Here is a 115328-nt window from a genome sequence, read left to right as displayed (position 1 = left end):
CATGTGGACTTGTGTCATTCTGGTATGTAAATCTAGATATTAAAAATAATGCGAGTGAGGTTTTAAATAGATGCTAGCAAAAGCAAATGCAAATCTAGTTATTTTTAAAGGAGCAAAGGAAACAAGAATCAGAAATGAAATCACATATTAAACCAAATATTAAACATGAAGAGCAGTTAAAGGTCAGTGTCTTAATTGAGAGACCCCATACAGTTTTGTGAATTTAATATAGCAGTCGTAAATTTGAAACCAGCACTAAAAGTGAAAGACTGTGTATATCTGGAACCAATGAAACTTGAGATAAACATTGATGCACATGAAAAGGATTTTATGATAGCATACACTGATACATTTGCTAGATTCATGAGCCTCATTAACTAGAGGTGAACAGATTATCTATATATTTAGGTTGCCCAAAATACATTTTTCTCATGTTATTATCCTGGTCTCCAAAATAAAAGCTTGTGCAGCATTCTTTCCACAAGTTGTCCAAAGGGGAAAAAAAAAAAAAGTCAGTGTTAGCTGGATACTGGCACTGGTTTTTAAAGAACTGATTGATGGTGGCCTTTTAAAAACTGAAATGCAGTGGCACGTACCTCTTTTAAGGGACAAAATGAATGTAGAATTGCTTGTGGTTCTGTGGAACTCAAATTCTGCCCTGAGGAATGCGACTATTTAAAAATACTTTTTTGGCCTCTGTGTGAACTCACTAATGTCATCAAAACCATTGGATAAAAATAAGGTTTTCTTACTTTTCGCTCCTCTTAATCCTGTGGAGCCACCACAGCCCCAAGAGAGGGAGTACAGTTATTATTACTATTATTCTCAGTGGGGTCATTAGCTTCTCTTCAGAGGCTGCAGCCTTTTACCCAGGCATGGAGTCAGTGCCTATAGCAAGCAGTGCTGAAAAGGCCAAAAAAAAAAGTGAATATATGTGTATACATACACATATGACAGCTGATCTTGAAGTGTATTTGGTACAGTTACTTTTTTTTTTTAACTGGAAAGAAGTTTGAAAAAGAGAGGTGATGTAGTACACCGTAACTGCTGTATCTTCTTCCTGCACACCTAAAGAATACGAAGAACCGGCGCGAGACCCTTAAGGCGTCGTTCTATTCTTCCGCCCGCACGAGGCAGGCGGGTGCAGCCGTCAAAAGGCCGTGTGAGAGCCGCGCGCTGTCCCTCCTCCCTCCCCGCGCGACCGTTGGCGCTAACGGCTGCGCGCGGCTCGCTGGGACTTGAAGTCCTGGCCGGCGGCGCTAGGCGCGCCTGCGCGCGCCCCGCCCCTTGCGGCGTTCTCGCCGTGCGTTAGCGGTCGCAACGCGTCCGTTGGTTCCGCGCCGCCGCCGTAGTTGGGGCAGCTGGAGGAGAGGTCGGTACCTGGCGCGGGAATTGTGTTTCTCGGACGGAGCGGGAGGGGAACATGGCGTTCCCCTCCCGTGGCGGTGTTGGGAGCGCTCAGCTGCAGCCTGCGCAGTGTCGCGGCCCGGCCGGGCCGGGCTGAGCCGAGCCGAGCTGAGGTGGCCGCTCATATCGGGTTGCGAGGTAGTTAGGGGGCATGAGGCAAAGATGCGTGCGTGTTTGTTCACGTGTATAGATCTGTATCGATTTAATATGTATGCTACATACATATTATGTATGCTCAGGCATGTGTGAAAGCGGCCAGCCTTTTCTGCAGGGCGAGTGTGCTGCGCTGTTTGGGCGGTTGTAGACGCGCCCGCGCCACGCGGGGCCGTGTGTGCCTTTAGGCACGTGCGAGTGTGGTGGTTTCCGAAAGCCGTGGGGGTAGGACACCGAAACAGGAAATTACGTGTTAGTTCTTTGGAGGCCATTTATTTATTTATATGGCTCTCATGTTAGTGAAACCAGGTATATGGCTCTCAAGTTAGTGAAAAAGCAAGAGTTCTTTTGGGAGGGGGAGGAAGGGGATTTGGAAATGTGTGTTAGCTTGGTGGAAGCAGCGTTCTTTAGGGAGAGCGGGGAGGGGTGTGTTTAGAACATTGTCAATCTTTACTGAGGACAGGGGACAAATACTAGTTACCTTTGAAAATGAGAGGGAGTAGTTATAAGTAATTTGGGCAAAGAACACTTTTGCTGAGTAAGACTTTGGCCTGTTCTTCCCCCAGCTTGCTGTGTTCAATGCAGGCTTTTTGCCTACTGGTAACTGAAGCTGCATTGTCAGTAGACAGTTATTTCAAATGTAAGCAATAAAAATAAAATTTGAAAAGGCAGAGTTTGTTCACACATTGTTTGCTTCTGAAATGGCTTTAGTCTTTTTAAAATTACAGCGCTCTAGCACAGTTTTCTTCACAAGTTGCATTTTATTTTTTTTCTCTTTCTTTGTGTACTTGAGAATATCTTGTGTATGCAGAGTAGTCCTATGTTTTCTCTTGTATTTGATCCATAATGTTGGGTTTATTTATTTGTGTGAGTTTATTATGTAGTGATGTGGGAGGTAGGAGGAAAACAAAAATGATGCTTTTAAATAGTAAAGTTACAGTGTAGGAAAGCTTGAGGAACAAACTCTAATTTGCTGTTCTGTATGTGGTAAAGTTCACGTTGTTCTGAAAATACCTGCTTTGGGAAGTCTGCAGTAAATCGCTTAGATTCCCAATGGTAAGGCTCATTATTTGAAAGTCATTGTATCAGATATAATTTCAGAGTTCCCTTCTGTACCATTTTTGGATCATATTGAGCTGCCTTCGACTGTTGCAAGAAACCCAACAGGCTTTCATCATATTTCAGCTTGGAATATCATGCATTTTCAGCAAGTTTTGTAATTAAAAATTGTTGAATAATTAGAGATGAATAGCAGGCTGGATTTTAAGCATGTTCTTGAATGCAAGTTATCTTTTCTACGTATTTGTGAAAAATGTGTGTTTTTGGAGATGCTAACCACACTTATGCAAAAAAGCCCCCTATATATATATATATACATATATAAAAGCCCCTCTTGTGTTTATAACTTTTGTTCAGGTTTATGGTAGCTGTAGGGTGATACTTACTCCAATTGAACTTCATGTAATAACCTTCTAATAAGTACTGTTTTATTTCTTACAGAATTTTTAGGGAAAAAGGTTCGCTTTTTTTAATGAAATATTTACCACGCGCTGAGAAACAAGTCAGTAAAGTCAACCAAAAGCTCATGTCTTCAGAAATGCCAGCAGAGAGTCCAGAGGAGCCAACAGAAAATACGGTGCCCACAGAGGTTCCTGATGTGGAAGGAAAGGTGAAACCCAATGATGGTCAAGTAGAGAACCAGGAGGCAGGCCCAGACAAGGCACAAGGTCTTGAAGCCATGTCCAAGAAGCAAAGGAAGAAACTGTTGAAGCAGCAACAGTGGGAAGAACAGAAAGATTTACGCAGGTATGGTTCGAAATATGGCTTTCCTAGGATCTTGTGTACCATTTAATGCCAGTAGCAGTAATGCTGTAATGCTCTGTGTTAGCAGAATTTGCATGCAGATTACTTTAGCAAGCCAAGGCAGTTGAGCTAGTTTTCTCTCATACGTGGTTTAAAGTGGTAGTCACAGACTGCTCCATCTGACTAGTAAGAAACTGCAAAGGTAAGATTATGCTAGACATGTGCCGCCTCTCGAAGAGGATACCAGGAAGGAGTCCAGCTTGCTTGTGTTTTTCTAACATATTTGTCCAGAGGGAGAAATAACCTGGCATAGTTCCTTTCTGAATTGGCTGTATACTGTTTTCCTATTGCTGTCGAATTTGTTGAACTGTATGAAATCAGAATAAAAATTTCCTTCTGACAGGTAGAATATTGTGCCATAAATGCTAAGGTTGGTTTGTGATCGACTAAAATGTTTTGTGGTAGGTGGTGGATTTTCATATTTGTATTCTTCTGGAGGAAAAAGTGTGTCTGCAAATGGATGATCTCAATTTATTCTAACACAAAATATTCCCTCCTAGGTGAGTGGCTGTTAACAAAGAGCTTTTTAGGTGTTCTTTGAAACTTGATTCTAGGCTATTTGCTCCTTTTGAGAGGTGAGGGGGAAGAGAAACAAACATTTGCTTCAGAAATCTTGGAAACTGTCCATTTGGTGGAACAGAAGCTGTTCTGCTGCTGTGTTTTTGGTAGTAGTTTTGGTTATTCCTGATACATTAGTTGATTCAGAGCACTGCTAAATCCATGAAACAGATTCCAGCGACTCCACTTGGATTTATGGTCTCTGTCTGTCTAGGTATGCCTTGTCTTTGTAGGTGTGTCCAATACCTTGTAAATAAATGAGCTACCTCTTTTGTGCTGGTGTTAGCCTAGCACAAATTCAAGCACCAGAAATAGTATAAGACAAGGCAGTATAAACCACCTTGGTCTTGGAACAGTTATCTTGATCATAAAAGTATATTTTCATCTGTTTCCTCAGCATATATGTACCTGTTTATATTTTTTTATCAGGCAGAGACGAAAAGAAAAGCGCCAGAAGAGAAAGCTAGAGCGTCAGTCAAAACTGGACTCCAATAATGAAGGGAACGACAGGAAGCGTATGCGCAAGGAAGTGGTTCCGAGTACGCTTCGCCTCATTGTGGACTGCAGCTTTGATGACTTGATGGTGCTAAAGGTAAAAGAAATTTACCCATCAGATACAGGTGTTGAATTCATATGTGGTTTGAGAGAAAAACTATTTTGGAGCAGTGGATAGTTAGCATGTTTCAGAATGTGGTGACTCCTAGAACTTTAACTGCAGAATTTTTCAGGGCTTGGGATATACCTTTGTGTAAGCTTGCCAAAAATCTTGTTTGCCTTCTTGCATCTGTGGTAAGTTGGTTTGATTCCAGAGACAGAAACAGAGAAATGGTTTGTCTCTCATGCTCACCTTGAACTTGCACCCAGTTCTGCCTCAAAGTGATTCTGCCAGGGGGGTTGTAATTACTATACTTAGTTAGTTTCTCCTTTGAAGGGGGTCTCAAACTCCCAGCACTGTTAATGATGATCTGTGGAAATGAGTCTCTCTCTCTTTTTTTTTTTTTTTTTTTTTTTTTTTTTTTTTTTTAAGCACTATAAGGATGCTGAGCTTTTAACATTAAAACAGGAAGATGTTAATATGCTATCTCCTGTAAGAGAGCAGCCTGCAGTGTCTGAGGTAGACCTTTCCCCAGCCTGCTACCTTGAGCTATTCTACTGCTGCCCTGTAAGACTGCTAAAATGAAGCCTTGCAAAGCTCATCTTAGCTGACTGCTGTGTGTAATGCAAAACATGTATCACTAAAGCAGCTGAGGGTTACTGACCGTAGCTTTTGGGAGGCTCCTCAGCACCACCACATAAAAGGTCAGAGCAGCCCCTTGGTACATTTTGGGGATACTGCCTGGGCATTTCCTGCTAAGCTGCAGCTTTTGTAAAACAAAATATCCCATTTTATTTTAAAATGAGAATCAGTTATAAGAAGACCCTCTTTGTGAAATACTGAGACTAAAGGTACCTTACATCAGGGATCCTGACTAACAAATGTGTTTGTTGCATTTTATATGGTACTAGTTACCTGTTTAAATTTTCGGGTCAAAATGCTGGAACCAGACAATAAATTACTTACATTGTGTGTGATTGTTTTTTAGGTTAGTTGTGCTTTTTAGTTTTTTTTTTAACTTCATACTGTATAGTCTCAAGTCTTTATTTTGGATGAAAGACTTGAGTGTAGTTGCAGAGTGAAAAAATCTGCTTGATTCTGTAGATGAATTTTGAGTATATTATTACGTATAATTAAATCTCTTTTTTGTTTCATTTTTCCAGAATAATGCAAATCAAGTACATGCATAAAAGTGTCTAAATTTTTGTGTGTGTGTGGAAGATGTGCCTGTATCCATGCTGGAGTAATCCCCTCACAGAGGCTCTCTTTCCTTTGAGACTGAGCACGTGTGCTTTTTCTGTCTCTGAGTAGTCACTTTTGCCAGTTAAAAGCTTCCTTTTTTTCTCTTCAGCTTCTGACTGGCTCATGGTAAAGCATTTTATGGTGGTCTGTCTGAAGGACTATGTAAAAACAAATTATGTTGTATACAGGATGTTAAGAAGCTTCACAAGCAAATTCAGAGATGTTATGCAGAAAACCGCAAAGCATTCCATCCTGTGCAGGTATGCTTACGCAAACTCATGTCAAACCATGTCCCATGTGCAAAGCAGATGAGAAGGGTAGCAGTGACCCAAACTGGTCACAACTGTAGTAGGCAGACAAACTGTTTATTTAAAAGTGTCATATTAAAACAAATAGTATTTCTGATTTTTTTAATCCATGTATCATGCAAATCAGTATACATATGAGCAAGCATGTACATGCAGATGAAGAACATCGTATCATATGCAGTCATGCTACTAAAATACCTCTATACTAAGTTTTATCTATGACACATACAACAACAAAAGAGGGGCTACATATGTGTACGCTTGTCTCCTAAATGTGTCGCTAGTTATATAAATATAATCTATTTATGATTTCTGCTAAGTAAATAATAACTTAAGAGTGTTTGCTATCAGCTAAGGGGGTAAAAAGGCTTTCACAGAAGGGAGGATAACTGGCATCGTAACATTTAAATATTATGCGTTTTCTGTTTGTTTTTTTTCCTAAGTTTTACTTGACCAGCCACGGAGGACAGTTGAAGAACAACATGAATGAAAATGACAAAGGTTGGGTGAACTGGAAGGTGAATAATTGACTCTATTTTTGTATAAAGGGAAAGGGAAGGTTGTTAACCAGCTTGTTTGTGAAGGACCTGTACTTCTTAAATTTATTTTTTCCCCAAGACATCAGAACAATACTGTGTTAGAAAGAAGTGTGGCTCTTTATGCTCTTCAATTACTTAATTTGACTATGCTAGAGACTGCTTGGCTTGAATCTGGTTTTTGGTTTTGCAACTCTACACATATGCTTTAATTGAATAGATACCATTGTCTGATAGCCTGGGCAAGGGAATTATTCAAGCTGTTGCAGCAGTTGCCTCTCTCAATGGTGCTGCTCTTGGAAAAAGTACTACTCTGAAGTCCTGTTCTCTCTTGTGCTTTTTATTTCCATTGCTTTGCCACTGAGCACTTCATTGTAGCAGGTTTTGTGTGATGACTGCTTTTCAGAAGCATAGCACATACCTCTCATCAAACAAGTAATGTTAACTAAGCATGCACTTGTAGTTTCCTTTTTAGAAAGGAGGATTTGAAAATGGTTAGGATTGCTAGAGAACATTTGGTAATTTCTGAAAAGCATCACAAGAACTTAAGGTTTTCTGCAGCCCTTCTGGGCTTTCAGGAAGTTTCCAGATGAATCTTTGGAGATCCTTTATAGGGACTGTGGGTTGTTTATGTAGAGAGTTACGCTGTGGAGGGGAAAAAATAGAATGAGGGGCGTAGAATGAACTGTGTATACTTAGCTTTATATTTGCTGGTTCCATCTCAGATCTGAAAAACATATGGTTTGTCCAACAATTCATCTATTGAATGTAACTTCTTTTAACTACCTTGTGTTTTGGAGGATATCCAAGTTAGAACAGAGCACTACAGTGAGCTAATAAAGAAGGAAGACCTAGTATATCTTACCTCAGATTCCCCAGATGTGCTTAGTGAGCTTGATGAGATGAAAGCCTATGTGATAGGAGGCCTGGTGGATCACAATCATCACAAGGTAAACGCAGGCTGCAGTTCTTTACAGCCTCTTTTTTGGAGGGGCAGGGAGGGAGTGGCGGAAGTAATCATGTTTGACATTAGTGTTGTGCATGTGTAAACTAATAAAAATAACAAAACTTTCAAAAAGAAGACATAATTCAAAAAAAAATGGGAAGAAACACACAAGTTTGTGGTGGTAGCAATGGCTTGTGTTCCAGGGCACAGACATGCGGAGGCTTTTCAGTGTTTTATCTTTTCATTTTAAATATTGGAATGGAATTAGTAACACTGCTCAACTTACCAAGGGCCATATTTTCAGACAGAAGGCTTTGGTTTCTCAGCATGCAATTGGGTCTATGCTTGTATGTGCCCAAATATAGAACAACAACAATGCTTGAGTCTTGAATGTCCTTTTTTTTTTAAAAAAAAAAAAAAAAAAAAGTTTGCCCCTCTGAAGGACTTGGCTAAGTGACACACATGCCTCAGGGATCTGGTTCCATACCTAGATGTGGGAACATGCTGTGTGGGCTTGGGGGTGCCATAGAGAATGCTGCTGGGAAATAAAAGCGCTGTTACTGCTGGACTCTAAAGACACTCCTGCATAAGTTCTAGTAACCTACTCAATATTTCAAGGTGTGCTAAATTAAAAGGGATGAATCGTATGCCTTACCAAATGATACTGCAACAGTTAGCCCACAGTTGAAGGCTGGAAGGGAGTAAAAGCAGATAGATAGTTATTAAAGTATGAAGCATTTACTTCTCAAAGCACTCTATTCGGTCTGGGCACAGGAGTTTCTAGGTTATAAAATAAAAATTTTTTTTTAAAAAAGCAAAAACTGTATTCTCCCCCTCAAAAAAAATCTTTAAAGCAAAAGCATGGTGATGGAATCAAGACTGTGGCAGAAAACAATACTTCTGATAAACTGTTTAGGCTGATTCAAAATGGTGATTCTGAGTCAAATTGGTTTTTTTTTTTATTTTGTCTTTCCAACAGGGAATTACTTACAGAAAAGCAGTAGAGCTAGGAGTTGGTCATGCACAACTCCCTCTTGGAAACTTTGTGAAAATGAACAGTCGAAAAGTGCTAGCGGTCAATCATGGTAAGTCTTACCTCACTGAACAACAGTATTATAGAATATACCTGCAGTAGTAAACATGGTACCCTCAGAATGTACATTACAGGGCAGGTACCTTCATTTAATATTTGAGCCTTTTTTTAATCCTGTTCCTTCTGGAATAAAGTAGTTAGAAAAATATTTAAACATCAGAGTATATGGATAAAGATAGCTGTGGAAGTGTCTCAGTCACTTAAAGGTGCAAACCCCAATCAGTTGACCTCTCCCATGAGTAATTTTGCCTTTCTTGCCATCCTGGCCCTGTTAACTGGCTTAAATGGGTAAATAAATAACATCTGGAAGCTATCCCATGCTGAGCTTTTATTACTGCATTTCTACTTGGTTTCTTCATGTGCAGTTATACTTAACCTATTTCTCAAAACACATGCATGCTTTTCGGTTTTTTCTTATACTATTTATTATCTTTCAGGGTCATTAAACAAAATTACATGCTCAGAACCTCATAGGAATTTCTTTGATAGTATGCAAGTCTTCGAGTCTTCAGGTTCTTTTATCTTATCCTGCCTTATGTTTCAGGTTTGTTTTGCAATTGAACACCTGTCCTGACAGTAACTTTATGTTCTTAAGGTGCCATCAGTGGCTGAGGTGTGCACTTGTAAGATAAAGAGTATTTAAGTGTAGCAGGGAACATGTATTCGAGGCCATTTTATTAGCATGGCACTAGAATTAAAAATCACCGCAGCCTTTGTAGCATTTTTCAAGTTTCCAGGACTGGATCTTTAGATGTTTTTATACATATTTTATGTATTCATCAAAAGTTATAAAAGTTGAAGCTCCATTAGTGCTTTTCTGCAATAATCTTATACTGACCTCTATTGGCAGCATTTTGCTGGCTTTACCCCGAAGTCTGCACTCTACATAGTTTCGGTTGTTTATTCTAGATAGTTTGTACTGCAGCAATATTTTGCTTAAGGTTTTCTGTCAGGAAAATGAAAAAAAAAAAAAAAAAAAAAAAAAGGGGGGGGGGGGGATGCAAAGGTTGCAGTGCTAGCTCAATTAAATTAATTGTGGCGGCTACCATTAAGGCTCTGGTGTATCTTGTAACCTGAGTCGCATAGAACCTGAATCAAAAAGGACTGTTTTCAGGGAGATAGTACTTAACATGGATAAGGTAAGTAGATCTAAGTGGTCTCTCAACATTTTTTTTTTTAATGTATAAAGTCTTATGTAGGAGTGAAGGACATTTCTACTAAGATTTTTGAAATTTGCTGCAAACGAATCCACCTTGCTACTTTGTGTAACACTGTATAATTTCTCACCTCCTCTACGGTAATGTGGTTATTTTGGCATTTGTGCTCCCTCGCTCAGTCTGGAATGTAAATCTTGCAAAGCGCAATATGCGGCTCGGCAGACAAGACAGAGACCTACTGGGTTCCTGTGGGACTATTTTTGAGAGGTGTGAATTTGGAAAGTCCCATAGAAGAGATTCTTTCTTAAGTGCCTTGTCAGTCTCTGAAGCACTTTAAGTGGTGCCCTCTGGTGGTGGGAGATAGGCAGCGTCCTTAAATATGAAATTTGCCTTGGGAACAAGTCTTCATAGTTCAGTGCCTGAACTCTGAAAATGTTTTGAAATGTATTATATTTTGTTATACAAACTAGCAGGCTTTCATAAGTGTTTTTGTTGTTTTATTTTTAATTTGGTCTGAATTTGAGATCCATATGAAGCATTATATGTTTGTTTAAAAACAAATTTACAAGTTTACTTGAGAGTTGGATTTTTTTCCCTTTCCTTCAGCTCAGATTTGTGTCATAAGAGTAATAGTCTGTAATGTGTCTTATTTGGCCATATTGCTCTATTTCAGTGTGTGGTGAAAGCTAGTAACTGTTTCCATTACCTTTTTCTGTCCTTTCTTAATATTTTTATTGCTATTGTAGTGCGTTGCAGATATCTCTCTTGTCCTGCCCAGTCTGTTCTATTTTCATCAGTTCACTTTCCGCTATTCAGATAAAGGAAGCTCCTAAAGGGAGAGAGAATCCTACTCACTATACTCTTCCTTAAACTACGAGTTTTGCCACTTAGACTTTCTGCAGTAGCTTCCAGTGGCATAAATCTTCTCTCTGGGAGAGAACTAACTTCACTGTACTCCTAAGGCAAATAACCTAGTAAAATGGGCAGCTCTTGTAAATCATTGTCATAGACAGCAGCAGGCTGTCCAGTAAACCTGCATCCGGGGAACCTCTGGTAAACGTGACCCTCTTCTGTAATTTGACTCTCAGTGAGTGAGATGCACACACCACCTCCCTTTCTGTATTCTTGCCTGGCTTCCCATAAGGGTTTTTCCCCCATAGCTCCTTTCATCCTTTCTCATATGCTCTTGCTTGCCATTGAAAAGGTTTGCACTGGGTGCATTCTTTGAAGTCGGCATTCTCCAGCCCTGTTAGCACTATTCTTGTAGTCTCAAGCTTGAGCAACCTCCTCTGTGTCCCAGATTTTTCACACTAATCTGGTTTACTCATCAGCCAGGGGCATCCTTCCACCTTTACTACATCTGCAGAAGTCAGTCGTGTTAAGAGCTTTGGTGCTCCTCAAAATCATTTTTAAGATTTTGGACAACTGAGATTTATAAAAATAGGAAAATGCTTGTGAAATTTGCATATAATATAGTTTGGATGTATTGTCAGTCAGAGGAAGTTTTGAGCTGAAACAGGAGGAGTCAGGATGACATGCTAATTAGTATGAAGGAAGCAACGGGAAATTCAATAGTATTTTTTTTTTTTTTATGTCATAAGTTCAGATTTTATCAGATGGAAATGAAAGTAAACTTCAGGGAAGACTTTGGGCTGTTCATATATTGCAACTGGGGAAAAATCAAAGTTATTGTTAAAGTGCACCCAGAGCAGTATTACTGTCAAACATCAAAAAGCTGGTCTAAAAGGCATCTGAGAGACCTGGAATACTAGGGAGGCCCACTTGAACCAAAGAGAAATGAGCTCAAACTAGAGCAGCGTCAGAAAAGGAGACTGAAGCAACCAGGAGAGGAGAGAGCCTGTTTAACAAATAAAGACTCGGGGCTTGGCTTTAGACAGCAGTAGTAGCAGAATGGTCTGGTCTGCTTCTGCCTGTAGCTTTTATTCTGGAGGTGTATGTGTTCCTGTTGCCAATTCAGTTGTCTCCTGGGCGAAGAGCTGATGGTCTTTCTTGATGTTGCAGTTTTTGAGATCATCCTTGCATACCTGGAGAAGAGGGACTGGAAGGAAGCCTTTTTCAGTGTCTTGCCACAGCGGAAAGGGGCCATTCCTTTGGGAGAAGCCAATGATTCATCCAAACATACTCCATCTGAAAAAGAACATGGAGACAGTGACTTGGACAGCAACTAAGGCTTCAGAATGAGATGGGGAAAGAGACATTCTATTCATGGGTAAAATTGGGACACAAAGTAGTTAAACCCTGAATACCATCTGCTGCCCTCATGATACTGAATTGTGTCAATGCTTAGTAGCTACATTGCTGGCCCTGACCTGCTGGACAGTACGGGTAAAGATAAATGTTATTTTTACTCTGAAGCATTGGTCTTAGTGGCTTTTTTTGGGGGAAAAATATGTGTCTATATATAATAGAAAAAGTTATTTTGTTTACCAAGGAAGCTATTTATTTTTTTTTTTAAGTTTCGTTGTATATGTGAATATACTTAAAAACCTGAAGTAGTATTAGTTCTTGCTTTGTGTGCAACCTTGGCCATTTCCATGCTCGTGTGTCTTAAAAGCAGCGTACAATAAGATTCATATGACCTCAAATCCTGTACCAGTAGTGCCTGTTGCACCATGTGTGTGACCGCTCAAAGAAAAGACAAATTTTTGATGTTTCTTGAGAGTCTCAACAGACAATCATGAGCAACTGAAATGCCTTTGTTATATTAGCCGTACTGACTGTTTTATACCCTTGTGATCATCTTGTTGGGGTTGCTAGATGAAGTATGAATGTGCAGTTAAAGCAGTACTCTGCTTGAGTTTGAGTGGGATGAGTATCTGCACATGTGTGAATTTGTGGCTTGGTTAGAACACAGTCCTTGTTTTGTTAATGTGGTTCAATTACACTTTATTATCTATTATACTCTTGGCAAAACTTACCCTGCAGTCTCAAAACAATACAGCTCCAGAATACTGGTTATTTGAAAATCTTATTCTTCAGTTTTAGTATATGTATGTATCGGAACATTGTATTAATTGCTTTTTCTACCAACTATTTTTCGCTTTAAAGGAAGATGTTTCAGTCTTGACTGGAAACTGTATTCTAATTTTTTTAAACTGACTCTGGTGCTTTTTCCCCCCCTAAGTAATGTATTTTTATTACCATCTGCAAGCCTATTCCCTGGCTTCCTTCTGTAGGGATGAAGTGGGCAGCTGAGATCTGTGTTTTGGATTGTGAACAAACATGCACTGAATCTAAGCTGAACGGAGCAGCTCTCACACAACTGCTGGGGGAGTGTAAGACCAAATCATGATAACTGTTCATCTCTAGCTGCAAGCAAGAGGATGCTAGAAATACGTGTACATGTAAGGTGTGCCTCTCATTGTAGTCCTGCTTCGGTTGCTGGTCTGTAAAGGTTTGGCAACGAACTAGTTGTGACTTTATATACTCAGTGTGTGCTGCCTCCTTTGCTTTTTAAATAACCGTTGAAAAGTTTCATGTGTTGAAAGCATGGACTGCAGATTTACTTTGCAAGGCTATGCAAGAGTGTGATGGCTTTTGTACAGAAACTAGATTGCCTGTGGCACAAAAGCACAGCTGTTTTTATTTCTTTAATGAAAACAAAAAACAGTACAAGTATACCAACCATTTATTAAATGGATTCTCCCAAAATACACGTGTAAAGCAGTTCTGTTAAGAGTTACCCATTTACAACTGAGGTATTGCATGCATGTTCATGCACATAGTTAAACTTGTGAATCTTTGGTCATTTTAACATTTGCTGGTTTGCTTGTTTTTGAGTATTTCTTACACGTGCCTCATCTCCACAGGCTTGAAAGGATAAGAGAAGGTCACATAAATTGGGACTTCTGGAGACATTCAGATAGGGTCCAAAGAAGCCTTGGAATTATTTTGCTGACAAAACATTATTGCAATATGAAGGAAGTGTGTTATGACTTAAAACACAGCTTTTCTTGCATAGTCACCAGTGAAATTAAATGGATTACTCATGCGCACACACACACCTTAGAAAAGGAAGAGAGCTTGTACTGCTTGTGACTGGACAGCATGTTTTTTCTGTAACTAGGACAAAATTATCAACTAGCATTTGATTGCAGCATTAAAGCAGGGTGACCAGCAAACTCTGCCAGAGCTTCTCAGTCCATCATGACAGTCCGGGAAGTGCTCTTCACTGCAGCATGAAAGTGCAGGTATGTTCTCGAGGGTGGCCATTTGCTGGCCTGGGAAAAGCATACCAAGTGTCTTACTCTCATGTGCACACTGTGCCTTTTTTTTTTTTTTTTTTTTTTTTTTTTTTTACCTTGCCTGATAATTCTTATGGTTTTGATTCTTAACCGCCTACTGCAATTGTTTAACTGTTACACGACTAGCTGAGCTTGGCTCCTCTCTTTTCCTAAAAGCCCTGAGAGCTTGCCCATATTTAGTAATCATGGTATGTATCTAACTGTCATTCATATTTGCTGCACATCACAGAGGTTTTACATATTTATTGAACAGGCCATCTCTCCGAAGAGGGATAGAATATAAATTCTTACAGAGGAATAATAGATTACAACCTGAGCACTTTATGAAGCATTTAAAAATACTTGACATGGATGCATGACTGTTTAAATTAGTTGACTCTCTCAACCTCCTCAGCAACAGCAGACACCCTAAAGAGTGCAGGCTCCCAGCGGTTGGTGGCAGGGACAAGTGATAGTCCAGAAGATGGGCGATCTGGTTTTATTACAGGACAAAGAAATGTGGCTGCTTCACCAGAATAGTCTTATGGGAATCTCGGTCGCTGCTTTATCCTGATGTATCTGTAAGGATCTGCTTCAGCTTCTCCTGCTGCTTTGGCCTGAAGGGGAAAGTGCTCTGCAGGGAGCCATGTTTGGGGACGCACAGCAGCAACAGGTGCTTGGGGAAGGGAGATGACTGAGGTGTGATTGACTGTAATGCTCCTTGCAAACAGTCCCACTTCTGGCTCCAGTATGTTTGCTCACAGCCTGTCTCCTTTGTGGAGGAAATGTAACTGCCTTTGAGAGGCTTTAACGCCATTGCTGCCCTCTCGGTTCTGTTCAGTAATGCGTCTCTAAGGCCTCAGAGATACTAAGTTTTTCAGGCCTAGCTAATGCAGCCCAATGCCAAGAGACGACACCCACAGTAGAGATTTATGCAGGATTAAAGCAGTCTGAATATGGCCCAAAAGTGTTTGTCAGCTACCTTCATTTTGACTCTCCAGTGCCAATAGCCATGAGTAGGCTCATACTCTTGCACAGCTATACAACTGTATATTACCTACATGGGAAAGTGATCCTTGCATTATTTTATGAGTTGGCAAGTGTACATGAGGAATGGCTGGTTCTGTGTGACAGGCTTTCTTCTGGCCATCCACAAATACTCCTTTCACTAATCTGTTGCTCCAGATTAGTATGGGGCCACCAGTCTGTCTCATTGAGTGCTCTTACATGCTTGGGTTTGTGCAGTAACTGCTCTGTCAGCCCTGAGAGAAAGCAGAGGTTGTCACCCAGGTCCTGCAGAGGAAAGTGTGGATGGACCCGCTAGTTGCAATAGGTAAAATGATTTTGAAAGGAAGGTAGAGGCTTTGGATGAGCGGGGTGCGGTGTGCCCTGAGCTAAGCTTCCCCTCCCTTTTTGTAATAACTTCTTTTCCCCTGCAAATGAATAGATGTCTTCATGAGCCTATCTTCACTGGGAAAAATCTTGCTCTGGGAAATAAATGGGAATGTGGTCAGAAAAAAAAATGAGTTACATTTTAAAAGGATAAAACTGATTTTTCTGCTTGCAGAGTTTACCTGAAAGACCTGGGTAAGACCCAGAAGAATTTCTGTTGTTGCTTTCCTGTATTTTGGTGGCTTGTGGCTTGTATGGTGGCTTTAGAATTTGTTTTTTCTTCCTCCATGGATGCTAAAACTTGTGAAGCTACTCCACAAATAACAAGAAATATGGAAGCAGATAACAGCTTGCTGTGAGGCAGACATTGTTGGTCACTATGCAGGCCTGATTTTGGAAATTCAGAGTCTCTCTTTTCTGATGCCTAGGACTTGACATGCTTCTCTGCAAGTGCTGTGTGTGCCTCTCCCCTTACCCTGGTGTGTCTGTGACTGGGAAGTCACAGACAAGAGCTCTTGTCTAAACACAAGAGCCATCTGAGTTGCGCAGAAACATGAATCTGATGCCAAAAAGTGGGGGTTTTTGTGTGTTTTTTTTTTTTTTTTAATCATTAACCTCTTTCCACAGTAACTTATGCAGAATGGTTTGGTTGAATTGCTGCAAGACTAAACATAATGAGCGTAAGATTATTTTATTTTAAAGGAGAGCCTGACCAGTTACCTGTAAAATTATTAGAAGGGCTAAAGAATATACTTTTTTTTTTTTTTTTTTTTTTTTTTCATGTGAAGGTGTCATTGGAGCTGCCTTAGTGGCTGTGGAGGGCAGAGCTTTCCCTAGCCAGGGGACGTGTGCATGTTGGGGGGCGCTTGCTGCTGCGCAGGCGGGACTTGGGGTGAAGCGTCAAGGCGGCAGCAGCGCCCGTTGCTGCCGAGCCCTGCCGGCTGCAGGGCTTCCCTAGGGCCAGGAGATCTGCCTGTGCTGGGCTTCTGTTTCTCAGCCTTGAGAGTGAGAGATCTTCCTCCCTTTCTGAAAAAAAAAAAATGTAAAAGAAAGCTCTATATTATTAGGCTGAAAATTATAGAAGCACATGTACTCCATAGCGAGAAAGTCACTTGGAAAAGGATTGCTGCTTTAGAGTTGTCTTCATACAAGAACAAGCAGATAGAATTCTTTCTCCTCTGTGTTCCTAAGCATGGTTACAAACAATGTTAACGCTGGTAGTTTTTAAGCCAGCACAAATGACTGTGTTAACATTACACATGGCTGTGACTGACTTGTGTTGTCCCCAGGCATTTCAGAAGGGGTGCAAAGAGGTGATGGGGTGTTTCCTGGCAGTGCCTCTGTTGTTGGCTTGCATTGGCTGTGAAAACGTTGCAAGTGGCCTTTGGGGGCTGGAAATACCTGAGTGAGAAAGCCTGGCTCACACTGAGGAGAGAGGTGGTAATCGGTACCTCTTGCTGCTATGGCTTGTTCTAGCAAGAGGCAGAAGCAGCTATCCATGTCCCTGACCTTGCTTTATATCTGAGTTAAATCAATTACAAAATTCATAGAAGTCTTTTTCTATCCAGAGAAACCAATTTAGTGACCACAACAATGGAAAGTCTTTGATATCCTGCTCTTAATGAATTAGATGTCCATTGGCACTGAATTCTGGATCTGCTGTGAAGATAGAAGTTAGAGCTGCTGGACATTCATAGTCCCTACACAGTGAATAGTGTCCTAGACATGCAGGGTCTTAATATTGACAATTCCCATCACTTACCCTGTCTCTTGTTATGATGTGCTTCTGATTCTTTAGTCGAAGGCCTGAATAAAAAAGGGAGAAAGTCTAATTTCATAAATATTGTAAATGGTGTAGGATATATGTTGCAATGTACAGGAGTTACTTTTAAAACTGTTTTCAAGTGCCCCTAATGCTCAAGAGGTATGGGATCATCTAGCTGGGGGCACATTTGATCCAAGCTGTACATGACAACTTTCTGTCACAAAGTTCCATTTTTCATGAGGTTCATAGTAAAAGAAAACAAATATATACACACACACATATATATGTATATGTATTTCTGGGTAATAACTTCATCTTATTGCTAATCCTAGCAACCTCCCTGCAAGCTTTACCTGGACTGATTGGTTTCTTCTGCATCTCCCCAGAGAGGACAGTGAGGCTTTTGCAAACTCTGGATACTCGTGTTCTCTGCCGTACCCTCATTCGCTGCATCTGGCTGATATTTCAGCAGGTCTTTGCCAGTCAGTTCTGAGTGAATCAGATTGGACATGAAGTTTTTTTCTGAAATTGGAAGAGAGGAGACATTTTGTAAAAGTTGCCACTTGCTAATCTGGTTGTTTAGGGGCCAATTCTGGAGTTTCCTTATCTGAGCCTCAGCATGGTATTTCCAAAGGCCTCCAAGGGGGTGTGAGAGATGTGCTGCACTCTTGCCTTTTGCCCAGCCCATGATGCTGGAGCTGTGCTGGGGGTGCTGGCTTTTCTACCCAGCACCAGAGCTGAGTGGGCTGGGGTCTCAGGGACTGATTTCTGTGCGCAGTCACCTTACTGCTCAGCACAACCACACTCGAGGCAAGTGCCCTTCGTTGGAACCTGTTCTTTCCAGCTCCACAATTCCATTCAGCTCATGTCCATGAGAATTTCATGGTTTTACACAAATAAACATGTGGGTAGTTCTTTCAAAACTTGTAAGCATTCACATTGCTTACCTTTGATGCTTGCTCTTGAGAGCCATGCTTGGATCTCTGCAAGAGAATCTGTCTGCAAGAGTTTGCAGAGTTTCTCCAGCACCTAGATGATGTATAGGATGGTTAGGATTGGCACCATGTGTTTTTGGGGGGGGGAGGAGGGGTATATTTTTCAGTCGACCTCTATCTTTGTCAATGTGCAGTTTTACAGCTGTGCACATGGCCTAGAGACACGACCATCAGTTTTACCATGTTATGCAGCCCTGTGAGCTGTCTGCAAGAGGTGATGCTGGGAGGTACCATGTGCAGAGCCCTTCAGAGACTTCGCAAGGAAACCATTAAGCAGTTAGTGTGCGTATAAAGCCTTTTGATATGACACACAGTATTTGCAGGCTGTTTTCTAGAGGACAAGTTTCAGCCCGTGTGCTAATTGCACTGATCTGTCAATGATTTCTAATAGCAAGTTCCAGTTAGATGAGAGCAACTCAAAATAAATGCAGAATAAAAAAATATGTCAATAGAATTCACACTACGGATAAAAAATCTGACAAATAACATGCTCCTTGAGAAAAAAGAATGTGCAACAACACAGGAAACCATATACTAAGCACTGACGTCTTACCTTTATTCCCTGATCCAGGTAGCTTGGGACGTAATTCACATCCTCTCGGACGTGAGGATTGTGGCGCAAGGTGATGAATGGAGAGGGAGGTTGGGTGGGGGAAGCAGCATGGATCCTCTGGCCAGTTGCAGGTGGTGCAGAGGTTTGGAGTTGTGTTTTCAAAAGCTTTTCCAAAGCAGAAAACAATGTATAAAGAAATAGCTTGACTCCATGTAAGCAGCAGTAATAGGCAGTATGAAATAGTTGATTAACACTGGTGCCCAGCAAGGCTGTAAAGCAGAAAACGTGACTAAAACTTAGAGCCTCCATTGACTAGAGCCACAAATGGGAAATGCGCAGATTGTTACAGCCTCTAATATGTGCTCACCTATAGCAATACCAGATGTTCATAATCCATTTTTCCCTTTATTAGCCAAGAAAATATATGGGAACAGTCTACAGTGTTTTGGAGCGATTTGCATTTTTGGTCTAAGAATGAAAGGGACTCAAGGTAACAACTAATGGAAACCAGACGAGGAAGGGAGGTTTCTAGATCCTGTTTGCTTTTTAGCCATGGGTTTGTAGGGTGCTCCTGAGTAACTCTTGACTTCTCTGGGAGCAGCCTTATAAGTCTGTGAAAAGCATCTTAAAAGTACTCAGCAGGTTTGGTTTGTAAAAGCAGTGGGGAAAACCTCGAGAAAAAGCAAAAGGCAGCTATTGGATTTATGAACAACAGTAGTCTCCCAAATGTGCCTATGGAACAGTATCTGGCCATTACATATAGTTACTTTGCAGCCAAAATACAGTGCAATAGAGTTGGTAGAGCTATATTTTTGTATATATAAGTGAATAGTAAATATTAAGCATAGCCTTTACTATACCTAGTTGAGGAATCTACAAACAACAGTGTGATACGGTTAGAAACAGGAAAAAGAGGAATGTGCTAGAAAATTAATCGTTACTTTCACAGCCTGTACTGCAAAGCACCTTGGCAGTGCCCTCTCCTGCCCAGCAGTAGCACAGCAACGCCTCCTTTGGCCTTTTTTTGACATTTGTAATGCAGCTCACTGCACAGGTCTGTTAATGATTTCTAAGAGCAAACTCCAGTTATGTGAGAGCAACTCAAAGTAAATGCTCAATAAAATTATAGCTCAATTAACCTTTTGCTCAGGTATTGCATTGTTACTGCAGAGGAGATGAGTAGTTAGATGAGCTGCATCTTGAGACTAAGGAGTTGGGATAAATCCCAGTAAGAAAATCTTCTTATGGACACAGCTGCAAAGCTGGATTTAAATTCCTACTCCTTAAGCAAGATGCTGTCAACAAAAGCTAAACTGTTACTGACAACTAATCTAAAGAATCGCTGTCAAAATGAGAGGGCACAGGGTTTTCCTGCACTTTCTTTTTGCATATAGTGTGATAGGTTTTTTTCCCACTGGTTTGAGACTAAGTGAACGTCGTTCTTGTCTTCATAGAGTTTGATGATTTTTCTTACTTGCAAAGGAAGTGAAATTGCAGTTTGCATGATATCAGTGATCTACATGTGCTTTGTATTTCTGCTGTTTGTTTTTCACTGGTGGTTTCATAACTAATTGCCATCCTGTTCCAACTTGAGATTAGTCAGCATCAAGGATCTTTGAATGTTTCCCTCAGCAGTAATTAAGTCATGACTTTTGCATGGAAGACCACACAGCTGCGTATGAAACAGAAAGAAACTCTTCCATGTTTCTCCTTCTCAGCTTGCCTTTTCTAAACTCTCTCCCAGGGTTTCATTGAGGTGCTTGCACTGGCAGGTGGTAATGTGCTGACATTAGTGTTTACACAGGTACTTATCCCATGAAGAGTGGAAAATTCTCCTTCAACTTAGAAAAATTCTGGTCTTCTGTCAGACATTTGCTGCTTTTAAAAAATTACTCCCCCTGCCCTCCCCCCCCCCAAAAAAAAAAAATACAGAAGCTTGTGAACCTCATGATGCAAATATTCTTTCTGGCTATTGCTAAAGTATTCTGTCAGAAACAGCATGGCAGCAGTCACAGCACGCGAATGCATTGGTGATATCAGTAAAGAGCTGTCCTGAACTAAACCATATAAAGGGACCAGATGTAACAGCAGAGTTCTGGCAAGTAATGCAGCTTTTTGAGTAGTTTGTGACTTATTTATTTGTTTTGGTGAGCTGGCTTTAACTATTTCACCTGCTGTACTTGCAAACTGTTATATAACTAACAAGCTAACTTGTAACTCCTGACTAGCCTCATATGTATCTGCTCTGTAAGCTTAACTGTCATGTTTACTTCAAGCAAAATGTCTTTAATATGTTGCAGTCAGAAAGGGGAGATATTTTTCATCTCCAGTACAAATGTGTTTTCCTTGAAGCTCGCTGCGGCACGTTTCTCATGCTTTCTCCTTAAACCTTGCAATTCACTGTAAAAGCAGCAAGAAATTCAGCAGGGCTCAACATGTGTGGCACAAAAATGGGGTTAATGGAGACATCTTTGCAGGTAAGTAGGAGGGTTAATATCTGAAGAAGTTTATTTCACAGGTTTAAAAGAAAGCTGGAGGATGGTCTTAAGTCTAACCAGTATTTTACAGCTGGGAACAAAGAAGATTTGTGTTTACGATTCTCTCCTTTTCAGTTTAACACAGAACATATGAGCAGTGTCTTCTGCTCCTAGTATAGCATATGCTCACTCGGTCACAACTGCTGGTGTAAAAATACAGGCTCAGCTGAACAGCACATTTCTAATGCGGTTACCACTGTGCTTAATAACCTGGTTAGCCCAGCTCTAGTGTTCTACAGTTTGGATCCTCACATTCCTCTTTTTGGGTCTGAGTTGTCCTCCTTATCAGCCTGAACTAGTCAAATCTGATAGCAGTTTTCAGAAGTGTGAAAGAACGCTAAAATAAAGAATTGTATGTTAATTTTTTACTTACCTTTTCAAGTGAAGTAGGAGTATTTGGAATGCCTTCAAGAATGTCTCGGAGTCCTCCTCCCCCGTGTTCTGGAAGTTAACAGGCAAATTGTTTTCACAAGTTAAAAATAAAGGCTATAAGATGCACCTTACATCATGTCCAGGGTGCCATTTTTAATTGAAATATACAAGCTGTATTTTGGAAAGCTTTTAAGAGACTGTTTCCTTCCCTTTTTATTTGCTTTTATTACGTTGCACAGCAAATTAATGTAATTCTGAGGTGAGATGCATAGCGAAGAACCTCTCTCATGATTATAGTGCTGTGTAACTACTGCACCTACAGGTGAAGTAATTGCTGATCCTTGTCCACCTTGAGCAGCTGAGGTGCTGATCCCTAAAGCAGCAGGTTGGTGTCCCCTACTCACGTGTCCCGGGCCGTGCAGAGCCGAATCCCTTTCTCGTGTGAGCCCCGAGCCTGGGCAAGTGCCTGTTGGCAGAGGAGGCGCTCATCGTGTTCCTGCGGAGCACGTGTTGTTGACCACCTTTGGGCTCCACGAGTTGAGTTTTGCCGACAGATTCATGTTCTCTTAATCTGCCTGTTTCCCTCACTGCACAGATAGGAACGTTGTTTAACCCTGTGCAAAAAGGAAGGGATGGAAATGATGCGTGCTATCGTAGGCAAGCCTGCACACAGACTGAGTAGGTGATCTCCAGAGGGAGCTTAGGGTGGATGAGTAGAAAACAAACGTATAAATCTGTGTATAAAAATAGCTTGTGGAGTGAGTAAAAGGGAATTTCAAGAATTTGAGAATCCTAGCAGGAAAAGTACCACCAAATTTTGATGAAATCTGCAAATCCAGTATGATTTAATTATTGCCTTAGCCAGTCTGACTGCTCAACAGGCAGAGGGAGGTATTCAAAGAGTGAATGAAGCAAGCAGATTGTGGTAGCCAGGAGATGGGCATGAGCAGTAGCACTCTGATACAGTGCTCAGTGCAATAAAGCTCCTGCTGGAGCAGCAGTGATGCTCAGGTAAAGCCTGGCGAGTGGCCTGGCATGGTGAAGCAGCCCTATTGAGCTGCGATAATCGGGTCACTCTTGTGCCTGTCTTAAAAAGCCTATTACCTTAGGCAAGAGAAGCAGAAATTGATTTTCAGTTGCCATTAGAGAGTTTTCATTTTTGTTCACCTGTGTCAACTGTGCTGTTTCTGAGCAAATTCACTGTGTTTTAAGGCAAGAAAGGACCAGTAGCCAGGCTGTTGGGGCTAATCAGGAAGTGTTTGTATGCCTCTCTGCCTACTTTTCCAACAGGTTTAGCTCATTCATTCTGCGGTGTCTCGTTTGTCCTGGATCATTTTGTCTCTATCATCTCTAATTTTAGAGCATGCTTTAAAAGGAAAGATGATAGAGCTGTGCATAATATTCCTGTATCATTTTTTGAATACTATATGCAGTAATATAATTCATTTCCTGTCTCATCTTGTTACCCTGTTGATCATCATGGATTTACATAACCTTATGGTGAATTGATGCTCCCTTTCTAGTAAAAACCTGTAGTCCTCTTCAGACAGAAGCGCTTTTGAAAGCGTTTCTGTTCTCCCTCATTGGGGCTTGTCATCTTCTGTTCCTGCAGTTTTGCTGGCTTTCGTGTTTAATTGTATTTCACAAACTAAACTTGGATTTATGAGTCTTGCCAGTAAAAGGATGGTTCCTGCAACACCACTGCAGCTTTATATTGAAAAATAGGGTGGAATTTTTCTTCCTTAAACACTGCTCACGGGTAGGCCTGTTTGTATCCTTGTAGATAGGCGGTTCCTTCCACTGGAGGAGAAAGTTCAGCACAGGACTGAAACTTAGTGAATCTCTAGATTCATTAAGGATCTAGAATCCTCCTTTCTAAGCTATGCTAATAGGCATTGGAAAAAAAAAACTTATTTTTATAAATCAAAATAAGTCAAAATGGTTTTAAAATAGGAAGTGGTTTTATTAAGCAATTGATTTTTTTTTCTGAACTTTGTTTCTAATAAGTAACTGACATGATACAAACAAAACAGGAGTTACAGCTGCATATTAATGACAGTAACGAGTTAGTTTGTATCGTCTACCAAGTCACTTCTGAAACAAAAGCCAATCTTTACAAGTCCTGTTTCTTCTCTTACTCGTGCTCTTGGCACGGTGCTTTCCTCTGTATTCCTTTCCGGTATAAGAATTACAGGCAGAGCCAGACCTGCCAGGCAGCAGAGCAGCCGTGTTTGTAGCAGAGCAGGTTGGGGGTGTTATGTGCTGCCTTGTGCAATGGGTTGCTCCTTGAAAGAATTATGGAGGTGAGAGTGCAAAAGACTCTTGAAGTGAGGTTTCTGGCACTCAGGGTGCGCTTGTGAGTGCAAAAAGGAGGAGAAATTAATTTAGCTTAAAAGGAATTAAGACAGTTCTTTTTGTGAAATGGTTATAGTTGTACCTTGTAAAGAATTAAATGCTGCTAATCTTTATGTTGTTACCTGAGATTTTGCCATTGTTGGGGATAAGTAAAGATGCCTGGTGGGTGGAAATGAATGTAGTGACTGGGGTCACTATAGTATATGTACCATATATGTATATGTATATATACTACGTAGTGCTTGTATAGCATATATGCTAACATATACATATATATAAAGCATATATACTAACTATACTATAACATGGGTACTGGAGTGCACATTCTAAGCTGTGAGCAACAAATTTGTAGTGAAGTGTGTTTTAACAGAGCTTTTTCAGTGCTTTCTTGAGTAAGATATCCTTTGCTCCTGCATGTGCAATGGGCATTTCTCTAGCAGGAGTGACCACGCCAGAAATGCTGCATATCCTTATTTTCCCTGAAGGGACTCAGTAGTTCAGTTAAGTTCAGTTATGACTAATTATCATTTCAAATGGGGAATTTCTTACTGAGTTGGTGCACTCTGGTGAAATGGTTCTCTTGTCAACATACTGGGAACAGAAAAGATGGATGTTTATCACCCGACAGTCACATTTCTTTGGTGTCCAGGCCAGCTTTGTGGCCCGTGAACTCCTCTTACCTCGTATGTGACAGACCGTCCTCGGATGGGGAACGTGCCTGGACAAGAAGTATGTCTCATCTGAGCTTCTAGTGGGAGGGTAGCGCAGGTTGTTGCGTGGCATGTTGTGGTTGAACTGAGGTTCAGGCTGTGGCTTGAAATTGATATTCATTGTGTAGCGTTCCTTATTCTCTTGCAGAGTTGCATTTTGGAGGGCACATTGGCCTTTCAGCTCATGAGGTGAGGCCAAATGCTAGAAGGGAAATAAAGACTCTGAAGTGACATGGATAATAGTAAGGTAGCAGAAGGTTTCAATTATTGTTTTTCTTGTTAGTGCTTTATTTGTTTTTTCCCTTTTCGGCACCCATTTTAGGAAGCTCTAAGCACAGGAGGGTGGAAGCAAGCTACCTACTGCTTCACTCCAAAGTAGTTACCTCAGGCATTTAATACTGCTTGTGGTCACTTTTCAGCTGTCAGTCACCTGGGGTCCCTTCTTGTGTAGAAATACATTAAAAAGAGCCTTCTTTTATTGTTAATTCACACCAAAGTTTATTTAATCAGAACAGAAAAATGTTGTTTTCCCTGTGACATTGCTGATCTTGGTGTTCTCATGGCTCAGTGTATAGTCTATAAAATAAAGTGTAAAGCAGCCCCCAGTAGCCATTGCTTGGCAGTTACTAGGACACCCTAAGTTTTGCTTTTTGTGCCGTATCTGGTTGTTCTGTCATCTCAGAAGCTCCTTGTTCCTGGGAAGCAGCAGGTGTGACCGCAGTTCTAGCGGTGCAGCTCCCAGCGCTGGCACCTCCGGTCTGGAAGACGACACGTATGTGCATGAGAAGCTGCACAGGTAGCAGCCCAGCAAGGACTGGCACGACCATCTGATTGCGCTTAGGCTCGTGTGTCTCCTCGTGGCTCAGAGGAACTCGAGTGAACGGACAGATTTTGCAATGTGTGCACAAGGTCAGTGAGTGGGAGGCTGGCTCGTCTGAAAGCAGAGAGTGCAAACTGCAGAGGTGAAGGTCTGTTATTGAGTGTGCATTGTAGGCAGTGAAAACCCACGTGAGGCAGGGTGAGGGTTTGGCCCAGGAATTGCTGCATCTTTAGTGTGTGAGGATGTAGAAAGGAAGCTACGGTTTGTAGAAGTGCCTTGTAAGTGATGGGGAGCTTTTATTTGCGGGGAATACCCTGGAGCAGATGAGGTGCTTCAGGGATAACAAAGGACAAAAATAAAAAAGAGAAGGAAAGGCAGGTGATTTAAGCAAATACTTTAACTATGATCTGCACTACCTTCTAATGGGCACTTGGATCACATGCAGCAATACTGGCAAATGGCAAGTGCTTTAGTGCTAGTCCTGCAAACTGCTGCCTTATACAAATCATTCTTGAAGTGAATTAGGCATTTTGCTAGATAACCAGATTTCAGTGTGGCCAAAACAGACATAGTTATTTATTCCCATGCTCTTCCATTCTAATCAAGAGTGCACATAGTTATTTTCTCCAACACTTCTTAGTTTTTTCTCTGACACTTGTATGTTTATGAATTCATAAAGTAAATTTCCACCTCACTACCAGGATTTATACTGCTAGAACTCTACTGACTTGCTCCTGATTTTTGTAAATTGAGATTTGAGGTAAGAAGTGTTTTTTATAATGGTGGGATGCCTAGTTTTGCCTACTAGTATAGGAAGCATTTAAAATACCTGTATCTACTGATACAAAAAATAAACATGCTTGTCTCCTGATATTTCCATAGTGCTTAGATTGAACTTTGATTCCCCTGAAAATATTTTAACTGGGAGACATGCTTTTCCAAAAGTCCTATAGTTCCTTTTCTTAATGTGTATCCTTGCCATAAAATGCATCATTTCTAAAATTAAAAGCTTGCTCAAAATGGTGTATAAAAACTTGTAAAAGCAGAAGATGCCTTATGCTTCTGGAGCTTCTGATTTTCAGCATAAATAAAGTTATGTTTCTATGTATGTTTCCTTCTATAAGGACTAAGTATGGTTGTTTACAGGTGTTCAAAAATCAAGTAGAGTGGGAGGATATTCTTATTAGCTAAACTGCTTAGTTAGTTTTCTGTGGCACTCTTAATTGTCTTGAAAAGCTCAAGTCTAAAATCTCTTTTAGAAATCTCACAGTATTATATACAACTGTTGCTTGACACAGGATGTTCCTGGGACAGAGGGGTATTGCCCTGCCAAATTAGTATTCATGGCGCAACGTTATTGTTTAAATTACTGAGGTTAAATGCAGTTTTATCGCAAAGCACTGGCTGCTAATGCAACCCTGCGCTCCCGCTCGGATAGCAGGGGAGGCTGGAGCTACCTGGCGCTCAGCGGCCCGGGCGCCTTCCCGCTGCAGCAGCTCCTCAGCTTCCCTCTGTGCCACACGGTCCCGGCTCGCCTAGGGCAGCGCTGGGGCTGAGCAAGCAGCACTGAATCACTGTGCAAGGCACGGATCCATGTCTCCTGACAAGGAAGGGAGATACGGGAATGCCGGAACCTCTGATATTCTTGGTGTCTCTTATGACATCTTTGAGCTGTGCATGGCTGTAATCATAGCAACAGTACCGTGTACTTTGCCTGGCATAAGCAGAGAGAAAAACTGGAGTGCTTGCATCCAGTTCATACTTTACATTCTTACCACTTTGTCTCTCCCAACATGAGAAGAATATTAAAGATCAGAAATAAGAGTTTATGCAGAGAAGGAACATTTGTACATGGAACAAAGAATGGCTGTACAGAAGACTTTAAAGTCACCTGTCTTTGTGTGTCCAAGAAAATTCATACTCAGGCAGTGTTTGATAATGATGTTTTCCCGGAGAACAAGTGCTACATAGTTGCCCTGTTCATTTTCAACAAGTGAAATCCTCTTTATGAGAATTAGTGGGAAAAGATGAGTCCAATATAGTCATGAGGGTTAGTGGGGAAAGATAATTAAAAGATAATTGAGTATGAAAATGTGTTTTCAGGCATTGACCAGCTGGTCAGCCCAATATAGTCATGGGACTACATTTGAAATCTGTTAACAGCAGGAAAATCTAGGAAAGGGATTGATGCATTGCTAACTGGCCATTAGTGATCACCAGGGATGTCTGCAATGGCACCACACAGACAAAAACAAGATTCCCACTACACTTAATTAGCTACTCTGGTACCCTTTCCAAGGTCTCCTTAGAAATCTTCCAGAATTCTGCAGCCGCTTCAGGATGTTGTACCCCAAGGTGACCCCAAGGGTGCTACACATTTAGTTTTTCTGTTTTGTTTTATTGGCTTTACAAGAGAGCAGAGGGACAGAGAGGAGGATAAGAAAACACTGACTGGAGCTTTGGCTCTGTGGTCAAGAATGCATTAGCTTTATGTTTCTCATCTTGATTTTAGGTCTTTAGCCAGGAAAGGGGACACAAGCAGGCAGATTGGTGCTGTTCTTTTTGTGTTCAGGATCATGTTTATTCCTGGAAATACAAAGATATAACTTGGGATCAAATGTTCTTCAGGCAAAGGAAATAACCATCTTGGTGTTAGATCATATTCATGCTTTCTGCTATCTAAAATCAATTTACAAACACAGGGAGGAACAGGCTGGATCAGCAAATAGCAGCTGTATGTAAATAGTGACAAAACAAATGGTAATGATGAATAAAAGCCAACCCCAGAGAAGTAGAGCAGCGTTTCGGTTCGCTATGAACCTCACCAAGTGAACTGGAGAAACAGTGGCCGGGTATCCAAGCAGGGCAAACGTGTAAGAGGCTGCTGGTCTCATGACAGTGCTGAACCCCCCAGATGCCCAGGTTGCGGGGGGCAGGGCCCTCTTGCTTGGGTCGGTCAGCCAGGGAGGCCTTGCAGCCCAGGCCCTTTCCCCTAGCACGCACTCAAGGCTGCCTGCTGAAAGTTGGGGATGAATTGGGCAAACTCTCTTGGTGTAGCTGGCAGTGCTGGTGCTGCAGGACAGAGGCCGTGTGCCTGTCTGCTGCAGCCGCATAGCTCGTGCCATGAACGAGCCCAGCTTCTCCATCCCTCCTGCCAAGAAGCAGCCTCTTGAGTCCCTGCCGGAAGGCCGCTAGTCTGCCAGAGCTGTGGAGAGTGGTGCCCGTGCGGCCATCGCCTGCGCTGGCACCACTTCCCAGTGCTGCGGCCGCTTCCTAACACTGGAGTGCTGCAGGTTAGTGCACTACCCACTTTGTGCTTTGCCTGCATTTGGGCTAAGTGGCTTCTGTGAATTAACACCACATCTGCATATTGATGTATTCGTGAAATAGAGCCTGAAGCTGGCATTGCAAAACTCCTAGGTTGTGGACGCAGGCTGCACAATGCTTGACTGCGCTGTTACTCCTGCAGGTTCGTGCTATTGGCGAGTACCCCGTTATTCTGCAGGGGAGTCTTAAATTAGTTGTAGTTTTGGAGCTAAGTTATTCTGAAAAATAGAGATAAATGACTCAAATCTATGAGATGTGTAGCTTGAGATGTATAGTCTTCGAGGGGTCTAGCTGACCCATCTCACTGCCAAGAACCTGGCTAGGAGGAAAGGCAGGTTCTGGAGCAGCAGTGCCTTGTGTTTGCTGAGCACTTCTAAAGCCAGTGAGTAATAAAATTGTTGGCTCGTATTCATTCCCTTTTGCTGCATTCTTACTGCAAATAATGTAAGCTGTGCTTTTGTTTTGTGCCTTTGTGTTTGTTTATTCACTAGGGTGTCTTTTAGAAAACCTCTCAGGAAACTGAAAAACAGGCCTTAAAAAGAGTGTGTGGTGGTCTGTATCTGATTTGGTGTTCTCATTAGATATTTTGTTTTTTTGGTTTGTTTTTCTAGTCTGTAATTCTTCAAATTGTTTTAATACTTGCTATAAACCCACAAACCTTCAGAACTGCAGCTTGCAACTACCAAATTTGGCTCTTCTAGTTAGCAAAAAGAAATAATACAATTTCCCTTGCAAAATTCCAAGCAGTGAGTGGATCATGCAGATGGGCTTATCTTCCCTGTGTTCTGTAAGGGTTTTGGAATGTATTTCCAGAAATGTTTTGTTTTCCCAGCATGGATGTCCTCACCCCAGGCTTGCTCAATTCAGCTCTACTGTGTAGTCATTGGCAGTGCTATCAGCCTCGGATATTGGCAGTGACCCGTTTGAGCAGATGGAGCTTGCCCTGAGTAGTTGTTGACTCTGAACCTTCCCTGCAGGCTCTGCACTAACAGGCACCAGCAGCGGTGTCTCATGCACCTCATCCTTTGGCACAGACTTGGTTAAACCCCTAGCTGGAAGGATGTGGAGCTGGCAGGCGTTGGCAGCTGCCCCCCTGCAGAGGGTGGCACTTCAGGAAGGTTGGGCTTTTTTGTCTGCCACAAACTAGGGAGCCCAGGGCTCACGTTCCCTTTGCAAAAGTCTCACTCCCAAAGCAGGCCGCACATGTCGGCCTCTCTTGGCTGCCCCTACTTCTTCTCTGCGAGCTCTTCAACCACCAGCAACTCCACATTTTGGGCTTTTCCTTCTGTCCCTTCCACTATCATTTCACTGGATCTGCTCAAGTTAATGAATCACTAGAACGAGAAAGCAATTGCTCCAAGGCCAGTTGAGTAAAATTAGGGAAAAGGGCTGGTAAGCTCTGAGCCCAGGGGCCTGCAGAGAGGGGCTGACACGACAGAAGGGGCAGCTTCCTGGCGAGCTGGTGCCTGCAGCCTGTCCTGCAACGTGGCCGAGCAGCGCAGCTGGCGTGGCCCCCGCTGCATGGCCCCCGCTGCACAGGCTGCAGGAGGGCAGGTCACGCTGCTCTCGCTGTGATTGCTCAAACCACATACAACTCATCTTTATCTCTAAGGCATTACTTGGAGAACGTAGAGGCTTTTTAGACATGTTTTGTGTTATGCCACTGTCTTTGTAATTGTGCCACTCCTCCCAGATTTTCAATCTAACAAGATGAGGAAACGTCTAGGCAAGCTACTGGCTTTGCCTGTGTTCACCTGGAGCTGCCAAGCTTTCTCCTTGGTGCTTTTTAGCAGTCACTTCACCATCAGAAATAAGATCTCTGCATGTGTAAGGTGCAATTTTTACCCTGGAAGAGGGCTGCAGGGCTACCAGAGGAGTGTTGGGTTTTTGAGACTGCCCTTGCACATGTGTGGTTGATCTTGCCCAGCTGATGAGCTGGGACTGCAGCATAAGGTGTCTGCAGCTGCCTGGAGGGGAAGGGGCCCAGGCCTCCTTCCAGAACGAGGTGCAATCAAGTCCATGGTCAAACACATTCTTGCGAGAGAAAAAATAGTGACCAGTGTTGAGTAACCACTAAAAAGTCATGGTGTCTTGTTCCGGGCATGGGGTCTAGCTGAGAGCCTCAGTCTCAGCAGTGTGGCATCAGGTCATCGCAGTAAGCTGGGACCAGGAGCAAGTGTGCGGTGTGCTCAGCACTTTGCTCCACACTGCCCAAATGCAGCTAGGATCCCACAGCAAGCTGGAGCCACAGTTCCCAAGCACCTGCTCCTGCACTTAGCCTGCCCCCTTTCTTCCTGCCTCTAGTCCCCTTTTGATTTGTTACAGGTGCACAGGAAGGTCTGAGAGACCCCAGTGTTTAGATGGTCAGGTTGTATGTGGCAGTTTATCTCTTGTTTGTTTGTGAAGGAAAAATACCGATTTCAAAATCGTGAGTGTAATTTGGAAATACATTTGACGCTTGAAATCCACAACAAAGGTGCATGGTGCTGATCAGCACCGATGCCATGACTTGTTGTGAAGCCTCTACGTGAGAACAGGAATGAGAAGCTGCGGGGCCTGTGCTGCCCTGCAGTGATGGGGCCGAGGGCTGTGACTTGCCAAAGGAACAGGCCGTTCCTCTGGACGGGAGCAGGGGAGGGCGTGGAGGCACGTGGTGTAAGCGGAGCCACCCCTCCGGAGAGGGCTGGTTTGTTTGCTCCCTGCTTTGGGTGTTAAAGAGGTGGGGCTCAGCCCTGGGAGGCTTAGCTGAGAGGCTGGAGCAATGTATTAATAGGAGTGCGTTGCAGGAGCTGCACGGGACTCGGGACGCTCCCGGAGCTGACTGGAGTCCCTGTGCAAGAGACCAGGGACAGCAGGATTCACAGCACTCGACAGCCAACATGAGCACAGCGGGCAAAGTAAGCGAGCTGTTTGTTTTGGAAAGGCTTCTCTGCTGCAGATGAGGAGCACATTTAAAAGCAGTTTCTTTGCAGGTGCAAATTTTTATTGCTGGTGGCTTGCAGTCTAGGTGGCAGGGGATGAGGAAGCCAATACAGCAGAGCTGACTTTCTTTGCAGGCCAATGTGCTCTCCCAGGAAATGGCAGTTATGCTCTTGAAAGAAATAACTCACAAAGAGAGCACAACCCTCTGCTATTCCAAAGTTATGGGCGATTCGGTTTGTGGGGTTTGGTTGTTTGTTTTTCCTTTGTAAAACTTGATTAAAAAATACTGAGACAGCATAAGTTAATGTCACCAAAATAAACATGACCTCCTCAGGGTTTGGAAATTATTTTTAACTTCTGATTGGCCAATTTAAAGTAGGAAGACATTCTGCTAATCCTGGGTTATATTGGAGAGTTGAATTATGCAGATGTTCAGACAGGTAGGAAGTCTGGATATGCAAATAAGGAGCTGATGGCTTAAGTTAATGAACCCCAAAACATTCCAGGTATCACGCTCAGTGCAATGCTGAGCTAGGAATCAAATGAAAATTCGCATCTTTGCCTAAAAGATGAGTGACGGGCGATGTTACCAGCACTGCTAGTGTGAGTACAGCATCCTGCACCCCAAGCAGAGCACACTGGGTGAATGCACAGGAATGCCTACATGGAAAACACCTGGAGCAAACCCTCAGAGTGCACCCGAATCATCTGTGCCACTGCCAGCTGTCCTCACTGTTATAAAAACAAATTAATAAGTAAAATGAACATTGTGGCAGACCTAAACCACTGTGTCTTTATCTTGGGGGCAATACGGGAGGTTGGCCGCAGCTTGTGCTGCGGTGCAGATCCATCTCTGCCCTGCCGCGTAACTTGCTTGCGAGGCTGGTGGGAAACAGGAGCAGAACAAAACGGCTGTGACTACAGCTGCCACTCACAGAGGAGATGAAGCAGGTGAAAGCGTGTGGCCAGGGTTTTGCTGACATCTTGCTGTAAGCAGTGACAATTAGAGGGAATCCAGCAGCAGAACAGTACAGAAAACATACGTAAAAGCATGTTTAATTGTATGTGGGATTAATTTGTTCCGAGCAATTTGCAGTTTTTGGCTACCTTTCTACTCATGAACATTGCGTGTGTTCTGCATTTGCAAGTTGTGAAATTCTTATTGAGCTATTCACGATATAAACATGCAAGCATTTACATGCAAGTTCTGTAGAAAATGTGATCCTTGAAAATATGACCTTTATCTTCACTTGCAAATTTTTATTCGTCCTACTTGCATTTGATGTATAAAAAGCTAAGTTTATTGCAGGCTAAACATTCCATTAGAGAAGCAGGGTGTGTTGGGGCAGACAGCGCTGCATAGAGGTGCCTGCATTGCCGCTGCCCTGAGCGGTGCCACTGCCCTGAGTGGTATGGCAGCAGACTACATAGGTGTCCTCTCAGCCCTCCCCTCGTGTATGAGATTCTTTTGCACAAGCAGGTGCTGATAAGGCCTGTACCAGGCTCTTAATGCCATTTTTGGCTTTTGTGACCTGAATAATAAGGTAATTCTGGGAAATAGACTAAAGTCATATCATGACATGATAAATGCTGTGATTCAGTGTGTTATCTCAAAGAAGATGCATATACAGGCAGACAAGCTGATAAAAGCAGTAATCTCTGGCAAAAATAATCCTCCAAGAAAGACAAGTGTGGAACTACTCGTCTACCCAAACCACACTAGCTAAGGGAGAACTGAGGCAGCAACAAGGATGGCAGACTTATGTATGTTGGTGCAAGATTTATATTACAGAAATATGACCAAGCTAGACGCCTGTGTTACAAAGAGCTTTTCAAAACATGGGCTTATGCCGCACCGATGTTTTTTTTTGTAGTTTTCCCTCTCCCTAAGATCCAAGCAGGAGCCTCATATGCAGACATATGGAAGGATGGTGCTCAGTGCGGTGATGTGCCCAGTGCAAGTGCCATTCTCTTTCCCTTTATTGTTTCCACAGGTTATCAAATGTAAGGCAGCAGTTTTGTGGGAACTGAATAAACCATTTTCCATTGAGGAAGTGGAGGTTGCCCCACCAAAAGCACATGAAGTTCGCATAAAGGTATAAAACAGTAAATTGTTACAAATTGCTCATTTCTTTGCTGTTAATCACATTTTTTTCTACAGACTTTTAGGATCCATTTTGGGAAAACATTTGCTAGAGGCTTGTCAGGGTGTGGAGGATTTTTTGTTTTGTTTTGTTTTTTTCTTTCCTAAGACATGAGTGATTCTACAAAATAATAGTAAAAGACAAAACCTGTAGTCTGCTATAGAGTGGGGCAAGAAATTCTCTTTTACCTTGTTGTAGGCTAGGAAATAGTTCAGCATAGCTAAGTATTTCATTTTTTTATCTGTGCTACATTGACGAAAAGGCAAAATGTGATGTGGAATGGTCGTGGGTAGCTGAAATCTTTGGCTATAAATTAGAAATGCTTAATTTTATTTTATTCTGCACAAATGGTTATAATTACGTTGCTAGAACAATTGCTTCTGCTACTGTTGGTGGTACACACTGAGCATCCCCAGGAGATTGTTGCTCTGTAGATCAGACTACTATAGACCCTGGCAGTCACGAATGACACAACCACAGGGGGCTGCTCCTTAGGTTTATTGTTTGTGTAGGTGTTTTCTGAGGGCAGAAAGTGACTGCTGTATATGAGGTAGTTAAATGCTGAAATATTCTTGCCTTTTTCTTTTTAAAACAGATCTTGGCCACGGGGATTTGTCGCTCCGATGACCATGGGATAAGTGGGGCCCTGGTGACGCCTTTACCCGTAATCCTGGGGCATGAGGCAGCTGGTATTGTGGAGAGTGTTGGGGAAGGAGTAACCTCTGTGCAGCCAGGTAGGAACTGGTGCTGTGCGCCATGCTTAGCTCTCAACCCCTGGTTTAAACCAAGACCATAACATGTGTGAGTACCCGTTCTGCAGAGGAAAATGTTCCAGCTTAGAGGCATTACAAAGGTATCTTAAATGACACCATGCACTGTTCACATTTCTTTTACTAAGCTTCCGATCTTGATTTACTTCCAGATTTTCTATCTGATTTTTTTGCTTGTTTTTTAGGCTAAAAAATTCTAACAAGAGCTAAGTGCTAGAGATAAAAAAAAAAATGCAATGAATCAAGTCTATATGGAAATGCTGACTTGGGGAATACTGGCAACAAAGTAGGAAGCCTGTCCTAAGTAGGTTGCTGTATATGATAAGAAGACATTTTCTCAGAGATCTCAGCTTTGTTCTAACTTCAAGCAATTACCTGTATTTCAGATTTCAGTGATTGCTTAAAGCACTTCTCTGTTTTCAAAAACTTGATAACTTACTTGATTGTCCATTTCTGGCAACTATGTTTCCAAGTGAGCTGAGACACTACCTCTATCTTCTAATGATTAAGTTTCTAAATTAACTGGGAATGGAGGCACATTCTCATATTCTTTAAGGTGTTTTCCAGTTTTGAGTGGAAATCAAGAATTTCCTTTGGCTTTGAACATGTTAGAGGTCAGACACATTTTAGTACTGCCAGATCACAAGATAGTCTGAATTAAATGAGGGATTTGCACCACACTGCTATGGTGGAAAAATCACAGCAGGTAACATTGCACTGAGAATTTATATGCGGTTTTGTTAATCATATCATTATGCTAGAAAATTTGAGATCTAATCTTAACTTTTGGGCCAGCAAATTAATGTTTAATTTCCCCTTTTCTTACGCACAGGTCATAGCCTTGTTTGCTCAGCACACCAACCCTGTGCTCCAGCGGCTCAGGCTTTATTTCGCTTTCTTTGCCAGCTTTGCCTGGCAGACATAGACGCAGCACGCGGCTGCCTGGGTACTTGGTGAATTTCAGCAGCCACCAGCTCTTATCTCCCAGCTCAGACTCTGTCCTGGGAAGGACACCAGCTCCTCTGCATATTGAAACTGGCCATCGTAACCCTGCACTAATGCTCTCTTCTAAGGCACATGCAGGCGCTGCGTCTTCCAAGTCCAGCACTGCACTCATGGTGCTCATTTTTCTTTGAATTTGATGTACGTGCTTAATGTTTTTACCTGCATCCTTCTTGTCTCTTTTTTAATCCCATTGTCACTGCTGTTCTATTTCTAGGAGACAAGGTTATTCCGCTCTTTGCTCCACAGTGCGGGGAGTGCAGCTCTTGCATAAACTCCAAGGGCAATCTGTGCTCTAAAAGCGAGTGAGTCTCCTTGGTTATCTATGACCCTGCTTTGATTTTATTTGCGTAAAAGCTGTCCATGCTTAACAGATCTCATTTGCCATTACTTCTCGTGATCTTTTGAACAGTTTTGGTGTGCCTTCTGGATTAATGGCTGATGGCACCACGAGGTTTACCTGTAAAGGGAAAGTGATTCACCATTTTGTGGGTACAAGTACCTTCACCGAATACACAGTAGTGCACGAAACGGCCATGGCCAAAATTCCTGCTGCGGCTCCGCTGGAGAAGGTTTGCCTCATTGGCTGTGGCTTTTCGACAGGCTACGGGGCTGCGGTGCAGACGGCCAAGGTGGGTGCTGCTGCGGCCCTTTCTGGCACCCTCCAGGCCCTGTGAAGGACTGAGGCCTGGGAGCAGGTGCTCAGCTTAACAGCTGCAGGCGCAGGCTCCATCTGCTGACTTGATGGTGGGCAGAAGTTTTTGCCTCAGTTTCTTTCTCTCTGTGGCACTTTGAAGTCTGCAATTCAAAATCCCCCTCAGCCCGTGCTTGCTTGTTACCATCCGTAATGTTCTTAGAACTCTATTGCCCCTAGAAAAGTGTTATGAAAAGGTTGAATTATTTTGCTGTAATTTAAGTTTAGGAATACCTGGAAGTCTGCTATATGGAAAGCTCCTAATTTGGAGCAGTGCATGGACATGACTTTGACAGCTGACAGTCTCCCAGGGAGTGGGACTACAGACAAGTTTTAACAGCAGTGGAACACAGAGCATCATAAAAAATCTGACTCTAAACCTGGAGCTGAGAACTGTAAGGAGAACCTAGTCTCAAATGTGTTTTAGTGACAACTCCTCAGTCAAGTGCAGGATTTTAATAGAGTATCTGCCTACCCCGTTCATAGAATGCTTAAGGTTGGAAAGGACCTCTAGAGGTCATCTAGTCCAACCCCCCTGCACACGCAGGGTCACCTAGAGCACGTGGCACAGGACTGCGTCCAAGCGGGTTTTGAAGATCTCCAGAGAAGGAGACTCCACAACCTCTCTGGGCAACCTGTTCCAGTAATGACTTAGACTGTTAGTCGAAGTGCGTGTGCAAATTCCTTCTCAATAGGTAAAGTCGAAGTTACAAGAGCTGTTCTAAGTGAGATTGTGCTGATGGTAACAAATGCACCGTGTTTCACCTGGAACGTAACACGTGCCGTGTTCCTGTGGTTGCTGTAGGTAGAACCAGGCTCTACATGTGCAATCTTCGGTCTTGGAGGAGTCGGCCTCTCTGTCGTCATGGGCTGCAAGGCAGCTGGAGCTTCTCGCATCATTGCCATTGACATCAACAAGGACAAGTTTGCCAAGGCCAAAGAGCTGGGTGCCACTGACTGCATCAACCCTAAAGACTTCGCGAAGCCCATCCATGAGGTGTTGATGGAAATGACGGGCCTCGGCGTGGACTACTCCTTTGAAGTGATCGGCCTCACCGAGACCATGGTAAGTGAAAAGTGGGCATGGGAGGAGTCAGCTGGTCAGCTATCCCTCTCTGCGCCACTCGGCGCCAAGGGTGAGGAGCTGAGTGTCATGGGCAGAGCATTAAGTAGAATTTCCAACCATGAAGTGCAGCAATTGGCCACTGAGCGCTAGAGACAGCAGCACATTCAGGAGCCTCAGGAAGGGGAACTTGGATGGAGCCCCTGAGCTTTCTGCCTAGAAGAAGGGCCAGGACCCAGGGAGATGAGGGTGCATCTGGGCGCATGACTCCTCTCCAGCAGCTGTTAATTGGCAAGGAGGAACCAAACAGCTACAACATGTCTGACCTGTGACAGCAGATAGGATGGGGTGACCTTCAGAAATTGTTTGATAAGATCTCAGTTGCAAAATGTGTTGTTAGCACGATCCTGGGTGGAGGAAGAAGAGGAGGAGGATCTCATAGTGTTGCACCTCAACAGCAGGACTTGCATAACCCCAATGTCACCCTCTCTGCTTTAACTTCAGACTGCGGCCTTGGCCTCCTGCCACTTCAACTATGGAGTCAGCATAATTGTGGGGGTGCCCCCTGCAGCCAAAAAAATCACTTTTGACCCCATGCTCCTCTTCAGTGGTCGCACCTGGAAGGGGTCTGTCTTTGGAGGTAAGGACCTTTTAAAGGTGCTGTTTAACTTGCTTGGAAAAATTGTAACTCATTCTGAATCAGAGGAGATACATCTAAACCGATGGTTTAAGCTGCACTGTTGCAAGAATATTGGTAGCTGCTATGTTGCTATGTTGTTATGAAAACTGTGATTAATAGGTAGCAGGGGCTAACGGAGAAGGACGAGGGGGAAAGTGACCAACAGTGTAAGTGAGAAAAGCATCAGCAAGTAGAGAAACCACAAGTAAGCAGAGGAATAGTGAATAAAAGAGGGCAAGTGAGACACAGTATGTGAGCAAGAGTGAAACAGCATGAAAAAGAGCACACACATGAGAGAAACAGTAAGAAAGGGAAAGATTGCAAAAGCACGAGGGAGAGGGAAAGCAAGAGTGAGGAAGAGTACAAAAGAGCAAGAGAAAGCAGCCCCAGGCAAGTGAATGAGTGAGCAAAAGTGAATGAAAGAGCGTGAGCAAGCAAGAGTGAGCAAAAAAGTGAGAGATGAATGAACATGAGACCAAACAAGTGACAAAGAGTAAGAGTGGGAGAGAAATGAAAGGTGAGAAAGACGGAGGAATGGTGGAGGCAGAGAGGGGAGAAAGAGTGAAAAAGAGGGGAAAGGCGGAGAAGAAAAGGGAGAGAGGAAGAGGGAGAGTGAAGAAGAGGGGAAAGGAGAGCGGAAAGGTGGGGAGAGAAGTGGGACAAAGAGGTAGATGGGGTGAGAAAGGGAGGCAAGAGGGAAAAGGGGAGGGTGAGAAAACAAGGGAGGAAAGAAGATGGAGGGAGAAAGAGCTAAGGAGAGGGAGGGAATTGAAGATGGGGAAATAGAATTAGGAGGTAGACAGAGCAGACAGAAAGGGAGAGAGGGAAGAGAGAAAGAATGAAAGGGGGAGAGTGCTCAGGCTCGTGTGTGATGTGTCTTGGAGAACAAAGAATGGTAGTGTCAATAAGACATGTTGAAACAGTATCTGATGTGGGGAAAGGACTGGGTTCTTTATAGACTCAAGTTCTATAAACCTGAGTGGTTGAGTTAAAGGGCTGATAGGTGGGTTCCTGAAAGGTGCTAGAACCCACTGTAGAGCAGCTTTAGAGCGTGTCACCTGTTGGTACTTTGTGCCTCAAAGGTCAAGATGTGCAGCAAGAGCTCATTGTGCTGCTCTACCAAAGAGAGCTTGCCTGGGAGTTTAATCTGTTCAGGTTTCTGTTTTCACAAGCATTTAATTTTTTTTGGTTACCTATTCTCTGGATTTTTTCTTTTTTTTTAGGCTGGAAAAGTAAAGATGCAGTCCCTAAACTGGTTGCTGACTACTTGGAGAAAAAGTTTGTTCTGGATCCATTAATAACCCACACGCTGCCTTTCAATAAAATCAATGAGGGATTTGATCTGCTGCGGAAAGGGAAGAGGTAAAGTTTGTTATTTTTAAAGGTTCCGTATAGATAACTCGGAGAGATGCACAGTAGCCCAAAACGTAAAGTCAGAGAGTGAAGAAAGCAGCCCACAGTGCCCTTGTGTATTATTCCACGTAGCGTGTGGTCCACGGGCGTTGGTTTCTGAACCTCGGGTCCCTGCTTTTCCCTCCAGGACAATTTTCGGATTCTCTTTTTTTTTTTTTTTTTTTTTTTTTTTGAGTTTGAGTGATACCTTGGGGATGCCAGAGGGGAAAAAGCCTACCCAACACAGCCATCCTGTGCCTGCTGGAAAAGAGGAGGGAACGAGAGGAGCCTGTGAAAGTTTGCACGTGTGTTGGGTGATGCACACGATGTACATCACGCCTCAAGAAACTTTTGAGGATGTGGTGCAGGAACATGGAAATAGATGGTGCTTACTGCAAAAGCACCTCAGCACTGCTGCTGTGAGTTACGCAGCAGAGTCCCGGGCTAGTTAGTTGTAAAGACACTGAGTAGCTTAGCTGGAAATTCAGGGCCTTTCAAAGGAGAAATTTAGTTTCACCCTGTATTTGAAAAGTGACAACGTAGCTCTCATGCACCCTTGGGTATTGTGGGAATCGCAGGAAGCAGTAATATCCTAGATTTTCAGAGGGAAGAGCAGCACCTCGCTGATACTGGTACAGGGGCTTTTCTGCAGTCTCTAAGCTGTCCTTTTGCATTGCAGTATTCGCAGCGTGCTGGTGTTTTAGGATTCCCAAACACTAAGCGGCAGATGGCTCAAGGGCAGCACAACCGCAGCACGAAAAAAGGCATTTCTGGAAGGCCTGGCACCCTTGAGTAAATGGATCAAGCTCTATACCCAGACTTCAAGGCACAGCATTTATAAAGGAAATAAATCTTTTTTTTTCCTGGTTCTTGCTTGAAATAGTCAGTATTCTTCTGCTCTAGGCTTGTGCACGCCCAGGTGCATCTGGGTAGAGGTGGGTATGAACTAAGGTGTCCATGTGCTCATGATGGCAGCTTAGGTGTTTGCCACAGCAGAGAGAGTCTTTGAACAGCCCTGTTGGGTTAATGATTGGAGAATGAGTTTAAGAAGAGATTAAACTTTAACAGAACAACACCCTTGAACGCATGTGCGTATAACAACCTCCGTTTACCGAGCAGATTAAAACATCATAATTGTTTCTGTGGTGCTACCTGCACGGTCTCTTCTGAAGCTTGGCCTGGCCTTGAGATGACACCTCCTTGGTGCTGCGCTGTCCAAGAGATCCTATCGCTGTCCAGGCAGTTTCTGTACCATCTGACTGTGTGCCAGATCCCTGAAAACCCCTGGAGAGGGTTTTAAGTCATTTTAATTCATTTTGTGTGTAGTAACATGCCTGTAATGGAAAGAACCTCAGTGCTCAGGGTATTGTTTCCAAATAGTGCTTTGTGGAGGCAAACCTGGCTTGCCTCGAGGTGGGTGGGAGCAATACCTGCCAAACTGACTCCACCTAAGGCTTGTTTAACCCTGGCTTGCAGGGGTAGGAAGGGGATGAACAGAGAGGTGAAGGATCCCACAAATCCAAGATTGAGAGGGGTTTCTGAGGCATTTCCCATTACATCAGTGCTAGCAAATACATTGGTAACTTTGAGAGTGGAAGGAGGTGGAAAAAAAAAATGAGCAAAGAAGTAAATGACAGCCCCTTGTTGCTCTCTTTTCAAGACCATGCAAGCCATGCCCTGTGGTGCTCACGGAGAAGGTGAGGGGACAGGGCACCTCTGAGGAATGTGTTCCCAGGCTGTGTCACCATGCCATATCCTTATGGCAGCCCTGGCTCTCTGGGCAGAGCCCATGCAAACTCCCTTGAGGAGCACAGGGGAGGCCAGCGGGCTCCCGCTCCCCTCCAGGAGCCCGGGCAGCCTGACTGTAGCTCCCCGCTTGCTCCCAGCTCCCCCTGAGGCATTTCAGGAGACAAACAGCCGTTGTTGGCATGCGTGAGCCAGCAGACACCCTGGTGCCAGGTAGGGCTGCCAGCTGCCAGAGTTGCTTAGTGCTGGAGGTGGGCACCTGCTCCCGCGCTGTACCCAAAGCATAATGACCAGCAGCTCTTCACGCCAGCTATGGCCAAAGCTCACATTGACAAGACCCGAGCTGTTAATGATTCTCCTGGGATCTCTATGTGCTCTGAGCAACAGAGTTCCCTGGAGCGTGCCCTATAGCCTTTAGCCTCTGTAGGTCTGGGGCAGGGGCCAAACACCTTATCAAGGCCCAAGGAACGCAGCCAGGAGCAGCTCCCTGACATGGCTAGTCAGTAAGTTGCAAACACGGGGTCAGGTTTTTGGCAATGGCAGAAGGGGCCCCCTTGCAGCCACAGTGAGCTTAGGGGCAGCATGGGGTGCAATGTACGCCCCTGCAGCAGAGATTTCCACGTGGCCCTGCAGTGGGAGTTTTGATGCACTGTGCACTTGTGAGGTGGCCCTAGAGCCAGGTGCTCTGCTTTATGGTAGCTGGTGCACAGCTGCTGTGGGGACCAAGGTTTGGCCGCCCTCATGTGTATAACAGAGCTAAGTGGCAGGGCTGGGCTCTGGGCTGCCAGCAGCGCTGTCTGTGGACTGGAGTGCAGAGAGCAGCTCCGCTCACCCACCAGGGCTGCCCCAGCCTACATGGCAGTGCTCAGAGAGGCAGGAACTGCAAGGGCTGCCACTCCCCCACCCTGAGATAGGACAGCGCACACCTAGGCACAGATAAAGCAGTTCCATAAATGCAGACCCCCTCTCTGAGCACAGCCCTGCGGCAGGACGTGCACCCTGCTCTCCTATCAGCACTGACCTGCGGCTGCCTGAGCTCCACAGTGGGGACATCGCGCAGTGCTGCGAGTCAGCCAGGCTCAGAGCCCTTTCCTCCAACGGCTTCTCCAGGATGGCCACCGCCGGAAAAGTAAGGCACTTCCCTTATTTTCTCTCAAAGGCGCTCTGCTCTCGGCGGCATAAGCTTCCCAGGGCTCACGCTGCGAGCCGGTCGTGCTTCTGGCTTCTTTGCTGAGCTTACTCCAACTCATCCAAATTGTGCTGATCACAGCCCTGTGCTTTTGTGCAGCTGCAGCTTGTCAATACCTATGACTGAGCCCCTTTCTGTCACTCAGCTCAGCAGGGCTGGACTGAGGACAGACTCCTGCTGAAGTCATCTCTTGTGCTTCCACTTAAGCAGCAAAACGTGGGTCAGCAGGTGCCTGTTCCCTCAGCTGCTAACGGCTTCGCCTGTTCCTGCACGGAGTGTTTCTGAACACTTAGTGAGGCAGGCGTGGGATTAAGCTCCCCGAAAAGAGCCACGGCCCTCTTCACAGCTTGGAAACACCATGTGGGGAACAGCCTGCAGTGCAGCATGGAGAGATGGGGGACACCAGCAAAGGAAAAGCTGCTCTGCTTTGCACACACTGCCACCGATTGGGACACTGGGACACACTGGGAGACAGAGGCCTCCTTAGGGGCCTGCCCAAGCGACGGCTCCAGCACAAGGCACTGCAGGAGGGTTGTCTCGTGTCGCTGTCCAGCTGCCCGTGTGCTGAGCGAGGACATGCACACGGTGCTGCGCTGATTTGTGCACTTCTCAGAACCACCTTTCTGCCGGGACTCTGCCCCGCAGAGCGTAACCCTCTGCTGCTTCCAGGTGATCAGATGCAGAGCTGCTGTGGCCTGGGCCGTGGGCAAACCGCTCTCTGTTGAGGAGGTGGAGGTTGCACCGCCAAAAGCCAGAGAAGTTCGTATCAAGGTAAAACCTTCTTTCACTACGTTCCTGCTCCCTCCTGGGGTTTATTGTCCTTGTGGCTGTGCACTGGGTGCAGCCTTGCATGCGTCTTGGTGGGGAGGATGAGAGTTTGGGTAGCATATGTTCTACTTAGGGTAGCTCATCCTACCTGATGGCTGCTGGAATGGGCAGAGACACGTCAGGGAGGTAATTGCCCACCTGCTCTCCAGGTCCATGTTCAGCCCCCCTGGGCACAGCTGCTCTGGGCACAGACATGCTCAGCAGGGGCTGAACATGAACCTGGCCTGGATGAGGCCTTCCCACCTGCCTCCTTGGGGGTCCAACACACCAGTGGAAATTATGTAAGGAAAGGGATTACACAAAGCCCCGAGTGGTTCTTAGCTAATCTATGCCTTCCTTTCCAAACAGATTGTGGCTTCTGGGATCTGTTGCACAGACGACCATCTTTTAGGAGGCTTATTTCCTAATGCAGAATTCCCCATTATCCCGGGCCATGAAGGAGCTGGGATTGTGGAGAGCATTGGAGAAGGAGTGATCTTTGTGAAGCCAGGTAAAAGCAAAAAACACACGCGCATACCCCGAGGGTCCGGCACCCTGAAGGGCCATCGTGGACCTGAGCTCAGAAATCCCTGCCCGTAGCCCATGCCGCGCTATCAGAGGTGTGTAACACAGTGCGCTTTCCCTTAGGAGACAAAGTCATCCCTCTTTGCCACCCTCAATGCGGTGAATGCAGCTTCTGCTTGAATCCTGACTCCAACTACTGCATAAAGTCTCAGTGAGTTGTATTTCTCGTCCCTTTATCTGAAGGCAGTCACCTGCCTGACGTTCCTGGGCGCGCTGTGCTTCATGAACAGCACTTGTCTCTTTGCAGCTTCAGCGAACCACAAAATCTGATGCCAGACAAGACCAGCAGGTTTACTTGCAAAGGGAAACGGATCCACCACTTCCTGTGGACCAGCACCTTTTCAGAGTACACCGTCATGCCGGAGTACGCCGTTGCCCGAATAGATGCTGCCGCACCTCTGGACAAAGTCTGTGTGTTGGGTTGTGCTTTCCCCACAGGCTACGGGGCTGTCATCAATACTGCCAAGGTTGGTACTTGGGGGCCTGGGGACAAGCGGCACCACAGGCAGAACACTGCGGCTTTCAGGCTCACACTGCCCTGTGTTGTGCAGGTGAAACCAGGCTCTAGCTGTGCCATCTTTGGCCTTGGAGGAATTGGCCTCTCTGTCATCATGGGCTGCAAAGCAGCTGGAGCTTCTCGCATCATTGCCATTGACATCAACAAGGACAAGTTTGCCAAGGCCAAAGAGCTGGGTGCCACTGACTGCATCAACCCTAAAGACTTCACAAAGCCTGTTCAGGAGGTGCTCACAGAGATGACTGGCTACGGGGTGGACTACTCCTTTGAGGCCACTGGGGACAAGGATACCATGGTACGTGGCCTTTCAGGACATGCCTGCCCAGCTTGCTTACAGCCCCCAAAGGGCATATTTCCCCAGAGCAGGTAGTTTCATGCTTTGTGCCTGCATTTCTGCGCATGTCTTTGCAAACAAAGGCAGACTATCTGGCTTTGGGAGAAACCGTGGAGGCTTGAAATAGAAAAAGAGCTTTGTGTGCCAGTTGCAGGAGGATGTAAGTGCTTTATTGTCAGCAGAGAGAGCTGCATAGAAGGCAGGTGGTTTGGACAACCTACTTGGTGCATATTCTAATTCACCTGCCTGTCCCAGCAGGTTGCTGCCCTGGCTGCCTGCAATGTGAGCACCGGTGTCTGCGTGGTCATTGGGGAAGTGCCCGCTGGATTACTGCTTTCCTTTGACCCGATGCTTCTGCTCACAGGGCGTACGTGGACAGGAACTATGCTTGGAGGTATGAGACGAGAGTAAAGATAACTATTTCAATCTTGGCAGACTTTTCCTTTCACTATAATCCCCAAATGTTCGTGGAACAATTCTCCTCTGAGGTATATGGAAATCCTCCCTTTGGCAATTCATTTTCCCATGTGAGCACTGTATTAAGCTGCATGCCAAAAGAAAATTTTTCTAATAGCTGCTATTCATTAACCTCAAGAAGCATGTTTCAAGCTTGGCCATGCCCCAGAAGGTCTGTTTGACAGATTTTTTTATAAGGAAAAAATCTATGAAACTACAACTAAAAATGAGTGCTGCATTTCCAGAATATGTAAGCACAAACATGCTGATAGTGCCCGTGATAGTCATGTACACACCACTGGCTGCAGTGGCTGCAGCCTGAAGGACAAAACTGCCTTCTTGCCCAGTGAGGGGACATTTCTCTCCAGACAAAGACTCTGTTAGTGATTGCTGGATCCTGATCCTCATGGCATTCCCACAAAACACCTCCCAGAAGGCAGCCTGGCCATTAACTCTGCTGGATACTGTAAACCCCAGAACCAGTAGGAAGAAGACAACTGTGCCATGAAAGGAATTTCCTTCTGCCCCAGTAACACCTTGCCATTGCCCAGGCTGGAAAAAAAATGGGCCTCTAGCTTCCCTGCAAGGTTCATCCCACCTCTCCCGCCCCTGCCTACCTATGAACCTCATCCTAATAATTATAACCTGGTAGAGATGCCAGCCACTGACTGGCATCTATATTCTTGCCGTTAGACTTCAGCACCAGCCAACAGAGGTTCCTGTTACTTTACCAGGACAGCATTTCTTTGAGTATTTATTCACCGTGTGCACTTTTTCCCATTTCTAGGTTGGAAGACGAGGGATTCTATTCCCAAATTAGCTACCGGCTATTTAGAAAAGAAATTCAACCTGGACTCGCTGATCACGCACACACTGCCGGTAGCTGAAGTGAACAAGGGATTTGAATTGTTACGTGGGGGAAAAAGGTGAGATTTTGACCGACTGAAATTGGGGGATGACAAATACCACCACCGTTTAAAATTCAAAACAGTCCACACAGGCTGGCAGCCCGAATAAGGCAGCAGCATGAAATAATTTCCTACCAAATGCATCAAAACATACTGAAAAAGCAGGCCACGGCCTCACGTCCATGTGTTGGGAGGATCTGCCATAAGGGACACAGAAGAGCCACTATTCAGTAACAGAAAAATCCTATGTCCTGTTCAACTCAAATGCACCTCTGTGTCCTTGGAGCAAGCCATGAAAACTTTCCATACCAGCACTTGTAACCATGTGCCTCCTTCCCATTTTTCAGCATTCGCACTGTCCTGCTGTTTTGAGAGAGCAAGCTGAGGGTGGCAGCTTGGAGTCCTGGTGCCGGCCCATCTCGCCTGGCTCCTCGTGTCGGGGCGTGCAAGGAGAGCAGAAGCACTCGCTGCCACTGGTACCCCTGCCAGCAGACTGAAATCTTCCTTATGCCCCAAGACCTTCCCTTGCTCCTTCTCCTGCTAGTTCTTTAGACCCCTTGTTGCCTTACACATTTCTGCACATGCATCTTTACCTTTACCACACTCTCAGCTGGGTTACCACTGCAACCTAGACCAAAATTATCTATGTAAGGAAGCGTGATGCACTGCTGCTGCTGTAGCTCTCAGCTATGCAGTGTATTTGCTACCCCTCTTGCTCTAGCTCTTTTATCATTTACCTGCCTGCCTTGAACCTTGGAAAAAAAATAGCGAGAGGGAGCTTTTTCATTTGTAATCATTTCACCCTACGATCATCATGCCCTAATCCTCTGGCCAGAGTTCATAAAGATCCCCTATTGTACAAAGGTCGAAACTAGCTGCAGATATTAGAGCTGTAACTCCCATTAGCATTTCACAAAGGTACAATTAACTGATGGCCTTATCAAAAAATGAGCCATTTGCACACTAAATATCACACAGTTGCTGTATTTCTGTCTTTAGTCTGTAGGATTTATGCAAAGGAAACTGTTTCCAAATTTAAAAAAAAGGGGGAATCTAGTTTTTTACTTACCACAGCACTACATCAAAACCAAGAAAAATATCCAATGAGCATTTGTTGAAACATGGCAGAATCGCACTGTCCATCCTGGTAGACCTTATTTCTGTAATCTACACACTTCTGCAGCGTCTACTTCTCTAGCCTTTTTCACAACAGCAGGTAGAGCACGTGAAACTTGTCAGTTGTTTGAATTATTTTACCATATTTTGTCTTCAAGTGGTCCAGTTGCAGAGCTTTTATCCAGAAGATTTTTGAACCTGTTATCTGCTCAAGTGCACTTCAGATCTTTTTCCCCACTTAAGTACTTACAGGGGCATAGCCACAACCAACTGCATAGCTTCAACCAACTCGACTTCACATCCTTTCCCTGGAAACCTTCCATGGCCAGAACAGAGTATAGTAGGGGGTGAGTCACAGCCTCACATTCAAAACTGCCCCCTCAGCCACAGCCTCAGTGATTCCTGGAGTCCAGTGCAGAGGGGATTAGCAGGGAGAAGAGCACTTCAGGCCCACCCTGCAGGTGACGGACTCCCTTGTCCTCATGCCCTGTTGTCCAGCAGGGAATAGGGGGTCTCAAGATTTTTTAATGCAACAGTTACAACAACATTACCTGTACCTCACCTGTAACAGGCAAAAGTAATACCTCTGCTGATGCACAAATGGAGAATAGGGAAAGGAAGAAAGCCAATTTATAACAACAACAACAAAATAATAGTCCCTTACAGATGTAATATTTATTCTTTCTGAATTCAACTCTCTTTTTGCTTCTCAAATATAGCGTAAGGAATGTCTCCATTTCATGTTGATTAAGCATGGATTAAACTCTAATTTGGACTTCAGGTATAGTAAGGAAAGAACACAGTTTTCAAGAGTTATTCCCAAACTATGAAGTATGAATGTGGTGGAAAACAGATGCTTTAAATCAGAGCATACTGTAAAATCTCTAGCACATGTTTGCCTCCTACTAGGTCATTAAATACAAGGCAGCGAGCAGCTGGGCAGCTGCAGTCTATGAAAATGGAAGTTTCCCCCACCCAGCTAATCACTTGTTTGGAGCTTTTCCCCACCTTTTGAATGGCACAGAGAATTTTAAAAAAAAATGTAAAAAAAACACTTACCAAGTCCAGGGTGTTCCGAGAGAACAAGCCAACACTGGAGACCATGTGACAAAACTACAAGCGAAAAGAAAAAAAAACACATTAATGTCTGAAATTGAATGATGAACATTAAGGAGTTATGATTTACATACTGGTATTTTTGACCACCAGAATCAGCACTTGCCATATCTGGAACTTCACAGATACAGCCGCTATCAAAACGGAGCAACCGTGAAGCTTAGCTAAGGATGAAAAGTTTGGAGGTCTTTTGGAAGTGCTGACGAATCAAAGATAAATAAGAGCATGAAATTTACAGGGCAGGCAGAGTTGAACCAGGTAAACAGACAAAGACTTCTTTGATTTCAACGACAGGCTTTTCACAGCAGCCTGTGAAAGCAACAAGAAGCACAAATAGCCTTTACTACAAAAACGTCATGGGATGGGCTGCCTGGGCACATCCCCTTTCATTCCTTCTCAACATATTTCACCATATGTGAAACATCCACATATGTGTGAAACACAGCACCCTCACTGCCCAAATTGCCTTCCAGTTAGGCAGCAGCCTTCTTGAGCCTACAGACTTCCCATCTTATGTTATTTTTACCCCCACACTGGTGCTGTTGCTTAGCTATGACATTTGCTGAGCTTCGTTAGCATGCCAGTGGAAAACAAAAATTCTGCATCTCACTGAGGGAAACTTTGTAACACCCTGCAGCTCCCCTGGCACAGTCCGGCCCCTCACAGTGAATTCCCGGCAGCCAACGGCCTGCATTGGCAAGAGGCTGCTTGCGCTCAGCCCCCTGGCAGAAAAGCCTCCACCACCAGGATGGCCTCACTGCCCACGGGTAGATTCAGGCACAAAAGATCTGCTCTGGAGACACACAGGTGGTAACTGCCCCCAACCCAAGATTACCACAGACAGATCTACAGTGGGAGCAAGGGGGTGACTCCTCTAACAGTGGGCTGTACACCTCGTCTTTAGGAGAGAGCTGTGGAAGGGGCATGTTAGCATCCCCTCACAGTTGTACCTTTAGGGAAAAAAGCTGGATCGCGTCGTGCCTGCTGCATCGGGGTCCAGACACCGCTATGCAAGACAACTCGCCTGCTCCTTTGCAGGCAGAAAAACATAAATTTGCCTATAGACTGACAGGGCTGTGCTGTGAAATGATGATGTGCCGTAGCAAAAGCCACAAACCCATCAGCCTTGGAGAAAAACACTGGGGAAAACGTGAGACAATGGCGAGATCCTCACTCGCCCTGAGGGCTAACACCAAGATCTGCAGGAAGAAAAGTGTTGCACCAACAGACTGTGGGAATCAATCAACCAACCAACCAACCAACCAACCAACCAACCAACCAACCAAACAAACAAACAGAAAAAGCAGAGTGAGTGGCTATTTCTTCGACACACCTATTTCTTCGACGCACGAGGCTCGGCGCGGGCGAGCTACTCCTCTTGGGATAGCTGCAGCCCCGCCGCCACGGCGAGAAGACGCTGGGAAACGCTCCACAAACGCTCCGCACAGCCCGCAGCGCGGGGGAAGCCCTCAGCGGGGCGCTCTCCACCGGGGCCGCCAACGGCCGCCAACGGCCGCCGCGCTGCGCCTCTCCCTTCCCCCGCCCCGCCCCCCGCCAACGGCTCTAACGGTCGCGGCGGGTCGCGCGTGCGCTCTGGTGGCTCCTCCCGCTTTCGGCGCGTCATGGCGGGCGAGGTGAGCGGCGCGGGGGGTGCGGGCGTCCCGGGACGCGGGGTGAGGAGCTGGGGACACGCGCGTGGCTCAGCGGCGGGTGGCAGCGGGGCTTTCTGCTTCCCGCGGGGGTTGATGGTCCTCCCCGTGCTGGAAAAAGGCCTTTAAGGTGCAGTTGGATGTTTCGATATTTATGTGTCAGAGTAACTCGTTGCCGCTTGGAAAGCGGGTCTAGCGGAGTGGCTTGGCAAGGAGAGGGAGCGAGGTGGGCTGAAAAAGCAGGCAATGATTTACAGAGTGCGGGCTCCCCGTGTACTTTGTGCCTCGAGTTTAGATTCCCTGGTAGATGTGGTGCTTTTTGATAGTACAGCCAAGTGCCCTGCAGTGGCTGTGCAGCTACTTTGCTGCATTTGGTGCAATTTTATAACGCCCTGGTAATAAAAAGTAGGATGGAGAAAGCTGATAGTTGTAGGTGAAGGGCATGTTTGCCTAATTGTGGCCCCTGCAGAGGCTATGCTATAGGAGTGGGTATATATTTTTTTTTCTGCTTCAGGCCATGGCTTTGTAGCTTCAGGGTTTTTTGGGGGGTTGCCAAACTCAGCGTTTCCAGTTCTGCTGTTTGAGGTACAGTGAGGGTGTCAGCTCATTCAGGCAAGGCCCAATATCACTTACTGTAGCACAAAAGTATTGCAGAGAAGCCTAAGCTACTTTGTTAACATTTTCCTGTATGCACACGCAGGTGATGGATGAGACCTGGTGAGCTCAGCAGGTGGCTCCTGTTCTGCTCATTTCTTCCAGGCACTGACACAGCAGAAGGCTGAATGGCTGCGGGGTTGGTTTGGGGAATTTGCACTAAATTCCCTCTCGGTGATTTCCCTGGAGCAATGCGGCTTGCTTGGCCACACAAATGCATTCAAACATGCAAGTCTCGGGTCTGGTTTGTTCTTTCTCATTCAGCTTCCTGAAAGCAGGCGTAGGGCCATGAAGCCTTTGTGTTGAAATCAGTAATTTCAAATCGGGGATTCCTTCCAAAAGGATTCTTTCCAAAAGCCTCCTTTGGTTGAACAAGAAATCTTTTAAATGAACCATGCAACACATGTCCTCTGTTGTTGTTGTTGTTGCTGTTCTGTTTCAGGTTATTAAATGCAAGGCTGCTGTTGCCTGGGAGGCAGGTAAACCCCTCTCGATTGAGGAGGTGGAGGTTGCTCCACCAAAAGCTCATGAAGTTCGTATCAAGGTAAGAAAATTAATTGTTAAATTCATGCATTGTATGCTGGGAGCCTGAGTATTAAAGTGAGTGTTTTCTTTGCCAAGCAAATTGTTAAAGGCATTAGTTCCTTAGTGTCCTGGCTGCCTTTCCAGGGAAGAAAATGGTGGATTTTTTTATTATTATTATTATTTTATTTTTGTCTTCATGAAAAAATTGGTCTCAGTCCACACTGCACTAAAGGTTGTGGCTGGCCCTGGGGATCACTTCTAGTTACAGGCTAAGTGTCCACTGAACATCTGAGCAAGAAACATCTTTGATCCTGTTGGAGGGCTGCAGCTTGTGACCTGTTGGAGTTCTATAACACGGAGCTCTGTGTGTGTTTTACTTAATTTGGGCCGTGAATTATGGGCTGTTGAACGGAGATTATTCTTTCAATTCTCCAAACCGAAGATGCTTATTGTCTGGGACATTTTATTAGTCCTTATCTGCCAAAAAGTATATGTGAAGGTGAAACTTATCTGTGTGGAAGGGACTGTGCATGGTCTGCTTAAAATTTAGACTGGGTTTATGCAATACTGCAAGTTGGGTGTGGGTTTTCTGTTAGTATTACCTTTGAGAGATATCAGTTACTTCAAATACGCAACCTCTGCTTTGAGGTGTTTTAGAGGGCTAATTTTCAGTGTCCTCTTCTTCCAATTTCAATGTCAGGGTTTAGCTGATGGAAGCAAGAAAGGATGTATTGTGACTTTCCTGTTTCAGAACATCATATAACAAGCATCTTCCCAGCAGTAGGAGTATGTTGGCAGCACTGCAAAAGCTGCTTGCGTTGGCGGGCTTGTCCCTGCAGTAGTCCTGAATGACTGGCTGTGGAGAAATACTTAAATCAGTGCTGCTATTCATCCTTCAAGGCATGGAGGTGCCTCAGATTCTGTATTTATTTATAGTTAGTTGCCACTGCTGTCTGTCACACTGATGCCTATACGCTGAGCGGTGCTGATCCTGAGGGATGTTTCCCTGTGATCCTGGGTCACGAAGGAGCGGGGATTGTAGAGAGTGTTGGAGAAGGAGTAACAAAAGTAAAGCCAGGTGAGAAAAAAATCTTGCAAGTCTTATTTTTGCTTGCATAGTTTTCCTCTTCTCTGTGAGGTACAATGTTTGTCTGTCTGATGTGCAGTTGACTGAAAGTTTGAAAGATCCCGGCTTTCAAGTTCTTACCTGAAACTGGGTTAATATTTGAAATGGTGCTTGTTTCCTGTTGCTTTAGTAGAGGACTTAAGAGATGTTAAAACATATTTGCTTCACTATTGGGTTTTGGGGTGTTCTACTCTGCAGTGATGATCCTGTTTTCTTGGGGATGTGTAAATTTTGTTTGGTGCATGCTCAGATATGAGGAAAACGGCATTTTATCCAGCGCACTCTGTAAACACTGCTGCTTTATTCTGTAAGCAATTTCTAAAACACAAACAAGGTTTTAAACAGGCTCACATAAAAGCCATAAAAATCAAATAACTCTGTGTTTTTCCTAGTGCGTTGCTTGATTCGATAACTAGCCTTTTTTTTTGTTTGTTTTTTGTTTTCCCTAGGGGATACAGTTATACCTCTATATATCCCGCAGTGTGGAGAATGCAAGTTCTGTAAGAACCCTAAAACTAATCTGTGCCAGAAGATAAGGTTTGTATGATTTTTCATTTTCTCGTGTGGTTTGGCATTTGTTCAACATGCACCAGATCTAGTTGCGAAACGTGAATGGTGGGAGGTGCCTCTGGAGAATAAATTTCTTGATGTATCATTTAATGACTTGGGAAGTGCATGCATTAGGGAGGTAGGCAGTACTTTCTATTCTCCTTAACATGTAGATTCTTTTTTGACTTTTTATAAAAAGTGGTTTGGCTGTTTTTGTGTATGTGAGGGTGTGAGCTGCTAGCTTGCATCCACAGCTTTGGAAACACAAGCACTCTTACTCTATCTTTAATCCCTGCTTAGGGGAAATACTTCAGGGAATGTAGCTTGTGGAGTAAGCAGCAAATCTGTTTTGTGGTGCAGAGTTGTATGGCAAGCCCTCTTTGCCTTCAGTCTGCTTCCCAGCTGAATTTCCAGATAGGTCCAATAAGCAATCAAGGTGATGGAGAAGGGAAGGCTGTGCTGTGTTTGGGAGTGATTTCCTGTAAATGCTGTTTGATAGGTGGTCTAGCTGTGGTGCATTAAGTAGATTTAAGCGGTCGTAAAAATCAAGATCTATGCCCATAGTATCTAATTTGTGCAAGCTTTTAGGTTCAGTGGCATGTTTCAGAAAAGGAGGCGCACTTATGCAGCGGTACCCCCGTGTGTTTAATGGATACTGTCTGGTGAGGATGGTCACTGCTTAGATTCTGAGTGTCCCCTCCTGTCTTTGCTTTAAGAATCACGCAAGGGAAAGGACTCATGCCTGATGGTACCTGCAGGTTCACCTGCAAAGGGAAGCAGATTTACCACTTCATGGGGACTAGCACCTTCTCAGAGTACACTGTGGTGGCTGACATCTCAGTGGCCAAGATAGATGCTGCAGCACCCCTCGATAAAGTGTGCCTGCTGGGCTGTGGCATCTCAACTGGCTACGGGGCTGTTGTGAACACGGCTCAGGTAAGGGCTCTGCTTGCCTCTTGCTTTTCCCTGTGATCAAATGGCTTAGCAACGCTACACCTGAGCTAGAGGACACAGCCAGCGTAGGGACTGGTTCAGAACACTAACTGTGAGGCACCAAATTTCTGCTTCTTTATTCTCTTTAACTGCTGAAGTTTAGCCAGGAATTTCTAATCTCTCCGTAAAGACAAGAACAGCTTAGAAGAACCTCATGCTTTGTTGAGGAAGACAGTGAAATGTTTTGCATCCTGCTTCGAAGAGCAGGGTAAGACAGAGCTGCTTATTGAGTGTGCATGGGGCCAGAGCAGGCTATGGGAGCCAGGTGCACGGTCACTTTGGAGTGTTTGGGGCCTTAGATTTCAGTAGCCTGACGTGTGTGGGGGTGGAATTATGGCTGAGATGGGAAGTGGCTGGTTTTTGCAAAGCTGTTGTAAAAGCATCGAGTATGTCCTTTGACATCTGCCTTCCATTCAGCTGTGTAGAATTACTCCACAGCTAAGCCTCACCAGATTAGTTCTTCCTCATCTTTAGGCAAGAAAGTCAGGCTTGGCACTTGAAGAGCTTATTGGATGAAACTTCTGCACAGTTCCCCTTCTCTACGTGGTAGAGTGTTGTAGCTGCATGTAATTTGCCCACACATCTTCAATACAGACTTCTTAACGTCTTCCACACTGACAAGGAAGGAGGAGTTTTCTTGGTGTTGCTGATGCTCTTCTCTCACTCTTTCAGGTGGAACGTGGCTCAACCTGTGCTGTCTTTGGATTAGGAGGAGTTGGGCTGGCAGTTATTATGGGCTGTAAAGTAGCAGGAGCATCCCGGATCATTGGCATTGACATTAACAAGAACAAGTTTGCCAAAGCCAAAGAGTTTGGAGCCACTGAGTGCATTAACCCTCAAGACTTCAAGAAGCCCATTCAGGAGGTGCTGGTTGAGATGACTGATGGTGGGGTCGACTACTCGTTTGAATGCATTGGTAATGTGGGAGTCATGGTGAGTGTTGCGTAGCTACTACTTTGAACTGCTATAGCTAAATGGGAGAATGAGTTGCTTGTTACAGAAAATATGCCATGTTTTGGGGGTTTGTTTTTGTTTTTGGAAGGCGGGGGAGAGGGGAATAGTAATGATACCTGCTGTGGCTAAAAAAAGCCAAATACAACCACTCGTAATTATATGATGAAAGCAAATGCTGCTTCGATTGGAAATGGCTTGCTTATACTTCACAGGCTTTTCTGCGTAATAGGAATTCTTTAAAACATTGACTTTTTGTGTGTTGATAATGGAAAAAAAAATACAAAAATTACATATAAAAGTTACTGTACGTTGAAAAGTAAAATCTCAGCACTTGGCACCTCCTTTCTTCCACAGTAATTAATTTTCTCTTCAGAAATAGAGAAATAGGTATTATTTTACTAATTGTAAAGTAAGGCTTTCAGGAAGGAAAAAAGCATTCCTAGACAGTCAGTAACAAAGTTTACGTTGCCTCTGATCTCTTTATTGTGCTCTATCACAACTCCCAGTGGGATTTCAGACTGATTGCTCTGGCAGCTGGATGGTATATAAAAAGAGCAAAATGAATCTTGAACAGTATAAGGAGTCTGAACCAATTGAAAATTTAATGTAGTTTTCAGTGTACTTACTGTTGCTTAAATGCTGATGTGGTGAATCTAACTGGAGGAGGGGAAAGGGGAGTTTAACCTGTAGCAGTGCAGATGTGCAGCGTAAACACTGGTGTTAAATGCTCTGTTTTGCCCCTTTGTCCTGCAAGAGGGCTGCCCTGGAAGCCTGCCACAAAGGCTGGGGAGTCAGTGTCATAGTGGGAGTCGCTGCTTCGGGACAGGAGATCTCCACCCGGCCGTTCCAGCTGGTAACGGGGCGCACGTGGAAGGGGACTGCGTTTGGAGGTAACTTACTTTTGTGGTGACGATAGAGACAACTTAGGACAGCTTAAATGAGGGAAGAACAAACTGCCTTGCTTTTGCTTGTGGAAGAAACTTACTACTGGCAGGTTAAGAACACTGTGTTGGCTTGTAAAATGTGACATTGCTATAGACAGGCTACAGATCTTTGATTTTGTTGTATCGCACTCAGATTTCAAATGCAGAATGCAGCTGTACGCTATTCAGCTGTAACAGAACAGGTGTGGAGTTATTTGCTTTATTAACAGCTGAACTTTTGGGATATGCAATGGGAGGACCTGATCTTTGGGGAGACTGCAACTTGCACAAACATGTTTTTGTTGTCATTAGGCAAACTGTGGGGCTTCATGTGGGGAGGGGGATGGGGATGGAGAATGTCACTTAGTAACTAAAAAGGAAACTTGTTGCTATAAAAGAAGCTTTAAAACAAAAGCAACAAGTTCGCACTCAGCCTTTGCTGTTGTAAAACCAGAACCATGTGGAGACTTGGGGAATTCAGTAACTGGTGAAGTTCATAAAAGTGTCCAAACCTCACGCTGCTCATAGGCTGCTCTTTTTCCATGTGGTAGCAAAGATTATGCAGAAGGGTGAGTGGAGGTGATTTCTGAGGTGAGGGCTGCTGTGTGCTCAAAACTGAAATACCAGTGAGAGGTTAGTGCACTAGTGGCTTTGGCCAATGTCAGACAGCCTGTCCTCTCTCTTGCCAGACAGCCTGTCCTGCATTCCTTATGCTCTCGAGAGGAGCAGGAGGGGCAAATGTGTCACTGACTGGAGGCCTTCAGTTTCTCACGCTATCTTATCACACATGTGATCTATCCCAAATGTATATGTTTGTGTTCATCTCTGTGTTTAGAAGTGGGAGGAGAGGAGAAAAACAAATGCATATTTGCTTTCTTTCAGGCTGGAAGAGCGTAGACAGCGTACCGAAACTGGTGACTGACTACATGTCCAAAAAGATCAAAATTGATGAGTTTGTGACACACAATCTGCCTTTTGACAAAGTTAACGAAGCTTTTGAGCTGATGCATTCGGGAGAGAGGTAATGTTTATAATATTAGAGGGTTGCCTGATGGGAGTTGTCTGTGGGCATAGATGAATCTGAGGGGAACAAAGGGACTAACATGGGGATACAGTGGCCAAACTTGAATCTGCAGGTTAACAGTCTACAGCCCTAAACAGAAAAGGGGGAAAGGAGCAGTCAGTTTTAGCCTCAGATGTGTTAGACCTTGTCCTGCCATGTTAGACCGTGTCCTGCAGTATATTTCATGTGTGGGCTTGTGATAGAGGCCAGCTCGCTTAGTGCTCACCTCTTAAATGAAGAGTTTTAATGAGATGCTCTTTGATTTGCTGAAAATTCAGAGACCCTTAATGAAATAGCTACCAGCACCAGAGTAGCTTAGAGCAACATCCAGCTTATTAGCAGTCTGTTTATTACTTTTAAAGCATATGTGGTGAATGCAAGTAAGATTCAGCTGACAGACAAGATGAGAGGTGGAAAGATTGAGTTAGAGAATCTCTTCCTGCACATTTGCAGTAAATATAGGCAATTCTGCTTATTCATATTTAGGTTTATCTACATACAGATGAATAGAGCTGCATGCATTATGCTAGGAACTCATGTTTCTCTTTGTAGTTGACCTCAGTTCCTACTGGTTTTGATTTAGTGTATGTCACTTCCTTACAAATAGCTGACGATCTCTCTCTAATCTGATTCTTTCATATTTAGTTTATACATAGTCCAATTTCAGATGATTCATGTGACAGTTATTGTACTTCTTACAGCTGGAAACACTGCATTAGCTATGCCAAGTTCATCCAGCAGTTGATCTCTCTTCCCAGTTGTCAGATTGTGCCTCATCTCAGTGCTTTATTTCTAAGCATGGAAACTAGTAATGAATGGTAAAATGCTCCAGGCAGCAGGAGCCTCTACCATTTGTTGTCTTATCAGGTTTCTCGGCTAGCTCTTGAAAACCAACACTGAAACTTCCATGTTGACTAAAACATAGTAGCAGGCTTCATAGCCTATTTTAGGCAAGAATTTGAATATTCATTATAGGCGTAAGCAGAATTTAGTTCTTACAGGAGATGAAAGCTGAGCAAAAGTATGCTTCAGCAACAAATGGGGAGGGGAGAGGACTAAGGTGGAGCAAGTGAACTTATTACTGCTAACTATTTTTTTTCCTCCTCCTTTCATTTTAAGCATCCGCAGTGTCCTAAAGCTTTAGAGAAAGGTGTGGACCGTCCAGTTGTTCAGCAGTGCAGTCACCGTCCATCTATAGTGGAATTTCTGACAGAGTATGACCAGGTAAATGAAGACTCACAGGGACTAGAAAGACAAAGTATCTTAGGAGAGGTATTTTTAGTAGTAAATAACCTGCTTTTTGACAAAACAATCAAAAAATACCCGCTGAATAATGTTACATAATTAACCCTGATCTTGAAACTCTGTACTCATTCCTTATATGTAGTGCTTATCTCTCAGCCTCCTTATTAAAAGGTTATTTCTAATCACAGTGTTGGAATTCTTGAGCATTAAGACACTCACTGCAGAGTATTTCTGTTTTTGCTTGAGTGCTTTTACAGCATGTGCACACAGTATGGAGGAATAGCAGTCTTCGGAGCCAACAGTCAAATTTGGTGAGAACTACACAAAAACAGAATGAGGTCACAAGCAGAACAACAGTCTCCTCTTGGGGTGCACAAAAGGACAGTAAAGGGCACAGTGTGAGAAAAGCTTTGCTATTTAAGTGTCATAATTTGACATTGCAGTGTTTTGATTTTATTTATTTATTTATTTCCTAAGCCTCTGAGGTTTATCACTACTTCCTTATTGTAGTTGAAGTGACTTAACTACTTTAGGATTTCTTAGAACTGAAACATGGATGCAGAGCAGCATGCCCCAGAAAGGGAAGGGCAGAAAGCAGGCTGAAGCAGAGGCAGAAAGGATCCTGCATTAAGAGCAGTAAGAAATATATGCATGTCTGTGCAGTTTTGTGTGTGCACCAAGGCCACCGGTCAAGAGATTCGATGTTTCAAGCTAATATGAGCGTGCAAACACAGCTGTTTCAGGTTACTCTTTGAATCCAAACACTAACTTGTTATTGGTGAGAGGCAATTTCTTCCACTAGTCATCTTACTCCATGATGCTGCTATACAGCTGGGACAGCTTAAGTATTATTCCATCTACCACTAAAAACATATCCTTAGAGTATTCTCAAAATAGATGAGTTGGCTGGCATGAAGTTAGAAATACAGCAGAGTAAACAACAAAATCTAAATCATGTGTGTGTCTTAAGCAGTCAGTTTGGAACATCAAAAGAAATACAAACTGAATTTTTACCTGGGAAGTGAGCCATCTGAAACAGCAATGAAGTGATTCTCAGTACTTGGTAGCTCCTGAAACTCTGGTTGAACATTAGCGTTCAGAGAAAATTGCTCAAAAACCAGTTGCAGCTACAGCACCCTGTAACTAAAGGATCAATAATACATTATTATCTTGGGGCTCAACATCTCAGCAAAACTATGCCTCAGTTGTATTAAATTCAACTCGAGTGTTTTACAGTGTCACAATGGGGTCTCTAGGTTGCACACACTAAATCAAGATGTACAACCCTGCTGTCTGTTTTATATTACTGCACTAGTGAATCTACAACTTTGTATTGGTGGAAAGCTAGTATCCAATCCCAGGATAAGCCAACAACAATGGATAAAAAAATTAGCTAAAGATATTGAGGAACTGCAGCTTCTTCCCAGCCTGAAGAAGTGATGTCTTAGGCACTGTGCAGTGAAGTTGTCAGCCCACTCTGTCCTGTAAAGCAACTGCTTAAAAGCAGCATCTTAGAAGTATCATCTTTGAAGATATTCAGCTAACAGAGGGATACACTAGCACAAGGGTTCTTCCTTACAACCTGTTCTTAGTGTTAGGATTATAAACTATTAAAGTATTAAACTACCTGCCTACCCTTTCGAAGAACTTCAAGAAACATGAAATGTATCCATGAAATGACAGTGCAGTACGTGCAGTAACTTTGCTGGCTGTCATGTAAAACACAAGAGCAGCACCAAAATTTCACTGTGCCCCTCCTCAGTACAGCTTTGTCTGTCTTGTCTTATGGTGTTATTTTTATTCTGCCCTAGCTATTCTATAAGTATTCAATTTGCAGAAACATGATAAAACATTTCCATAGTCTGAGCTCCTACATGGTTTTGGAACTAAAGATGGTAGTAAAGGGAAATGCTTCAGGCCAGACTGCATGATTATGTTTTTGGTAGGAGTGTGCATAGTTTTTAAAAAGCACTATTTGCTGTCTTATCTTACAAGAAGTTTGCATCAGCTTGCTATGTCTGAAAATTCTGAAAAACGGAATGCTTTCCAAACCCAGCCAGCACAAGTCCAATATGCAAGGGTAAGCAAAGCTATACCTAGAGAGGTGGGGGTAAAGGGGAACTCACAAAACAGTGGAATGAAAATAAGTTCTGTTCTTCAGACTCATTTGTTTTCTTATGTGTAACAGGTATAGATGATGCCTGAATTTTTCAATTAAGTTCATTAACTCAGTAAACAGTTTGGACAACAAGTTGACCATGAGGCAGCAGTGTGCTCTTGTGGCCAAGAAGGCCAATGGGATCCTGGGGTGTGTTAAGAAGAGCGTCTCCAGCAGGTCGAGGGAGGTGATCCTGCCCCTCTACTCAGCCCTGGTGAGGCCGCATCTGGAGTATTGTGTCCAGTTCTGGGCCCCACAGTACAAGAGGGATGTGGAGCTGCTGGAGAGAGTCCAGCGCAGGGCCACAAGGATGATCAGGGGCCTGGAACATCTGCCCTGTGAGGAGAGGCTGAGGGAGCTGGGCCTGTTCAGCCTGGAGAAGAGAAGGCTGAGAGGGGACCTGAGCAGTGTCTATAAGCACCTCAAGGGAGGCAGTGGGGAGGATGGTGCTGGTCTCTTTGCAGTGGTGGCCACTGACAGAACTAGAGGTAATGGCCACAAACTGAAGCATCAAAAGTTCCACAGGAACTTAAGGAAAAATTTCTTAACAGTGAGGGTGGCAGAGCGCTGGAACAGGCTGCCCAGAGAGGTTGTGGAGTCTCCTTCTCTGGAGATCTTCAAAACCCGTGGCAGTCCTGTGCCACGTGCTCTAGGTGACCCTGCATGTGTAGGGGGTTGGACTAGATGACCCCTAGAGGTCCTTTCCAACTTAACAGTTCTATGATTCTGTGATTCTGTGTTACTGTGATTTCAGTTTATAAGCAGAAATGCACAGTATGAGAGCTTAGCACCTGCAGTGCTCAATGTGGTTGTCTTTGTGCAAAGACAAGCATTCAAGTGATGCATGCACAAGTTTAAGCATGATTTTTAACTGGCTGCATGCATCTATCAGTAGGGTTTGCATTAGTGCAAGCAAACCCAGCTATAATTGAGAACACTGTGTCTGTTTTTGAATCACAAAAATGTAATTTCCATTAAAAGCAGCTGCAACTTTTATTTTATAGATGAAAAAAGGAAGCCCTCCCATCACACACACACACACACACACACACACACACACACAGAAAATGCAAGACAGTTGTAACCATTCAGGTGAGTGATATGGTGGGCAAACCTCAGGTACTACAGTCTGTTTAGTTAAAACCTACACCCACACACACATGCATACATACCCAAGTGCATGCATACACACACATGTGCATGCATACGCACACACTCCATATGCATCATTTCAGGTCACTTTACTGCATAATTAAAATATAAAGGTAATGAAAATGTTACTGCACTGATATTCTTACAGCAGAGTGAGGCACTCAGGGGAGAGAAGACATTTTCTGGTAGGTTTGGTATTTGGTAGTACACAGAGCAAGTCCAGTTCTGTGAAGCACTAACCCCTTGCCCCCATTGAGATTCTGCAGTGCCATGGGGGGCCAAGGGCATGCAGTGCTCAAAAGGTTAGGTCTAATGTGACAGATTCACCATATACCTTGTGAAAGGTGCGTGTTATGCCCATGATTGCATGATTTAATATGTCTGCATTGGTTCAGCTATTTCTTGTGTTACAGTGGTGTGAGACCTGAAGTCTGCTGTGGGGTCTGAAATAATTTTAATTACAGCTCAGAAAAAAAGAAAAAAAAATAGACTCCCTTGCAGACAAAACAAAGGTTTTTGGAAAGGAAGTGGATGGGGGGAAAAGAAGGGTAGGAAGAAGACAGAGGCTTAATCAGTCTGCAATCCTTAAGGTGACCGTTTCCAGCTTAGCATGACACATTAACAGATAAGAAAGTGGTATGTGTTCTGTTGTGGCCCACCCTATACCCAGTCTGAGGGAAACAATCAGTTTTCACAGCTGTCCCCCTAAGCCATGAAACTCATTCAACTGTTTGAGGAAAATAACTGTTTAAAAAAAAATGAAGATGCTTCCTGTTCTCACACTCAGACTTTTCCTGAGATGCATACTTATCTCACTGGAAGTCTTGCAAATCCAATCCTCCCAGCTACTGTGGGTGCCCCTTTAGAAAATGCCCCATAGCTAACTCGCCCAGGGATCCCATGGCATATGTGAGTTTTCAGTTTCTTGTGTAATTCCTTTCTCAAGTCAGATATAGCAGTTTCACTGAGCTTTCTGAGCAAGAGATTGCCAAATGCAGCTCAGCAGAGAAACTGCTCATTCCAGGGAGCTGCACTTAAGACAGAATTTAGCAATTTTCCCCGCAGGGAGTTGGTACTATCATTCTCCAGCAATAAAAGTAAGTCCCGCCATTAACACAGTGTGTCACCAACAGTCACAATTATAACAGAGGCAATCAGCAGAGAAATGGGACAGATTAAACGTAAGGGCAAACTATTCCTGGCAACATGCATCTCTCCTTCTTCCCCACAACTCTTCTCAACTGATAAACAAGACACAGCCCATTACAACAGTATTTGCAGAAGCAAGAGCAGATCTTTGGAACTAGGAACACTTAAAATTCAGGCGCCACTTGGGCACCAAGAGAGACAGAGCACACTAAAGTAGTGAAAAAACCTGGATCCCAAAATATCAAGTCCTAGTGGGAAAGGTAACCCCATGTTTTTGTAGCTAGTATTGTGGCAGCAACAGAAGCAACTGCAGATCTAATTGGAAGAAAGATACTAAAGAAGTAATTGAAGAAAAAAAAGAAAAAGAAAAATATAGTACATGTTGTAGGTAGGAGGAAAGCAGAAAATATTTTAAATCCTTCTCTGCTTTTCCAGACATTGGGTCAGGTTCTTCAAGATATTCCTCTTTTAACTACAGTCAGTGAGAACAAAATAAATGATGAACTCCCCCTCTGTTCTGTACTCTTAATAAACTGCATAGTACAGAGACAAAAAAAATATATCTCTTTCAGATCCACCCACTCAGTCTAGACTATCACTGGGACATGAAATGTGGACGAAAGCTATCCAGCCGCCGGGTTAGGATCTCACAGCCTGTATCGGTGACGAGCAGAGTGTGTTCAAACTGGGCAGATCGTTTTCCATCTCTTGTTACTGCAGTCCAGCCATCAGGCCACGTTTCATCTTGCCAACCACCTGAAAATATAAAAATAGTCCATCACAATTTAAATATGAGATGCGATTCACCCAAGCGAGGTGGTGGGAAGGGAGTAAATCAGCCAACTATACTAGGCAAGATCAGTATTACCCTTCCAGTACACCTTTATAGTACATTAAAGAAGAGTAACTATTTTACTGTAATAACAAGCAGGGTAAATTTAGTTGATCACTTTTGGGAATATCAGTTGCTCACCTTCGCAGATCATTGGTTCGATTGTAAATACATGTCCTGGCTTCATTACTCCAACTGCCTTGTTTTCTGCAATAAAAGCAGTAAGTTAGAAAAAGCCATCCTATCGTAGGAAATGAATGACTCCTCCTACAAGAATATAGCACAATTATGTAAAGCCAGAAAAACCCTTAAGAAAAGGCCCAATCACACATTCAAATTTCTTTTCCTTCTTTCCTTTTCCCCCTCTCCAATCTTGTAAAATGTATTCAAGTGAATTGTTCAATTCCAGTTCTACAAAAACAGTGAACAAGTGTAATATAAGAATTCCCGACAACTTGTAATACCAAAAAAATCAACAAAAAAATCATCTGGAGTATAAAGACATATAAATATATTTATTATATGTAGAACATACATATATATTCTGTAAGTGTAAAAATGCCAACTTGGTGGCTGTCAAGCAAAATGCTACTTTTTTTAGAATACGAGCAAGCAGACTGGGTGCATTTATTGCAAACCATGTCCTGTCTACAAGACAACACAAAGCAAATACTCACTGGCATAATGTGGCACATTGGGGGCTGTATGGAAAAGTTTATGGATTCCATGCCCACAGTAGCTCCGAACCACTGAAAATCCATTTGCTTGAGCATGTTTCTGAATAATGTTTCCAAGTTCTCTATACCGAACACCAGGTTTTACTGAAAAATGAAAATAATATAGCCAGATACAAATTTATATAGGTTTTTTTCAAGCATCTCGCACCATTCAGCAAACAGAATCTCTGTAACAGTGGTGGCTTCTATATGTTTTTGCATATAGCACTCTCCCTCCACCGCAATCTCTTAATCCACCAAGTATCTAAATGATCTGACGAATAGGGAGGACACAGGCTCATAGGAGAAAAAAAAGAAAAAGAAAAGAAAAAGAGAGAGAAAGAAGGAAACTCCTTCACGAAAACATTTCTTCCTCTCATGGGAGTGAGTGCTCATATATTAAAAGAATGTGGACATTTGAAGTTAAAAACTACCGAGATGACCAGAGTACTCGGCAGCCTTTCATAACTACAGCACCAGTGCTGCTTCTGACAAATGTATGAACTGAATTTTAATATGGAGTTCTTTCCCCCACCACTATGTGACAAGCACACACATAGGAAAAATGATTACACATGAGGGACACAAAGGCAAAAAAAAAAAAAGAGTGTCTCTAAGCTTATTTGCTTTGTGCTAAGTTGTTGTGAGGTAATGTAGATCAGCTCCTTCAGGCTTCACAAATCCAAGCAACTCATCTCAGTGCACCAAGGAGACCCCCTCCTCTTTCTCTCAATTTTCTCTCATAGTGAACACTCTGCTGGTCAAAAACCCAGAATTTAAGGTGGTGTAAACATGGAATTGATACTGCCTTGTGGCAGCCGAGAAACCTGCAGCTGAAATCCTTATTATCACGGTATGTCTAAAACCCATTAAAAACTGCTACAACACCCAAAAAGCTGCAAGAAAAGTTACACTGAGAATTTAAATCTCTTTATAATGAACATAAAGATGAATAATTGTTGTAGCTTACATATCTAAAGCAGGATATTATATATATAGCAAACCTGCTATAAAAATAAAGCACAGAGACAAAGATAAACATTACTTTGATTTAGCTCTGAAAGACAAAGTGTTCATTTAAGAATAGCAAACCTGCGTAAATAGGTAATCTATATTCTTCACAGCTTGGTCCTACAGTATTTTTTGGATCACATGGAAGGCACATGATGTATCAGTTCCATGGATTTTTTTTTTTTCTCACTGAAGCTATCTGAGCTATACCTGAACAATGTAATTAAAGCCCTGCAGGTGCTGAAAGAGATGGATGTCTTCCCTGACACATTCACATAATTTAAAATCATGAGCTCCTAATTAGCTTTAGATGGAAATAAACATCAAATCAGGGGTGGAGGATGGTAGCGGGGAGAAGTGTGTTTTCAAGTCTTCGACCAGTGTTTTACTTCATTTAACATTAGCATCCAAATTAGCAAAAAAAAAAATAGCAAGCCCTTCTTTTGTTTCCAATACACACTTTGTTCTTCACACTCTATGAACAATTCAGATCCAGGATTGTCTTATTTATCTTACTAATTGTCCAGAGAGCTGTTTCTATTTAAATATGTTATGTGGATCACCTCAGCAATTACATTTTCCTTGTGAACATCTGCTTACAATAAGAATTGCAACAACCCCAGCAGTGTTTGAAGAATCACTGTATCAAACAACATACATTGTCTACTAGTGACATAGAGTAAGAAGAGTTCTACCATGTAAGTAATTCCCAGGTAATGGCAAATATAGGCAATTATGTTTGTAATAGCAATATGTTTGAGACCAAAAGGATAACACTTTGATCAAAACGCTCAAAGCAGTTCTCAGCAAAACGCTTTACCTGCATCGATGGCTTGCATTAGGCACTCGTAAGTTGTTTGGACAAGTCTCCTCGCACCCTCATCAACTTCTCCAACATAAAATGTCTCATTCAGATCTCCATGGTAACCATTACGATAGACAGTAATATCCACTGCAACAAATACCAGACATACCATAATACTACCACTGTTTATCTCCCTTTTTGTCTCTTGATTTGCAAAAAGGACAATAAAAACATGTAAAAATGTAGTATTATAATTCTGAAGTCATGGAATTACTTTGGAAGAATTGCAGATGTGAAAGCTGTTCCAGCAGTACTAGTTCTCTAGTACTTATCCTGTATATTTTATGGCATTAGTAAAAAAGACAGTGTTTTATTGTTCAATGTCTTGACGAAAACCAAAAAAGCCCACACAACACTGATGTAACATTGCCATGGACCATTTACTGTTTAGGAGTGGTTTTATGGGTAAAATGTATTTTTGACTCCATGGTGATTTACCTGGTTAAAGTATGTCCATAAAATTAATTCCAGCGCCAACAGAGCAAAATTAAAGTCATTAGGTAATGATGGGTAAAAACCCATCTTTTAACTTCAGCAATTTCGCTACATGGTTAGAACAGTAAGCTACACCTCTGCACAAATCGTTTGCAGCCAAAAATGCGGCGTTTCTTACTGAGCATGAACCCCATGGGTGGGAATAAGGTTGGAAAGGGGGAACAAAAATATGCCAGTTTGCTCAGAGATCAGTGTTGGTCAAGAAACTGCTCACAGGGGGACAGCCCAGTAGCAAAATGTTACTTTGCCCTGCTTGGGGAGAAAGTTGGACTAGATGTCACCGGTGGTCTCTTCCAAGCTTATTTTTTTCCTCTAAGTTTTGCTATGATTCTGAAATCCTGTTTCAGGCTCTTTGGCCAAATGGCTACACATACACACACATTTTCTTAACCCTTACCGTTAACAATATCTCCTTCCTGCAAAGGTCTCCTATCAGGAATTCCATGGCAGATCACTTCATTCACTGATGTACAGCATGACTTAGGGAAATTATAGTAATTCAGAGGGGAAGGATAGCAATTCCTTGCAATACAAGCCTAAATCAGATTTAAAAGAATACAATTTATAATTTATATTAGCAAGCTTTATACAAAGAAAAAGTGTAAGCATAACAGTTTTACAATATGAATTATATTTTGAAAAGCAGTGACTCCTGAAAATAAGTTTCTTCAAGCTTTCCTCCTTTTTGCAGGGCATTAAGAATATTTTTGTAAAGCTTCATGTTTCAAATCAGTTTTGCAAAAAGGAAATAAGGGTAGTTTAATTTTTTTCTTCTCATTTTTATGTTCAGCTACAGATGCTAAAGTATTGACATTCAAATGATGCACGGAAATACATATTTGATAAAAAAACCCCCAGCTATTTTCAAGGAGTGCCTTTAAGTATCTGTTCTAAAACTTTAAACAAATAAGAGATCAGCTATACACAACTACATTTGGTACTACCCTTTAATCCTGACTTTAAAAACATATGCTGCTGCCTTTGTTTTCCTCTAATATTCTTGCCTGGATTCCAGCAAAACCAATACATATATTTTATATATGCACGCATACATAAGCACACTAAGTGGCATATTGTGCAATTCTGGAAAAATATTATTGTTCTCACTTTTTAAAAAATATAGTAATTTTTTTTTTTACTTTTTTAATTTTAATTAATTTTTACTTTTTAAAAATATAGTAATATTTTTTAAAAATATTACTATTTTAAGAGTGCTAAATACTAATTGGGGATATCAGTTGATACCCCTAGCAAAGAAAATATATGAAAGAACTTGGAGGGAAAATTTGAAGCTGAAAATTACAGATGGAGCCCCAGAAGTTCCTAACTGCGGATTCATTTTTGAATTTAACATTGTGCTAAATAGGTTTCTAACATCTGTGCTACCTAGTAGCTTCAAACTGGGAACTGGACACTCTGGAATAAAGAAAATGAGTGCACACACAGGCAAAAACACACAACAAACATACTGAAAGGACAGTTATTAGAACCAAAAGAACACTAAAATAACCTTACTAAGTGGACAGCATGATCAATTTCTTCAGTAGTTACACCTGCTTTCACCATCATGGCAGCAACATCCAATACTTCTCTAGCAAGCTGCAAATAAGGAAGACAAAAACAAAACAAAAAAACTTATTTAAAATGAGACCAGGTATAATACTTAGAAAGTTAGCAATACATTTGCGTGAAATATATTGAGACTACTGGAAAAGCTGGGCAGACTGGGACTTTTAAAAGATTTTGAGGTGTCTATATTTTGTATTAATAAGACATCAGGGACACTTAAATACATTCCTTAATATTAAGATTTGGACCACAGATCCCTTAAATATTGCAAACATAAAAGAGACTATTTAAATACATTTCAGAGCAAAGACTTTATGCACAAGGAAATGATCACAGTGGAATAGTTCTTATTCAGGAACCTGCGATAAGATTTTTCGAGAATAAAGGAACTTTGTAATGAAAAACACAACCTCCTTACCCTACAAACTACCCGCATCCCTTCTATATCCTCAGATGAGAGGATTTTTATTTGAGAGGTTCCTTTTAAAGCCTGTTCTGATTCAGACATTCCTGAAAATTAAAAAAAAAAAGAGAGAGAACATGATGTTATACAGAGGAGCAATTGCTAGACAGTTCCAAACCAAGCAACTTCCTTATTTTCCCAATGGTAATAAAAGTATGCCTCTTTTCACTACAGACAAATAATGAACCCACCAGTAATAAAAGCATTATCACCATCACCCAGCTTTACTTGGATTCTTAAGCCTTCCACCACCTTTTAATGCCCAGAATTCAGGATCCATCCACTTGCTGGGCACAACCATCATGCCCAGTTGGTTATAAGCACTCTCAGTGCTCAGAAATGGTTTGAGTGTATTCCCAAATGTGCTCTCACAAAGTGGTAAAGGGCACTCACATAGCTGAATGAGCCCCTAAAATGCAGCATTGCATTGTTTAAATATTTATATTCCCTAAACAGAGTGAAGTCACTGAGAATGGCCTTAAAGAATTCATATGCTGCAGCTGACTTGTGTGACAGGTTTGTAGCTGCTTATCAAGTAAGCCACAGAGGTGGGACTTACTGGGGTGTTTTTGTTCTTCAGAGGTGTATAGGAAAGAGAAGACGACTCACTACAAACTCCGGACTTCTATGAAATAATTGTAACTATATTTTGGAAAAGATCAATAAGCTACTGTAAGGGAAGAAGGGGCCCAACTGAGAAGAACAAATAAAAGAGAATCCCTTTTCCAGCATCTCGATGCTTTACAGGCTTCTTCATCTGAAGAAACACACATGCACACAGGTGTAACACACGGCAATTGTGATTTATTTCAAGTTACCTAGCGGGTGATCGGCATAATCCGGTCTCTGAATATAGCTTGGCACAGGCCTTGTTGGCGTCTAAATAAATCATAGTCAAAGCTGGTTAGACTGCAAGAGTATTTATTACTGTCATAAAAACAGAGACCCATGCAGCAAAGTCAAATACAGTGAAACATGGCTAATTCCACTGTAGGCAAACACCCCACAACACCTCCTGTCAGCAATACTCAGCAAAGCTTGTAACTCTTTATATTAGACAACCTCTAACAGCCACCTCCACAGCTTTGTAAAAGCAATTCTATTTGTCAAATAAAAAAATTTGCTTTTGTAATGCATTATCATTGTTATATTCTAATGTATATTATGATACTTTCCAGACTGCATATGCTCTGGTTCCAGATGCACTTTCCCTTCTTTTCATTATTTGTACACACTGGTGATATTGTTGTCTTTAATTACCACCCTATTTCTTAGGGCTTTTTTTCTTATAATTTTATATACAGCAGCTGGGGGGACAAAGGAAAAAACAACAACAACAACAACAACAACAACAACAACAACAACAACAACAACAACAACAACAAAAACAAGGGGCTTAGTAACAGCACCGTTAACTACATGACCAAGGAAACATCAAAAAGACCCTTTTTTCCAGTGCTACCAATAAGCACACAAGGTCTCAGGGTCTGTAAATCTATTCCCCCAGTCTGTAACAGATGGAGAAGACTACGGAGAGGATGCTAGGTTTCTAAATAAACCAATTATTTAAATGCTAAATGTGGAACCTTTTCCTGCAATGCTGAAACAGAGCGACATTTGCTACTTACCAGTGGATAATGTGGTCTGAGTTTACCCGTATATCGATAACCAGACCAGGGGTTTGTGTTAATATCACCTTCCAAGGTCCAAGAGGAAACCTCACGTTTAGCTTTTTCATCTTCTGAAAAGAAAAATAAATTGCAGCAGCCTATCAAGAATAAAAAGTTTTGTATCCAGAGAGCAAACTGAAAGTATATAAATACAGATTTAATCCTACTTGGCTTTTTTAAAATGCTGCTGACAAATAAGTTTAGCTAATAATTTTCAACTTATTTTGTCCTTGGGTTTTTCACATTCAAAATTCACATTCAATTCATATGCCAACCGTATCTTTACCCAGTGGCAAACTGAGCAATGTCAGGACAGCAGTACTGAAGGCCCAAATGAAATGAAATTGTTATTGATGTCTATGTTCATAATCAGTTCTAAAACATGTTTCTGTGCTTGTTTTGATTCTTGGGGAGAAACATACTTCTGCTGAAACACTCTCCATCTCTTTAACGAACAGTCCTGTACTGTAGCTGGGGGTTCCTCTCCTGCGCGATTTCTCTTAGTATTCAAAGACAGAAATTATCTGGGTGGGTAAAGGGCATTTGACTATGATTTTCAACACACAGGGTTCACTATCATTCTGTCCTGAGGGGCAGAGAGAGGGTACAGCCTCTTCTGCATTTCGGAACAGGCAGCATATGTGCTTTATAAGATGGTTTTAATCTGCTGGAGGTAGATGTAAAACTTATGCCTGATGTGATCCACTGATGCCTTCCTTCACAAACAACAAATTTAAGAGAGTAGATTGATGGCTGGCACATGGACGATTGAAGCAGGTCCTGATTCAAGCACTGACGCATCAAGCAAGATTGAAGCATTCTGAGCATTATCACAGGAAAAATGTACTTGGAAAGAGAGGGCAAAGGCTAGGGAAGAGTGTGGTAGCACTGATCTAACTCAAACCACATAATTTAAGTTTGATTTATCTTTTCAGATCTCACAAGAATTAGGAGATGCAAAAAGTTGGCTACAGCAGCCCTCAACTTGAGTTCCTCAGAATCTGAGTGGCTGACATTAAGCCTTCTATTCACGTGAGTTTAGGTGAACAACACAGAAATAATAATAATAAAACACCCTCAAGTTTTTAACAGGTGATACTTCGGGTTCTCCTGGGATGCTTCAACACAGTTTATGACATGGAAGACATGACAGTTATCAGGACCAAACCCACGAAGACTGGGCTCAGCAAGAAGCCAGGAAGACTCAGGATTTAGCGGTATTGTCAAAAAAAATGCTCTCAGATAAAACAGCAGCAGTGGAGGACTGCACCAGAATTTGGCTTTTTGCCATGCCACTTTCTTTTTAATTCTAATTCCCTTTGCAGCAGAGCTTGATGGGATTGGCCTTTTGTTGAAGGTGGGAGGGTGCTGAATTTAAACTCCTAGATTATAGTTACTCCACTGGTGCTCCTTGTCTGTTGAAAGGGTTTTGACTGCTGAATCCAGTCAGAGCAGCAAGATTCTAATAGATTAGAAGGAAATAGAGGAAATAGCAGGCAGTGCTATCTACCAAACACTTGTTAACAAAGCTCAAGGAAGGGCATTATTGCACAGAGAAAGACATAAAGGAAAATCTATCAGTTTTTCTATACTACCTGCTGTAACTGAAGCATACAGACACATTATCTTCAAATAAATTTGGCAAAACTCTTGCTAAAATACATCCTCCAACCAACTATATTAAACAAAGAAAAAGCAATGGATGATGAGATGATGGTGAGCGGGGTGAATGCACAGAAGGGAATCGTTTTCAAAACAGAATATTAGAACTGAATAAGGAATTTACTTACTTGCTTTCTTGTGTAATAACTTGTGAGTAGCCCAGCTTCCTTTAAAACATTCCTAGAATTGCAAACAATAGACATATATTTTTAAGTAGTTTTATCTTGGGCAGGCATATCATTTCCACAAAATAAAAGAATAACTGTTATTTTAAAAAAATAAAAAATATATAAACCCTTGTAGCAACATGCAGTAAATGCTACATAACTGACAATTGTAACACTAGAAAATATTACATTCAAGAGTCTGAGCCAGAAGAGGCAACAAGCATAGCCAAACAGATGCACCCACCAAAGGGAAATGCACTGATTTAATCTTCTCTACTAAATATTGTCTCCTTATGACTGTAATGAGTAACCGGACACCATGGATGCTGCAGGATGGTTGAATCCCTGTGCTGTTTGCTGGAACATGAGGCTCAGGGTTCACTGGGTCTCTCTCACTCCATACCAAGTCTCCTGGCACTGCAGTGGCGCAAGTGAGCCTCCCACGGTCCTACAAGAAGTCACCTCCTCCTGCTAGTTGCATCCTTCCTGCCTTCTTCTCCAGCATCAGGGAACAGCATCATAGCAGGTAGGCAAGAGAAAGAGATCAACTGGGGAAAAAAAAGAGTGGGGGCTATGGGGACTACTGAATAGAAATAGGAAAAAGAGAGGGAGAAAAAAGTAGAAAAAATAAATGAAAAGCAAGGAAACAGAATGTGAAGGGGCTGGTATTTTTCTCCTTCACCTGAGAACAGAAAGAAGTTAATAGGAGAAGGGGAAAAAATCAATGAATCAGCAAAGGGGGATATGAAAATGGTTGGCAGTTAAGGACAGTTTAAAATGAGGAAAAAAAACAGGTGAGCAAATGAGAGAGCTGAATAGGAAAGCTGCTGAAGAAGGCATTAAAGATTATCCTTTAGTGTACTAAGTAGGTAATTTATTGGTTTTGTAGCTCAAAGTCTAATTCACTGGCTGTGTGTACTTACAACAACTGTGTGGAAAGAGTAATTCCAATCATTTAGAGAAATATCTGAATTTCTGAAGTAACAGGCTGGAAGCAAACTTTTTTTTTTTTTTCCCCCTTTATAAGGGAAGATAATCCCAATGCTGACTCATCACCACAGGGCTGCTGACCAGCGCCAGAACGGATCCCACATAATGTATACAGCCCCAAACCTCTCTGAGACAGCAGACCTGCCAACTAAACCCGGTGTAGCAGAGTCTGCCCCGGTTCCACGAGCTTTGCTGTGCAGGCATCACTGCCTACGCTAGCAGAGCCCCCTTCTGCCCGTTTTCTATGCAGTCTGCAACCAGTGCTTATCAACCTGCATCCACAAGACCACAGTACCTGGTACACAGATCAGCCAAGTTTACTCTTTGGTATTTCCCTCATTAGCAAAACCAGTTATTGCTGTAGGCTTCTCCTACACCATATACATGATTTTTGCCATTTTGCTGACCTGGCACACGATAGGCCAGGGAGATACATAAGGGTTCAGGCAACAAGAGGAAAACATGATCTTGAACCAACAGTGGAAGATTTTACCATCACATTTCTACAAACCACTGCACACACAGGCCTTCTGCTGCACCATTACCTTCTCTCTGCTGGAGCGCTAGGAGGAAAGGAATGGGTTTTAACTGAGACATACTTAAGGAAACAATAAAAAAGCCAAATTCCCTATTTTGGGGATACTGGTATGTTTTTGAACCCCTTCTGCTTCTGAACTGAGATCTGAGCTGCAAAGAAAAAGAAGGATTGTACAACTTAGGACTCACAGGGTCACAAACACATTCACTATGGGGAAACTGAGTCTGCAGGTCTCACTTCTTGGGAGATAAGGGAGCATCTGGGGAAAGGAGAGACCAGTTGTGATAACCACTTGTGGCCAATTCTCCTTTTCCCTGAGCAATTTGGAGACATATTCTCCAAACTCATTCCTTTCTCTCCAAGGCTAGGAGTCTTTCCTCTTTCTGCACGCTCGGCAAACAGCACCACTAGCAGAATCTGACAGCCTCCATTTTGCCTTTTTATTTCCTGCAGCTGAAAGCGACACGAGGGTCCTGCGTAAGGCTGCCATATGTTTGAGTTTTCCCTAGTATGTTTCTCAGATTTTACTTGTCCTCTATTTCCAGAGAGGCAGCAGCTCAGCCCCAAGGACTACAGTGTAGCTTCAGACAAGGCGCCGTGCACGCAGACATTGCCGGCGTGCACTGCATGTGCATCCATCAACTGCAGCCGCGTGCGTGGGGCAAGGCCTCACAGCGACTGCACGCGCGCTGTACGATCAATAAATGCCCAAGTCTTGCTCTGCACTTCTGGAAAGCACTCTGAGGAGGTGCTGCTGCACATCCCATTTTTAACACTCGTTTAAAACCCATGCATTTTGTGTAGAATCATTTCCATGCTTCTTGGGGGCCCTGGCCTGAACAGATACCCATAACTCATTTTATACTGCACTAGCACTACATCACACATCTGCACAGCCTGGGCAATTCCAGACAAAAACACAGCAGCTCTCTCCATCGTGGCCACTTTCTGGAGAAGATTCTGGTTTTTGCTGAGCCATCTCTGCTGAGCCTTCCCTCACTTCTCGGTGATTTCCACCCTAGGGACTCAGCCCAGTATCTTCTAGTTGAAATACTGGCAGAAGCACGCAATGAAGCAGAATTAGCTTTACACTAGAGTGCATTTTTGTCTAAACCACAATGATTACTACCAAATAGTGACCAAATAAACTGTAAAAATCAACACTTAAGAAAAAAATGAAGGGAAAAATAAAATAAATCCTTTCAAAACAGTTCAACAGCACTTACTGAGCTACTTAAAATTGACTTTTTCTTATTTTTATTGTCAGGTTTGCAGAGAATCTCTTACTCTTTGGTTCATGTATCCTTGTATCATGTATCAGTTACTACTTTTCCTGTGCAGGAAGCAGACTGTAAAAGGCATGTATCAAGTGTAAATCATTTGTGTATATAAACACCTACTGTTTACGCATACTGCATATAATTTACACAAAAGCGGCATGTGCATCTCTCAAGGGATGCTGCGATAGCAAAGTCATCTTAGTACCACGAAACAATATTCTTGTGATGCTGAGCGTCTGTGTTTTTGCATTCAGAAGATGCAGCAGGATGTAATAATTCGGTCTGACACCCATGTAACACTGTCTGTAGAAGATGCACGCTTATAAAAGTAAGACAGTGAAAGAAGGTAGCTGGCAGTGACAATACCTTATTTATTAAGCTAAATGAAGATAAATAACTAGGATAATAAATGAAGATAAATAGCTAGGATAATGCACTTTACCAAGGAAAGAGGAAGCACAAACGACAAAATCCTAAGGTTATCTCCTCTCTACGCTGGGGTAGGATAACATCGTAGCTCTACCTAGTAGCTGATCACAGTTATTTATGCACCTAACCATGCCACGATGGAAAGAAAACTCTTTAAATTAAAGTCGTGCAGCTCTGCCTTTTGAAGTCCACGGACAAAACAAACCCCAGTGTTAAATTCTGTCCACCGAGGAGGTAATGCTGGAGAAGTTTCATAAATGCTAAGCACCGCAGTGCTGCCAGCTGAAACCTGCTGGAAGTTCAACGTTTCCTGGCTTTTCAGACTCCTCTGCTTGGTGATACGGCTGAGTGCCAGGTTGTCAGCAGCCCCTCAGCTGCGCCCCTGACAGCACTTGGTGCCACACAGGCCACTGCAGTGAGTCTCCAGATTCTCCACTGCACGCAAGAGATGCAGAGCGTTGATCCCCAGATGCCCTGGGCCCAAAGTGGGGAGCTGAAGCCCGTCACTGCAGGCTGACCACAGGACTATGTCCTGACACAATATGTTTTTTGTGCACAGAGTTAATAAAATCTCTTCACTCTATATAAATTTAGCTGTGTTGGGAGTGGGGAAGTGAGGCATTGCTAGAATGTCCCTCATGGACCTCTCTGGTCCACGAACAAATGGTATTGTCATCATTGACTAGTGTTTGTACACGCTGAAGAAGCATTTGTATTCACTTTTATATCAAAGATGTCAAAATCGATGGTAAATGCAGGGCACATCCTGCAAATCACCTATAAACATCACACCGGGGGAAAAAAAAAGGAAGAATTTGTAATTGCAGTCCATCCAACTTAGCATCGACTCTCAACGTCTGGTATCAGAGGTACTTTCCCCTAAAAGTACCAGAAACTGTGCACTGGGTGTGTTATGCGCACGTGGGAAGATTTTCTGCCTAGTCTAATGATCAGTTTACACCTTGAAGCAGAAAAGATTAGTTTGCCCAGTTAATAAATGTATCTAGTTGATGTGACTGAATGCCTCTGTTACATTTATCTACAACATTTTAATCATTTTACCCTGAATTGCAATTCTGACAGTGAAATCCACCCTGGATCTTTGAATTAAATATGTATTTTCTCAACTAACAGCAGTGACACATACAGAAGATTCAAAGTACTAGGCTGTGTGTTTTACTGTAAATTTACAGTACAAAAAAAAAAAAAGCACTCAACAACCACCGACACTTTGTTCCATTTAAATTAGGGAGTAAAGTTTATTAGCAGTGCTGCAGTTAAGTCGGCAGAGCTGAGGCCTACGGAATATGGAATGGGGTTAGCCGAAGTTGATAGTTACATGACAACTGGCTCCACGTGAATCTCCCTGGGTGGCAGTCTTAAAACCCAAAGGATTTAAAGAAAGAAATAAAGAGAGAAACAAGCAAACAAATAAAAAAAGGTATCATCATTGTTCCTTGACACCCTGAGATGTCTTATTTAGTTAGAGGAAAGGGAAAATCTGCTTTGAGCGCAACAAGTCCTCCACGCCTATGGAAGCCACGCGACTCCAGGCACAGGAGCACATGCACCGGGATCTGACGAGTGCCTCTCCTTTACCCCATGAGGGGCGATCTGACAAATAAATAAGTAAATCCACGGTCAGACGGGTTGGGGACGGGGGAAAACGTGCTCCAGGGACGGCACTGTCACGACCTGCAGGTATCTGCGTTACCCACGGGCTCGAGCAGCTGCGGCCCGAGGGCCTCCCCGGCCCACAGGCTCCGGCTTGAGCTGGAGTGGGGTGACCAAGCGCGGATCGCCCCTAAAATCCCCCAAAAAGCGGCTCTGGAGGAGGCAAGAGCTAAAGCCGGCCGGTGCGGGCCGCGGATCCGCCGCGGGGCTCCCGGCGGGCGCGGGGAGGGATCCGCGCGGCGGCGGCGCGGGGCTCACCTGAGAGCAGAAGTAGGAGCCCTGGATGCCCAGCTTGAGGCAGGTGGGGCACTGCAGCTTGGCCTCGCTGCTGCAGCCCGCCGTCTCGCACACGCGCGTCTCCACGGCCGCCATGCTGCCCGCCTGCCACAGGCGCGGCGCGGCCGCCCGCGGGGAGGAGCCGCCGCGCGGAGGTGTCGCCGTCCGGCCGGGCAGGCGGAGCCGCCGCCGTCGCGGCCTTCCCCGGAGCAGCCGCGGCGCCGTTTGTGGCGACGGGGAGGCGGCCACGGCAGCGCGCCCCGGGGCGGAGAGTGTCAGTGTGTGTGTGTGTGTGTGTGTGTATGTGTGTATGTGAACCTCATGGCGGGACAACGGCCAGAGCGGCGCGCGGGGTAACGGCCCTAACGGCCATGGCGGCGGCGCGCGGGGTAACGGCCATTAGGGCCGTGGCGGCGGCGGTTGGAGCCCCGGCGCGTGGGGGGGGGCGGCGGGTTTGCCTCCCCGCGAAGGGTTTTAGAGCGCCAGAAATGGGGTACCCTCCCCAGCAAGCTCGTCCCGTGGTGACCCTGCCTCGCTGGCCCCACGTGAAGCAAGGAATTTAAGTGCATGCCTCTGTGCAGAAAAAAAGATACATATAAAATGCTGTGTTTCTAGGCCTGCTGCGATGCCTCGCGTGTGTTTTACATAGGTGCCTCAGGAACCGCCACTTCCTATGGTGGTGGGCACCAGGAACGGGAGGCCAGAGCGTCCTGGTGACAAAATAACCCGGGAGGTGGGTGGCAGAGGTAAGTGCACAGCCATACTCCTAACCCCCCCACCTCGTACTCATTTGATACATTATTTTGTATGGAATGTTTCCTGGCAAAAGAGTGTTTTTAAGTCACCGTTGCTTGTCTCACTATCCCAGTACTTGTGGTATATACTTGAGTAGACTGCATATGTTTCAGTGTACCAGGAAGAATGAAATCTGTGGTCTTCCTTTTTGATATTTCTGATCAGTGAAGCTCTGTGTCAAGTCTGACCCTTAGGTCATCTCTTCAAAAAACATTTATGAAGTGCTGTGTTGTTCTGTAGGGCTGTGTAGTTTATAATCACTTTTTTTTTTTTTTAACCCCTGTAACTTAGCTCTCATCTGGAGAGGAAAAAATATCACTAATTCAGTAAGGCAGTATCTAAGATCAAAAAAATAAGCTGCAGAGTCACAGTGAGATTATGGCAGGATTTTCTTTTTCTAAGGAAAAAAAATTAAATACAAAGATTCCATCTCCATCATGTAAAAAGAAGTGTCTAATTTTTTATTTGCTTAGTTTATGTTAACTGACATCACATTCTGCTTATATGTTCTGTAGTCATTAATGGCAACAGTGTTCTTAATGTGTATTGAAATATCTCTAACTTAACAGAAATATAAGACACCTTTCAGCAGTTTAGAAGTCAAGGGGAAGCTGATTTTAAAAAAAAAGGGACAAGAGAGATGCCTGTTGATCAGGATATCAGCTGCGGAAAGCTTCAGAGCATATGCTTCCTCTATCTGAGAGCTGGAATCCCTCTCCTGGACTAAATGCCCTCAGCACTGACAGGAACAGCATATTTTTCAAAAGGCATTATTTGAAATACAATCTAGGTATTTTCCGAAATTATACTGTGTTCTATTTCCTGTGGTATTCTGGCTGTGTCCTAAATTAAAAAACAAAGGTCCTTGGCTTAGAGTTTAAATAAATTTTTTCACTAAGGCCAGAACAAAAAAGCATACATCAGAAAAAGTATATTCACATAGACGGGCTTGCTTAGTTATGTCACTATGATTGGTGGAAATTCTCTGTGTAGTGCATCTGATTACAGGAGCAAGGCAACTGGAAAGCGTAGGATCTGTTCCTGATTTGGTGTGTGATAAACACATTCACTAGCACTGTCAAGCAACCCAAGGGATTTAATACCGTGATATTACTGATATACAATTATAGGTGCAATTGTCTTCGCAAATTCCTCTGAAAATCCTAGTCTTCGTTTGTCCATGAGTGATAAGTTCTAACTGTTTTGTTGAAGAAACAGTACTCTTTGAATGAGTTGGCAGATATTTCAGTGCTATTTATAAAATACCAAACAAACAAAAACTATATCTTAGTTTTACTCAGGGAAGAAAACATAATTATGCGTTGGTTCATATATTTCATGTTGTGACAGCATTTAGCTGTCAGCCAGTGTGACACAATTAGGTCAAAAAATTCCCAAGATGGGAAAACAATTGCCAAGCAACATCACAAAATACCTTTAAAGGATATTTATACATTTCAAATACAGATCATTATTGTACTCATAAAAAAGTCATTTAAGCTTCTTAAAGCAAAATGTTATTAAACGAGCATAATCATTCTCAAATGATCTGTGCTGCTAGCATTTCTTATAATGTACGGTGTGCAGCACAAGAAAAATCAGTGTTCCTTTCCCTGTAGTGAGCAACATCAACTATTAAGCAGCACTGGATAGATACCTCTGTACACTTCAGTTGCTGCTTTGTGCCACTTAACCCTAAGGAGTTGCAAACATTATTTATCAAGCCAGTTAAACAGGGCTTACAAGTAGTTTGTGCTACTGGCATGCTGTAAAGAAGCTGAGGCATACTGATTTATTTAGTCTATTGTGTCCTCTGCTCAAATGTCACCTTCACTTTCTTGCAATTTCAGTATAGTAATCATTAATGCTTTCTGATACTTTATTGCTTTTCTAAGCATTGAACTTGCATTTAATTTCATATCTAACTTCACATACATGTATAAATCATATATTTCAGGATCTTTACAAGGCACAGTATAGCCCTGTATATATTTGAGCTTATTTTATAGTAGCTGGCAGTGATGCAGGTGAGGGGAAAACAGGAGTCCTGTTCTAACTAATAAGTAAAAATATGTAACTTAAACAAGAGCAAGCCCACGAATTAACAAATTTATTCATTTGTCCCTCTCACTATTTGGGAAGAACCTAAACATCATCTGTGGATTAACCTAGAATAACAAACTGTGTTTTGACAGAACTCCTTTTTTTCTATTTTAACAGTGTCTTATTAGCATATTTAAAAAAAAAAAAAAAGTGGATTATGTGATACTTGTATACTTTGTTTTTGCATTTGGGTCTTGAATTTCTGGTTTGGTACGTGACCTGATCCACGCCTCCTGGAAACCTCTCTGCTGCCGTTTCCCATTTTCTGGTGGCACACTCATTCTCACCAGGGCGGTTTGCTGACCTTTGCTGTGACCTTCCCGGAGCGGAGCTCTTTTTTTCTTCTGTCAGGCTTTTCACGTCCCTTCCTAGCTGCCCCTCCTCCTCTCTCACAGACAAACGCAGACAGACACATGTATGAATTAAAAACTTTATAGCCCATTGATGGTGCTTGATTTATGTCAGTGCTGTATTCTTGCTCTCCCTGCAGCTTCTCTAAAGTGGCACAAGGTTGGGAGCGACTGAGGTTAGGGAACAAGAGCAGAAGGGGAGATCAGCGGTGTCTTGGGGGTCAAACAGCTCTCCTTTAAGAGCTATTGCAGGTGGCAGCTAAGGCAGCTGCTGATTAGGAAGAAAATGGCTGCTGAATTTGATGTTATTTGATTAAGAGGGTGCCTTAGCCTCTGTTCCCGTGCTCCTTTTGCTTTTAGACATTGCAGTAGTGGGGCTGGGCAATCACACTTACCCAGTGATGCTCTTGGGTATAGTAGCTGCATGTCTGTCAGAGTCCTGGAGGGCCCAAATGCCTCTTTGTTCAGGGATAACTGAAACAATGAGGAAGTACCACCCAGAAGCTGGACCTTGTGCAAGTGTGAATCACAGCTTGGCCCAATGATACAGGCACTTTCAGGAGTTTTGATGCCAACTGCAGCATTGATATAGGTTATGTGTGTTTGTGTGTTTATGTGGGCAAGAAAGAGCGAAACCATTTCAGATGGCACAGAGAAAAATGTCTCAAGGCTGCCAAGTAAAAACCTGCAGCATGATCTTAAAATTTCAGAGAGAGCAGGAAACAATACCAAGAGAAAAAGACAGACCAAATGTCAAACCAAAGTGTTCCTACTATGGCCAGAGGAACAAGGCTTTGTAAGTATTTTTGCAAATGAATAGACTTGTATTAGAGAACTGCTCATCTGCAATTCACCTTAAAGAAAAATGATGTGGGATTTAAAAGTCTATCTAATTCTGCAAGTCAAAAGAGGTTGCTATACACCATCAACTGCTGAATCTCTTACTCGTCCATTGGTGGAGGTGTAAACTGACCTGTTGAAAGACCTGCTAGAACCATGGCTGAGAATGGAGCAGACTTGCTCCAAACTAGTCAGTATGACCAGAAATGAAATCTCGAGTGCCTTTTAGTCGTGGTGAAAAGGAAGAATTTGCAAATCCTTCAGTTTTGCTTTGAATATTCAAGTCACATCACCTCTTGTCACAATGTCTTGATACAGTGGATCAAATCTGTGGTATAATTTTAAGAATGGTTCTTTCCAAAATTAAGAATGATCCTCTGGTAAGCAAGGAGTGTTAGTGTCTTACAGTATATGCCTACAAAACTGTTAGTGTCTTACAGTATATGCCTACAAAACTGAATGCTTATTATGGAACAAGAATAAAGCAAAGACAAGCTGTATATCTTTTTTTAAAATTAAATGCTATTTTATATATATATACATGTATATGCAAAAATCCTATTTAACCAACAAGCTACAGCAACCAACAAGCTTCCTCTTTAAAGAGAGGAAAGAGAAAAAATCATGGGTGTATCTTGAGATAATAAAGATTTTAATTCTTTAGCATGAAGACACAGTAAAAATTAGAGTAAAGTTCTGGGCCAGTGAAGTAAATGAGGAAGTTAGTGGTATCAGCAGGGATTTCACAGTCAAGGCCAAAACAAAGAGACTTTAGTGTGGTACAATACTTAAACTACTTTTTTTCCACTTTAGGTATCATGGACTGTATTATAAGACATCAGCAATTGTTTCTGTTTTCAGGTTTCAAAACCGAACTGAGATGGTCAGACAATTTGCTGTACATGGCAGAATGAAACATATATTCCTGACAACTACTTAAGTTCAACTACTTAAAGAGATGGAGCTCTAAACTGTATAAGGATTGGTGAAGAAGCGGTATGTAACACTTCTTTATCTTAGGCTCTCTTTATTTTTTTCCTGCTGTACCTCCAAAAGGTGTAAATTTTGTAGCTGTAACTATGATGCCTCATGGCCATGTATCTTGATCTTTCTTCTAGATGGTTTGAGGGTAATGTCACTACAGAGGGCAACCATACCGCCACTGAGGATCTTATCTATGCCAGCGACTCAGAGAAGAGATAACGGTAATTCATAATCCTCTAATTTTTATTGAAAAATTGTTGGGTAATTTCTGATGTCATTTTTAGAGGATTTGTACCTCTTTAACTCAATAAACCTAAGAAAAATGTGCTATATTGCAATGCATGTTTATTTCCTATTGCTCAGTAATAAAGTAGGTCATGTTCTGAATTCAGATGTACTGTAATAGATATGCTGCAGAATCCAGACAAATGATATTCGACGTTCAGTATCATTTGATAGTGACTATGCATTCACAATTATTTTCAGTAAAATAACATTTATAGCTCTAAAATACAACTCCGAACACTGGATTCATTGATGAGAATAAAAACAATATTAAACGCAAAAGCAGCTCGAGGGAAAATGATCGGAGGGGAAGAGGATTCAGGATGGATTATCTTTATGTTAAGAGATTTAAAGGCAGGATAAAAACAAAGGCATCAAAGGATGAACATGGTTGTCAAACAAGTAAAATGCAGTATTAGATCTGTCTGGCAATATATTAGGCAAATAAGTATGAAGGCCTATTAATTACTGTATTCATATTAAACAGTTTCTAAATTGCAAAAGTAAGAAAAACGTTATATATAATAGATAACTTAATGAAGAGCGTATCACAGGATACAAAAAAAAATTCTGCATGTATTGACATACTTTCTAATGTGCACACTAATAGATTATATTCTTATTTTGTCAGCATAACACGATTTAACATTAGACAGCGTACACAGAAGGGAAAGAACAGTTACTTATTTTCAGTGTTAGCACTGGGAATGTATCCCAGTTCACAGAACCCAAAATGTGCTCTTTCATTGTGAAATTGTTTTCAGTATTTATTTCTTTAAAGCAATATTACAAGTGGTAAGGATCTTGAACATATATTTTGTCATGTTTTATTTAAAAAGGTAGGGTGGCAAATAAAATATTACTTAACTGAATATTCTTGGTTTCTTAAATACCAAACTGTAACACTAAAATGAAATTTGTAGCAAAAGGAATACTGCAGCCAATTTATTGTTCCGTAACATTTTGATAATAACCAATGGCCATTCACCAATCTAGAAATAAATGTAGTGGAAAGCAGATGCAGCTTTATTCCTTCCACTGTCAGTCTTGCAAGATCACAGCCCCTATGGGAGTTACTGCTCCAAGCATTTTTGCCTCTGTTGTCTGGATCTCAGAGTAACAGGAAGGCTCTCTTCCTATAAAAAAGCAGTTTGTCTTTGGAAAAGCCACTCTTTACATCAAATCAATTAGTATCATTACAGGATCACCAACAGCCAAAAAATTCACCAGACTTTGACTCCATTTCAAAGAGTGGAACTATGTAAAAATAAGAGTTTGTTAAAGTGACTGAAAGATGCAGCTAAATAAATTAAATAGTTACCATGTTGCCTATAAGGATTTAAGTTGCACACCCGGAAATACAGGGGCTATACACAATCTCACGTTATGGAGGAGGGCTTGAGAAGAGCAAAGTAGTATTTAAGTGAAACAAAGTAGTAACATAAATCGTGTAGATGAACTATAAGAAAACAATTAAATTGACCTCTATGAAAAGAATCAAAGTTAAGAATAAATCTTTCTTTGATCCTCTGAGGAGCAGGAAGCCTTCCAGAAGAGTGAACAATTGATAACCATGGTATTAACAGGAGTACTCAACAGAAGGTCTTAGTGGAGAAGTTTAATAAATCATTTGAATCAGTTTTCACTGTGGAAGAAGCTGGAATCATTTGTGAGGGGCTCACCAGTGGATATCCTGCAAATTGAAGGGATTTTGTGGAAGAGAGAAACTTATTAAAATGAACAATAAAAATCACTAAGACTAGACAATATTCACAGTATTCAAGGGGAAAATCACAAAACTAGTAACAGGTATGTGTAATCACAGTGTTAAAACTGCACTGGTAACCTGGTGTCTGCATGACAGCAAGTGTAATACTAACTTCTGGAAAGAATCAAGTGTGATATTAACTTCTGGAAAGAGTCCTATGGAAGTTAGGGGGCCTGACAGGCTGGGAAGTCCTCTTCCCTCCTCTGCAGATCGGCAGAAACTACTCTAGGAAACAGAATCAACAAACACCTGCATAAATATCATCTACTGGAAAGAGTCTGCATGATTTGTATAGAGGGAAATTCTGCCTTGCAAACTTCCAAACACCTTGCACTGAAGGTGCTAACTTCATAATACCTTCAGTGCTGAGAAGGTGTATTTCAACACACTCTCTCTTCCCTTAACTTCCTCTCTTCTCAGGACTGTCATTTCATATTTTTCTTCTATTGTGAGGTGAGCCGTCCTGGCTGGGAAAAGTGATTTCGAGGCAAGAGAGGTGGATTCCTAGGGTGAATGAAAAGCACTTTAACCACTACAATTATTATCTCTCTGTCCTTGTAGCAATACCTCTATTTCTAGGTCACCTGGGGAAGCTGATGCTACATGGATGCTGCACTCTCAAAAGCCTCTGCCCTCACTCTCAAAGTCTGAAAAGGTTCTACCTCCTACCTAACTCTTTAGCAGGTTTAAAAAGAACAGATTTGAGCAGAGCACACACTAGACTTTCTGTGACAGGAACATTTCAGAAGGAAAATGAAGTTACATGCCTTTCTCTGGGCACATTGCCTCCATGATCAAAAGGAATTTTCCAGCCTTTTCTCACGGAATCGATTTAGAACTCAATATCTCTCTCATCCTGCTGTATTTCTGCTGTTTGTCCATTCAGGTGTCATCTTGGCACATGAATAACATGGGGTCTGCTGTGCTGCCTGGGAATCTTATTTCTTAAAATAGTTTGATTTACTTTTTAGATCCTTGTAAGGTAGGAATACTGTGGCTCTTCAGATATCTTTTAAAGCCTCCTGATTTCCTGCAGAACCATCATAAATCCGAGCTGTGGTAGCTCTTATTTGGTGCTTGATTTCCTACAGCCTGCTATTTCCATAGAGCAAAGTAGTATTTTTCTGCCGCTGTGGCTGGATTAAATTTCTCCTAACTCCTATTTTATTTAATCGAGGGCCAAGGAGCGGTGGAGCTGCTGCAATCCTTCTAATTAGGGTCAGAAATGTAATGTAAAGTAGGACTGAGTCAGCTAAAGCAGTGAAGGCAACATCCCAGGAGTCAAGATTTTGTGGTTTTAAAATGACCACGTTTCTACCTATGACCTTCTTCCAGGACCACACCTCTGCAAATTCTGTATGCAGAGATACTATCTTCTGAAAAAATAGGAGCAAAAATAAGAGGATAAAAAACACTTCTCTCAAAATATGTGTTCATATGCACAAAACAAGCCATACATCCAGTGTTGTTAAAAAAGATTTATAAATGGGTCCATAAGACTATTCTGTGTTTACGCTTGCTGTTGTTGTCATATGCTCCCACTTTCCTTTAAGTTCAATATTTCCTATCCCTTCTATTACCTCCTTTTGTCTTAGCTCTGTCTTAGCTCCATTTTGTGACCAGCAGTCTGGCTTTCTGGCTGCTAGAGCCTTATTTAGTCTTCTAAAGTAGCGTATGGGGAGGATTACACTGTTTCTGATGATGTTCTGTGTCTATTTGTCTTAACACTCCACTGGCTATTTTGACAGGCCAGTTGTTGCTATTCTGTATTTCTTCCTTTAAAAAAAAAAAACCCACTGAGTAATGTACATGAATAGTGATATTGCTGATTTCTCAGAACGTAAGTGTATTAAAGTCTCCAGACGCTCGCGACTCCCTGCCTCGAAGGAGGACCGTTTTGTCCCGTGACTGCGAGCGGGAAGCCGTTGCCGACGCTCGTTTCAAAGCGAGGCGGCAACGGCCGCCCGCCGCGCGCAGCATCACGGGAGGGCGCCGCGCGGCCGCATTGTGCGCGTGCGCGCGCCACCCCGACGCGGCCGCTAGGGGTCAGCGCCCGCTTCGCGCTGCCCGCCCCTTCCTGCGCACGTGACGGCGCCCCGCGCGCCAAGCGGCAAAGGGGCGGTGCTCCCGGCGTGCTCCGCGTGCGGGGCCTACAGCTCCCGGCAGGCGCCGCGCCCGCGCGGCCGCCGCCCGCCCCTCCAACGGCCGCGCAGCTCACGTGACCTCCGTCAGCCAATCGCGTTTGAACGTGCTCTTTTTCCCCGCCGCTGCCCACGCCCGCCCCTTCCCCTCCCCGCGGCGCTGGTGCGGCCATATCGATCCTAAGATGGCGACTGTGGAACCGGTGAGTGCCGCGCTGCTTCCTCCCGTCCGCCGGCTCCTCGCCTTCCTCCGGCATCGCCCACGCACCGGGCGGCGCGCGGGTGCGGCGCGAGGGGACGGGAACAACACGGGAAGGAGGAGGGCGGCGGGTGCCGGGGCCGGCGAGCAGCGCGCACGCACGGCGCGGGGGAGGGGAGAGGCGCCGGTCTGGGCGGGCGCACGGTTGCGGGGGGCCGTTGGGTCTGTGCCGTCACCGGTGCGCGGGAGCGGAGTGGCCGTTACGGCCGTTGGTGAGGGAAGAAGAGCGCGCGGGGGCCTGCGCGCGAGCGGCGCTCGCCGCCCTGGCGCCCATTGTGCGGCGGCGGCGGCGGCTCCCCCGCGGCCCGGCCGCCCTCGCGGCGCGAGTGGAGCCGGAGGAGGAGGAGCCGCCGGGGCCGCGCGCCGCTCATGTGGCGCGCTGGGGGTGGCCATGTTGCTCTGTGCCGCAAGGCGCCCGCCGTCGGTCCTTTATCCTCCCTGTCACTCGAGCCCGCGCCGCGATGGCGGCGGCGGCTGCCGGCCCCGTGGCGCAGCTCTGTGAGCAGCCCGGCCTCCCGCTCCCCGGCCGCCGTAATATCCGCAGGCTTGCGGCGGAGGGTGCCTTGTGCCCGGGCAATGCGCCATTGCTATGAGCTGGACTGACCCGAGGGGCTCCAACTTGGTGGCAGCTACTCTGTGTTTAGGCTACTGAAATAAAGAAAACGGCGTGGCTGATGAGCTTTTATATGCAATGCAAACGCATCTTCTGGCTTTGTTTTATTTTATTTATTTTATTTTTTGGCTGATTATGCCTTTCTGGATCAAACTCGTGCTCCTTATTTTTTTAGCTTTCTGTAGACTCACTTCTGTAAGATGCTTAATTAAACGTTTTCCTTCTTTCTCCCTGCGTATTAAGTCGTGTTTGTGAAACTGTGCAGCGTTTCATAATTACTGTCCCGACCTGCACCTCCCTGAAGGATTGAGGCAGAGCTGGCCATGGGCTGGTAATTGTCAATGTAATTGCACATACTTGTGTGTCATGGAGGATGGGCAGTGGAGGACCTTGTGCTGGGCCTTAAAGAAAACGATAAGTTTATGGATGGTAACCTCTTGTTGCTTCTGTTCCACAATCTACAATTAGTGTCTACTTTAGAGAGGCTCTGTGTAGTCTTTAGATAGAAAATATTTAACTACAGAAGTCAGCTCACTCTTTTTAAATGCAGACATTTTAGATTGCTAGAGAGATGGTCTTAAGCAGTGCTGGTGATCTTACAATTTTATTCTCTGGACAAGAACAAAAGTTGAATACAGGAAAAACTAAAAGTGGTCAGCAGATGTAAATTCTTTGACTATTGGTTCTGAAGCAGAAGAATGTGGATTGTTAGATGGTGACCTGGAACACCCCCAGCAGGCAGCTTTCCCATGTTCTTGGGCCATAGTCTCAAACATTTATTTTCACTTCTGAGGTCTGATCTTTCTAAGCTTCAGCCCATGTTTCTGAAGATGAGAGCATTCTGTCTTAGGTGTTCAGTGATCATCACAGGGCTTAGCAGTTGTGATAAATTATTTGTAATGCTGATACCCACTGGAAATTGCAGCCACACTGAAGACCTGGTTCTGTGCCTCACTTGATTCCAGTGCTGGCATAAGCTTGTGCCCGTGCTCTCTGTTATTTTTGCATGCTTGTGTAGTTGCATTTTGAAGTAGATCTGGGGCCTAATTTAGACCAAAATAAGCAATTTATTTTGCTATACCATTTTTCTAGCAGGATTAGTTCCCAAATGTGGTTTAACTCAGAGTGACGCAGTCATTCTGACCCAGTAAAAGCAGAAGGCAAGGCAACACTTCAGACAGTTTAAGAAAGGCTGATGTTGACTGTTCTGCCATGAAGCAAATGCATGCTATGCCTCCTTATTTTCAAATGCATTTAAATAACACATTTTCTTTTTATTCTTTTAGGTGGCTGACATTTCTACCTAAACTTAAATTTGATCTTACCTGATGACCGAATTCATAGATGTTTTAAGAATAGCGCATGATCTGGACTTGAGTAGTTGAGTTGTATGTAGGATTAGTTGTATGTGATTGCTTCTTCAATCTTGTATGGATGCCTTTCTATTGCTCACCTTCAAAATCTGTACCTTGGTTTGAAGAGATGTGTCACATCTATAGTAAACATCTTGCAGTAAGAATTACTTTGCGTTAAGTATTTTGTGTAACTGAGAAGTAACCTTGCTTCAATGATTCTTATACACAAAGGGGGAAATAAGTTAGGGAATGAAAGAAAAGGGAAATGTCAGGTACCCCTTTTTGTCCTGTATGGCCAGATCACTTAGGATGTTGCTTCCCTAGTCTGAAAATGTATCTGAAACAATGCAAAGCACTAATGAATGTGTGGGGATTTCCACCATCCCCTCCCAAGTGGGGATACTACTGAAATAAATATTTCTCTTTTTTTCTTTCTAACACCTTGTTGTTGTCACATGTAACATAGTTTTAAATGTTGAGAGGATGGACAAGTATTCTTGGAACTAGTCAGGAATGCTGAGGCTTCTGGTTGGAATACTCTTAAAGGGCACTGTGGAACCCACTAAGAAATGCAAGCCTGCTGTAAGGAAAGATAAACCTGTTCTGCTGTGATTCACATCTCTACTGCAGGAAAAACTTTCAGCCTTTGCAAAACTGAAAAACTAAAATGGTCAGTTTATCTTTTGCTACCCACTCAGGCTTCTCTTATAACGCTGTTCTATCAGAATTTGCAAGAATATGCAGGAATGTGTTCTATATTTCCGAGATTAATGTGTGGTCACTTTTGGAACCTATGAGGCTTATCGGATAACAGTGTACAAAGTCTACAAAGTCAAAAACAAAGCCAATAGTAATGCTTTGGTAAACAGTAGTTTACCAAAGGTGACTTTAAAATTTATCTAAGCAAAGACCATAACTAGAAAGTGCATGAAAGTTAATTGTATGGGAGCATCTATCCCTTATCCCTAACTGGAAAATGGGCATTATGGTTCTCTAATTTTTGTGTCATGGTGGCTGTATTTACATAAATGCACTTTTGAATTCAACTCTACCCTCTAAAGGTAAGGTATGCAGGTGTCTTCATTTGTGACTAATGTGTAATTTGAAAAACACTTGTCTATCCAACTTATTGCAGATAGGTAAAATTTAGAAATAAATGAATATTTCCCTACAATGAAACTATTGTTTCTAAATGCTAGCAGACTCTACAAACTAGTGTATAACCTCAAAAGTTTGAGAAGTTTATTTCAAAATATTCCAAAAATTAAAGATACAATGAAAGATTTTTCTTTTGTATTAGCAACAAGGATTTTGCATGTGAATTAAGCGTAGCCGGATTCAGCCTTAGACTTACTCTTGCTGCTAGGTATTTTTGCCTTAATGTTGGTAGTGAGCTGCTGTAGCTCAAATTGCTATCAGTAATCAGGGGAGATAGTGTTTAAAAGTGAATTCAGGTGACTCTTAGGCAAAATCTTTCGTTTTTTAAAAATGATATTTTTGAGAACTAAAAGTTTAACAAAATTTTTTGAGATCACTCATTTCTTAAAGTTCTAGAACGTAGTTCTTTTTAGGATGTTCTTACTGTTAAAATACTAAATGTGTGGAATATCATTTAGTAACAGATTTGAGTGTCCTATGGAATAGAAATGTTTTTAACTGCTTTAAAATTACAATTGTCCTTGATTTTTAATACAGTGGACATAAGTCTGAAAAAATACAACTAAGTAATGCTTTGTCTAAATGCGGATAAGAGTTGTTTAATAGTCTTTTAAACTGCATTCTTCAGATTTTCTTGCATGCAGTGAATTTGAATAATTTATGTACATTGTCTGCTTTTCAGTAATTTTACTGCTGGCATGTCCAGTACTTTTTTGGTGGTTGGAGCCTGAAATCTTGAATGTATGTTCATTAAATTTTTTGTTTTAAATTACGACTCTAAGTATCTTAAATTTTCAGCGGAGGAAATAAAATATTGTGCTTAGTTGAAAGAGTGTCTCAAAGTTTTTCAGACTTGCAGTAATTAAAGATGCTTTTTATACCTGCTGTGTCAAAGTGGGTGGAGCGGGGGCGAAATTAGCTATTAGATGTTTTGTGTCCCTAAGTCATTTGAGCTGAGGATAATTTGTAACAGGTGACTATTGGTACCTCTGTTCCAGTGGGTAAAATGCATAATTTATATTTTTTCCTCTGTGTGTTTGTTCACTGCTCAGACTTACATATCAGTTCTTGAATTGCTGCTGGCCGAAGGAATAGAGCATGTGCTTTGTTTAATATAGCATGTAACATTTGCTTGTGGCTGTATTTAAGTCGGTTCCCCTGCTTTAGTTTTTGGTCTTAAGTGCTTTATTCATACAGAGATCTTGATCTTTATATATATATATATAATTTACTTCATGAGTTGTTATTCTAGTTGTAGTGTAGCAATAGTTATCTGCCAGAAGCATGGATACTAAGATATAAATCACATTCTTTTTATGATGGGATGACTGGAAAATGCATTTTTCTCATTCTGTTGGAAGCACTAAAGAAGAACCTAAAGCTGTCGGATCCACCTTATTTTGGCTTCATTCAAGAAAACTTTGAAAGCTTTGTCTAGCAGTGGACTCTCTACCATTTTACACAGAATGCATCATAGTGATGTGTCGTGTGCTTTGGGAACCTAAATGTCACTTTTTCCTAACCATCTCCCATAGGTATTAGATGATGTGCATGTGGTATGGGCAGTAGCTGAAAGCACTTGGAGGAACCCAGTCAAGCAAGCTGTGTTCCCAAAGTGTCAAACCTGATTAAGCAGTTTTGACTGGAGGTGCTGTTTATTTCTTGTCTTGGTGACACGCACCTCCCTTTGATATGTTGGTCATAATGTGCTGTGGAGAAACAGTAATGACACCAATTAAATCCCCAAGTGTCAGAAACTGGGTAACGTGCAGATATGCATGGTTGTTAAATGCTGAGTAGGCAAATGTTTCCTAGACTTCTGCAGGCTGATTCCTACATCAAAAAGTATGTGGGTAGTGAATAAATGTCACTCGTAATTATGTTCTCTATGAAGAGTAGGACCAGCATGTGAAACCTTCCAGTTTAGCTGGTCGTGCTACCCTATTTTGTTCTATCTATTCAAAAAGCAGCTAGCGTAGTGATGGCTTAGTTTAATAGTAGGCTGAAATTCAACTTTAGGTTAAAGATCACATTAGTTATTACACTACGTGTTGTGAGACTTTAAATTTGGCAGTCCATCAACTGCTGCTGAAGACAGTTTGGGTTTGGTAAGTTAGAGTAGCACTTGGCAAATTTCAAGATGTGAATTGGTAAAATGTGTGTAATATAACAATAAGTGATGCGATATTTACAGGATCTTTTACCACCTTATTGTTTCATGTTTCTAATTTGTTAGATGATTTTGGTAGTTGGACATCAGTAGTGAACTTCGAATGGCGGTTAGTGAACCTACACACTTGGTGTTTGACTAATGGCGAGAAGAGCTTCACTTGGATGTGTGTAAATACTTGAACTTGGTGGTTAGAATAGTGAGAAGAGTATGAGAGAGAAAGAAATGGGAGCCTGTATGATTAACCAGCTAAAAAAGGAAATGATGTTTCCTTAGTACTTGTGCTTTTTTTCTGTTTCCCAGGATGGCAGTGGAAAATAAAAGGTAGTGAACTGACTACTTTAAGCCTGCATCTGTAAACAATTGGAAAATGGCTTTATGATAGAAAGCTCTGGTTCCAGCTTCGTGCCTTTTCCCAAATTTGTTACAGCCTGTACAACTGAGCTTATTCTTGATGGTCAGCCTTGTGGTGAAAAATCTCATGCTACTTTTGAGGGAATTCACTTCATCCTGCATCAAGATGATAGTTAGCTAGACCTTGAAAGTGAGGTGGCTGTGACAACAGCTTGAAATAGTGGTAAAGCTGAGTTCGTTACTGCTGTGTAGCTTTCAAAATATGATAAGCTACTTGTTACTGTAGCAGCTTGACTAAAATGTTTGTGCAGAGTCAAATCTCTTCCATTTGCCCAGGTAGGATCTTTGAACACTGGTTGGTCACCTTATGAATGGTAACATTGGTTTGGTATGCTGGGCAGGAACTGAGGCTCATTGCGCTTTTTTTTTTTTTTTAATAAGCTGTACTATGCAGGTGCTACCTTAATCCTTTTCAATGTTGTCTGACATTAAAGATTTGTGAAATTGCATTTATTTGTCAGCCCTGCATTTGCTTGGTAGCTTTGCACTGTTCCTTTCAGAAGTACCATAACAATCTAGAATGAGTGTGTGTAATCAGAAAGACTTTAGGATTATTCTTTCAGATATGGAAGGCTATTTGCTGAGCAGGTATGAATGAGATGCTCTATAGCTCAGGACTCTGCATTCATCAAGAGTCTATTTGATATCATAGATTATAGTGTAATAGTCTTTGTAAATCTATTGCAAATCCCAACTGTATTTTGCAAAATACTGTTGAGTACTGTGAATAAAACAGACACTATGACATCTAATGCATGTTTTTTATGTTTCTTTTTCTTTTTAAATATTGGCTATATTTCTGCTTTTTGTACTTGTAAGTGAAATGTTTCTCTGGCTTATCTTATTGCAGGTTGTCATTATGTGAACTTTTTGGCCATGCTGTCATGTAATGCAGAATACTGTTTTGTTGGAGGAGGAAATATCAAAATGTTTGTTTGGTGTATTTGGCAAAGACCAACTTAGTTTGTTTTGTGGAATTCTTAAGTGTACTAGGGATTTTATTTGAGAGAGCTTGAAGCATTTATGGATATTCTGCTTATTTTTTTTTCCAGAACTGTGGATTTTTTTTTTGCTGTGTATTGCACTGAAAGATTTGACAGATTCTTTAAAACACTGCCTACTACTGTGGATTTGTCAGTGATGTGCCTAATTGGGCTTTTCAGAAAGTGTTTACTTTTAGTAAGAAAAATAGAGGAAGGAAATTGTACAGCCGTTGTGTGAAAAGCCTAATCCTGCAACACTACCTGCACCTTGAGTTATAAATCAAAACAGCATCCTAATTGTCACCGCTTTTGTTGAGCCTTTCTGTTTCTGTCTTTTCTCTGTGCACATGGGAGCATGTGAAACCCCTTTTAATTTGATTTATGTAGTATTTCTAGCTTTTGAACTTTGCTAGGTGATACTTGATTATTTTTGAGCTTAGTGATATAATTTCTCTCAAGTAAAACACAGTATAATACAACTAAATGTAATAAAATTGCATTTAATTTAATACAATTAAATATATTGATTATAAAAGGAAAATCTTGTTGAGTCACATCTGGATTTTCAATAGGGATTTTCCTTTTATAATGGCTGGCTGGCATTGTGAAGTGTTTCTGATATCACTTCAGATCTAGTCCACTCTCCAGCAGCTTAGATGGTGATAAACTGAATTTGGGAGATGTGAGCAAATTGTTCCCTTAACTACATGGCTTAGCATAACTTAGTCCATTTTTATATTGCTTTTTTTTAGACCACAACATCTAAACTCATCTTTGAGTACTATTTTTGTATTGCTGCATTTGGGGATGTCTATAGTATTTGTCTGCTGTAGTTAGTACTTGGTGTCACTGAAGTGCTGCTTTTGTGCAGTCAGCTGCACATAGACAGATGACTTTTTTCTGTGTGTTAACAGTGGGGAATGAGCTATAGTCTTCGTTCCTTGTCTCTGCAATATTCTAGAAAGGATTGCAAATTAGGGGAGATGGTGGTAACTAGAGGGAACATTTGGCCTGACAATAAAGCTTTGTGTTCCTTGATTTGAAGGAATGGCATTAGAATTTCAAACCTGACACAGTGGCTTTTGGAACTGAATGACAAGCTTGGGGGGTTCACATGCGATGGGAATATATTATGTCACTTGGTATTAGTGTGTTTGATCTGTCTAGCACTTTCTGTGGCATTCTGAAAAGAATACTTAAAATCAGCTTAATCTATGATAAATTATATGTCCAATTAAAGTTTTGTTTGAAATGTTGTTTTTTTTTGCGTTTGTTCTTTGCTTGTTTGTTTTTCTTAAGCTGACAGTAACACTTGGATTTTAAACCTGAGAGTTCTAATCCTGTTTAGGATTTATAGACACATTAATCTTCTGACTAAGCGTGGCTTGTAAGTTCATTTTCAGTTGTTTTGTCTGAAATGGGGCAAAAAGTAATTCTTATTTTTCTTCTGAAATTATTATTGTTTGGGGAATTAATTTAGAGATACGTATTCTATAAGTGTCTTGTGTATTCCTGAAGCACCTCTCAAAGCTGCGTTTCAAAGCAAGATGAGTGTTAGGTAAACCATGCAGGAAGCAAAGGCACAGGAAGTAAATGGATGAGCAGCGCAATATGAATTCATGCAGTTAGTATCAAAGACCTGTTTGGATGCTGATGAATAGTGATGCAAATACTGTGCTTCTGTTAGGTGACTAAGCCCCATAATCCAGAGTGAATTAGAGGAACTCTTAGTTCCTCTTCTTAAAGTTACTTCAAAGAACTAAATTTCTTTAATAAAATTGAAAAGAAATTAATTACTTTTTTCAAACAGGAAACCACTCCCAATCCTCAGCCTTCAGAAGAGGAGAAAACCGAGCCAGCACCTACAGCACCTAGCCAGGAGGTTGCCAGCCCTGAACAGTATATTAAGCATCCACTACAAAACAGGTGAATAGTTTGGAAGTATGATGGTAATTTTGCCAAGGAATCAAGATTGCGCATGGTTTTAAAAACTTAACTTTTGTTTCATTTGACCTTGCCTACCTTTTCTTGCAGTTTCTGTGGTGTTTCAGTGGTGGCTTTGAGATTTTTACTGTGAATAAAGTTACAGAGAAAATAGAATTTGATCGTGTTGTAATTTAGAACCTGTTCAAGTAGTGTTGTCATAGAAATTGAAATCTCTTGCAAATTTTTGAGGCAATTCTGTAGCCAAATAATGGAAAGTAGAGCTCATATTGCCTGATTTACTTAAGAATTGATCCCTGAGATGAAGCTGCTACCAAGCAGAACTTGAAAATCTCATTCCAGCTATTAAGGTGTCAGAGGTAAAGGACTCTTGTTCTTAATTCTGATCAAATAAGTTTTAATTTTGGCTTTGAAGCTACTGTGCTAGAAGCCATGTCCATCAGTTAAAGTTTAGATGTGTGTGATCTGAATGGTTGGTATATATGATAATAGTTGTCACTATCCGTAGGAAGTACAGCAGAAGAAACTCCCCAAAAATCTTAAAAATGGATATTTGTATCATTAAAAAGACACATAATCTTTTTTTTTCCTGAAACGTGGGTGAAAAATTGAGTTATGAAAAGCCAAAAAACCCAAGCCTTCTTACCAACAATTTTACCAAGAAGCTTTGTACTTGAAGAGCATGATTTGACCTTCTGCCACGTAGATTTTTCAGCTTCTAAACTGAACTAAAGGGACAGAAAATCCACTTGGTAAGATGCAAGTGCTTCAAACAGGGCAGATAGAAAGTCATTCTCTCCAAGTGGCAGTAAGTCGAAAAGCACCGTAATGGTCAGGTTGAAAATACTCAAGTCATGAAAGGACTCAAAATAATACTGGTGTTTGCCAACTTCTTAAATACGCTCCCGTGAGAGAGAAAAACCGAAGTCTAGTTCTAATTTATGGTATCTTGGCAATGCTGAAACTGTCAAAATGAGATATAAGCTTATATGGTAAATGTTTCATCAGATACTACTTTCCAGCATTTTAAGTCATATTTTTTAGATCAGCGAAGAGCATCTGCCCTGTTCATTTCAAGTGTGTTTAATGGTTCAGTTTGTTCTGTTTTGAAATTTGTGTTTAGTGGAGATAGTGTTGAGAGCTGAGTGAGAAACTTCCTTCAGTCTGACCTTCACACATACAGACCTGAAAATAGAGGTTAAAAGTTGGAAATTTTACAAATGTCATTTGCAAGGTTAAAGCAACTTCCCCTTTTAAACTGAGGTTCTCCATGAATGTTCAGAAAAGCTTCATGGTATTTATAGTTTTTGGACTTACATGAGGTAATTAGCTTTTCTAACCTTTACAAAGAAATTACTGGAAAGGGAGCTCCCAATTTGAATGGTTGGCATTATTTCAGACTATAACCACTATTTGGGGTGCAAGGTACAAGATAGCATCTTACAAGTGTCAACAAGTAGAAATGTCTGAGGCTTAGGGATTTAGAGCCTTGGAACCGCTCTTCCAGAATTGCTTCCTTCCAGAAGTAAAAAGTATGAATGGGTTGATCAAGTGTCCCACAATTCTTTTAACTGGAACAAAAATACTGTTGATTTGTTGAGAACTGGATTGGAGAACTGAATCATGTAGTCCGTCAAAAATAGGCTTCTATACTACTCTATTGAGTTTACGATTAGTTTAATTATTTCTAATATAGTATTTTTAATATAATTTTCATATACTCATCTACATTGTTTTCTTTAGATGGGCACTTTGGTTTTTTAAAAATGACAAGAGCAAAACTTGGCAAGCAAATCTTCGTCTGATCTCAAAGTTTGATACTGTTGAAGATTTCTGGGCGTAAGTAAATGTTTTTAATCTGCATAACAATTGTAGTAGGTATCTATGCCAAAGTCAGAACATGTAAAGAAGATATTTTAACTTCATTGCTCGAGCTTGACATCTGGAAGTTGTTTATGAAGTTGAAGGTGAGGTCTACCCCGTTCTTCAAAATGTTGTAGAATATGCAGCCTTTGAATTAATCACAAGTTCTTTACAGTTTAAAGTACACTTTGCTGTGGACACTGTGTATAATTGTACATACATGACATGGATATAGAAAGTTGTATTCATGCAGTAGCTGTCTGATACTAATCTGAATTTGTAAAATGTTCAGAGGAGTTGATTGTCTCATCCTGGGCTCCAAATTTCTCTACTTGATTAAATTGTCCTTGATTGCTGGCTCAGTTCAGATCTGCAAGAATGCCTGAATCTGGAGCGCATAGTCCTGGGAGACTGAAAATTAACAAAACATCCTTGAAAGAACTTTAGAGGTGATAGAAGAAACTGCCCTCCTTCTGAATTGAAGGTCTGCAAAAGCTATTAGATGGGCTCAAACAGCAAGAACAAAGCTTTTGAAGAGACCCATGCCTTCCAAAGATTTACTTAAGTTGTATTCAGATGACTTGGAATATTTTGGCCTACCATAGTGATGGATATATGGAGAAAACTCATTATGGAAGCAGCATGAGATAGAGGGTAGAAAAATGCACTGTATACTTTATCTTCCTTAATGCAGCATGCTGTGTTGGGTTGTAAAGATTTTTTTTGTTGCATACCCTCCTTTGGATGTGAGCACTAAATTAAGGGTAGTCTTTTTGTTTGTGGGAAAATGAGACCTATCAGCCTTTTTAATACCAAAAAGGAAGAAATAACTGCCAAAGGTGTTAGACAAGTGTTTTATCTGTGCAGTCATTGGAGGAGGATAGGGTTCTGTTCTTGTAACCAGCTTCTGTATCCCTGCTGCGGGGGTGGTGATGAACAGTACTTTGCAACCTGGAGGTATTTGATGGGAGAGTATTTTTTTTTTGAAGCTTGTTGGGAGAGTTGGTTATGGATGAGTCTTGAGTTCATATAATCAGGAGCTGACAGTATGGTTAAAAGTGCTTAACCTTGATGTCTCCAGTCAAGATATAAAATCAATCACAGTTGAGAAGTTGCACATCTGTTGTGGCTGTGCAAGTTTGAGGTGTGCTTCCAGTGACTTCTATTCAAAATAAGTTTTAAAAGAAGTAGAAAGATTTCTGGAATATGCAGTAATGTAGGAACTCAGCATGTATTCATAAGCTGGTTTCTGTTCTGCTTCTTTAAATGTAAAAGATATTCAAGTAATGCTTTTGTACTGTTGAAAAAATATATACATAATAGAATTGCTTTTAAAAAATCTTTAATGCTGCTTATTTTTTATGTGGTTATATATCTTAAATTTTCAAGAACTTTGTATATTAAGATAATGCTTAATTTTAATCCTGCTTTTTTCCTCCAATAGTTTATACAACCATATCCAGCTCTCTAGTAATTTAATGCCTGGTTGTGACTACTCGCTCTTTAAGGTATGCTTCCTAACCTTTTTGTGATTGAGTTTGGGGTGTTGGTGGATGGCTTCCTGGCAAAGCAAGATGCTGTCCAAATATTTTGCTTTGTGTGTTTGGGAGCACAGTTGTAAATTTCCTGAAAGTTAATTTTTTAGTCTCAAGCAGAAACTCTCAAAATCAGGCTGGTTACTAGTTCTGAATATACAAGAATATACTTAAACATATACTCATATACTTATAGTATATGAATATACTTTAAAACACATTGTCTGTACTATATACTATATTAATATACTTAAGTATAATGAATATATACTTATATTCATATACTTAAAGTATATGAAAATACTTTAAAACATATTGTCTGTAGAGTGTTTTTTACCTGATGCTATGTTTATCTTCCTTTTAGCTCTGGGATGTTTGTGCAAATACCTCAAGTCTCTTTAAAAAAAAAAAAAAAAAAAAAAAAAAAAGGAAAGATTTTTTTTTTTTTTTTTTTCCAGTGCTGTCATTTGATGTGACATGAAAGGAGTTAAAATGTCTTGTAAGATCCTTGGGAGGCTTCAAGGGGCTGCAGTACTATGCTTTAGGAAAAATACTAACAGTGTGTACAAAACCCTTGTGATTTCTGCAGCCTGAGATAAGTGTCCTGGTTCCTTAGGTATGAAATAGGAAACTCTACCCAGGAGCTTGCCAAGGAATGTAGTTTCCCATTCAAACCAGATAATAGGAAGAGTTAAGGAGAAATTTTATGTGAAATCCTGGCTGGTGTCTGCAGTGGAGAGCCTCTCTAGAGCTCTAAGTTAAATCCTGACCTCTCCCAAGTGCTTCTAACACACAGGTGGTTTGGATTCAGATGCTTGGATAATCTCTTTAAGTACTGGTTCCTACTTCCTCCTTTGCTTCTCAAACATAGCCAGTGGCTGGAATTCCTCAGCAGGTTGTGTATGCAGTTTGTAAACTCCAGGAGCTTTAGGCAATGACGAGGCTCTGTGATGCTTGGCTTTGGGAAGGTAACAATATTTTAGGTGCCTGAGGAGTTACAGTAATGAAACCTGAAGAAGCCGTAGGGCTTTCAGTGGTTAAGATATATGGATCAGGGTTATTTTAAATATTTATTTTAAAATGTTTTTGTTTGAATTCCAAATGCCTCTGAGTACTTGCATGTTTTCTACCACTGATTTATTGTCTATCAGACAGAATATAATTATTTAAATGGATGAAGCAGGTACAGCAGCAGCAGCTGCAGGCTTTGAGATCTCTTGCTGTCGTCCTTCAATCTTGACCTCCTAAGAGTTCTTCTCAAGGTGATGTAGTTTGAGCTCTGCAGCTGCCTGTGAGGACTGTATGTCTGAGAAAGGGAACTGACACCACTTCTGTCCTGTGTGTTACTGAGCAGTTCATTAGGTTTTGGCTGAAGTTCTGCGGTGTAGAGAAACCACCATTAAGACATATCTTACTGGAGCTATTCTCTTCAGATTGTTAACTTGCCTTTTAAATTTTTAAATTTTTCTTTTTGTAAAGTTCAGCATAACTGGTAGAGTCACAGCTGACTTGTTTGCTGGCTCAGCATGTCTACAGCCATTAAGTACAGGACCATTGAGACACAAATCAGAATTCAACAGGCTTCTAAGTGGTGGTTAAGGTTTTTTCTATTTTTTGTTTTATTTGCTTGGAGAGGGCCTGGTTATGGCAGTTACCAAAAAAGGGCGGGGGGAGGGAAGTGTTATTCTCACCTTACTCTTGTGGGAGGTCATTGAGACAGACTGCCAAGATGTGTGTTTCAGTGAGGTCACCTTCTCAAGGGGAGCATTCCCATTCCATGTGCGAGTGAAGCACTTGGCCAAAGCTCCCCAAGGCTAAAAGTTAGAACAGTGTCTCAGGAATGTAACTGATTTTATATAGTTTCGTAGAGCAAAAAGTGGATGTTCAATGAACGTTTAACTTTGCCTTTTCTCAGTGTATTTTTTTAAATGGAATATTATGTAGTCAAAACTCCTGCTTGTGTGTTAGTTCTTTCTAGAAATAAAAGCTCATTAAAAAAGATGCAGTCTTTAAATTGTTTTGCCAATCTTGGTATTGGTGTGAGACTATTTCTGAACAGGTATGTATCTCAAACTGTATTTTCTTCTTAAGTAGCTGTTTGAGATTTCACTTCTCTTTTGATTATCCCTTAAAAAATGAGATAATTATTTTTTTTTACTGTGCTTTGCAGGATGGTATTGAACCCATGTGGGAAGATGAAAAAAATAAGCGAGGAGGACGGTGGCTAATTACACTAAATAAGCAGCAGAGAAGAAGTGACCTTGATCGCTTCTGGCTAGAGACAGTAAGCACTATTGCCTTAATGTTGCAACTTAAGAATCTTACATTTACATTTAATATTAAAATTGATGTGGTGTTCTTGTGTGCTGCAAACTGGAATACTGGTAGCATCAGCTGTTCTATGTATTCTGACTGACAGGCTGTATTTGAAACTTTTTTAGTAGTGAAATTTACTGTAAAATTAGTTGTATGTCATTGACTGCTTTCTTATACAGGGCAGAAATAAGAATAATTCAACAGGGCAGATTAACCTTTGCTGTGCAGCATGTTGGACATAATTGTAGAACCATTAGAAATTAATATTTTGTCTCGAACCTAACTCCCAAATCCATCTTAACTGTTGAAGCATAGTATTTTATTCACACTTCTATATTGTTTGTTCTTGCAAGTGAACAGTTCTCAGGATATGGTTTTATTTCAGCAAGTGATTTGACTTTATTCGTCCTGTTCTTGTACTGTCAGTGGAGTAATAATACAGTATTTTGTACACTGCAGAAGTTCTTACTAGCTTGTTGCCGTTATCTTAGAATAGGTTTTTTGTCATAGGTATGCTTCTGGTAATTATATGGATGGCACTAAATGTCTTGTGAAACAATAGGATTGTGTTGTTTAGAAGCCAACTCAAAACAACCTGAAGTTCCTAAGGTGATGTGAGTTTTAGGGGGAGGTCTGGGTTACAGTCAGCCCAATGCAAATAAAATCTTACCAAATCTCTGATGTTGCTTTTTCTTCACCCCACTTAAAGATTAGAATACTTCTTGTTTCTTTAGAGGGAAAAAATGACTCTCAGGTATCAAAGGAGAAGTATCTAAAATCACAGCACTTGCCAAGGGTTTTTTTAGATTGTAGCTGTTTGAGGAAAGTGTGGTGTTCATTAACCTGCCATGTGGTTGTACATGAGTAAGTGGACCATGTGCTCTTTGATTTGGCCTCCTTACCTAAATATCTGTGCGAGGTCTTTCAGCTCTCTGGACATACTTCATATTGATTGGAAAGCATGTACATAGACTTAAGGCTAGAAGACTTAGCTCTTTATTAGTAGCAAGTAATGACAGAGAGCCCAAGTGCCAATGTGATATATGCACTGGAGCAACTTCATTGCTTTTCATAACAGCAGTTGTTGTTAATCAGCTTTTTTCTAATAAAAATCAAAAGCATCTTCCATTTCCACTCTCCTGTGGAACAATCTTATTAATCTTTACCATTTTGAAGTGTAAATGTCACTTGCGAGCATTAAGGGTATACTTACCTCTGGTGTTCTCTGGGCATGGCAGTGCTCTCTCCTTGTATATGTACTAAGGACGTTGACCAGTGGTATTTTAAATGTTTGTGTGTGGCTTGAGCTTAAACATCTTTGGTTTTCATTACTCAGCGAATGTGTGCGTTCTCCATTTGGGTGTAACATTTAAAGTATGTCTAATTATACTTGACTTATTAAGTAGCACTCATTGTCTGTTTTGTACTTCCTTGGTGAAGTCAGCCCTTGCAGCTGTCAGTGATGCTGAAAGACCTGCTTTGTTCAAAATGTAGCAATACAGGCTTGAATTTCCAAATGTCAAAAGCAATTCTGAAAAAAAAAATAATGTATCGACAGCGTATTTAACATGCACAATGCAAATGAAGTAAACAGGCTTCCATTTTTAAGTGAATACTTCAAGGTGCAGGAAGACTTTAGTACAGGATGCAGAAGATAGATTTCTTTTCTATCAGAAGTTCTCAGTTTAAAATATTTAAATTATTTATATACAAAATTAAAAGGAGAGCTTTTAAGCACTCCCTTCATAATGTGCCTCCTTTACAGGGATGTGACCTAACTTAATCTGTGATTCCTGAGGTGTAGCACCAGTGCCATTTAAAAACTTTGCTGTTAGAGATCTGTTGGGAGAAATCTCATGTTACAGTCATTCTTGACTTGCAGTGCTGTTCTTGATGTGACGGATTTTCACTTTAGAGTCTGTTGGAACTCTGAAGCTTTCTGAATGTATTGCTAAGAAACAACATTTTATTAAATAGTATTTTGACAACCTAATTTATTTCTGAGTTGTTATACTTAGAACTGAGGTCAGGTAGCTGGCTCACTGTACCAGTAGTTCTTAACAAGTTCTTCCTAGCTAATGAATGTAAACACTTAAAATTTAAGGTTTGTGTAAGTATATTTTAAGGTTTGTAAGTATATTTTTAAAGAGAATAACATAATTAAATATTATTTTTACATGTTTTTAGATTTTATGGGGGAGACATTACATAAATGACCAACTATATTACTTAAAGGTTGCAGCTACCAGGACAGAAGGAGGAAAAACTGAAAGACTCAAAACAAATCGGAGGAAAATCTACTGCAACGGAGTTTACATTTGCTTATAACATTTTAACTGTTGAAAAGATCCTTTGATAAACAAGAGACTATTGCTGTATGGCAGGTGGCTATTAGCAGTTAAATTTAATAGTCCTCCAAGTGTTTTATGGACACTGAAGCCTTCTGCATGGAATTGGGTTCTGACTTGAAACTGCTACCTTTTAATGCTTCATCTTTATTTCGTAGCTGCTGTGCCTTATTGGGGAGTCGTTTGATGACTACAGTGATGATGTATGTGGTGCTGTTGTTAATGTTAGAACTAAGGGTGATAAAATAGCAATATGGACAACTGAATGTGAAAACAGGGATGCTGTTACGCATATAGGGTAAGTAGTGTGATCTGTGTCTCAAATATATGAAATTAAATGCATTTAAAAACAGTCTGTTTACATGACATGAGATTCCATGCTGAGTATTTGTAGAAAATTTTGAGCACCAGAAAACATTCAGTAAGCTGGATAGTGATCTGCTATCAAACTTACAGATGTTTTTCTACACTCTTGTCTCTGCATAAATACAAACCAAATAACCAGGCTGATCTGGGATTTGTTATGAGAAATAGTACACTAGTCTTCGCTCTGCCAAGAGAAAGTAGTCATCTCAACTTACACATTTTCCCCTAGTACAGACTCATGATAATACTCTCACCTGTTAGGTAGTAAGCATTGCTAAAACCAGAAGACTCTTTGCACTGTAGTACTGATGTTCTGAAGTTACTCTACAGTTGCTTGAATATTTTCAGTGGTTGGCATAGATTACCTTCCCAGCTGAGCACATCTTGTTTTAGGCTAAACCTTTTAACTGTCAGGCATAGTAGTTTGCTAATACCTTGTGCTTATGGATGGCTCTGACACACTTCTCAGCTAGGCCGTGTGGATCCATTGGGGACTGCCTTACTTACAGTACTAATTTAATTCCCATACAATATTTTTCTGACTGTGGGAAGGTCAGAAGACAGATGAGAACCAGGCATGCTGCACTGTTATGTGTACCCTTTGCTTATACAGAATAACTTCGTCAAACCTGACAATGCTGAGTGCATTTTGGAATGGCATTAACCATTGTTGGGGGAACTAAGATTACTTCATTTAACAACCACCAGTAAAAATAAACTGATATAGTGATTTGTATTGACTGTAAGTTATGGTGACTTCATTCAGTCTCCTAAGTTTATGCTGTCAGGTTGACATGACTGCTAAATAAACCATGTTAAGCTTTTACTTTACTGTTAGATTTTAAAGTCTGGACTATCCTGTAAACTGATGTATTATGCTAATAGGTTAAGACAACTTTATAGAGCTCTCTTAATCCCTGCAGTTCAGTGGGTTTGTCCAGTGGCTTAGAACTTGAAACCTGGAGACACTGGAACTCTGCATCTTATTTATATGTCTCATACCAAGGAAGAGCAGTGTGCCTCTGTGGGGAAGAGGGGTACTGCTGCTTCCCTTTGCATCCCAAGATCAAAGCTGTTTTATTCCTGAAAGCTCTTGAGTAGCTGCTGATGACCAGTACCATAGTGAATCTAGTGGGGCCTGCCTTTACTAAGGAATTAACAAAAATGGTTTCAGTATGTAGTTAAAGAAAAAAAGGCAGCTAGTGTGAGCAACTGGAGCTTGTGGGGTAAGGAAATGTACTGCCTTCTAGGAAATTGCTTTCTTGGTTCAGATTACTGTCTGAATACTGCTGAAAAGGTGGGCCAAGGCTTCCTTATAGCTGTGCGGTTGTGATAAGTGCAAATGCAATATGATGATATTATAAAATCCCCGTGAATGCAGTAGAATCCTTGTTCTACGTTTATGTAGGCCTAGTAATTATTTTTGGGCATAACCTTGCCCTATCTTACGTTAAGTTGCTTTTCATACAGTGTTGTGTACTGAAAATTGATGTGACAAGCTGGGAAAATTCTGTGATGCCTTTTGTTCATACCTGTGAAGTTCTTCCTAAATAGGTAGCTATTATTTCTTAAAGACACTAGCAGATCTAAAAATAGATAGCACTGCTATAATCCTTTCCTAAGAGCTTTGCTTAAACTGTTTTTTGTTTTGTTTTTTGTTTTTTCCTCTCCAGGAGAGTATACAAGGAAAGATTAGGACTTCCTCCAAAGATAGTGCTTGGTTATCAGTCCCATGCAGACACAGCTACTAAGAGCGGCTCCACCACTAAAAATAGGTTTACTGTTTAAGACGACACCTTCTGAGTATTCTTTCATAGGAGACTGCGTCAAGCAATCGAGATTTGGGAGCTGAACCAAAGCCTCTTCAAAAGCAGAGTGGACTACATTTAAAATTTGATTTCCATCTAAATGTTGCTAAGATTTGTGAGAAGTCTCATTCGCCTTTGTCTTGTACTTCTGTGTTCAATTTTTTTTTCTATTTTGGCTGAAGTAACCATTACGAATCAATTTCAGTACACTTCAACTCCCCTTCCCCCCCTACAAATCCATTAAAGGTTTTCCTGGCCCACTCTGTAATAGCTTGATAGAAATGTTACTATTACAAAAAAAGGCAATTGTTTATCCACAGTATTCAGAAAAGAAGTTGCATTTCTGTACCTGCAGGAAATTACTCTGTTTTACATTTGCATTGTATGCAGTAACATTTTGCTGGTTTGGAAAGAGCATGGTGCATACAGTTTTCTAGCATTTTTTTATACAGCATCATCTTTGCTGTAACCTATGCTGATGGCTGCTAGATTAATTTATTTGTTTTCCCTATTTGATAACATTAGTGATATTTTGATTTCAGTTGTTTTTGCTCATGTAACATTGGTGAAGAATCTGGGAATATGACAAAGGTGGAATAAACATTAATTTTGTGCATTCTTTGGTAATTTTTTGTTTTTTGTAACATCAAAGCTTTGCTACAAATTTATGCATTTCAGTCAAATCAGTGATCTGTTTGTGTGATTTCCTAAACATAATTGTGGATTTTTTTTAAAATGTAACACCATAATTTACATTCCTTACTAGAAATAGTATGTCTGTTTTTGTATCTTATGCTGTATTTTAACACTTTGTATTACTTAGGTTATTTTGCTTTGGTTAAAATGGCTCAAGTAGAAAAGCGGTCCCATTCATATTAAGACAGTGTACAAAACTGTAAATAAAATGTGTACAGTGAATTGTCTTTTAGACAACTAGATTTGTCCTCTTATTTCTCCATCCATACAGCAAGTATTTGTATTTCTTGTGACAAGGCAGTCTCTGCTGTGGCTTCTTCTATTGTAGTGTGTCTTCAAGAAAGATCAAGTCTGGAGCTATAGTTTATTATGTTTATTAAAACTTTTAATAAACCTGTTAGATAGCACTCTTAATCAAAGTGAAATTATGTTGATGTGGCTACTGTTTTTTTAGTGGCTGGTCCAACTGATTATGCTTTGTGCTTTTTCTCTTGGTTTTGTGCACACCAACAGAAATTCAAAGGTACATAGAAAGCTCTCTGGTTTCAGGTGGGAACTGTAGTAAAAGCACTTGAGTGATTTCTTTTAAAATACAGTTGCTGTTTGAAGTACAAGTAAACTGAGTTAGGGACATCACTACAGAACAAGTAAGTGTCAAGATTTAGGTGGTTTGTTATTATGTCTGTCTTGTAACATAAGGGAACTTTCATTGGCCTGAAAACTGCTACGGTAGTTGTGGATTTGTTTGGTTTGCTGGTTTGGAGAAAATTTTGGAGGAAGACAGTGAATTTATCTTCTGGCTTTGAGTGCAGCATGAGGTGATATTTTTTTTGTTCCCCTGTTCTCCTCTGGAAGTAGAGGAAAAAGCCAATTAATGGTAATGTCTTCATCTATGTATAATGTCTTTTAGGGTTTTGCTAGTCTTCGGTCAAACGAAGGCAGATATTCGTAGTATATTTTGATCTTTAAATGATAGCAGCCTAAAGGAAGCTTAGTCCCTGGTAATGGAGCTGCAGTTGAATCAGGCTTTTAAATCTGCCTCTGAGATACTTGAGTGTTTGTGTGTGCTGAGGTGGATTCTAACATTTCCTTGCATGCTTTATAAGAAATGTGTGTCTTAAATAGACATATTTGGTTTACAGTGAAGTGGTATTGTGTTCACTTCTAAATCTTCTTTTTTATCTATGAAGCATTTACTAGGCATCTAACCACACTGTGCTCAGTGTCAGTTGAAAAGCAGGACTAAATGTTGGAGGTGGAGAGAGCTGAGGCTATTTGTGTTCTGGTTTCTGTTGTTGCAAGTGTAAATGCCCGTCCTGATTCTGCCAGTGTACAAATGGAGTCTGGTTGTCTGTGTTGAATAGCACCATCTGCAGCAGACTAGTAATTCCTGCCTACTACTTTCCAACTTACAGTTAAAGTAAGCTCCTCAAGCTCCATTTCTCTGAACTACTCTTCACTGTCATAAATCTCAAGTTGAGCAATGATTTTAATGGCTTTGCTCTTTTCTAATACTCTAGTATGCGTGTATGCATACCCTAAATCAGTAAATCTGTGCTTACGAAAAAGTAAAGATAAATCGGTCTCCTGAGCGGTAACACTAGATAGTCTAGGTGTATGTAATTTGGGAGTACTGGAGGAAGGCTCACTAAAATCAGCATAAAAAAATTGAGAAGTCTGTGTAATGCTACCTTTTATAAACAGCTTTGAGATTAAAGTGTGTGCTGTTGGGAGAAGGGATAGTATTTAATTTCACTGAGAGACTGAATAGAGCATTAGTCAGGGTGACTGCAGGATGTTTGCTGGAAGGATCACTGGTGTTTTTAGTGTGGTCTCAGGTTTTGAGTCTGAACTTGCTTAAGCAGATTCACTGACTTGGGACTAGCTTGCACGTAAACTTGCAGTGGGTCAATTTGAGGCCATTCACTGTGCTCAGATAACTCTTTTTGGGAGACTTGAGTGAAAAATGAATTGCATTCTTCCTTTATCAAATATCTAACCTGTGCCTTTGTCATTGCCAGAAGAAACAAGTGGCCGTGAATTTATCTTTCTGTAATGTATATAATCACTTTGTGCTTCATACTCCATGTTCTCCTGATTATATTAGTGTGGTTTGTGTCTTTATAGTATGGAAGGAAGCTGAGAGCTTTCCATTCTGCACATTAATAAAATGGCCACAGGGTCATAAGAAGGAAAAAGCAGTTTAACGTTAAATTTAATTCTCTAGCTGTAACTAAAAATATGTAATGTATGTAACTAAACTTCCAGCCCCGTGGGTAGCCATTGTCAAAATGTTGGTGTTTTAGAAAGACTAAGAAGACTAAAGAATAAATGTTTGAAGCTTCTGTTCTGAATCGTTCTTAAATGGTGCAAAAGCTGTACAGTAAGAAAGCAAGGCAAAAACCAATGCAAAAAACAGATATGTCAGAATTGGCAAAATAAGAGCCTCTGAGGAAGGAGAGAAAGATGAGGATGATCTGTCAGTTAACATGTTTGGGGTGTGCTCCAAGTATTGCGCTGTGCCATGTTCCTGGATTGTCCCTTTTTGTTTGCCTGCTACACTGTCACTGTCGGGCATTTCAGGCTGTTTCTAGCTCAGGAAACGTAAATTTAAGTGAGTTACCAAAATTCTGGGAATTCGGAATAATAGTTTGTAGCAAAGCTTGAACTGAATGAAAAACTTTTATAATGGTACTTTTCCTACAGAAAAGCTTGAAAAAATATTTTGGGCTCCATTGCACCCTTACTAAAAGGGGAAGGAAAAGATTGCATTGCATTTTAACACAGTAAAGTGGGTGGCCTTGTTAGTGGTATTAGAATCTGTGCGATATAACCTCTTGTTTCTGAGGAGCTGCTCCTTGGAGTCTGGGCATGGTAGCTTTAAACCTAGATTTTAAAGAACATCCTGCATAGGAGTACAGAATTAAAACAGTGGCTTCAGTTAAACCTGTAGTTTTCTGACCACCAAGCCCTGCAACTTGGCATGACTTCGTGTCAATTCATTTCTCTCTTCAGGTAGTCATTAAGTTCTACAGTTTTTGACTAGGTTTTAACTAGCTCTTACAGTAGTAAAGTTTGTGCCTTTTGATACTGGCCAAGATGTTGTCTTGTTTGGAAACTGAGACTGTTAAAAGATTTTACTTTAGATGATGTAATGGAGTAGTTGAGATTTTTTTCTAATACTTTCTGCTTGTATGTGAGCTTCTGTCTCCTTTCCCGTGCTACCTGCTAAGAAATGGGAAAAGCAAATAAAAATAACATCAAAAGTAAGAGAGAGTTGATACCCGACCGTTTCATTTCAAGACATTCTCTACTTGTCTAACTGGAACTGAAGGGCAAGTGTACAGAGTGTCTAAGCAAGCAGCATGGAGGCAGCTGTGTCTTAGCTGTCGAGTGTACCTGGTTGCACCCCTGCTATTGCTTCAAAGCTCCTGAAGCTGCCGAACTTTGAAGTCTTTTCTTTTTGATCTCTTTGCAGGAGCCCTTGCCAGGAGAGCTGCGTGAATATTGCCCTTGAGCTCAGAAGGAGTTTTGTGTTTTCCAGGCAGCGCTGGCTCTGACACTGCAGCATAGCTTGTAATAAGCACTTAGGTTTGTTCTTATGCAGAGTAAAACCCGTGGTCGCTGCTCTTGCCTAGTGGCTGTTGGGCGCTTTGCCAGATGACTGTGGGGTGCCCTGCTAGCCCTTGGGCTTGAAATACAACAGATGTCCAGATGCAGCGTGCGAGATGGGGCTGAGCACATGACAGTTGTTATGCTCTTAGCTTGCTAATTTGTGTGATGCCTTAAATGTAAAAACATCCTAGCTGATGTCTGTTGGTATCTATTGCCTGCTCAACAGATATAACTCAGTTTTTTTCATTCCCTGCTAGTGCAGGGCCTGTGATAAACAGAACCAGGAATTTGTGGGGTTTATGACTTTGTCCTTTTCACCTCCCATTTTCTAAATTGTGTTCCCTTACAAACTTGATTTTTTTAATAACAAGGGGACAAATTACATGTTTTAGTCGCTGTTTCCTTTTGTTGCTGTGGTATTGTGTGAAATTAAGGGTGTTGCTAATGTCAGGTATAGGCTGAAGGACTTTTTAATCTATAGTGATGATAGTATGATAATGTAAAAAATGGTGCTTAAGAGTGTGTGTGTGTGTATCAAAGCAAAAGGACTTTTTTTTTTCAAGATAGAAAACAAAACTGACTTTTTCTGAAAGCTTTCTTCACATAGGCAACTTTCTATAATGAATTTTGGGGTTTCACTTACACAGTTCAGGTCAGTCATTTTTCCTTATGTCGTGTGCCTATTAAAAAAAAATGTTAGCAAGGAATTGGAGCCAATCTCATAAGCAAGTTTCACCATTCTTCGGATGAGCTAGTTTTCTGATAGAACCTTATTTTCCTCTGCATATATGGGACAGTTAACCTAGTGTGTCTTACCCATGCAAATACGCAGAGAATACAGGAAACAGGTACTGCTTTGTAGCTGGAATGGAAATAAAGCTTCCGAGGATTTGAATGTCTCAGCTTCATGACTGTGTATGGAATGTTGAGAAATGCAAAGCAAAGATAAATGCATAAACCACCTCTTTGAAATGTGTGTGCTTTTCAGTTTGCTGCAGCTTGCATGCTGTGAGGCTCCTGCACCTTGCCTGCCCATCGTCTCCTTGCAAATGACGTTTACGCACTGCACTTGCGAAAATGCTGCTGGCTGCTCTTCCCTTTCCTGCCATAGCTTCTCTAGTAGGAAAGAATAGTAAGATAAAGTCTAAATATTCTTGTAAATTGGTAACAGCTCTCAGGAAACTGGCTGATATCTTAATAGGAGCTCGTGTTCTAGTTCTGCCACCCTGTTGATGCTCAATAGCTGGAGAGGATTTAGTCCATGAATGGGTTGAACCATTAAGGGCTTTAAGTACAAAAGAAAAAAGACTTTTCCGTTATATTATTACACAGCTATAGACTTGTCCCTACCATGATAATTAGATCCAAAACTAGATGCTTGACTCCACTGTAAACTCACTTTGCTACACAGCCTCATGGGCACATTGGTGAAGTGGGTCCCTTCCTGTGCAACGAGGACAGCCACCACATTCTGATGGGGCTGGAGAAGCTGCTTCCATTCCTCCTTGGGCATGGAGGAGCCATCCCTGAGCTTGTTCCCAAAGGCAACTGAGACATGCCTGCAGGCTGGCCTCTGGAAAGAGGTACGGAGGTACGTACCAAACCGCTCGGGTCAAAACAGCAGCAGTAGCAACAACAAAAAAGATGCCCTAAAGTTTTGTAGTCATTAGTAGAGGAGGGACCTTCCTGTCTGCACAGACTGCAAGGGAGCAAAGGGTAGAGCTGAGATTTTACAAAGTCATTTTGGGGGTGAAGGTCAAGCTGAAGTGTAGGCAATACCAGCCTCAGGTAGCAAGCGGTGTGATTTTAAAATGAATTCTGTCTTTCTCAATCTCATGGTGGAAGTTGGATGTTTCCAAACTATTTTTTGTTGTTATAAACACTGTTCTACAGTTCTGATTTTTACTGTTTTGGAGTACTTGGGCAGGGTACCCTGGTGAACACCTGAACTAGTTGTACTTGCTAAGCTTTTCCTATGGATTAAGAGCTTGAGACGGTCAGTTTTCGTTTTTTATCCTCTAAGGAAGTTATGCACTGTAGCTATACTTTAGTATAATACAGGCTTGGGCCTGAGGCACTTCATATGCTAGGGCACCATTTCTGCCAATTATAGGGCTTTTAATATCTTGATACATAAATATTCCTCCTAGCTGGTTGAATATTAAATGTTCTGTCAGAACATGATAGTTATGAACTGAACTCCACCCTGACAACCTTTCCTTATTTATGTTCTTGAGGCTACAGCTGCATTACCATGAAGCATATGGCTTAGGGTAATCTCCAGTAAAATTGCCTTGTGGCAGCTCGGTCCTGCCCCTCTCTACAGCAGACTTCTTGTGGTTTCCTCACACTTGTAGTGCTAGGGCAATTTGGGGTTTCTGAAATGCTGCTATGTACCTTACTGTAATAGAGTTGATCTTCTCCTTTAGCCTCTTCTATTTTTTTTTTGCCCACACTGTGTCTCTTTTGAAAGGCCTTCCCTCTCTAGAGGTTCCCCCCAGCATCAGTGAGCCCTGCTCAGCGCTAGTTTTCCTGGCACTGTCAGAGTGCTAAAATGTTGGGCTAATTCTGGAGTAGCGTGTCCATAAACGTGCCCCTGGCCTGGGCCAGGAGGCCTCTGCAGGCCCAGCTCTGCAGTGGCCCCCTCTCCCTTGGTGAGGAAGAGAAAATGCCTGGCTGCACAGTAAAGGTATTTAGGGATGATTTCTTTTTCCCCTAAAAAAGCTGAGTTGTGGCCTTCCATGGGGAGCACACACAGTTGTAACAGTCCTTCATGCTTTTGCTGTGTAACTCCTGTTGGGCGGAGCTGGCAGCGGAAGGAGGAGGCCAAAAGGCTGGTGGGCACATGCCCAAGGAACATGAAACTGTGACTCAGCAGCGAGCGGCTCCTGCTGTAGCTAATAAATCAACCTGAAAAGCTATAAAAATCTATAGGGTTTTATTTCTCCTGAACAAAATTCCTCCCATGTACAAGTCTGAGCCTCAATAGCTGAGGTTTCCTTTTCAGACCAAAGTTTCCTCCCTTGCTCTGTGTGTTTTGGAGGCTTGGGTGAGCTCGGCTTTCACAATTTGTCCCATTTGGCTAAAGTAGTGTGACAGTCCTTGGCGCACCCCGGGGGCACCACTTGCCCCAGCCTTCCCATGAGGGCTCACTAGCCAAAATGCCTCTGGCACCAGCTTTGCGCTGTGGCTGCTCCTGTGGTAGTGGTAGCCTAATGCCAGAGTCTTTTAGTTTAAAATGCAGCTATAAAAAGCCCTTTACTGAACGTAAAGCTTGAAAATACTTCAGAGATACAGCACACATGAGCTGTTCCTTGTGTTGGCATCAGGGCAGGTGACTCGTAGGATGGTTTGAGTGAGCGTGGCCCCAGCATGGGCTCTGCTAAGGGAAGGAGGGGACGCGAGGCCGTGTGACAGGCGGGTGAGCCCCTGTGCGCGTGCTGGCCTGAAATGGGGCATGTGCCGCACGGTGCCTTCGGGCGGCCTCATGCTGCGGTGGTGGCGGCGTTGCCGAGGCCATAGGAAGGAGCTGCAGTGTGAAGGGGGGGGACCGTGGCTCTCCCCGAGGCTGCGGCAGCTCCTTGGTGGTGCAGAGGTCACAGGAGTTTGGAGGATCCAGGGATGTGCTCTAGGCTCAGACACCTCCCGGGGTCAGTGTGCTGGTGACATGGGCTAGAAAAGCCCAAATCCAGCTAGGCTGCCAAGTCCCTCTCCCTGCCTTGAGAGCCCTCCCTGTCTTGAGCATTTCCCTGCACAAGACAGAGCTGAGCTGCTGAGGGAACGCAGCTGGGGATCCTGTAGGAAAGGGTGCTGGAGAACCGTTCCAGGGGCACGTATCCCTTCAGATATGTATCCTCAACAGACCAGGAGCTAGGCCTGTTAAATAATTGGATGTTAATGCTTGCAAGAGTGTGTTTTCCAGGGGCAGGTCTCCAGCTATCATTTGCCCTTATTACCATAGGAAACTTCAAACAGCAGATACCCACGTGGAAGTAGGCCCTTGACGTGGCAGTCATAGCCCTGCGTCCCAAACGGACCTTGGAAATCCCCTCAAAAGCTCAGGAGATGTGAAGCACAAGCCTTCCCTTTCCCCAGCAATTGCTGTCCCATTTGTTTGCCAGGTTGTTTAGGGTCACAAAGCCCTCACTGTGCTTTTCCAGGCAGCTATTGCTCTGATCCCCCTCCTTAAACTGCAATTCAAACTGTTTGCCTGGAAACATTAGCAGGCCTCAGGCGCTGCAGGGAATAGGGTGGGTTTTAGTTCTTCCTGTGTGATGAAATCCAGGATTTGTTTAGTCTCTGGAGACAGTTTAAAAAGAAAAGTTTAAAAAGAAAAAAATGGGTTATTACTGTTAATAGGGCTACAAAACTGATACTTTATTACTTGAAACATCTCATGCAGAAAATTGCCTTTCTGACTCACTTGGAGCTTTGCTGTTGGCCTTGCCTGCGTGTAGGCATTGTACTTGGTCATGACTATGTTAACCTTGGGCCTGGCAGCAAAAATGTCCTCCACGGAGCTGGTTAGGAGGTCAACCTGGCCTAGTGTCCTCTCTCCAGCAGCTGCTGGTGGTAGAGAGTTAGAAAGCAAAGTTTAAGAAATGAAAGTTGCGTTGTGGTCTTTTCTCTGGGACACTTTCTCAACTTCGGGCCAAAATAAAAGGTTTCTAAACTGTAATGTTTAACAGGTACTGATGTATCTGCTTCCATTAACTTGGCTACTCCCTTTTTGAATAGATTTGTAATGTTGGTATTAAATGATCTCAACTTAAGGCCAGCTTCATTATGCACAGTGAGAAGGAAGTTCTGCCTTCTGTATCATTACCTGCTGTGGGAGTTTCATACAAACACCTGTCTCATATTGAACTTCCAAATTATGATAAAGCTACAACTTCATATATTAATCTTGACTTTCCATGGTTTTTAACTACTTTCTGTGTAAGTCCTATTTATGGCTTAGTTTGGTTCTCCTTTTGTGTTGGGTTGCTGCTGGCTTCCAGGGGCTGAGTCTTAGAAATCAGACTAACAACCTGTGTCCTCCTAGGTGTGGGGAAAATTCAACCACACAATTTCGATAAGAGTATGGAGGGGAGAAGACAGACAGGCAAGCTTGTAAATAGTAGACTGTAAATAGGATGGAGTTGCAGAAGCAGAAAAACAGATTTTGAACTAGAAAGAGCAGCTCTCGCTGATATGTAGCAGTGTTTCATATGTTACCAGGCGGAGTGCACCTTGCTTGACAGGGAGCATTGGGCTCCTTTCAAACAAGTCTCATTTTTTGGACCCTGTACATAGCTGGTTCATTAAGCCTGGATTTACCTTGGCAGAGCTCTCATAGTTACTGTGTGTTCTTCAATTTTCTGCCTCTGTCCTCTTTCAGTCAGAAATAAATGCATTTAAATGGTGTATATTTTTCAAAGGGGCCCGTGTTTGCATTCATTGTGTCTGCTCTTTGCAGACGGCCCTGCTGGTTC

General features: G+C 42.2%; 7 protein-coding genes across 8 annotated transcripts; 5 read left to right on the top strand and 2 right to left on the bottom strand.

The window, feature by feature from the left end:
• Positions 1-3090: 3090 nt before the first annotated feature.
• On the top strand, positions 3091-12168 carry TRMT10A (tRNA methyltransferase 10A). The gene is made up of 7 exons (XM_010219421.2): positions 3091-3366; positions 4411-4573; positions 6007-6078; positions 6570-6644; positions 7463-7612; positions 8588-8693; positions 11881-12168. The coding sequence occupies exons 1-7, from the start codon at positions 3092-3094 to the stop codon at positions 12045-12047; spliced, it is 1008 nt and encodes a 335-aa protein (XP_010217723.2). The 5' UTR covers position 3091; the 3' UTR covers positions 12048-12168.
• Positions 12169-16327: 4159 nt separating this feature from the next.
• On the bottom strand, positions 16328-24979 carry CUNH4orf17 (chromosome unknown C4orf17 homolog). Its single transcript, XM_088529643.1, has 7 exons — positions 24752-24979; positions 22121-22330; positions 21718-21785; positions 18808-18972; positions 18207-18288; positions 17613-17781; positions 16328-16520 (listed from the first exon to the last, which is right to left on the bottom strand). The coding sequence occupies exons 1-7, from the start codon at positions 24900-24902 to the stop codon at positions 16328-16330; spliced, it is 1038 nt and encodes a 345-aa protein (XP_088385769.1). The 5' UTR covers positions 24903-24979.
• A 6733-nt stretch (positions 24980-31712) lies between these two features.
• On the top strand, positions 31713-40300 carry LOC104572275 (alcohol dehydrogenase 1). The gene is made up of 9 exons (XM_088529542.1): positions 31713-31825; positions 33845-33946; positions 34590-34728; positions 35984-36071; positions 36179-36402; positions 37270-37526; positions 38028-38163; positions 39426-39564; positions 40274-40300. Exons 1-9 carry the CDS (start codon positions 31808-31810, stop codon positions 40296-40298), a joined length of 1128 nt encoding a protein of 375 aa, XP_088385668.1. The 5' UTR covers positions 31713-31807; the 3' UTR covers positions 40299-40300.
• A 2125-nt stretch (positions 40301-42425) lies between these two features.
• LOC148596162 (alcohol dehydrogenase 1-like) lies at positions 42426-46537 on the top strand. Its single transcript, XM_088529418.1, has 9 exons — positions 42426-42469; positions 43199-43300; positions 43706-43847; positions 43985-44072; positions 44169-44388; positions 44473-44733; positions 45031-45166; positions 46016-46154; positions 46484-46537. The coding sequence occupies exons 1-9, from the start codon at positions 42452-42454 to the stop codon at positions 46506-46508; spliced, it is 1131 nt and encodes a 376-aa protein (XP_088385544.1). The 5' UTR covers positions 42426-42451; the 3' UTR covers positions 46509-46537.
• Positions 46538-49953: 3416 nt separating this feature from the next.
• LOC104572366 (alcohol dehydrogenase class-3) lies at positions 49954-58231 on the top strand. The gene is made up of 9 exons (XM_088529587.1): positions 49954-50002; positions 51114-51215; positions 52133-52274; positions 52772-52859; positions 53588-53807; positions 54537-54797; positions 55573-55708; positions 56624-56762; positions 57924-58231. The coding sequence occupies exons 1-9, from the start codon at positions 49991-49993 to the stop codon at positions 57946-57948; spliced, it is 1125 nt and encodes a 374-aa protein (XP_088385713.1). The 5' UTR covers positions 49954-49990; the 3' UTR covers positions 57949-58231.
• Positions 58232-62464: 4233 nt separating this feature from the next.
• On the bottom strand, positions 62465-77283 carry METAP1 (methionyl aminopeptidase 1). Of its 2 annotated transcripts, none has more exons than XM_088529519.1 (11): positions 77128-77283; positions 71920-71971; positions 70088-70200; positions 69278-69338; positions 68415-68506; positions 67943-68026; positions 66825-66963; positions 65888-66019; positions 64018-64161; positions 63482-63547; positions 62465-63264 (listed from the first exon to the last, which is right to left on the bottom strand). In XM_088529519.1, the coding sequence occupies exons 1-11, from the start codon at positions 77239-77241 to the stop codon at positions 63104-63106; spliced, it is 1158 nt and encodes a 385-aa protein (XP_088385645.1). In that variant the 5' UTR covers positions 77242-77283; the 3' UTR covers positions 62465-63103. The 2 variants fall into 2 exon arrangements, with proteins under 2 accessions (XP_088385645.1, XP_088385654.1); XM_088529528.1 differs by having other exon boundaries at positions 70088-70197.
• A 9284-nt stretch (positions 77284-86567) lies between these two features.
• Positions 86568-106476, top strand: EIF4E (eukaryotic translation initiation factor 4E). The gene is made up of 7 exons (XM_088529412.1): positions 86568-86614; positions 95174-95289; positions 97051-97146; positions 98615-98678; positions 100876-100989; positions 103528-103667; positions 105409-106476. Exons 1-7 carry the CDS (start codon positions 86597-86599, stop codon positions 105521-105523), a joined length of 663 nt encoding a protein of 220 aa, XP_088385538.1. The 5' UTR covers positions 86568-86596; the 3' UTR covers positions 105524-106476.
• Positions 106477-115328: the final 8852 nt, after the last annotated feature.

This window comes from Tinamus guttatus, unplaced genomic scaffold (assembly GCF_059628265.1).
Source record: "Tinamus guttatus ecotype Peru unplaced genomic scaffold, ASM5962826v1 Tinamus_guttatus_pri_ptg000028l, whole genome shotgun sequence".
NCBI lineage: Eukaryota > Metazoa > Chordata > Aves > Tinamiformes > Tinamidae > Tinamus > Tinamus guttatus.
Note: the sequence above shows the minus strand (reverse complement) of the source record. Positions and strands in the feature narration are given on the sequence as shown.

What these genes read in the sequence shown, in the direction of transcription:
- LOC104572275 (XM_088529542.1), top strand. An exon ending in AATCTGTGCTCTAAAAGCGA is followed by an intron (nt 36,072 to 36,178) that starts GTGAGTCTCCTT and finishes TCTTTTGAACAG; the next exon opens with TTTTGGTGTGCCTTCTGGAT. An exon ending in TCGGCCTCACCGAGACCATG is followed by an intron (nt 37,527 to 38,027) that starts GTAAGTGAAAAG and finishes CTTTAACTTCAG; the next exon opens with ACTGCGGCCTTGGCCTCCTG.
- METAP1 (XM_088529519.1), bottom strand. Translation starts at nt 77,241, where the DNA reads ATGGCGGCCGTGGAGACGCGCGTGTGCGAGACGGCGGGCTGCAGCAGC. An exon ending in GCTCCTACTTCTGCTCTCAG is followed by an intron (nt 71,972 to 77,127) that starts GTGAGCCCCGCG and finishes TTGCAATTCTAG; the next exon opens with GAATGTTTTAAAGGAAGCTG. An exon ending in TTGATCATGCTGTCCACTTA is followed by an intron (nt 66,964 to 67,942) that starts GTAAGGTTATTT and finishes AATCTGATTTAG; the next exon opens with GCTTGTATTGCAAGGAATTG.
- LOC104572366 (XM_088529587.1), top strand. An exon ending in AATCTGTGCCAGAAGATAAG is followed by an intron (nt 52,860 to 53,587) that starts GTTTGTATGATT and finishes CTTTGCTTTAAG; the next exon opens with AATCACGCAAGGGAAAGGAC. An exon ending in TTGGTAATGTGGGAGTCATG is followed by an intron (nt 54,798 to 55,572) that starts GTGAGTGTTGCG and finishes TTGTCCTGCAAG; the next exon opens with AGGGCTGCCCTGGAAGCCTG.
- CUNH4orf17 (XM_088529643.1), bottom strand. Translation starts at nt 24,902, where the DNA reads ATGAATATCAATTTCAAGCCACAGCCTGAACCTCAGTTCAACCACAAC. An exon ending in GACGGTCTGTCACATACGAG is followed by an intron (nt 22,331 to 24,751) that starts GTAAGAGGAGTT and finishes CTTTTTGCACAG; the next exon opens with GGTTAAACAACGTTCCTATC. An exon ending in CTCAAGAGCAAGCATCAAAG is followed by an intron (nt 17,782 to 18,206) that starts GTAAGCAATGTG and finishes TTCCAATTTCAG; the next exon opens with AAAAAAACTTCATGTCCAAT.
- EIF4E (XM_088529412.1), top strand. An exon ending in ACTGTTGAAGATTTCTGGGC is followed by an intron (nt 97,147 to 98,614) that starts GTAAGTAAATGT and finishes TTCCTCCAATAG; the next exon opens with TTTATACAACCATATCCAGC. An exon ending in GTGACTACTCGCTCTTTAAG is followed by an intron (nt 98,679 to 100,875) that starts GTATGCTTCCTA and finishes TGTGCTTTGCAG; the next exon opens with GATGGTATTGAACCCATGTG.
- TRMT10A (XM_010219421.2), top strand. Translation starts at nt 3,092, where the DNA reads ATGAAATATTTACCACGCGCTGAGAAACAAGTCAGTAAAGTCAACCAA. An exon ending in GAACAGAAAGATTTACGCAG is followed by an intron (nt 3,367 to 4,410) that starts GTATGGTTCGAA and finishes TTTTTTTATCAG; the next exon opens with GCAGAGACGAAAAGAAAAGC. An exon ending in AGTGCTAGCGGTCAATCATG is followed by an intron (nt 8,694 to 11,880) that starts GTAAGTCTTACC and finishes TTGATGTTGCAG; the next exon opens with TTTTTGAGATCATCCTTGCA.
- LOC148596162 (XM_088529418.1), top strand. An exon ending in AGTGATCTTTGTGAAGCCAG is followed by an intron (nt 43,848 to 43,984) that starts GTAAAAGCAAAA and finishes GCTTTCCCTTAG; the next exon opens with GAGACAAAGTCATCCCTCTT. An exon ending in CTGGGGACAAGGATACCATG is followed by an intron (nt 44,734 to 45,030) that starts GTACGTGGCCTT and finishes CTGTCCCAGCAG; the next exon opens with GTTGCTGCCCTGGCTGCCTG.